Genomic DNA, 115,507 nt, shown 5'->3' with positions numbered 1-115,507 from the left:
GATTCTAACAGCTTTGAGCAAGTTTCCATCACAAATCACAGCCCACGTGTCCTGATGTAGCGCCCAAATCGTCCCCAAAATATTAATGAGCGCCCCCAGGTGTCAGCCACTGGGTTTGTAACTGTGAGTTAGTTTAAAATGGGAGACTCTGTACTTTCACAGATTCCACTTCACTCCTACCCCCAAGCCACCCCCCACTTCACGCCAACACACACACACACACACACACACACACACACACACACACTCACACACTCACACACTCACACATGTCTTTCTTCACCTTTTGGCCTCCAACAAAGACCTCCAGTGCCTTTCTCTCCAGGACTCCTTAGGGGGAGCAGCTAGTTAACTCAGTCACACTGAGGTGTACACATTTGAGAAGGTAATAGTCGTATTTATAACACAGATATTTGCTCGTAAAGAACTGTTAACACCTGGAGTGAAGGGAGTGAAACTTCACGGTGTGACATCAGGCAAGAACCTCACCTGGTCTTATGGTTTGCTTGCTTTCCTCTGGGCCTGAGACTCGCATTGTCTCTAAAATCTCACCAGGTAAGGACACTTCGTTGGTTTAAGAAAGACTGGTGCCAGGCAAGTGTAAAGGAATGACTATAATTTATCAACTTATGTGAAAACCCTGAATTTCTGAATGTGTTTTTAAGAGGCAGTTACGCTGTTTCCCAACATGGCTGTTCTGGAGGCTGTTTGTATTCACCCACTTCATCCTTGAAATTAACATGCAGTGGGATGATGCTAGGAGGTGGGGCCTGTGGGAGGTGCTTATTTATGAGTGTGAAGCCCTGGCAAATGGGACTAGTGCCCTTATAAACAAGGCTAGACAGGGCTTCCTGGCTCCTTCCACCCTGTGAAGACAGAGGAAAGATGTCCTCCGCAACTGGGAAGAGGGCCTTCACTGGAACTGGGTCATGCTCGTACCTTGATCTTGGACGTCTAGCCCCCAGGACTATGAGAATTTCTGTTGTTAGAACCTTCCCAGTCTGTGGTATTTCGTTATAGCTGCCCAAACAGACCGAGGTAGCATGTAGGACTGACTCGTTAATACCCATGAACCTGAAATGTTGGGGGTAAATTCCTTCTTCAGGGAATTCAATTATGAACTGTTTGAGAAATGGAAAATCCTAATGGTAAAGCAAATAAGTTGCTCTCTAATTCGTGTATAATTTACACGTGTAACGTTTTGCAGAGTATTCCTGAAATTGAGTACGACCACGCTAGGTGCGGAAGGGGCCTCAGCAGGTAATCTCTCCGCTCATCTTACATGGGACTTCTAAGGCTCGGAGGAGTTGCCCACATCACAAGCTTGCGAGTGGCAGAAGCGTGATCACGTTGTCTGGAAATGTAATGAATTTTCCATCCATAAGGCTTTATCATAAATTATATCATGCCAATATTTACATGTGTCGAACACTTGAATATTGCTGGCTCAGAAAGAAAGATGGTTTGAAGGATAACTCTTCTTTTAGTTTTTCACTGTGGGCTGGTGTGGGGAGCCACAAAGTTGCCATTGTCAGGCTGGGTTATCAGCAAATAAAATGTAGCGTTAACAGATAAAATTGGGCGTGTATGGAAGGAATAACTTTGAACTTTTTCCTGTTCAATAATTATACTGACACTTAGGGTCTAAGTGATAGGCTCTTCCAACTGCAGTTCCTGTGTCTCTCCAGCCTGGACCCGTGCTGTTGTTCTGCGCTTCCTTTCCATACGCACATGAGGAGAGTTTGAGTCTTCCTCTTCACACTGGGGAAAAAAATCCCACATTTACTATTCGGATGGCTGCCCAAGGGCTGGCCTCACGGGTGCCCCTGGGCAGGTCTCTCTGGACCTTGCGTGTGGCCTCGGCAGTGGTACCTAGCTCTGCATGGGCTCTGGCCATGCCCACGTGGGCACAGCCAACAGTGCCTTTGGCCTTCTCCTGCCCTTGCATTTTCCCTGTTGCTATGGAGGCATGAGATGCTTTGGGACTCGGTGAACACATACGTGGATGGCATGGCTGTGTAGGGGAGTGAACACCCCAAGGGGGCAAAACTTTCACCAATGGGAGACAGAGGCCAGCAGAGGAGGCCAGCTTCCTTCCTCTGGCAGATGTTCCTGAGCTGTAGCTGTTCAGATGGCCTTTTGGAAGACGGAGATCAAGCGATGCAATGCACCTCATGTCCAGTGGTGGCTACTTTGAGAAGGAACCCTGCTATCTACTCTCCTTGCTCCATTCCTGCCCCCGGCCCCGGTTCCCTGGTGCACTTCCGAATAAAGTCCTTGCACGTAAGCCTTTGCCTCAGGTTCTGTTTCTGGGGAGCCCAGGCTAAGACAGATGATGTCTGAACCAATCCTGATGGCCAGAGGACCTCCTTGGCTAAGGCTTCCTTGGCCAGAGGTCATCACTGGGACAGGAGGGGCTGGTCGGGATGTGAGAGGGAGGGATGGACGCCAGGCAGACCTTGTCTGATGACAGGCAGGTGAGGGCTCTGTGCACCTTACCCGGCAATGCATGTTCACTTTAGTTCCTTAAACCGCCCCATCCACAGATCGTTGGGGTTGTTTGTCCTCACAAACCCTGACATCTAATCGGTGCCTTTTAAAAATGTAAGTGACGGTGTAAGTCAAAGTTCACATCTTTCATTTTGGCAAGTCCTTGTTTTCTTTTTTTAAGTCTTGTGCAAATTATTTATTTTTTAAAGATGTTATTTATTTATTTTTAGAGAGAGGGGAAGGGAAGGAGAAAGGAAGAGAAACATCAGCGTGTGGTTGCCTCTTGCATGTCCTCTACTGGAGACCTGGCCCACAACCCAGGCATGTGCCCTGACTGGGGATTGAACCTGTGACCCTTTGGTTCACAGCCAGCACTCAATCTGTTGAGCTACACCAGCCAGGAATCGTTTTGGGCAAGTCTTGTTTTCACAAGGCTGACCGAGGACACGTAGCTGCTATGGGTGCCATCAACCACCACCTCAGGCAGAGAAGAAGTAGCTTTTTCTTCAGTTGAACTCTGATGGTGGTTCCCTGTCGCCCCTGCACTCACCCCCCACCCCCGATTGCGATGGAATTCTTTCTCAGTGATTACTGGGGCTTCCAGCCCTCTTCCTAGGTAAGGCTTGAGAAATTCAGCAGAGGGGACTATTCGGGGAAACTTCAGGTCTTCTATTTTTGTCTTTGCCGTTCCTTCCACCCAGGCTGCCCTGTGTGTATTATGTTTCAGTGTGAGAGTCTTCCTGAGCCTGGAGTCCCTGAGGACAGTCCCCTCCCCTTCAGGTGCTGAGCCCCAGGATCTGCTATGGGGAGCTTCCGGCTGCACCCACCCTCTCCGTAGTGCTTGTGAAGCTACTCCTCTTCCCTTGCTTTGCAGCCTCCTCCTCCCATTGGCTCTCCCAACACAAAAACACCCCTGACTTCTCTGACTTCTCCCCTCCTGCAGACTTTGCAACATAATAGTTTTCTCAGAGTACTTAGTCCAAGGGTCACTAATGGGTAGACTGCCAACCAAATCCTGCCCAGGGCCCTGTTGCATTGTTTTGCTCCCAGTGTTTTACAAGACAGGGAATTGCCTGTGTAAATGCAGATACTGGGCTTCTCTGGAAAAACTGGAATATTGGCAAGGCTGGGGGTACTCGTGACAAACTGGCTGGGGTGTGTGTCCTTCCATTTGGGAAGGTTCCTACCATAACCTATGACTTCACCTCTGGCCCCTGTAAGCATTTGGGTGTGAATATTAAATTTGTGTCATTGATTCAAAGAATAGTTATTGAGCACCTTTTCCATGTCAGTCCTGGGGATGAGCGGCCACACCAAGGTTGAAGGGCCCTGTTCCGATGGAAGGAGATAGATAACTTTAAAAAGTGGAGGCTCCGTCTTCAAGAGGTCAGTTCGTGTAACTTCCGTGAAGATCCTAAAATGATGAGAGTTACGGCAGGTTGTGAGCTGAGGGGCAGGAGCAGGTGAGGCACCATCTATCGGAAACTGTTTCCAGAAAGTCTGATTTAAGGAAATATTTAGGTAGTTGCGAAAGGCAATGAAGGGTTTCACAAAACCAGAAAGAGGAGGCGAGTCTTCAAGTTGCCCCGCTTCAGCGCTGGGAGGCGAGGAAATCCACAGGCCTATTTTGGAACACGAACATCCAGAGGCCCAAACCCCGAGGTTTCTCATTGGTTCTTATTTTTTGTATACTAGCTGAAGCTACACAGAAATTAATATCTTACTCAATTTTCAATTGTCAATATTTTTTATTTCATAAAGCTAGGATTCAAGTATGGTATTTTACCCTTCCCACCGAGTGAATCAGTCCTGCTTTAGTTTTCCTATTTCCGGGAGCTGGCCTTTCTGTGTTAGTCATCCAGCTTGCAGAGCGAGCCTTTCTAATTTGATCGCTGTGTGAGGGGGTGCTGTTTTCTTCAGGGTTCTTTTCTGGGGTTATGATCACAGTTCGTATGAAACTACTCCACGCTGCCCGATCATACACCAGGATTCGGTCATCCACATAAACATGATGCTACTGTGAGTTCACTTTTCTATTTACAGAAGCACGTCAGCTAGAAATACCTCCACCTCATTCTCCAGGCGCATGCGTGCCGAGTGAGTCGCCAAAATAGCCCCTTGAGTAAGTGGCAGCTTTAAAAACCATCCAGCTGCCGACTTCCAACTAGAAGGTCAGCAAAGGAAAGTGGAAGTGGGACTCTGAACGATCCAGGTGCCCCCAGAATTTCATAGTGGTTGGGATTTTTGGAGACTTGAAAAACTAGGCTGGGGCTGCTCCTTGAATTCCTTGCCCGGTGCCTATCTCTGCCTTCTCCCCTCGGAGGTCAGGATGAACGCGCAGGCCTGTTCCAGGTGTGGGTTTGGGGTGTATCCTGCTGAGAGGATCAGCTGTCTGGATCAGGTCAGTGGACGTTTCTTGGCCTTTGGGAATAATAACAAACGTGGAAAATGTGTCTTCTCACACATGGGCATGTGGGTCATTTTGAACCACCCACCAAAGGTGAATTTCTCACATTTTTTCAGTTCTACCAGTTTCTAGATATGTCTTCTATACTACTCGTTTATTTAACATATTGTAGCTGCGTGTTTTTAAATCACCATGGTATGACTAAAGCTAATTTTTCACCCTGAAATAGAGACAAATCCCGAGTCTGAAGATATATTTGGTAAATCTTTTCTATACGATTTCTAGATATGGCATAAAGCGTGCTTTCACTGTGAAGTGTGCAAGATGATGCTGTCGGTTAATAACTTTGTGAGTCACCAGAAAAAGCCATACTGTCATGCGTAAGTATTGGCTGGCCCTCCCGACCCCCACTTGAGCTTTCTAAATTTGTTTAACAAGTAGCCAATCGGAGAGTCAAATCATGCACTCTAGGGGTCAATCCAAGAAATGTCTTCTCCAAAGTTTTTACCTACAGTCCTTGCTGAGACCTAAGGCAGGAGTTTACGCAATGAATAAAAAGTTGCCAGTTGCAAATTTCTTCTTACAAGTAAAAGATCAAATCTATGCTTTATAACTCCATACCAAATTATTAAATAGTGTGCAGAGCCATATAATTGCCCTGACTATATGCATAGAGTTAACATTTTTTTATTTTAAATAATTTCAGCATCCTTTTATATTCAGAATGTTTTTAAGTGATTGTTTCCAGTTAAATTTGGTCTTTATATATATTGAGTTTATTTGATTCTTTTTGAAGACTTATTGTCTGGAAAATCATTAGCTTAACTATTGTTTTATATTTATTGATTAAAAATAACTGTACATTTCAGATAAGTCACTCGAGCATCTGGGATAAAGTACATTTCTAATTTTGGTTTACACCTGTTTTTTGTAGCCATAACCCCAAGAACAACACCTTCACAAGTGTCTATCAGACTCCGTTAAATCTAAACATCAGGAAGTCTCCAGGAGACATCCATGGGGTAAGTACTTAATTTTGAATTTCAGGGCAGGCTTTAGGGAAAGTTTCTTAGCTCAGGCACCTATTAAGTTTTTAAGTGCGTGTCTGTATGTGACCCCGCTCGTTGTCTTCACATACACACATGCAAAGTGCGTTTAAGTAATAAATACTGCATCTGGCCCTACCACAGGGTAGGGGCCAACACCCAGGAGAACGACTACCTGAGGTTCTTGTACCCAGAGTAATGTCTGTGGACCTGCCAGCTCTGGACACGTGGTGATAGTTTATACCATAGGCCCTGTGTACACTAGGCACCTAATACATAAAACAAAGTTTATTTACTTAGAAAATGCCAAAGAGTCTTTCCTTTCTTTCCTGCATAATTGTTTCGGTATGGGCAAATTAAAAAACCTCTATTTCAACACTTTTAAATCTCTCCAAATTCAGTAATGCTTAAGATTATTTACGGCCTCTCTTACCCCTTGGGGTAGCAGGAGGTGAAAGGTAGTTTGATTTGGAATGGATATTTGGATAAACAAGGAGGCCAGGGTAATAAACGAGCCTCTTCAAAATCCAACAGTGGAGTTTTGTCAAATAACTAGCTGTTGATTGAACACAGCATTTATTAAAACGATGAATTGTGTAACTTGTCTTGCCCATGCCCCTGGAGAAGTTCTGTGGGAGGGAGCTAGTGGCATTCTAAAATTAGGAGATTACACAGGGGAGGAAGGCTCTCTGGTAATCTGCCTGCCTAACATCACCTGGCCTCCTGCTGGCTCTCCTGTGCACCAGGCCGCACTCCTCCTCCAGCAAACATGTGTTAGACAAGTGTAACCTTACCGTGTGGCTCTGTACGCGCCCCGTCCAGATTACTTGTTTTGCTAAGTACTTTGCACTAATTGTGGTTTATTATTTTTGAACAAGTTTATGTAACATTTACTGTGCATTTTTTGCATGATTTGTTTAATGCACGTTGTGTCCAATTAAGTAAATGCTATTATTATCTCATTCTCCTGATGAGGAAACAGAGACTCCCATTGTGGTTCGGATATCATTGATTTCTAAGGATTCGCCTGCCTTCAGAATTCACAAGCAGTCTTAGATGACTGAGAAGGCTAATTCTTTTAGTATTTTTTTCATCTCTTAAGGTCTAATACTGAATTTAGCTCATGTGTAAATTGAGTGCCAAACACTCTGCTAAGGTTCTTTATCTGTGCTACCTCATTTATTCTTCACAAGAAACCTCTGTGGTAGTATCATGTTGGAGTTGGGCAGGCTGAGGCTCAGGGGGACTGAGTACTTGCCCATTTTTACCCAACTGGTTGAGTGGGTGTGAATCCAGATCTCTCTGACTCTGGAACCCACGCCCTGACCTTCTCCCCTGGCCTGCTCTCACGTACCTAGGGGATGGCAAACTGTCCAGAAGGCAAGTGCCTGTGTGCGTGTGCAAACGTGCCGGTGTTTCTGTAGTTGTGTGGCCAGAGCTTGACAGATGAAATGCAGGAGACGTGCTTATACATCAGACTGCTCTTTGTATATGTTATGCTCTCTACAGAAAGATCTATGGTATTGTATAGCATGATATCATACTTAATTCAGACTCACTGTGCAAGTGAGTTCAAACTCACTGTGCAAGTGAAACATTTGAAAAAGGGAAAGAATGGGATGCTTCAGTGAAGGTGATGAAGGAGACAACCAGGGTAAAGATATTGAGCTAGCTGAAGGCAGATTGGCATTTTTCGATTTTGTAAATGTCGCTCTTAAAAAATAAAGAAGTATTTATTAAGACAAAATGTCCTGTTTGGTAGGTAGATGTGAATGAAATGTTTAGAAGAATAAACTGTCTAGGATTTTCCATCCAGAGAACAAACAGCAGCCCTTAAATGTTCCTTACCTCATTAGGAATATGTAAGGCTTTCCCCACTTCTTCCTACTTCCTCGGAGAAATTACAGATCTCATGCTGGATTCGTGCTGTGTGAGGGGGACCGCAGACATGGCTTCCTCTCTCTTTTGCTCACATGGTTCTGATGCCTTAAGTTAGGGGCTCTCAAAGAGGGCAATTTTACCTAAACTCCAGGGGACATTTGATGATGTCTTTTTTTTAAACATATATTTTACTGACTATGCTATTATAGTTGTCCCATTTTTTCTCCCCTTTATCCTCACTCTGCACTGCACCCCTCCACCCTCCAGCATCCCCCCAACATTTTAGTTCATGTCCATGTATTGTACATCTAAGTTCTTTGGCTTCTCCATTTCCTACACTATTCTTAACATTCCCCCATCTATTTTGTACCTACCATTTATGCTACTCATTCCCTGTACCTTTTCTCCCATTCTCCCCCTCTTCACTGATAACCCTCCATGTGATCTCCATTTCTGTGATTCTAGCTCCTGTTATAGTTGTTTACTTACTTTGCTTTTTTTTAGGTTCAGTTGTTGATAGTTGTGAGTTTGTTATCATTTTACTGTTCATATTTTTCATCATCTTCTTTTCCTTAGATAAGTCCCTTTAACATTTCATATAATAAGGGTTTGGTGATGATGAACTTCTTTAATTTGACCTTATTTGGGAAGCACTATATCTGCCCTTCCATTCTAAATGATAACTTTATTATATAGAGTAATCTTGGATGTAGGTCCTTGCCTTTCATGACTTTGAATACTTCTTTCCAGTCCCTTCTTGCCTGTAAGGTTACTTTTGAGAAATGAGCTGATAGTCTCCTGGGAACTCCTTCAGAGGTAACTCTGTCCTTTCCTCTTGCTGCTTTTAAGATTCTCTCCTTATCTTTAACCTTGAGTAACATAATTATCATGTGCCTTGGTGTGTGCTTCCTAGGGTCCAACTTTTTTGAGACTCTCTGAGCTTCCTAGACTTTCTGGAAGTCTGTTTCTTTTGCCAGATTGGGGAAGTTCTCCATTATTTGTTCAAATAAGTGTTCAATTTCTTGCTCTTTCACTTGTCCTTCTGGCACCCCTATGGTTTGGATGTTGGAATGTTTAAAATTATCCTGGAGGTTCTTAAGCCTCTCCTCGTTTTTTTGAATTGTTGTTTAATCATTCTGTACTGGTTGAATGTTTATTTCTTCCTTCTACACCAAACCATTAATTTGAGTCCCAGTTTCCTTCCTTTCACTGTTGATTCCCTGTGTATTTTCCTTTATTTCACTTTGCATAGCCTTCATTTCTTCCTCTATTTTGCGACCATACTCAGCCGTTTTTGTGAGCATCCTGATTGCCAGTGTTTTGAACTCTGCATCTGTAGGTTGGTTATCTCTTCATTGCTTAGTTCTATTCTTGGAGTTGATCTGTTCTTTCATATGGGCGATATTTTTGTTGCCTTGGTTCACCTGTTATATTCTAAGGGGCAGAGCCTTAGGTATTCACCAGGGTGGGGCAAACCACATTGCTGGGTTGTGGCACTCTGTGTGAGGGTGGTGTCCGAAAGGGAACAATGTCATTTGCTCGGCTCTCAGCTGTCTTTCAGCCCCTTCCCCCACTACCCACAAGCAAATTGGGCCCTTCTGGTGCTGATTCCCAGGTGGGTGGATTTGTGTACCTTCTAGGACCCTGTGGTCTCTCCAACAAACTCTCCTGTGAGGCTGGGAGTTTCTCCTTCCACCTCAACCCTCCACAGGTTTTTTCAGTCAGAGGCTTTGAGGCTTTATTTCCCCTCACTGGAGCCCTGGGTTGCGTGGTCTGTCTTGCTCCTCAGTTGTTCCTCCCACACAAATGTGGGGCCACTTGCTTTGCCAGCCCCCGCCTCACCTGGTCTGCCAGCTGCTGCCTTGCCGTGGGGCCTTTCCACCCAGGCTGCTCGTCTCCACCTGTCCTACTGGTCTGGGTGAATCTTTCTTCTTTAACTCTTTGGTTGTCAGACTTCCATATGGTTCAATTTTCCAGCAGTTCTGGCTATTTTTTTGTTTTTAAATTTGTTGTCCTTCTTTTGGTTGTGCAAGGAGGCAAAGATGGAGACATCTATCTATTTATGCCTCCATCTTGGCTGGAAGTCTCTTGTTGATGTCTTCTTTGATTGTCACAACTGGGAGGGGTGTAGGAAGTACAATACTATTGGCATCTAGAGGCCAGAGACCAGCCATGCTGCTAAATATCCTTCAATGCACAGGAAAGTTCCCCACAATGAAGAATTGACTTTACTCTGTAATGTTTGTGGCAACTTCTCAGAATCTGAGGGAAGAAGCACGTAAAGCTCTCTCAGTTTATATATTTAAAAGTATACCTATGGGAGCTGCATTATCAAGCCTGGAACGTCAATGACAGAAGGTGCCTTGATGAGGAACTGGAATTCCTGGGTTCCAAACACAGGTCTGATGACCCACTGAAAAATTTCCCTTTTTCAGTCTTTTCCCTGGACTTTTTTCTCATCTATAAGATTGACGATTTGAACTCATTAAATTAATGATTTCAGCTTGTTAAATTGCAGGTTTGGGGGCCCCATTTTAGTCCTCTTAAATTATAACACCTGGGTGTAGATCCAAGACCTTGCCATTTTTTTAATGGTTAATCCTTTTCATGTTCTCTTTAAGAAATCTTTTTCTATCCTAGGGTCACAAAGATGCTGTTGAGGTGTTGGTTCTCCCCAAATTGACCCATTCAATGTAATCCCAGTAATAATCCTAGGGTTTTTCAGAGGAAATTACTACTTTTAAAATTGATAACATACAAAATTCCTAGAAAGGCCAAGAAATTATGAAGAACAAAATTGAACGACTTTGGTTACCAGATTTCAAAACTTATTACAAAGGTAGTAGTAATCAACTCAGTGTGGTATTGGCATAAGAATAGACACATAGACCAGTTGAATGTAATATAAGGTCTGGAAATAGAGCTGCTCATATATGGTCCCTTGAGTTATGACAAAGGTAGCACTGAAATTCAATGTAGCAAGAATAATGTTTAAATTAATGGTGCAAAAGGGATTGGATATTTGCATGGAAAAAAGCCCTGATACCTACCTCATATTAATATACAGTGATTAACTGGGAGTATATTATGGATCAAAGTGTTAAAGATAAAATCATAAAACATGAGAGAACACCTACTTGAATTTGGGGAGCCAGCATTTTAACAAGCTCTCTGGATTATTGTTGCACAGACTAAACTTAAGAATCACTAATTTAATATCTATAGTGTTTTCTGAGGTTAGCTTAAGCTGAATTCTGTGAGATAAACTCATGGAGATTTTAAGTGTTTTTAACCGCACTGCTGAATAGAGCTTTGCATACAGCAGGTGCTCTATACATGCTGCCCATCTGGCAGAACAGCAGAAACCAGGAGGAGGATGAGAGCACAGTGTGTGTTGTGGTGGAGTTAGGATGCTTTGCAGTTGAGGCTCAGGAAAACCCTCCCGAGTTAGCTGTAGATTATTCATTTCCTGTCTCTTTTCTGATGGAAACTTCACTGACAACATCTTCGTGGTGCAGGTTGATGAGCGAAGCGATGGCAAACAGTTTAAATCAGTTTTCCAGTGGAACATGGCATCCAAGGACGGGGCGACTGTACCTAATGGGCAGCCATTGGTGAATGAGGTGAGTTATGAGTGGGTTCGGAAATAGGGAGCAGAATGACACCCTGTGCACCTGAAATGTGGTCTCATTATTACTTCCAGACAAAACCAGTTGGCTTTCTTTTATCCAGTTTGTAACTCCAACTGTCTGCGACAGAGCTTGTCAACATGTTCTAGCTTTACCTTAACTATATCTGCACAGTCCAAGCTCATTGGCTTCTCCCTTCCAACCATTGTGTCTCTATCACTGGGGACAGACACCTGGAAACCAAGGCTGCCCTTTCTGCTCTTCACACTTTGCTCCGCCCTCTCCCCTTCATTTCGCCTTCTTAGCTCTGATTCACATCCTCTCCTGCCAGGACCTTTGAGGGCCTCCTGAGGAGGCCTTCCCTCTTCAGGGTTTGCCTCTCGCTGGCTTGTCACGTGGCGTTGGTCACATACAGCTTCTTGGACATCCCTGGCTTACTCTTCTCACCACCTGAGAGTTTATGGTCATTCTCTGCTGACAGCCTCACCATTTCAAAATCCCTCAGCCACTTAGTTTTAACGATGTGCATCATACTTGTATAATTATTATTGTAAAAACAACCCAAACTCTGTTCATTGTTACCAGTCTGGTAGGTGTCCCGCCACTCTATTTATTTACAAATCAATATCTGTTTTGCTATCTATATATTTTAGCACTTTGGAATGCATGCTGCCGCCACTTACTGAGGGCCCTTTAATGAATTATTTAACCATTCTTTTCTTTGGTTTTTTCATCTGTTAAGAGAACCTCAGACAGTTCCTGATTCACACAACTATGGTGAAGGTTAAAAGAGAATATAAATGTAAACCACATTGACAGGCACCCAAAATATTAGCTATTATTTCTTATTGAAAATGATGTATGTATATTTCTATTGAAATGTATAGCTTTGATTTTCATGAAACAATAGGCATGGTTTTGCAACTTGTATTTTTCACTCAACAAGTATCTGGAAGAAGCTATGTCTATGCCAGCACCCTATGAAGCTGTTATGGATGGGTGTGTCATGGGTGCATCTGTTAAGAATGAATGTATCATGGTCTCCTACTGATGGGTAGAGTTATTGCCAATTTTTTCCTGTTATGAAGTTGCAGAGAACAGCCTTTTGCATGACCTGTTTTGGACACAAATGAATGTTTGCCCGGAATAGAGAAAAATGAAGCTGCTGTGTCCAAGGGTGCATGTCGTTTTCATTTTAATGGGCCCTGTCAAATTGCTCTCTAAGGTGGCTGTGTAAGCTATACTGCAGCGTCAGAATAGGAGAAGACCTGCTCCCCCCACTCACACCAACACTTGGTATCGCCTGATAGAAGTGACAGTCCGTATCTTGTTGTTTTAATTTAAACTCCCCTGATCGCTCATGTGGTTGGGCATATTTTCACACATGAGTTAGCTGCCTTTCGGTTCTTCCAAGGCTGCCTGGACCCAGCCTGTCCACTCCTCCCCTCTATTCCAGTCGAACCCGTCTGCTCTTGGTCTATCATGTGAAGCCCCTCACTGCCTTCATGATTACATGCATAGTGGTCACCACTTCTGGAATGTATTCAACAAGTATTTATCGGGCCTGTTACATGTCAGGCATTGGGCAAGCTGTTGGAAAACATTAGGTAACAGAACAGATGAAAGCCTCTGCCTTCACGGCACTGAGCTTCTAGAGTATGGATATGCCTGTCTCCTTGGCATCTGCTGGTTGACCTCAACCCCAGAGGTCCAGCTCAGACCCCACCTCCTGTCCACAGCAGGGAGGTCACATGCACACTGCTGCCTCAAAACTCTCGTTTTATTTATCTTCAGTGCAGTGTGTTTAAGCCAAGAAACATTTTCTAATCAGTAATGATTTCATGGGTTAATTTTATTTCTCTAGGTAGGTTATAAGATCTTAAAAGAGAAACTTTGTCTTCTCTGTTCTTTTCTTTTTTCCTTTATCCATGTTACTTGCTTAGCCCAATGCTAAGCACACAACAGGATGTAGGGTTTTGAAGCTTGGCTGAAAAATGCTCCTTAATCTCAGATTTCTGGTCCACAGTAATTCCCTGCTACCCAATCTTGGTGCAATGATGAGCAAAGAACTGTTCGGTTACCTTTGGCGCTCTTCTGTGATATAAATGAATTTCAGAAACTTCAGTTGCTTGGGATATTAGGTTATCGTTTAGTTTGAAAAAGAAATGAACACTTTGCTTAGCTGAGACCTGGCATACACCAATAGGAGGTTATAGTTTTTTTACAGAACTTCCCTCTGATATTGACAATGTGTGTGAGCATCACTGGGAGGCTGGGGTTGGTTGGGGGATTTTACCTACCAGATGGGTTTGTGTGCATTTGTGTGTTTCCTTTGTAGAGAGCCTATTGGACTGGATACGGGGAAGGGAATGGTTGGTGTCCTGGAGCTCTGCCCGACCCAGAAATCGTAAGGATGGTTGAAGCTCGAAAGTCTCTTGGTGAGGTAAGGGCCTTAAAAATCACTTTAGTCATTAGTCTGAATGTTCCTTTAGTTTAAGGTAGGTTGTGGTAGATGGAATACTGGCTCCTCTCCCAAAGATTCCCACGTCCTAATTCCTGGGACCTGTGTATATGTTACTCCTGTGTCCAAAGGGACTTTGCAGATATAAGGAAGTTAACAATTTTGAGATAGGAAGATTATCCTGGATTATTATGGTGGCTGCAATGTAATCACTGGGGTCCTTATAAGGAGGGAAGCTGGAGGTTCAGAGTCAAAAGCAGAGGTCAAATCCCTCTGGAGCCAGAAGCCCAGGAATGCTAGCAGCATTTGGCTGGAAGCATTCCTGGCTTCTGGAAGTTGGACCTCTGGAAGGGACCAGCCCTGATGGCCCATTTTAGACTTCGGACCTCCAGCACAGTACGAGCGACCTTACTGTAGTAGGTGTTCATGCAGAAAATGCAACTGTAGTCCAGATTGTGGGAATCCATTACAACTTGCACGGAACACCTTCTTGCCCTCTCACGTACCCAGGGCACCCGCCCTTGGAAGAAATCACTGGAAAATATTGTTACTCTTCAGTGGCTTTTCCTTTAGCAAACAGCAAGAAAACAATAGCAACACGAGTACTAAGTTTCCATATCTCACTAAGAAAACTGATCAGTAGAGATACTCAAAAAGTAAGGAGAAAGTAACAGACATTTTACTCCCAATGCTGTAGAAGTACCACTAGTGGACAAGATTCAGACGAATCTCCTGCACACTAATTGCTACATTATCATACACCATACACACCTTTGAGACAAAGGAACAGTCAGGTTCCACATAATTTGATGGAAACATCGGGGGGGGGGGGAGTTTTTGACCTGGGGAATGTTATTTGAAGGTGTAATGTAAATAACATATTTGGATTCATTCCAGGCGACTGAATTATTTTCCAGGTGCCTTATAAATTTAGTTGCATTGGTTCCGATGCTGCTTGCTATTATAGTTTTCTTAGTTCTCATTCAAAATCATATCGGTTCTTATGCTGACATTGACTCTTACCAGCAGGAGTACACAGAAGACTATGAGCAACAGAGGGGCAAAGGGAGCTTCCCAGCCATGATCACCCCTGCTTATCAAAGGGCCAAGAGAGCTAACCAGCTGGCTAGTCAAGTGAGTGTCCTAGTGCTTATTCACCATTAATCATGCTAATTTTTGTTATTAGTGTCCCCCGGGATTCAGATGAAATCCAGTGCTTTGGGGGAGCAGGTACCATTGGTGTGGCATTATGGAGAAAACTGTCTTATCTTTCCCCTGTCGGTTATTCTCTGTGCCTTGATTGGGTCCCATCCATCCAATGGAGAGACAACTATGTAGCTTACCCAATGGCTGAATCAAATAAGGTTCTCAGTTGGTGGATGGTAGACCCTCCTGGAGAATAGCATAGCTTGTTGGTTAAGACCTCAGATTTTGGAGTCAGAATGCTAGGGTTTGAATCTTGGCTCTTTCACTGGCTTTGTGACCATGAGCAAATTACTTGACCTCTCTCATCCTCAGCGTTTTTATGTACAATAGGGAAAATAACAGTCAGTAGTAGCCCTGCCTCTCGCGATTGTTGTAGAGATGATGTGAGCTCATGTTTGTTCATGTGTAGCGGCGCCTGGCACTCTCTTGGAATTCTCACATTGGCATCAGTGTGAGAAGCCACACAGACTTGCCACAGGTGTGCAGCCCAACGGTGTAGCTTCAGAAAAGCCCCCAGCAGAGGTTTTCACTAAGGCCGGTGAGGATGACCTTGACTCTGTGCTGTCTTCTCATCAGGTGGAGTACAAGAGAGGGCACGATGAGCGCGTCTCCAGGTTCACCACGGTGGCGGATACCCCTGAGCTGCTACGGGCCAGGGCTGGGGGACACCTGCAAAGTGATGTAAGAAATGACAGAGGCCAAGGCTCAGTGATTCTCAGTTAAGATTCCCCATTCCTTCCTTACTTGGAGAAGGAGGGAGGGAGAATGTAGGGGGCATGTCAGTCCCACATGGGGAACGGGAAGGAATTTCTAAGGTCAAGTTTGGTTGGATCAGGTAAGTTAGCTCACACAGGCCTTGTGAAAACTTATCTTTAGAGAGAAAACTTGCAAATAGTATTAGTGACAAATCACATGTATCTGATTAATCTGAAAGAGGTGATTTCAGATGAATTCTCTCCTTGTCACTGAGAATGACAGTATATAACTCAAAAGATTTTCTACCACTTGCCTTCCATGTCTAGTTTCTCCATAGCATAGGATCAAGAGCTTATTATTGTTCTGAGTGACAAATTTAAACATGAATTCACACTCAGCTGAACAAGTGGCTTCTATTTGCTTTGAAGAAGCCTTTTTTTTTTGTCTCCCAGACTTGACTGGCAGCTTCTCAAAAGCAGAAACCTTATTCCCACACCCAACACCCACACCTGGCCCACACCAGGGGCCACACACGTATGTGTTTGAGTTCTACATGGAGTTTCTCCATGTGCCGGGTGCTGTGCTCAGTACTGGGAATAAAAAGGTAAAAACTATGCACAGAGTCCGTCCAGTTGTAAGCCAGTTCCATGGCCATAGGAACTGTGACAAGGGACGGCAGGTGTCACAGGAGCCCTCGGCCTGGCTTCTCACACAGATTGCCCCGTGGACAGTTGGGTGGTGGCATGTGATTCAAAGTCTGTTTTCACTTTCCAGGTGCTGTACATGGAGGACTATGAACAGCAGAGAGGGAAGGGCAGTTTTCCTGCTATGATCACACCTGCTTATCAGATAGCCAAAAGAGCCAATGAGCTGGCGAGCGATGTAAGAGTCCCCAGCAACATTGTCCCATTAGGGGAGGAAGCAGGAAGTTACCCGAGCCTGACAAGTCCAAATTCCTGTCTCCTTTGCATGCACTGTGGATCCAAGAAGTAGCTTTTCTTCATAGGTTTCAATCAACTTGATGGTGTCTGGCACTTCTGTGTCTTAGCACCTTTCCCAGAAACAACCAAACATAACAAGAACATTGCACAAGCCATTTCGTTTTACACTTCTGGCCTCTGTGCCTTAGGAGGCTAAATTCACTGGGTTTGTCCTTCGAACAGGTGAGGTACCACCAACAATATCAAAGAGAAATGAAGGGAAGGGCCGGTTCAGCCGCTGGAGCTGAGGGCACATTGATGAAGGACTATACGGATCAGTATGGCCAGGTATGTGATATAGTGACTTCCTGAGAGACAGCCCTTTGCGATGGTGAGTTCCGTAGCCTGTGACAGAGCCTGTGGCCATCTCATCAGAGGCTGGGCTGTGGTTTATCTTCTCCCTATTTATGAAAGGTGGATTTTTCCAGGTAGCAGGCAAACAATGACTCAGGACTGGACTTGAACCACTTAGGAAAACAGACTCCAAGCACTTTCTTCTTCTTTTTTTTTTGAAGTAAAGGACCTATATCAAGATGGCGGGTTTGCTAAGAACACAGCATTTTCATCTAGTCTCAAGGGCTGAGCTGGCTACTTTGAACCCACCACTGCATAAGCACAAAGCAGATTGAAACACGTGTCTTAGAAAATATTGAGCAATTCACTGAGGAGCAGGGCATGTCTTCCTAGAAAGTAGAGTTTCTTTTTTTTAAAAAAATAATATTTATTTATTTATTTATTTATCTTTAGAGGGGAAGGAGAGAGGGAGAGAAACATCCATGTATGGTTGCCTCTAGTGCGTCCCCTGCTGGGAACTGGCCTGCAGGGAACTGGCTTGCAACCCAGGAATGTGCCCTGACTGGGAATTGAACCTCGATCCTCTGGTTCGCAGGCCTGCGCTCAATCTGCTGAGCTACACCAGCCAGGAAGAGTAGAGTTTCTTATCTAGGTTGTTAAGTAAAGCAATATCCCAGAGAACGTGAACCTTTTTCCAAATTTCACTTATTATAAATGAACTGCACTTTGATGGTGTAAAAAGGTTGAGATGCTTTACAAACTTATTTTTATTCCCGTCTCTTTTCTGGCACTAGACAGGTGTCATAGAGAAGAAAGAGAACATTATTTCCTCATGGTTTACAACTATGTAAATAATATTGACAGATTAATTGCGTGTACTGGAAGGTACATCCAATGAGCTTCACTGATATTTTTTTCTTAATTGGTTGATTGTTTGATCTTTTGGTAGTCAGTAGAGTCTACAATATAAATGACTTGTTCAACATGCATAATTTATAAAAGAAAACAAATAACATTTCCCTTCTTCAATAAAACACGTTGTCTGTGTGCAGATACCGTCCTGGGAAGATTGTTTCTGACTCCATCATACATGTCCCTTTGAGGAAAAATATTTGGTGTTTTGAATTTAAAAAGCCATTTTATGAAATTTCATGATAAGTTCATTAAATGGTGTCTTAGTGCTTTAAACTCAGTGGAAATATGGTTTAATTGGTTTCATGTTTTAAATATGTTGTTTAGAAGGCTCAGGACAATTTTTAAAAATCAGTTCATTGAAAAACATTTGGTTTTTGTATTTGACAGAAACAATTTTGTTCTCAATGTAGACAGTGCTTTCTGCCAATAATTATAACACACATATAATTGCAGATGAGTGTCTATACACATTGATGAAATTCACTTTATAGGAGCGTAGCTGGTTCTTGATTATCAGGACATTTTGCTGGAAGTTTCCGGTCGTGGTAATAACAAATGCAAGAATCCAAGTGGGTCTTGCTTGACAGCACCGCCAGCAGCTGCCGAGAGGACCAGCCTCATGTGGCATTTCACCGTGTGATTCGGCGGGACTCACCAGGGCCTGGGTGGGGGTGACTGAGGGAGGCAGAAGCAGGCAGACAGTCAGATAAACTATAAATATCTGTAGTGCCTAACATGCCAAAAAGTTCATTCTTCTTTTTAATGAGTAACTGTTCTTTTTGGTGAATAGACTGTGACATGTAATCAATGTATTGTTTGTAACCAGCCCACTTCCCAATAGAATTAAGTGTCTCATAGATTTGCACACATAACATGGATATATATAAACAGGGGAGTTAAAATATGCTATAGACCAACCCCCAGCCATACAGCAGAGTAGGCAAAGGGGGTAACCAAAGAATTTGAGGACCTTTATTATTTTCTTAACTTAACTTTTTTTTTTTAATCATTAGTTTTGGCCCAGAACGTTCTGGCAGCCAAGTGTGAAGGAGCACTCAGGCCAAACAGTTGTCATTATTGGATAAAAAGGGAGTCTGGGCGTTCTGATTTGACCCACCTGTTTCCTTTAAGGAAGTGGGCCTGCCAGACTCTGCACCTGGTACTGGAGCAGGGCGGGCCCTTGCCTTGGAGGGAGCCAGCAGGGAATGGAGTCATGAGCCCAGGGAAGGGCTCTGTGGGCTGCCCCATCTTTGTGGGAACACAGATGAGGAAGTAGCTGATTCTGCCCAGGACAGGGCTGAGAGGGAGGGAGGACTTCCCAGAGAGAAGGTAGCATCTGATGGGGTCTTGACTGAGAGGCAAGTACATCTGACTGCCAGAGAAGCTTTACACTAGTCACATGACGAGAGTTCCCTGTGACAGAGGGTCTTCCTTGGTGGGAGGGGGTGGATGGTGCGGGGAGGAAGAAGGAAGAGATTAAGAGTCAGATGATCATACTTAGTCTGAAATATACATTTAGGCCCAGTTCAGGTCCTCTTACAGCAATTTGAAATTGTTCCACCAATTACGAAAATTCACATAGCTCTATAATGCTCTCCATCTTGGTAAATGATGTACATCAGTATTTAGAATGTCCACATGTCTTTCTGCATCATCAGTCTGCCAGTGGGCCTGAGAGAGGCTGCATTCAAGACTCCTGGAAGGCAGAAGCACTTTCCTGGTGTTGAAACAAATACTTCCCAACATGTGGGCCCGGAACACCGGTAGAGTGACTTGATTTAACTGGTGGAAATGATGATGATGATAATGAGAACAGTTACCATTTATTGAGTGCTGACTGTGTACTGGACACCAGAAAGTAGCCCCGACTCCACAGTCTACTGCCTTAACCACCACATGGTACCGTTCTTGGGGAGACTCCTGGAATGTCCAGCATGGACAGGCCTCTGTGGGAACAGACTCTAGGAGGGGTCATTGCGAATTCCCCACCCAGGCAGGAAGGGGAGCATCACTGATCTAAATCTTTCATTAACTCAGCAGGGTTACTTGGAGGAATATGCAGAGCACAGAGGGAAGGGCAGCTTCCCTGCCATGATCACCCCTGCGTATCAGAATGCCAAGAAAGCCAACGAACTTGTTAGTGATGTAAGTACCACGTTAGGACAACCCATGGGCCACAGAAGCAGAGGAGAAATGAGACTTTGAAGGCCGTGCTTACTGAAATCTACACATAGATAAATAGCACTGAGCCAGAATAGAACGCTAGCCCTCAGTTTCTGTCCAGATTTCTGGCATCTGCTTCTTTTGTTCAGACTGTTTGGTCACATTTATCTGTTTTGAAGGAGATTGCTATGGACAAATGGCGTAATTACGTCAGCTGAAGCAAGTACAAATGCCAGTCTAGCCACTGCAAAATAACCCATCTGGATAGCAAGCCCTTCAGGAGAATAGCTGATTTAAAAAAGTCATATGATTATCAAACTAGGTGTAACCCAGCTGATAAAATGACTTTTATTGGTAGAATGTTGGCCAGCTGGCAGTCCTTGAAAGATAGGCTATAATTAAACTTGCAAGTGACACACACACTGTAGATCTAACACGCTAACTTGAACTTGGTCTATAATCAGAAGGTGAGCATTCTTTTCAAACCCCCTTTACCCTTCTCCTTTACTCTGTTACTATGCAGTTATTAAACTCAGTCACCCAGAACGGTGCACTTTTACCCCAAGGGGAAATGAAAGACACATCATGCTCTTTGCCCTTCCTCAGTAGATAAGGAATGATGTTGAAACCAAGGGCAGACTGGATTTGAGGCTACACCTTTTTATGAGATTGTTTTAAGATCTTTCTTCATGCAAAATTAGAGTGTAAAATGTGAAAAGGGCCAATAACATTTTAATATGAAAGGGACTGAGTGGTTTGTAGATTTTATGGAGAAAAGAAAAACCCTATGATTTTTTTCCTTCCGAAAATTCTATGCAGTTAATGTTGACTTTTAGTGTGGGGAGATTTTGGAGCGATAGCTATTGTGGGACATGAAGGTGAAGCTCAGGCCCCTCTTTGTGTGCTTCTTTCAGATAAAATACAGGCAGGACTTTAACAGAATGAAAGGTGCTGCCCATTACCACTCTCTCCCAGCCCAGGACAACCTGGTTCTGAAGCGGGCTCAGAGTGTCAACAAGCTTGTGAGCGAGGTAGGTATGGGGGACAGATGGTTCTGTCTGCTGTCACCTCCTTTATCTCCTCCAGGGAATAGGGCAACCCCAGGAAAAAGGCCACATAATGCCACATAAACTACCCATGCGTTGCCAATTCCCCCAAAACTAATGTGTAGTGAAAGCAATTCACAAAAGAGCCTACAATCAAACCAATTACATTTAAACAAATTAAATTTCTCTGAAGGTTCAAAAGTTTCTTCCTTAATTCTTGCAAGGATGAGGTATTCAAAAGTTTCAAGCAATGGATTTCTAGTTGTCTGAATACTGCATGAGCCAAACTTTATAACTGTAAGTCATTGCCATAAAGTGGAAATGGAAGAACAATAAATGTTTCAAACTTGAACCTCTCCCATTCTCTTGTTATTGTAGTCAGGTTTCTGAGAAATTGTGGGTACCATGTGAATCATCTTAGAGGCTGAACTGGCTGCCAGAGGGCATGTCTTGTTTGTCCTACCCAGTGATTAAAATTTTTAGAATTGTTAGGACTCACTGGCAAGGAGATATTTCCCATGTGCTTTGCGTATCCTGGAGTCTCATTTGTAATGCCTAGCTGGACCCTGAAGGCATTTGAGTTGGCAAGGTCTCAAAGAGGGAGGGGAAGCATTAGAGCTATTAGAAGTAGTTTTACTCCCAACCTTTTGTGAGTAACGTAAGTTATCTGCAACAGAAACAGATAGGAAAATATCCTAAAGTATGTCTCTCCCCTAACCTCCAAAGGTCAGCTCTTTACCCAAAATCGCCATTTCACCTGCTGTCCTCTAACTTTGGGTTGCTCAGAATCTCCAGGAGTGGCATCTCCTGATCTTCTCTCGAGCCTACCATTCTTCGTGGTACTAGATGCATGCCAGGCACTGAGAATCTGCATTTTCAATAAATGCTCTGATGATCCTGTTGTTCCAGGTCAGAGGTCAGCAAACTTTGACCCGCGTGCAGCCTGTTTTTATAAATAGAACATATAAAGCCTGTTTTTATTGGAACACAGGCACAAAACATTTGTTTACATATTGTCTGTGGCTGCTTTCAAGCTACCAGGGCAGAGATGAGTAATTGATATAGAGACTGTGGTCTGCAAAGCCTGCTCACTGTCTGGTCGTTTATGGAGAACGTTGGCTGGACCTTGCTCTTGACTCATTGGACATGAGATCTCAATGTCCTTCACCTGTTTAGAAATTGCAGCCTTGAGGCCCTTCCTTTGTCATAGGTCTGGAAGAGTAAAGTGTCTTGTTCTAGTTCAGAGAGACTCTTAGGGACAGAGCTGGAACCAGCCCCCTGACAGTAGAGTTCTACCACCCGGGAGTAACAATGTTAGCATTTGGGCCTTTTCTCTGTGGATATACTGTCAACAGATATATGAATATAAGAACATATGGTTCTAGAATTCAAACTCAACTGCATATAATTATGTGCACTTGTTAATTTTATATCATAGTGTGAGCACTGGCATCTTTCATACTTTAGAAGGCATGTTCCCCCCATACATTTTATAAGATACAAAATTGTATTTCCTTTGGTAAGAGTTCATGGAGGAAACTTTGGTTCCTCTTTGCCCTTGTTTTCATCCAGTGAGACAAACCAGCCGTGCCTCTACTACTGGCAATCAGCCTCCAGCTCCTTCTCCAATTACCTGGGATGACGTGGAGTCTGTTTAATAACTGTGGCCTCACACTTTACACCCAGCTACCCAGGGGAGCTCAACTAGCCAACCCATTTATGATTAGAAGACACTCTGCATCTAAGAATGGTTTTATTTATTATATGCCTTTGTAAAGTAACCTTTTTGGTTCAATTTTACTGAAGTATACATACAGAGAAGTGCATATATCACTAAGTGTAACAGGAGTATTTTCACCAGTGTACACATCTGTGTGATTAGTCCAGGTCAAAAAATAGAACATGACGAAAGTCCAGACACTCCCCCTCTTTCTGTCCCCCCCAGACACTCATCCCCAAGAGTAACCACTGTCCTGATTCCTAAAACCAGGTTTGCTATTTTTGAGCAGTATGAAATGTTACAGTATTTATTCTTGAAAGAAACTATATCTTTTTAATTTTTAGATCAAAATAGATTATTCACTTATTTATTACTTGAAAGGAAAACATGTGCTATTAACTTACAGTGTTCTAGACCTGGTACTTTTAGATCTTGGGTTGGAAGTTTTCTAAAAATATCCTAGTAAAGTCCTGGTGACATTTTCAAGAGTGACTTCGGGCTTGGTTCTACTGTGCAACTGGTGTTTTGGTTTCTAAGGTGGAATATAAGAAGGGTCTGGAAAGTAGTAAAGGTCACAGTATCAACTACTGTGACACACCTCAGTTCAGGAATGTGAGCAAGATTTCCAACTTCACCAGTGATGTGAGTTTTCAGTGCCTAAGCATTTGTTTGGACTTCTGTATGACCTTCATTTCCAGGTCTCCTAGGAGACAGTCTGTGTGAATGTACTTGTGTGTCTTGGAGAAGCATGGCCTTGTAGGCACCAATACCTAACAGGTTTGACTAAGGTTGTCTGCTGGGATTGGTCCACATAGAGTTAAACGTTATTACATCCCCCAACACACACTTGACCTGGAGTCCTCAGGGCAGCACCTACCTGTCTTTTTGCATCCTTAGTGTATGGCAGTATCTGGTACCTAGTGGCGAATGCTGGTGAGGGACCCTGGCAGAACATGCAACATCCCCTCTCAGTGAGACTTCATGCTTCTTAATTCCTGCTCTTATTTGACCTGCACAAGCACCTGGGGAGCTGGGTTTTATTTCCCCATTTCATAGATAAGCAGATATATGCCGAAGTGGCACTTGTAAATTCCGAAAATCTCAGAGAAAGTCTGGAGATGTATTCTTGAGAACATGAAGGACCTATACTAGATTATGTGAATTTACTTCTGCTTAGCTGCATATCATAGTTGAGTTGAAAATTACGCAGGGCTTCATAAGGCTCAATGAGGAATTTATTTTGGATCAATTAGTGGTGAAGATCACCAGCTTTGGAGCTGACAGTCCTGACTTCACAATTAGCCAGGTGGCCAACTTTGAGCAAATCGTTTAAGCTGGCTGAGCCACTGTGCCCTTCTGTAAAATTGGGGTGATACTAACTCCTGTCCTCATAGAGTGCTTGTGAAGATCAACTGAGATGAGTAGAATCATGTCTGATATATAATGATATTGTCCCGTTTCAATACTCTCAGTGCCTAACAGCTCAATGGCCTCCCAGGGTAGGCGATTTTAATGTAGCTTCATTAGAAGCTACCCAGATATTCTGCTGATTGCTTCTTGTCATCCTGTTTTGGTTCTGGTTATGTGGTAAGCTGCATCTGGGACATGACAGTGTTATTTCACATGGTTTCAATAGTGACTGATCTGTGCTGTAAAATGCATGCAGTTTGGCAGGGCCCAGAGGTTGCTCTTCACCTGCTTAGAAATTGCAGTAAGAGCATCCAGTGGTTTGTACCAGCCCAGCATGGGGCGTTGCACACACTGCCAGCACAGTCCATACTTGCCTGTTGCAGAGCTCCATGCTCTCACGGCAGGTGTTCACACTGGAAAAATCTGGTATGGGTACAATTGAAAACATTTTTTAAAAATCGGGTCTGTGTTGTGCTGTCTGTGTTCAGCGGGTCTGATGTTTTCCTGCATGCTGTGTGCCTGTCTCACTCCAGCTTCTGGTGTTTGCTTGAAATTTCAGTTGTTTTTTTTATATTTTCTTATTTTTTATTCCTTGAAACACCGACTCCTTTAATACATTCTCTTTGGTCATTTGTATTTTTCATTTAGCCCATTAAGATGTGTAGTTCATCTTCAACAGGTTGGGAAGAGAACGCTTTTGTTGACAGTTTTGTGTTCCCATGTAGAATAAATACAAAGAAAACTACCAGAACCACATGAGAGGCCACTATGAAGGAGTCGGTATGGACAGACGGACCCTCCATGCCATGAAAGCTGGAAGTCTGGCAAGCAACGTGAGTCCTTTTATGAGGGGCCTGGAGGTCCTGGAGATCAGTCAGAGTGGAAAGAGGTGGGGCATAAGGAATTTAGCCAATTCATTTCAATCCCCCACCTTTAAAAAAAATCAGCTTTCTGATATATACAGGCTGACACATAAGAGTTTCTAAGTGTGAACCCACACAACTAAAACTAGGTAAAATCCTTGACATTTTTCAACAGCTTCAATCTATTTATCTCAGCTTTCTCTGCTTTGACCAGTACTCAGATTCATTGGGACTGATCCAGTGTGAGAAAAATGTTCAGTTCCTGAGAGATAAAGAGAAATGGATGAGCATAATTCTTATTTCAAATTTCTCAAATTTCCAGAGCTTTTGGGATTTACTTGGGGTCTGCCAGTCACTTGGATGGTTGGTTGGCTCATTCATTTATTCCATCATGGTGTTCATTGGAGACCTCTTGGTCATTGAAGGCACTGGCCTTCAGAACGCATCAGCTACCTGTCTTTACCACAGCCTGTCATCTATTGCTCTGACCTTGGCTTTGGCGATTCAGTTTATAGGTTTGCAAATGCCAACTGGTAAATCTTAGAGGTAAAAGACACTTAAAAAAAAAACCAACTTCATTATTAAAACATACAAATGTCAAATTTCCTCTGCTTGAGAATGTCAAATTTGATCTTCAGAAAAACATTTAAAACACTGTGAAGACTCTTTTCATTTATTTTCCTGGGGGTTAGCCCAGAAGCTCTTCCATTGTCTATTCCAGAGCAAATGCTTCTTTTTAACAAAAAACTGCAAGGGCTTCCATACTTAATAAGATTTAAAAAATGTGCTACAGATGGAAGTTAATGAATTTTGGATTAATTAAGAAGAATAATTCAGATGAATTAAAGGCAAAGTGTGAACATAATTTAATTTTCTTTGGAGGTGATAAAACTGAATTCATTTTGTTTCTCATTATATTAAAAAAATAAATACTTCCTATGACATTCACACAAGGTGGAAAGAAAGTGGGGGGCTAATTTCCCTTTTCTTGTTCTCCGTGTTTCAGGTCGCCTACAAAGCTGATTACAAACACGATGTTGTCGACTACAACTACCCGGCCACTCTTACTCCTTCCTATCAGACCGTTGTGAAGCTGGCCCCATTGAAAGATGTGAGTCCTCTCCCAACAGCCCTTTCTGCCTTCTTCTTGTCGCTTCTCTCCTCTGGAGTGATTCTTAGGCAGCGAGATGGAAAGAAGCAAGATAGGAGGGACTGAGAAAGGGGCACTCTTTCTCACTGGGAAGTCCACTTACGTGTATTTGGAAACCCTTAGGTTTTCCATATTAGGTGGGGACAATTCTGGTTTCACCTTGAAAATAACCTGAGGTTCAGTGTCTCCTCTTAGAATTTGGTGGATTGTGTCCGCTGCTGAGCATATTGAAGTAAGTGTTCCTTAGCAATGATGACATTAAAACAAAAGTTTTGGAACGTGGTATGTTTAAGGACTGAAAGAAGTAAAATGAAATGGATGTAAGTTGAGAGAAAGTGGTCATGATGACATTTTCTTTTCCTTAGGAGCACTTGGGAAATATCTGTGGAATAATATGTAACTCTCATTTATTTATTTACGTAATAGGCAACTCTTAATTATTTATTTGAATAAATAAATGATGTATTTATTTATCTTTTAAGAGGTACTTAAGATGGTTTGTAACTGAGTTGGGGTCCTAGTTGTTTGTCAGTGGAGGCTCTGACAAATGATAAATGCCCAGTGCTCCCTTCCTGCACGTTTCTTTGGGATCAGACAACTCCAGTGGTTGACTTGGGTTTTGCTATTGGCAGGTAGGTCTTCACATTGCTCTCTCTTTTGCTCAGAGTCGGAGCAGTGTTGGCTGCAGTTGGGTATCTCCTGTGTCTACCACAGTTTGCAGGACAGTGGAGGATAGTCATTGGCAAATGAGAGTTTAATGGGTGAAAGGGGCTATCAAACGTGTAATAAGGGGGAGGGAGGTAAGGGGATATGCATGGCTTAAACTTTGCTTCTCTTTTGCTGGGGAAGTTTGATTGGGTTCACTTGCTCATTTCACCTTAGTGAAAGGCAGGGTTGAACTCAACTACCAGAGCTACTTCCTTTTGACCTGGGAAATGTGAGGATCAGGAGCATTTCACTAAAATTCGAGTGTCTGCATTAGAAATCAGCAGAGGGAGGTTCTGATTGACAGCCCATGAGACAGACCCAGACAGCGGAGGTATTGTATTTGGCCACACAGTGTTTAAAGAAAATAGGACCAATATATAACAACTGTACAAGTTCACATATGAATTTCTATTTTTACCTTTTTTCTTAATTTGAAAAATTAGACAATTCTAGGAACTGTGTCCCTAGCTCCTGCACAGCAGTGATTGGCTGGGAATGAGTAGTGGCTGCTCTCCGTCATCATATTCTTCTTACCCCCCAGGCTCACCGTGATTTTGGGTTTACTACCCAGTGTAGGGGCTTTGATGTTCCGGAAGTTAGGGGAATCCACTATAAGAACATGTGTGGTTTGTCTGTCTGTCTGGTTGTCTTAAACATGGTCAAATAGCTATGAAATTAAACAAACAAGCACAGTCCTTGACTAGAGAGCATTCCTTCAGATAGTGTTTATCAACACCAGGAGCACCACAGTGAGACTCAAGGCTCAGCAAAGAGAGCTTACAGGAAGTAAATGGAAGCCCTGGCCCAGCATCTGTGATGTTGCAAAAGTGTGGTTAATCACAGAGACTCTTGATTATGTCCTGCAGAGGGAAGTAATTCGCTCTGCCACACACTTAATGCAGAATTATCGGGAAGGAATATGCCATTTAAAAATATTAGTTTTATGATCTTTTATTGTGCATAATTCTGAATTCTAATAGACTCTTTATTATGAGATAATTTTTCTCTCTGAATCAATGCATTAGGAAGCCGCTGTACTTCAGTCTCATTAATAGTTGACACTGAAACAACTTTACATTTCCCAGCTTTCCTTTCTACATATCCCATGTCCAAACTCAGAATGTGCAGAACCTTTTCTCTTTGAATTATTACCTAAAAAGCCCAAAGTGATGCTGCCTTTTATCATTAAGTCCAACAAAATGCTCTGTGGAATAGTGTCAGGGACATTGTTTTTCCCAGATCTTGTTCTTGAAGTTAATTCGTAAGTCACTGGTTTGCACCTGGAGTACATTTCCCTGTTTAGACAACGTTAGGTCTGGCTATCGGAGCCCCTCTTCCATGTGTAAAAGAACAAGTAATGGTTCTAAGCACACTAGCTTTGGCACAGAAGGCTTCTAGTTGGGTTGAGAGCCTCTTTGGGGAGCAGAGTGCTGGGATTGCCAGGCTTGTGGTAAATAGTTTTTGACTTGCCTGTTGGGACGGGCAAGAATGGAGTGAGAACAAGGAAGAGGTGGAGTAGACACTCTGGCCCTGTTGGTCTATTTCACTTGGGTCACTGGGTTTTAAAAATATTAAACTGTTGGCTAGCATTTAAAAAATTGTAAGATTTTACATGATAACATGGATTTCTGGTTTCTTTGGAATAATGGGAAAATCTGGCCACTCTGCTCCATGTTAATGCACCATTACTATCTCTTAGAGCTGAGTTGTAGCTGCTGTCCTTTGCCACAGTCCCCACCACTCCTTACTGCTCCGCCCAAAACAGCCACCCAGCTTCACTGAGCCTGAACTAGTGTTTCATGTGTATCCAGCTAGTAGTCTGATTGGGGTGTTACCCAGGGAGGTGGCAATAGGAAGTAGCAGCAGGCAGATAGAATGGCAAAGACATCAGATTCAAGTTTAGACAGATGGGGAATGGTAGGAAAGTGCAAGCATGGGCCCCTGTAAAGTACGGGATTGGGGGGTCATTGCATGGGAGTAAAGAAGGATACTAAGTATCGCCACACAGCTTGAATTATTGTAAAATGACCTTGTACGTACGTTTTCAGTGGGAACGCACCGAGGAATAAAATTGTGGGGGCTCAGGGTATGTGTATGTGCAAAACTACCACAGTTTCCCAAAGTGGTTGTGTCAGCAGTTCTGAGAGTTCCCACGGCTCTATGTCCCTGCCAATACTTGTACTGTCCTCAGTTTAAATTTTCATTCTTGAGGCAAGTGGGGAGAGGTATCTCACTGCAGTTTAAATAAGCATTTGTCTGATTAAGAATGTGGATGAACACCGCCTACGTTCTTTGGCCACCGAGTCAACCTCTTTTATCACCTGCCTGTTCGAGTCACTCACTCTTCAATGTACTGTTTTTCTCTGAGTGTCTGTTGGTCTCCAATTGGAGCCTTTGATTCTCTTTTTCTAGTAATTTGAGAATTGCAGCTCTGTGGGGCTTAGGCAGAGGGGGCTAAGCAAATCTTAGAGACGAGTGCAAGTGACATCTCCCGGTGCCTGTTTTTACCCAGGTCAACTACAGGCAAAGCATCGACAAGTTGAAGTACAGCTCTGTGACCGACACCCCTCAGATCGTTCAAGCCAAAGTCAACGCCCAGCAACTGAGCCACGTAAGTCACCTGACATGCTCAGCTGGACGTGGGTGACTTGTGGGTGCTTTGTGACCTCTGGAAATCTGGCTCCCCAAGGATTTGACTTTCATTAATGATGACATTTGTCTCACTACAACTAGGAAATGCCCCACCTCACTTAAATGTTTTATTCTGGAAAATTTCAAAACATTCAAAAGGGAAAAAGAATAGTGTAATGAATTCGCATGTGCCCATCACCCAGCCTCACTGTCTGTCAGTCATGGCCAGTCTTGCTTTGCCTTTATGCCCATTCATTCTCTCCCCTCCCATGTTCATATTTTGGAAAAAAAAAACCTCAGGTAACATATAATTTAATCTATAAATATTTTAGTATGACTCTCTCAGAGATAAAAAAAGTTTAATGTATTACACCAAAAAACTAACAGTAATTCTTAACATCACCAATGTTAATTAGCAGTCAACATTTCAGTTGTCTCATAGGTTCTAATTTTTTTATAGTTTGTTTGAAGCAGAATCCAACTAAGGTCCACACTTTGTGATTGGTTGCTATTTCTTTAAGAATAGTCTTTTGTTCATCTTTAAGTGTTTTTTTTTTTTATCTCTTCTCTTGCAAATTGTTTGTTGAAGAAACTGAACTGTTTAGCCTGTAACATTTTCTACAGTCTGTGAGCTTTGCTGACTGCATCCCAGTGTGGATTTCACACACTGCCTGGCCTCCAGATGTCCTATTAAATAAATGGTAGTTGGAGCAATAGCCACAGTCCGGTTCAGGTTTAATTTGGGGGCAAGACTGCCTCTCAGATGATGCTATGATTTTCCACTGGGAATCACATAATGTCTGGTTGTCTCTTTCCTCGTGATTTAAAATGACTTTTTTTCCCAATATATCAGGCATTTGATAATTATTCACTGAGTATCCATTGTGCAACTAGCAAATTGTTCTTCAGCAGGGAGGCAAGATAAAAAACTAAGTTCCTGCCCTGGCTGATGTAGCTCAGTGGATTGAGTGCAGGCCTGTGAACCAGAGGATCGCAGTTTGATTCCCAGTTAGGGCACATGCCTGGGTAGCAGGCCAGTTCCCAGCGGGGGATGCACAGAAGGCAACTATACATTGATATTTCTTTCCCTCTCTCCTTCCCTTCCCCTCTAAAGATAAATAAATAAACTCTTAAAAAAAAAACCAACTAAGTTCCATCCCCTCAAGTGCTTCAAAGGAGAGTTGGAGAGGCAGCCACAGGGAAATCCTTTGCAAACTCATCCTTTGAGTTCCTCTGGATTGTTTTACTTTTTCATTTGGCATCTTCAGTCTGATCATTTAAAACATTCATGAAATTATGGGTGTCCTTGCACAATGCCTTTTCCAGAAACTCCTTTTCTGCTATAAATCTAAGGGAAAAGTGAAAAAGGATGTTCTCTTCCAAATTCTTCTTCTGCCCCTATAAAAATCTTGCATATACCTTGTGGGTTTATTTTACATCCAATAGGTGAATTACCGTGCTGACTATGAGAAAAATAAGTTGAATTACACATTGCCCCAGGATGCACCTCAGCTGACAAAGGCCAAAACCAACGCTGAGCTCTTTAGCGAGGTAAGCAGGCTGCGGGGGTGAGCATGGCGGAGGCCCACCACCCAGGTGGGCGTGGTGGTGCCGGGCCCGAGGAGCCGGGACTCTTCTGCTCACGAGAGGGGTTCATTCAAGGTGCCCACCATGGTACAACCTCGAATGTTTCTGCCTCACAGCACGTGGTGGTTTCCTGGGCATAAACAAGTCATAGTGATTTCATTCTCATCATGTGAGCATGTGTGCAGTATGTGCATGAACACACACACACACACATCATCATCATCATCATCATCCTGGTGACTTCTAGCTGGAGCTTTGCTGGGTGGAGAAAGTTTAAGTTTTAAAATCAGTGTTAATCACCACATTATTCCTAAAGTCACAAAGGAGCTAATAGGCTAGGATTAGGCTTCTTATTCTAGATTTCTAGATGGGATTTGTGGTGCAAAAGAAGATAAAAAAAGAAACTAATGTTCGTTAAATGCTTATTGTATGCTGGGCACTGGAGTAAACAATTTATGTATGCAGTTATTCAATTGTCACCACCCCCAGGAGGTGTTTATTGTAGGGACATGTTGGCCTGCGCTTTGGTGTCAGATGGACCTAGGTCAGATATTGGCACTGCCATTTTTAACCCATGACCCTGTGTGAGGTCTTAATGTCTCTGAGTGTCACAGGCCTAATGCAAAGACTTAGAGTTGACGAGTGCGAGGAAACTTAGGAAAGGACACTTAGGAAAGGACCAGTAAACAGTAGGTGCTATTGCCATGGCCATGTCAATACCAATACCTTATATCTCTGTAGCACTTTACCAGCTTAAGCTCTGTCTTCATATACTACCTCCAGTTTATTCTCAAATCAACTCTGAGACAGGTAATACAATATTCCTGTTGCACATGACAAGTTAAGGCAGAAAGAGGTCAAGTCATTGACCAAGGTCACATGATCAGGAAACAACAGATGGAGGATGAACGTGAGGGTCTTCTCTTTGTTCTGTTCACTGCCATGGTGCAGCACGGCACAATAGCTCAGGACTCAATCAACTGTCTTATAATTGCTGTGATCGTTTGGATAATCACACCATGATTCTGATCTGTAGACAGATGAAGACACCAACTTTGCTGGGTTTTTTTTACTTCAATTTTTGACAGGACTATGGGTAGCAACTCTGAACTCAACTGTGTCTTTGTTTGTCAGATTAAGTACAAAGAAGGCTGGGAGAAGTCCAAGGGGAAAGGATTTGAAATGAAGTTGGATGCCATGTCTCTGCTGGCCGCCAAAGCCTCTGGAGAGCTTGCGAGCAATGTAGGTTTTCTCTCATTAACTCAGAAATGCATAAGAAATGGCTCCCATAAAATGTCACTGGTCCCACAGAAAAAAATAATGACTGTTAATGTGGTAAACATCACGATCCTTTCATCTTCTGGGAGCTAAAGACTGGGAGGTGTTTTTGTAGAATTATTCCCCTTGCACTTGTTAAAACTGGAACCCCTGAGATGGAGAAGTTCCTTTCTCCCTCATAGTAGACTTTCTTCTTTCTCCCAAGATTAAATACAGAGAAGAATATGAAAAAAACAAAGGCAAAGTCATGGGAACTACAGACTCCAGGCTTCTTCACTCACTGCAGGTTGCCAAGATGAGCAGCGAGGTAAATTCCTTTCTACCCCCCACCCTTTGCTTGTAGTTGTATTACTTTAAAGTTTTCCTGGGCCTCCTTCACTTGAGACTGTTACCTTTTTATTGACTCCCACCTATGATTTCTTTCCTGGCTTGCATGAGAAGTTCGTTCCATTTCTTTATTTTGCCGAAGCATACTATGCTTTTAAATAGTTGAGTAGTGTGTCCCTCTAAGGGTGACCAGCAGCCCCTGGTGAAGGTACAAAGGTGTTCGGCCACATTTATTCATTCTACAGATGTTTACCAAACAACTATTATGGGCAAGAGAGACATGTGTGAGAGACACTGGAATTAACAGCTATAAGAATTAACAGGCTCCTCCCCAGTGGAGCTTAATTCCACTGGGAGGGCTAGACAGTGAGCACCCTGTTTATTGTGGCGATGTCCTGGATGAATCCTGTGGTCACAGATGCACATGATAGTCAAAATATTTAGTAAAGAACTGGGGCATCCAGGCTCCAACCCATCAAAATGGTGCTCCTCCTAAACAACTGTAATTCATGGCTGGAGATTAACTGTGGGAAATGCCACTTACCAAAATCCTAGAGAGAAGGTGAGTTCTGCTAGAAAGGACAAGCATGGTTTCTAATCAGATCTTCCCTGCCAATACTGAACAGTTAAAAGAGGACACACAAGTATCAGGTTTCTGCTTTACAATTGCCTGCTCCAAGCTGTGAGGTCAGCTTATGCTGCCCTGTGGTGCAGGCAGATATAATTACCTGGCGAGTCATTCAGGAGCCATGACTTGAATAGAACAAGAGGGTTGGCGTCAGAGTCACCATTTTGGATGTGCCTGTAGAACAAGTCCTTTGAAGTGCGTAGTTGTGGGGCATGCAGAGACATTGAAAATTTTGCTTCAGTTTAGCTAGAGAACAAAATGGTATTTCAGATGGGCAGTTGGGGCACCTAGGGCCAAAAAGATGTGGCTTGCCTGAGGTCACATAGTCATCAGTGGTAGTGGTGGAGGGGTCGAGAGCTAGAACCTAGAACTCTTACTTAGTGGCACCATGCTACTGTTACTGCAGCACACTGCCTTTCCCCACCACCACACTGTCCACACCATCATCATCAACAGCATCATCACCATTGTCATCACCATCATTCCATTCACCAGCCTCATCGTCACCATTATCAATATCATGACCACCATCACCACCATCATCACCATCACAGCATTATCATCACCACTACCATCATTACCACCATTGTCATTGCCGTCCTCATGGCTAACATTTATCAAGTGCTTTCTACATGCCAGTCCCTGCACCAGCAAGTATCACCTACTATTTTGTTTATGGATCACAAGAATCCCCTGAGTAAAATGAGCCCTTAGAGAGGTCACGTAACTTCCCAGAGATCATGCAGTTGGCAGAGGACAGGGGAGGTTTGATCTCAGTCTACATAGTGCTGGTTCTGGAGCCTGAGTTTTTTATTCTACCTTTTAATACCTCTACAGAAACCATGGGTAGAGTGTTTGCCTCCTGAAGTAGCCGGGTAAAAGGATTTCGCATTGGAAGGAGGCATTCCTTCCAGAGACAAAGTAGCATGGGACCTCAGCTCCCTGGCACTGCCACCTTACAGAGCCAGAATCTGGGTCCCGCTTTTCTCACTCTCAGGTGCCATTGCCCAGAATGCCAATTGCTCCTGACAATGTAGGCGTCTTTCCTGTGTTTTCACATTACTCCTGCAGACACAGGCTTCAACTAATGGGCCTTGTTTTGGTACATTCAAGGTTGAATACAAGAAAGGCTTTGAAGAGAGTAAGACCCACTTTCACCTGCCCATGGATATGGTGAACATCAGGCATGCTAAGAAGGCTCAAGCTCTGGCCAGTGACCTGGACTACAGGAAAAAGCTGCATGAATACACTGTGCTGCCTGAAGATATGAAGACTGAGTGGGCCAAGAAAGCCTATGGGCTCCAGAGCGAGGTGAGCCCTCACTCATTGACAGTTCTCCTGTGCATCTCTTGTGGTGGGATCCAGTGATCTGAGCTTGTGCATGAGTCCATTCCACAACTAAGAGGACCAGGGAGGATGAATAAGGAGGTAGAGGTAGATTCAGCAGAGACAATGGGGACTAGAGGATGGAAGATGGGGGGGGGTGGCTCAGAGCCATGGTGAAGGTCAAGATGAGCAAAGAGGAGTCGAATGTTGAGAATGGTAAGTAAATCTTGGAAATTTAGCAGCTTAGAGGTTGGAAGATAAGGTCCTTGATCAAAAAGTCTGAAAAGCATACTTTTTGGTTAGAGTATGTTTCATTGCTGAAGTAGAACATTCTCTTCTGGTTACAAAGTGGGCTCCATGGCTTCCCCACTGAGTCAGAGTTCTGCCTGATTACAGAAGAGTAAGGAGCAGTTCTTCCGGGAAGATGGCTGCAGGAGCAAGGACTTCACTAACTCTCCCCTCAACTTTGCCCAGTCTGCATCCGTGCATCTCTCAGAGCTTGGCTTTTCTCTTGCAGCTGCAGTACAAAGCTGACCTGGCATGGATGAAAGGCGTGGGGTGGCTGACCGAGGGCAGTCTCAATTTGGAACAGGCCAAGAAGGCTGGACAGCTGGTCAGCGAGGTAACCCGAGCTGAGCCCCCTGGCTTCTAGTAGTGATCTTTTTCTCTGAGTCTCCCTCCCCAACCCCCATGGTTATTTGGGGAGCAACTCACGGGAGTCCTGCATTTTGTACCTGTAGCACACTTGAACTAATCTTCTACACCCTTACACTTCCTGGGGAAAGGTATGTGTAAGAAGCCTACCAATGTATTTAAAGCAGCAGATGCATCGAAAGAATAGTCCAGAAGGGTTGTAATACACACTCAGCACGAGGAAGCATGTGTTTGTGGTGTGGGAGTATGTGATTACTTCTTAGTTAAGGTATGTTATTTGGAGGCCAGCGTTCTCATCATGCCCTTGCCTTAAATTCGCCTGCAGACTTTGAGCCAGTCATTCAACCCTTCCTGTTTTCTTTCTCATAAAAACAAGAAGGTTGGACAGGCTGCCCTCCAATGCTCCTGTGGCTCCAAGCCTGCTTCTTTTGTGCCCTGTAAAGATGGATTTGGCAGCAGGCAGAGGAGGACTTTTAAAGGGCATTTAATTTGGAAATGTGACTATTTCAGGATCTTTGGGCTCTTTGAAGAGGATTCTTGTGTTGGGGCCAGGAAGGCTGAGCCAGTATCTCTCTTGCAAATGGTAATAATAGTGAGAGTCACAGCTGCCAGTGTGGACTGATAAGTATGTCGTCTTTGCTGTCATTTATTGACCACTTTGAGTGTGTTACATAGATATTGCTCATTTATTGCTCACAACAGCCCTAGGTGAGTGACACTATCATTATTTTATTAATATCCCATTTTGCATACAAGGAAAGTGAGACTTAAAGTTCCACTTCCAGGAAGTAGCAGAGCTGGCATCTGTGTCAAGTGTTTGATCCAATGCCCTGGCTCTTGACCAATAAGCAATATTACACCCCCAAAGCACGTTTTGTAATGTGTTCTTATTTTCCTAATATAGTCACCCTTCTCTCCAACAGATACATTTATGGCTGGAATGTATACATAAGGAAGGTAGAGAAGAGAGAAGAGAATAACCCTTTAGGAGTCCTATTACTTAGCTTCTCTTAGATCAGCTAACATACAAGGGAGTAACCAAAGCCCCATTCGTCTTGGACAGGGATGTGGGAAGGGGCTCCAATCAACCTTAGGAATGAATTCAGCCTGAGGATTGTTCATTTCTATCTCACTTCCTGTGCCTACTAATTGTTAAGGTCCTTGAGGGCCATGTAGATAACATCTCTCTTGCCTTTTCAATGTTCCTGCTGTGCCCTGTACAACTCAGATTCTTGGCTCCTCAATAAGTACTTTGGCCAACGTGGTAGAGCCTGGGATGAGTGGGAATTTACAACCATGGAAGGGCAGCACGACTTCCTTCAATTATGTGGGAAAGTTTTCCACTCATCACGCTGGGAGTAGAAAGGAAATTGCAAGAGTCTTTGAAATAGTTGCTCTGGAATTTTATTTTCTTAAGGGGAGGTGATTCGGAGTTTTTAATATTCCAGTTACTCTTTGAGGTTCTGCTGGTACCTATAACCCTTCTGCCAACAGCCCTGGGGTTTTTCTCATCTCCAATCTCCCCACTGTGTGAAGCTTTTGCTTGAACAACCCGTCCTCAGCAGCCACCTTTCCCGTCCACTTTGGCAACTCCAGTGGGAAAGCCAGAGGAACTAACCTCCGGGAAGGACAAGAAGTGCCTGTTGAGGGGTGTGGAGGGTCAGAATGAGCACACTTGAAATTTTTCCAATTACTCTGTGGCTGTGAGGTAGGGGTACTATGAGGACAAGACCTCAGTGACCCAGAACACTAAGAAACGACGAGATTGAATCCACCTCTCTGTGGCTCCTGCTGCTTCCCCTCCTTAGAGCAGATGTTTCCTTGATAATCATGGTGGTGCCATGAGTCATGGTGGTGGCTAATGTCGTGAACACTTACTTGGCTCATGGACAGTACCTATGGACAGCACAGCATTGAAGCCTCCACATCCCCCCAGAATGAGGCAGCTTCTCTTCAGTCTGCATGGTATCATCAAAGCACAGGTGGCTCAGATGATTAAGTGATGCACCCAAAGTCATGAAGCTGGAGGGCAGTGGAGGTGAAATGTGGACCCTGATCTCTGTGACTGTGAAGTTCAAGTTCCCTATACCTCACACTCTTGGGTCTGATATAGATTTATAAGACGGGCACATTTCAGGGCACCCAGTGAAATATAGGGTTTGAAGTCAAGTCCCCTTTCAGTAGTAGCAACTCGAACTATCTCAGTGGACTAGGCAGTGTCGGGTATGCGCGGTCCTGTTTAAGCTGCAGGACTATTCCCCCCAATGAAATGCTTGAGCCACAGAAAGTTCACACATGTATGTGTGCATGTGTGTGATCCTACTGCTATGGTGTCCGCTTTTCTTTGGAAACAGAAAAACTACAGGCAGAGGGTGGATGAGCTGAAGTTCACCAGTGTGGCCGACAGCTCCCAGATGGAGCACGCCAAGAAGAGCCAGGAGCTGCAGAGTGGGGTGAGTCCTGGGCTGCCCTTTCTCCACCAAGCTGCTGTTTCATGGGCCTGGGAGCCTCTGAGGACAACTGCAGGTGCTGCCCAGGCACGATCCGGGAACCAATGAAGAACTGTTCCTTTAAATAGGCTGGACCCGGCTTTCTGCCGGCTCCCAGGCTGTCCGTGGGAACTGGACACCAGGCCTCCCTGCCTCACGCACCACTTCTAGGGCATAGATGCCAACTGGTTTGATTCCTTTCAGCTTTCATCACTGCCTAGTTCCTTCTTTCTTGTTCTTTCTCCCTCCTTCTAGCTCTCATCAGAGTCCTTAATTCTGAAGCCAGTAGAGAATTATCTTGGGGGACGATGACATTTGCTTATGGGTTGTGTGCATTTTGTGCCCACTTGAGCTCAAGTGTGGGGGGCAGAGCAGAGAAATTCCACGTATGTTACTTACACATCAGTGTCCGATGCCTGCTATGCACTTGCACTGAGCAGGTAGCGTGGTTGTTACAGTCTGGTCAGGACCTTCCTACTTTTTCCTGTTAAAGAGTTTCCCTGCTAAAGTTTTCCACTCATCACACGGATGAGTGGAAACACCTTTCAGGTACACCTGCCAGAAAGGATGCAATTAGCATGAGGAGTCAGTAGAAGGCCCCGGTTTGGAAACTCAAGTTGAGGGGTGAGAGGGAAAAAGAGAGAGAGAGAACAAGAGTGGAGATGTTCACCCATGTTGTCATTTTGGTCACTGCTCCCTTTCCAGGTGTCAGAACCTACAAATGCATTAGGACTGATTATGGGGATGCGGGAGGCAGAGTGCGCTCCCTGGTTTTCCTACTTGGGGAGTCCATGCTCATTTCGCTCTCTGGTTGGTTATTTTTTGAGACTGTAGACAGTGTAGGTGAGAACAGCTGAGAATTTCTGCTCGGGGGGCAGGTGTGAGAACAAAAACCTTAGAGGGGTTTGGGGGTTGGTTCCCTGGGTACATTTTTCTCTCAACTTCTCCCTGCTGCTTCTCCTTCTCCTATCATCTCTCCTGCCTTAAATCTCATTTCCTGTATCCTGCTGGCCTCTGCCTGCTCTGGGTGCTTTTGTAATGGACTTCCCAGGCAAGGCCCAGAAGAGCCAAGCAGACACGAAGATCCATGAGTGATGCCACACCCTCTATCCACCTGTCACCTGCTCCTGACCCCGTTCTCTCTCTCAACAGGTGACCTACAAGGCCGGAAATGAGCAGTCCCTCCACCAGTACAGCATCAGCAAGGATGAGCCTCTCTTCTTACAGGCCCGAGCCAATGCTGCCAATCTCAGCGAGGTACGGTGTGCGGGCCCCGCTTTGCTGGGTGGTCTCCTGGACCACAAACCCAACCAGCCATGTTTGCGTGTCATCTCAGATTACAAACATCCGGTCGTTGTAAACAGCTCACCTAGCAGAGCTTGTTCCTGGCCAGTGTTTTATGGGGAGGACGGCCTTGAGCCCCTGGTAGGAGGCAGGGGTTATCCTGGGGTCGGAGTGGAAACAGCCTAAGAGTAGTGTCATCGGCAAGGGAGGGAGAGCTCAGGTATTTGCTCCTAACTGCCTGGTTTGGTGTCTGGCTCTGCCACTTACTAGATATGTGACTTTGGGCAAATTCTTTGTTCCCAGTTGTCCAGTTGGTAAAACATAGATAATACTTGTCCCTTCCTCACTGGGTTGTCGTGAGGCTTCAATGAGCTGAGAGGCAGAAAGCCCCCCTGGGGACTGTGCACAGGGCGGCTTCACACTTAGACACAGAATATGCATAGTCCCAGCTCACCCTTCTGTGTCTTCTGAGCAGGGGCCTTAGCTCTTCCACTCAGCTCCTGGGTCTTTGGGGTCTTGAACTGATTCATGGGTAGAGGAAAGAATTAGAGGGAGCAAGGGAGGCTGAATTGATGCACACACAGAAAGGCAGAGGAAACTTCCAGAAGAAAGAGCTTGAAATCTGGAGGTGGGGGCAGAACAGAACAGGAAATGGGAGAAGTAAGGAAAAGACCCAGAGGGACTAGAGGCTGGGCGGGGCAGAAGGAGAAGAGAGCGCAGCTGGGGCAGCTGCCGCGCGGGGCAGGGGGGCGTGGACAGAGCTGGAGAACACCGTTCAGACGTGCTTCTGCATGTTGTGCCGTGTTATTCCTCCTCTGGCATGTCTGAGACTCTCAGGAAGACTGCCAGTATTTTTTGAGGCTTCTGGAGTCCAGTCTCTGCTTCTCTCATTTGAAGTCATGGGTATCAAGAGGCCTTCGGGCAGGAATGAGGAGGCTGAACTCAGGCTGCAGGTTTTCTGTGGTCTTAGGGTTTCTGGGAAAGACGTCATGGGTGCCCGCGTCCTAGAGAGGTCGTTACGGAGACTTGGGGAGCCCTCTCATGTGAGGGTGACCTCTTTTCTCCCAAATCCCCTCAGAAACTGTATAAGAGCAGCTGGGAAAACCAGAAGGCAAAAGGGTTTGAGCTGCGTCTTGACTCCTTGGCCTTCCTGACAGCCAAAGCCAAGAGGGACCTGGCCAGCGAGGTGAGTTGGAATGCAGCATGTGTGCGACTCCACGGCTCCTGCCATTTACATCGGATGTACCTCACCTATATGATATATTGTGTATATATTATGTAATATATGTGTTATGCACTTACATTGTGTATGAGAGAGAGAGGCATCAGCTCTACTAAACAGTGTCTTGGTGATGCAGTTGATTTGCCCTCCAACACAAGCTCCTCATCTTATCAGCCGGTAACATTTTACAAACCAGCTCCACTCTGCAAAGGCACTCTGGGTGGCACAGGTTTACACCATGCCTGGCTCGGAGTCAGTGTTCAATAAATGGTGACAGATAGTGATGCTGCCGGTGTGGTTAGCAGAGGTGAGGGTAGAGCCCAAGTGTCCTGATGGCCACAACAATGACAAGGTTAAAAATGACACGCTGGTATCCCATTACACTCTTTAAGGCATTTCCATGTTGATTCTTTCTCCCGATCCTCATTGCTCTTGGTCTAGTACCTGCTCCCTTTGGCTCCCCACGCTTCTAAATGTTCAGGTGTCCCAGTTGTTTTTAGTTTGGTTTCCTTCTCGCACAGCTGTTGTATTTGGATATTATGTGTCTTTTAAAAATTTCGTGACTACTTTTTATTTATAATGTCCTCCCTAATACCAAAAAGGATTTTAAAGTGACTTTCAGGAAAGCAACAGGTTACTTTAAAGTAAATCCAAGAAGAGCAATGGCAAATATATAGACGAATGGTGGGATTTCACCAGGAAATTATGAGGAGACTGTTCTATAGCTGAGTATTCCGTAGCTCTGAGCTTCCTGGCATCTGAGGTGATAAGGGAATGATGAGCAGTAATATTAATTTCACTGTCTGATGACAGGTTGTTCAAAGGAGGCATGGTTAGGGCACCAATACTGTTAGGATCCTTTTGTATGGCTTTGTTTTAACTTTCATGCCTGTGGCTTGAAGCATCACAGTGTTTTTAGGAGATCTGGTCTACCCGGGCTCTCTTCCTCTCATCTAGGTGAAGTACAAGGAGGATTATGAGAAGTCCAGAGGGAAGCTCATCGGGGCAAAGGATGCCCAGAGCGACTCGCAGATGAGCCACTCGCTGCAAATGTCCAAGCTGCAGAGCGACCTGGAGTATAAAAAGGGATTTGAGGACTCCAGGTCCCAGTGCCACGTCTCCCTGGACATGGTCCACCTTGTGCACGCCCGCAAGGCTCAGCATTTGGCCACCGACATAGGCTACAAGACGGTGTCCCATCAGTTTACAGCTTTGCCCACAGACATGAAGGTGGAATGGGCTAAGAAGGCTTACAGTTTACAGAGTGATGTAAGCTCCGTGTCTGTGTGCGTGTGCATGCTAGTGTTGGTGCAAGGTTTCCCAGATCCTTCAACATGATGGTTTATACTTACAGGATACCTGTTCCTGGGTCCCGAGGTGGGACCATTTTAGCTTCCTCCTGGTTTATCTCTTATTCAAATTATGCCTATTATAAATCCTATATGACTAACTGGGTAATTATAAAGCCGCTTTTCTCTTCTTGGAGTTCAGTTCTATATACGTTTGGCATATTTTGTTTTACTGTCAGGGGAAAATGAATTTGTGGCCTTCTTAACCACACCTTCCTATAGGAGTCCATCTCTGATGCTCATGCCAGCCTTAGTAGTACCTATTTTTAGAATGATCGGTTCATGAATCAATAGCCCTCCCCGCTTTTCCTTATATTATCTGCCTGGTTCTATCTTCTTTTGTCTTCAGTTGACTCTGGTACAAGAAAGTGGGTGGACTGAAAAGGTAGGTCAGCGGCTGCCAGCTGGATACCCAGGGTACCATGTAGTCACCCTTGCAGGCAGAGCTGTTTCAGGATGGATGGGGATATGCTTGTTGTGGAGATGGGTCCATTTAATGGCTTTCCAGCAAAACCACACCATCAATGGCAAGTAAAGAAGTGAGAAACCCACCCCCACTTTCCCGCAGCCCGGAGCTGAGGTGCGAGGCAAGCATTGGCTGCGTGGAAAGCTTCGGATGTCTTCTGAAATTCCCTCAAATAGCTCCCCACCTGGCTTCTGTGGTGAATTCTCATTTTCTTCTCCCCTGCATGTCATTTTAAACAAGAAACTAGGGAAAGCAGACACCGGGGATGCTCCTTTTTCCGAGGTAGACACGAATCCCTAATGAGGGACAAGGTTGATTCAGCCCCCCCTCTTTGCCCCCAGTAGCGCTGGGTGGGGCCTGAAGTCGCCATCCAATGGACCAGCTCCAATTAAAGGGGAAATTAATTTACCTTTTGGAGCCTTACCTGTGACGGTGCAGGAAAGGATAAGACAAAAGTGGCATCTCATTTGACTCAGCTGCCACCGACGCTGCATCAGGAGCTGCTAATAGCCCTTTAAATGTCTGCACACCAACAATGGCCTGCCTTTCCTTTTTCTTTTTTTTTTTTTCCTCTCTCCTTTGTCAGAACCAATACAGGGCAGATGTGAAGTGGATGAAAGGCACGGGCTGGGTCGCCACCGGGTCATTAAATGTGGAGCAGGCAAAGAAGGCAGGAGAACTCATTAGCGAGGTGAGATTTCCTGACAGCGTGCGGCAGCCCTGGCTGCATGAGGCGTGTGGCATTTCTGTATAAAATTAAAATAATTTCCACTCAAAAGGCGAAGAAAAAGGCAAAGCTACATGAAAGACCTCAACCCCCAGACTGGGGCTGGTAATTAGAGAGAAACCACATACCAAACACACCCCAGTAGGGGCCTGCGGAGCCCCAGCAAAAACAAAGTGAGTGACAAATGATATTATGAATAATAATGACAATCAAACGGGAGCTCAATTGCTACCCACTAACTTACCTTTTTAATGAAGCAACATGGGAGAAATGATGAAAAGACACATTTATTGCTCCCAGAATGCCCCTTTGTGATTTTTTGCCCATTTTCTCCCTTTCTTTCAGACACAATGTAAACAGTTTTTGAATATGCATGTGGTGTCCAACACACGACACAGTCCTCTCTTGTTGGGGGGGCATTGCTTCCATTTAAACCTCGCTCTTGTCTCCTTGGAAGCACCCTACCTGGCCCTGAGGGCATTCCGGCTTTATGAAAAGGGGCGTTTCCTCACATTTTCGGACAGCCTCATTAAGCAGATCAGGGTTTATCCGTCTCGGCACCATGGATCTTTTAATCATCTTTATTGTGGGGACCATCCTGGGCCTTGTAGGGTGTTTGGCAGCATCGCTGGCCTGTACTTGCTAGAGGGCCACAACGTTGGCCATCTAGCACCTACTGCTTCTTCGTGACAACTGAAAGTACTTGCAGATCCTGCCGACAGGTGGAGACCCACCTGCCTGGACACAGCAGGCAGCTGTCCTTGGCCCACGCTCACACAGGGAGCCCGCACTCCCTCAAACAACCCAGGTCCACCCCTGTCCAAGTCTGTCTGGTTGGGGACTTGCTCAGAAGGCCAGTGAGCATGTGTTTAGCTGCTTTCAGAGTAGTCTGGTCCTCCTGGGCTTTTCAGGGTGGGGGTCACATGGTCGTAGCCCCAGGAGGCTTCCGCATTGGCAATGAGCTGCCTGGGACCTTGTTTTGGTCTCAGGAGGAGACTGCATGTGCCTTTAAAACAGAAAGACACCTGTGTTGGATTTGCAAACACATGTACTCAGCATTGCTGTTGGACAACTGGAGAGTGTTCTAGTTACCTGACCCATCACAGAGCTGATTTCAAATGTGGGCCCACTCTGATTCCCCTAATTTTTGGGAATGTTGGTCAGCATTCAAGGCCCAGAAGGCCCTGGGTGCTCAGTCTCATTAAGGAAAGGCCATGTTAGGAAGATGCATGTGGGAAATTTACAGGAACAAACTGGGGCAATCAGGGTCCCAAGCTCTCAACATGGGCCCCATTCATAAAAAGACACAAATAAGAAAGGCCATTACACCAGTAATTAAACTTCAAGATGATGCCTTCATGCACTGAAGTCTGGCAGCCAAGGGATCTTTCTGGAACTATGTATCTTACAGTGATCTTAATTTTCCACCTCATTTTGCAAACTTGACAAATTTGTTTACCTTCTATCCTTCACACAAGTTCTCAAACTTCAGTAAGTCAAGACATCTTTTAGCAGCTTTACCCAACTACCTCCTCTCACTCAGTTCGCCCTGCTTCCAGTTTAGTGTCAAACTGAGCTGACCTCTCAGTTTCCTGACGGAATGTGAGGCTCTATCAGAAGAGCCACAGACCCACACACACCTGTCCTTTAAAGCAGCTGACAGCAAGCCTTTTGTAAAGGACCAGATAGTAAATATTTTTGGCTTTAGGGGCCACACGGTTTCTGCCACCACTTCTGAACTCTGCCATTGTTAGCACGAAAACAGCCATAGACAATACATGAGTGACTGAGTGTGGCTGTGTTCCAATAAAACTTTATTTACAAAAACAGGCGATGCATACTGAGCTGTGTCTTAAGACAAGCCAGTATCCAAGAGTCCAACTTGACAAATGAGGAAGTGTTTATAAAATAATTGTTTGTGTTGGGAAAAGGTAGACTTCATAATTCCACAAAGATATCCACCAGTCCAGTCTCCTAGACATGTAGTCTGATGGAAGAACAAAGAGGAATTGATTTAAGCATGATTTTTTAGAATCGACACTGGGTTTGTAGGTCTCTCCCGGCTGGCGTCTGAGGTTTTTGTGATTTATTGTTGTTGTTGTTGTTGTTGTTGTCTCAGGGTCTTTCAAACTATGTGATGCCGCCTGTCACTGGTGTTAGCCTTGTTCTTGTTGCTGCAACAGTTCAAAGAGTTACTGTGTATGTTAACGGCACTGGGTTCAATAGTGATTAGCGTGTGATCACTAACTGTTAAATGCGAGTTTTGACTGTGATCATCTCTGCCAAGTCCTTTGTGGAAAGAAAAATTGAAAGCTCCAGTTGATAAATGTAACTATGAATGTACTTTCTTGCTTGGGAGACCCAAACTAAGATATGTAAACAACTGTGAGACAGCATTTGAAGCCTCGTTAAAAAAAAAAAATCCTTTCCTAGGTGTGTATCCCACAGTATTTTACTGGCATAACCTAATTTTGAGATGTTGTCTTTGCACCAGGTAGAAATACTTTAATGTTAATTGACACGAGGTTATTCTTAAATGGAAACAAATATTAACCCGAAGTCGCCGCAGATATAAAGATGGAGGAAGCCGAATAATAATTATGTTCACAAATTCGCTCTAATCTCGAGCAACCCATGATTTTCTCTTTCAAATGGCATGAAAGAGCAGCAGAAAATTCACGGCTTTGATCTTTTTTCTGCTCAACAGAAGAAGTACCGTCAGCATCCAGATGCTTTGAAGTTTACCAGTATTAAAGACACTCCGGAGATGGTCCAGGCCAGAATTAGTTATACCCAAGCAGTGGATGTAAGCGATAATGTCTATACATTATGACTGTAAGAGTGGGCGCTTCTTTCAACACCGCGATTGAAGCCGAGGGGTTCTTGGCTTGCTCCTTCTGTTGTTCTAAGGATGAAGGAGCTTCTTGTCCTTTGCTGAGGCTCACCTTGGCGGGGGGCCTTCCTCATTAGGACGCGGATGCCAACTGGGGCCCTGCCACCCCATGGCCCCAATGCCCTCATTTCTTCCCATTTGCATGTCTCGTAGATTTGTCTGTGGTGGGACTTTCTACCCTGCTCCTTTTTTATGTTAAAGCATTGTTTTCAGAACTGGAGCTTTTGGGTGAAATTCTCGGTAATTGCAAAATGAAAGCCACGCCCAGGGCTCCTTGGGACCCAAGGGCAGGAATTCCTCTTGGAATTTCCCAAAGGCCTTGAAAACCATGTAGGCCTGATGTCTGTACATTAGACTACACTTTCAGGCCATGTTCCATATTCTCAGTCTAATGTGAACCAAGATCTGGCCTTTTGTTCTCTCAGCAAAGGGTTCATTGGAGTCTAATTTGAGTGATGAATTTCTAAGAAACATGAATCAGCCCTGTTTGGCTAATTCTACTGAGAGAAGCCCAGAAATCGTTGTGCAGGGCAGATTCTCCTTTTAGATATCCCCAAGCCTTTCAACTTGCCACGAGGAAGATTTGCAAACTTCGGAGGGAGAGGTTTGCAAATTTTGGGAGTCAAAATTCTCTCCCTTGTGTCCCAATTGAGCAAATTGTTCAGTCTGTGCCTTTACTCGACAGGCATTCTGAAATGGCCTGAGCACCTGTCAGAATGTTTTCTGGGACGATTTACAAACTGATGGGGTTAGGGATTTGGCATGTCTTGATGATCAGCCCATCAGAATCAAACTGAACTCTGAGAAACAAGGACTTTCGTGCAAAGAAAAAGGAGTTGTGTTTCTCCCTTACCCTAACCAACTCTAGGGGGCACTGCTGTGATACATAGAACCTTGGACACATCGAATGAGATTTGGGATGAAAAAAAAAAAAAGCCCTGTTTAGAAACTTCCTCTGGTGGCTGATGCCGACTCCCTGTGTCACTGCTCCGTATCAGAATATTGTATGCCCAAATCTGAATTCCCGGTGAATAGTGTGCCCCAGACCCACTCAGGAGACAGTTATTGGCACAAGAATCCTGGAGATGGCAGAGGGGGTGAGGACTGAAGTCAGTCCAGGGGAAACTGCCCCGGTGTGAGCGCCATTGGATTTTCATGCCCTCCTGGATTTTCATGCCCTCTCCTAGCTTACAGTTAATAACAAAGTTACCCATGTTAACTAGACCTCATCCCTCCCTTGCTGCCCCTCTCTGCATTGTGCTGCTACAAGTGTAGCATTAACCCAGGGGAAGGTTTCAGCCTGTCATGTTCTGAGTGGGGATGGAGAACTTGGGAGAGAACGAGGCGTGTGGCACCGTGCCAGCTGTGAAATCTCGATGGAGGCAGGGTGCCCCTGATCCTGTCTCTATGGGGAGGTGGCCGCTGCAGCACCCTTGTCTCTTGGAGTTCAACTTGGCTGATGCCTGCTTGGGAGAGGCTTCTGGGTTTCATGCAAAACCTCTCTCCACCCACAGAGGTTATACAAGGAACAAGGAGAAAACATAAAACACCACTACACGCAGACGGCTGACCTCCCTGAAGTCCTGCTGGCCAAGCTGAATGCCATGAATATCAGTGAGGTGAGGCGGATGGGGGGCATGGGTTGTAGTTACGGGACCCCAGGGGACCAGCGCAGGTGCATGGCATCCCAGCCCAGAAGGGCCCTGCTTGGTTTGATACTCTGCTGTCGCCATCTTGAAATCTGTGATATTTCTGAACAAGGGGCCCCTGCATTTTCATTTGAGCTGGTCCTGCGGGAGAGTCAAAGTCATTTACAAGGAGGAGACTAGGAAAAATGCCTTAGTACAAAGGGCATCTGTACTGTGGGGCTGGTACACGGGCATCAGGGTATAGTGAGTCTATCAGGGGCTGCAGCAAGGAGATAATGGGGGCCTTCATCTCCATAGTCTCTGGTAGCCCCCCTTTCTCTTCTTGGATAGAGGCAGCTGAGTTCTCTTTCTTCTGCGTAAAGGGCCATGCACATGCAGTGCCCTGCCTCCTTCTTGCGATCAGCCTGCTTCTCAGAAAAATCTGGGTCTCTCTGACTCCAAAGCACTTGCCCTTTAACCCCTAGCCTCCACCCATAGCTCCCCACTCCAAGGGTGGGCAGGAGGCAGGATCCAGCTCTTCGGCTGTTTTTGCTCAGCCCCAGTGACCTCTGACTCCCGACTGGGAGAAAAATTCATGACAAACCAGGTTCCCGTTTGGGTGACGGAGTGTGGGAAACGACGTCTGCATGAGCGCGCATCTTCCCACAGACGCGGTACAAGGAGTCCTGGAGCAAACTTCGAGACGGGGGCTACAAACTGAGGTTGGATGCCATCCCATTCCAGGCAGCGAAGGCGTCTGGTGACATCATCAGCGACGTGAGCACCCAGCTCCACCCTGCGCCAGTGTTTAATCCTAACGCATTTCTGTGCCTTCTGTCCCTCACCCCTGCCTTTCTATTGCCTGTGGACCATCTCCTCCCCTCTCCCAGCTGACTGTGTTAGGGCTCTCAGGTAACAGCCAGCGAGAAAGAACGTGCCACAGAAACTGCCCTTGCTGGGGCACAAAGCCAGATGCTTCGTAAACGTGGACCCTGGGCAGATGAAATACGCCCTCTGCCCGGCGGTTTCCTGCAGCAAGTCCACGTGCAGAGACCGCTGACAAGGCACCCACCTTCCTCCAGCGTGGGCCGCCCACGTACTCGCTGGGCCTGCCGTTCCGTGCCCCAGCCCTTCAGTCATTGGGAGTCTTGCATATGAAAGAATAGCCCTTTTGATGACTCCCACGCCTTTCTTTTAACTCACCCAGTTTCTGTCAAAAGAACAAAACATGTTCGCCCAATACCCACCTCTTCCATTCCGTGTCCCGTGTCCCCGAGCTGTTCCTCTCTCCTGTTCTCTTTCCCTTTAGTACAAATACAAAGAGGCGTTTGAGAGAATGAAAGGGCAGATGCTCGGCTCCCGGAGCTTGGAAGATGATATCAGCCTCGCGCATTCAGTGCACGCCAGCTCGCTGCAGAGCGAAGTAAGTGGGAGAACATGCGACAGAGCTGCCCGCGCCCCCCACCACGCACAGCCAGCGGACGTCGGTTGTCCTCCCGGTTGTGGTTGCTGGCTCTGCCCCGGCTGTCTCTGTGGCACATCCAGGTCTACGGCCCTTCCAGATTTCTGCTTCTCCTTTCGTCAAGTGAGAGGGGTCGGGCTAGCTGACCTCTTACTCCCTTCGAGGCTGGGTGTTCTATGATTTTGGCCGGTGGCCGCAGAGAGGGACCTGGAGTCTGCATTCGGACTGCAGAGGAGTTTCGGTTGCTTTACAGAGTGAATTCATTGCAAGCCTTTAAACACAGAGAATTTTATATAAAAGGTTTAGACTTCTGGCCAGAAGTTGGACCTGGAGCTTTCAAAGCTACAGCTGACCTCGATTACAGGGAGCAGCATTCGAAGGGACCTGCGCCCTCCTGGCCGCCACCCCCTCCTCCCCCAGTTTCTCCTTCACTCAGTTTTGCTGCCTCTCTGGCTCCTAGAGGCCTCTCAGATTGCAACCCTCGATTCGGCCCCGCTGGGTGCTCACACGTGTGTGTAACCCTGTCCCCTTGCACATACGTGTGTGAGTTGGCTAATGGCAGTGATGAAGTCTAATATATGACACCATGTTACAGAGGACCAAACACTTTTACATGTAATGTCTCATTTAACCATCATCCTGTCTCTAGGGACTTCATCCATTTATCGTCCTGGGTTTACTGATAAGGAGACCTGGGCTCTGTGTGGCTCAGCCCCTGCCTCAGATCAGCTAGAAAGGGGCGGAGCCAGCTCCATATTTCATGCTCTTTTGCCACTTGATGTGTTCTCTGCCTCGGTGTCCCCATTTCTAACATCGTTTCCCCCTTTCCATCCTGGGATGCTGGCCTAAGGGTATGGGGTGGATAGCAATTGCCCTGGACTTTACGGTAGGGATGAGGGGAGGATTAGTGGAGGTGGGACTCGCGGGTTAGGCAGGAGTGGCTGGAGCTTCGGCAGTCCGTGGGAAGGATAGAAGAGGAAGCAGTTGTGGTTTGTATCTGACCCCCAAGAAGCCCGGAGTGAGCGTCACAGACCTGCAGACAACCTCTCCTAGGACCGTAATGGAGCCTGTGGTCTGCAAATGCCCGTCCCCTTCTCCCTCCGGATGCATGTGGGGCTCTCGGGAATACCCGCCTGTCAGAACTGGCTTTCCAAGCATCCGCTCACTGCGCCTGGCTCCCAGGTTTCCTAGGAAAGCTTTAAAGAAGGTCCTCATAAGCTAGCTTGAGAGGAAACTCCCTAGAGTCTAGCACCTGAACTTGAGAAGGTGAAGGGAAGGGACTCTGGTGGGAGGACTCAGGTTAGCCACGTGTCCTCTTGCTCCAGAAAGTGGGAAGAGCCATCCTTGAGCAAGGACATTAGTGACACCTTTTATCTGCCCCTCAAATATCTGTATCTTCCACAACTGGGGGAACTGTGGGTCTCTGTCATCCAAAGGACTGACCTCCAGGAGCTGGGGGCAATGAGCGTTAGGAGTAGGGGAAAAGTCCTGTCCCCAAAGAAAGGATCCTGGCCCTGCCCAGAGCACCCCCCAGGGTGACCTGGAACAGTGACATGGCAGTTGCTGTCCCTGATACTCCTGGGGTGAAAGGAAGCTTTGAAATAGTTGCTGTTGATCTGTCTGTGCCTCCAGGTGAATTACAAGAAAGGCTTTGAGCACTCAAAGGCACAGTTCCATCTGCCGTTGGACATGGTGACCCTGGTGCATGCCAGGAAGGCTCAGAGTCTGGCCAGCGACCAGGACTACAGACACCCGCTCCCCCAGCACACTTCCTTGGCGGAAGACCTGAGGCTCAGCTGTGCCAAGAAAGCGCACAAGTTGCAGAGCGAGGTAAGGAGAGCTGGCGTCTGTCCCAGGGCCCTTTCCTCTCCGATGTGACCATGAGGCAGTAAGTGACCTGCCAGCTCCCTTTAACTCAGTGGCTGCCTGGGGAATGGGGGTGTGCTCCAGAGAAGAGTAATCCAAAACCTGGGGTTTCTTTTGAAACCCCTCCCCAATGTTCCTGCTTAATGCTTTGTAAGCACCACTGCACGATCTAATGCCAGCCATCATGTAGTGAGTACTTCTGCTGAGTTCTAAGCATTGTGCTTTCACCTACTATCTCATTTAAACCTCACACCGACCCTCCTCCAATAGTCTGTGTCTCCACTTTACAGAGGGAGGGATAGTGAGGTTAAATGGCTTGCCCAAGATCACACAACTCTAAATGAGAAGGGGTCCTGAGTCTGGATGTGCCTTCCTAGCGCAGACCTCAGTCTGCTGAATCAGGCAGGCCCAGGAGGGGGTGGGGTTGGGGGAGGCATCGAGGGTTTCCTCGCTCCCAAAGAAATGCAGGATGTCTCATCCCAACAGGCAGTGGCGGCCTTACTTCCCAGCTTGCTGGGTGTTCGTGCTGAGAGATTTGCAAGTAACGGGCCTGTGCCAGAAAAGAAACCACAGCACCAACCCGGCATCCTGGTTTGGCAGCGCCTGCGAGCCGCACGGCACTCCGATCTGGGTGGCTATCCTCGGCTCAGACCTTATGCCCGTGTACAGTGTTTGCTGAGTGACACAGACCGTCAGGAACACAGCTGTGTTCCACAGCTGTGGGGGCGGGGAGCTGCCAGGCTCTCAGCTCAGGGGCCCCTGTCACTTGAGCAGAGCCCTCCATTGCCCCACGTCTCCTCATGATGGTGATTTGAAGGCAGTGTGCATGGCCGAGGGTACCACAGTGGCTGAAGGGGAGTGAATTTGGGCCCCTCTAAACTGTCAACCCAAATCAGTCAGGTGCCCATACGTGCCCGCACCCACGCAGACCGAGACAGGCCTTTGCCAAGTGGTTCCGGGTTCATTTATTCTTTCTTAACCCACGATTCATTAATGCCACCCTCTGCTTCTGGGTTTTGTTTTAGAAGACCTATTAAACCATTTCCACATTTGCCCCGAGACAGCCAGCTTTCTAACCACAGTCCACTCCAGTGTTTATTTTTTCATAGGCCAGATTCAAATAAAACTCTACCCAGCGCCTCTCTAGCAGCTGGAGGCAAGTGACGGCAGAATGTTCTTCTGACGTACATTTTTGGCCCGAATGAGCCTTTACTAGGTGTGTTTGCTGAGTACATACGTCTGGGGGACTGGTTTGGCCTTGAGTTCCAGCTGCGATGCCGTCCTGTTGTGGGTCTTCTGGCTTCTCTTTGCTTCCTCGTTCTGCGAGTTCGGCTTTTCCAACTCCCAGTGTTGTTCTCCATAGAACGTGTACCGGTCGGACCTGAACTTCATGCGAGGCGTCGCCTGTGTCATTCCAGGCACGTTAGAGATTGAAGGGAGAAAAAAGGCATCTGAACTCATCAGTGAGGTAACCGAGACTGGAGGGGGTGAGGGGTGTCAAGTGTGTTTCTCCAGCAAAGGTGGCTGCATAGCTCGCGATTTGTTTTTTCCTGTGCAAGTGAGTTACATAGAGCAGTTTTAACACTGGTGCCCGGCTGATACCCTCGTGCCTGGCCGCTCTTCTCACTGGATACTCTACTCAGATCCAATGGCGTTTAAGACAGCTTTGCAGATATCAACTCAGTTTCTGTATTAACATATAAGAATTATTCACGGACCCATAACATAAGATATATGTTTCTTGTCCTTTTGGGGACTGGCCCTGTGGTACAGTGTAAAGCGGGTGGGCTTTGGAGACCAACCAAAGGAGGCTAAAATTCCAGGCCAGTACTCATTTGCTGTGCGACTTCAAGCCAGTCACCTGCCCTCTCTGAGCCTCAGCTTTTTCATTGGTCAAATGGGGATAGTCATGCCTCTTTTGCTTAGTTTTTATGATGATTAGTGCTAATTTATGTACTGTGCTTCTCTGACTGCTTTATATGAAATAGCGGCTTTAAGGTTGGTAATAATTTCTTGGTAAAAATACAGGAGTCTAGAATTCTAAGTTCCTGGAGCCTTGCTCACCCTCGAGAGGGCTCTAGGACTTCCATTCCTGGTAGACTAAGGACAGGAGGGCATAATGGAAGGCCCTGGAAATCAGAGTGGTCAGTGGCCAGGCCTGGTGCACACTGATTATTAGGAGCTCTAAGCAAGTGGGATCCACCAAAGTTTGGACTTGACTTTGTGCTTTGCTTTTCCAGTAAAATCTCCAAACCAAGTGGTTGGTTTCTAAACCTTGTGGTGCATTCAAATCCTCCGGGGAGCTTTAAAAAAATCCAAAGCCTTGGGCCCACTGACAATTTCCTGCATCCCGATCTCCAGGGCCGGGTGCAGGTAAATGTACACGCAGTTTAAGCTGCACAGGTGTTTCTCATACGCTCTCAAAGCTGAGGAGCCCTGGATCTGCAGCAAGCAAGGAAAACTGCTGTTGCAAACTTGACTTTCAATAGCCACATTCACATTCATGGCTAAGGACTAGCTCTCCCTTTCCTGCCGTTAAGCCTCTGAGTCAGTCTGTCCTGTGCCCCTTCTCTGCTTCTTCATCCCATTGAGTTCCGAGGCCACAGGAGCAGGTGAGGGACTAGATTCTAGGTGACAGGCTAACTGCTTTTGCAAAAAGGAGGTTTTATAATAGTGTTTCAAGAGCTGGTTCTTCTGCTGGTTTTATATCTTACCGAGTCTTCTTCCTTCTCATGTGTGGATGCAGAGTAAATACCGTCAGCACCCGCAGTCCTTCAAGTACACGTCTGTGACAGACACTCCCAGCCTCCTTCACGCAAAACTCAGTAACCAGATCACGAATGAGGTAAACTCTCCTCCTGATGGCTTTGGAATGAATGGGCTTTAAAGAAAAAACTGCTCCATTGTGGAAAGTATGTGAGTGGGTTTGGGTCTGGTGGTGAAAAGCATGCACGTTTGCATGGAGGTGTAGGAGACAGGGATATCTTTATCTAGAGCCTGAATGTTGTCCAGAAGGAAAGAAGGCTCAGGTGGAAATGTGGCTAAGTCTGGCGTCTTGCCCTCAAGCGCAGTCACAGAGCAGTGAGCAGCCTCTGCACCCCCTGGGGACTTGTTAGAAATGCTGAACCTCAGGCCCCGCCCCGAACCATCCTGAATGCTCATTAGCATCTGAGAAGTACCGGTCTGTGTTCGTCCTATGGCAGCCAGTATCAGCTAAGCACTTTGATATTGTCATTCTGATGATTATTACCAGAGGGAGGGTTTGTGGTTCGCCAAGGACCGTTCTAGAGGATGTCGTTGGTCAGGCTTCTTCAACTTCCATCTCATCTTCTCAGTCATCGGTTAGTCAATTTACTATCCTTATCAGAGGGTGATGCAGAGGGGGGGATCTCATTCCCTAAAATCATCTTTCCAGTTCTATTTCTTCTTAGTGGCTCTCTGATAAGTTTGAAATAGACAGCGAGCTTGACAGAGGATTAAATGTTGCGTCCTCTTCAGTTTGTAAGATTCTCCCTCTGACTCTAACTTTAGAAGTCAGTTGAGGTTTGGCTGTTGAGACTCTTAGTTCCCATGCTCACCCCAAGTCACAAAGTAAGAAACAGCAGCGTGGGTAAGAACATCCTAAGGGCTTGTATAAGGATGTTGTCCAATTTAAATCCCAGTGAACCTTCCTTGCTTGGTTTGTGAGCTGGGTGTCAAGGGGTAACAAAGCCCCCTGCCAAGGGCTCTGGGCTCAGAGAACTCAGCAGCCACGTTCCATTTCTAACCCTGCGAACAAATGTTTTTATACTGGCTGAGGCCACTGGGGGTGGTACCGTGTGACTTCACCCCTGGGGTGGGGGTCAGGGATCCAGGGCTTGAGTGAGGAGTGCAGACTAGGGTTTGGGAACCCCCCCCCCTTACAGAGCCTAACTTTCCCAGGTCTTGTGTTGTCTGTCTGCTGAGTCCTCAAGGAAAGTGTCTACAAGGGGAAGAACCTCGTTAGTATTCCTAAATGTGTGTTTCTGCCCTCAGAAGGTTACTGAGCAAAGTATAGGGGAGAAAAAATATCTTTTTCTTTGCCCATCTTAGGTTCTGGGCTAGAGCCTGGTAACAAAAAACCAGATTTTTAACAAGAGAAAAACCTAAACGTTTATTTAATCTAAGCTTCATGTGATAGGGGAGCCTTCATAAGGAAATGAAGACCTGAAGAAATTGTTAAACCTGAGTGCTTTTCTGCTGGTCCGATTACTAGGACGAGAGTGTAAGCTAAGTGTAGGAAAGTGGGGGGAACTCAGCGAGGTCTCTTTGCTGAGGCCCCCTTTCTGGTCCTGTGTCCCTTCGTCATCAGAGATAAGGATGCTCTCCCTTCCTTGGGTATAGGGTGGGCACCCCTCATTGGAGGGTCTATGACGGCATCAGGGGGACAGTCTGAGGGAGCCCTTCAGGGTTTCTCACACCCCTTCAGCTCGAACTGTTCAATATACAAGGTGCCGTGTTTTGGGGCGACACGCCCTGAACCTTATCAAAAGCAACTTGCAGTTTCTTATGCATTCCTTTCATATCGCTTGGTGTGACTCACGGAAGGCTGCCTTCATTGAAAGAAACACCTTTTCCTGGACCAAAGGTGCACACCTGAGTCCCCAGGACTCAGCAAGTGGCCTTTTGCAGCTGTGGTCCCGATGGCCGACAAGAGAGGGGCCTCCAGCCCTGCAGAAATGCCCCGCACCCATCTTGCTTTTCTCCTTTCTTTCTTTTTCTTTTGTTTTGTTTTGCTCAGCGCCTCTATAAAGCAGCCGGGGAGGACGCGAGACACCAGTACACCATGACCCTGGGTCTGCCCGAGTTTGTCCGAGCAAAAACCAACGCGGCCAATCTGAGTGATGTAAGTCTTTCTTGTTGCTGAAGTTCAAGTCCGCTCCGAAGCCACGTATGTCTGCGATGGGATCTAATAGTGACGCTTCCGACGTTCACAGAGACTTTAAAAACCAAATGTGAACTATACCTCTTCACCAATGTGCCGCATCCATAACAGAGCCCTCTATGATGGGTGTGCTAATGAGAATTTCTGCGCCAAATAGAAAGCTTTTGCTTGTCAGAGATTGATTCTGGAACACTGTACTACAAAATGAAAGGGGTAGCCTTTGTTCGTGGATTCATGTGATTTTTTTTTTTAAAGAAAATCTACATGTGTTTCTATTGTAGGTAAAATACAAGGAGTCTTGGCATAATCTCCGAGCTCAAGGCTGCAAGCTGACAATAGACGCGCTCCCGTTCCAGGCTGCTCGGGTCTCTGGAGATATAGCCAGTGATGTGAGTTGAATGATATGACCTTCCATCTTGCCCAATTTCTGTTAACTTCATGTAAAACAATGTCTATGGCTGATTTTCCTGAATTAAAGCAAATCTATCACCGTGTGAGACAGGATGTCACCTGCAGAATATATTAGTTCTAAATGAGATTCTTTGACAGAGGGAGGGGAACAAAGCTTTTATTCAACAGAAGCTGAATTTAGGCAGAGGTATCCGCAGGAAGGAGATGACGATTTGTTTCTAATTGCAATGTCTGGGCGACTGTTCCCCCCCCAGGCTCCCCCCCCCCCAACTCCCGCCAACGTGTGAAGCGCCTGTTTTCTACCTCCACCCGGAATTAGAAGGAAAACTCACAATAGAAATTGTAACACAGCCCTAACACATCTGCTCTTGCCTCTCTGTGGCTTTACACGTTGGCGTTAGGATTTGCCAGCTGTGTTCGGCCACTCTGCCGATGGCGTCCATAGCTTTGGGACCCGAAGGTGACTTTCTCCTTCCTGCAAACAAATCACAGAAAATGTGGACTTCAAATAAACGGTTCCTGTCTTTTGGGTTTAATGTTTTGCCAAGCGGGAATGGACATAGTACACGTTTCTTTTCACCCTTTTTGATGAATTCCTCTTGGCCACAGGACACGAATGGGGAATGGGGCCCTTGCTCTGGTCCCGAGGATCTGGTTGTAATTAGAAAGGAAGGATGGAGGGATGTTTTGATTGTCCATCCCTCGGGGAGGGAGCATGCTCTCAGGCCGACCTCACTGTGGTTTCTCTTACAATCTTCACCTCCTGGCGTAAGAATGGGTGATTTTTCTGGGTCCTGCGATGAAAACATGCAGATGGAATTTCAGCAGGCCCAGTGGCGGCCCCTGACCGGCTGGCCTTCCCTTGCAGTTTCTCTACAGACACGACTTTGTGAAGGAGCGAGGGAAGCTGATTGGGCCCCGCAGCATCAGCGACGACCCCCGGCTCCAGCACTGCCGGCGGATGGGCCAGCTGCAAAGTGAGCATCAGTACAGGAGGGAGGCGGCAGGCAGCCAAGCACAGTATCACCTGCCCATGGACATGGTGCACCTGGTCCACGCCAGGAAGGCCCAGGCCCTGGCCAGCGACCATGACTACAGGACACGGTGCCACGAGTTCACAGCGCTGCCTGAGGACCTGAAGATGGCCTGGGCTAAGAAAGCTCATGCCCTGCAGAGCGAGGTGAGGGGGCCTTGTGGGTCGCACACCAGCCCCTGACCTTCCTCCCACCCAGCCCGGGTATGATTTATAATCGCTGCATCTTCCTTAGTCTTTCAGACTCACCCCACCCCCAGCAACAATTTGCTCGGTCTATGGGATCTAGGTTGGAATTATTCAATCCGCCATTCAGCAAGTATTTATTGAGCACTTACTATGTACTGTGCACTATTCTGGGTGCTGGGAATACAACAGTCAACAATGAGCCAAAAAAGAACCCCCAAATCCTGTGCTCTTGGAGCTTCCACTATGTGGGAACGAGATAAAAGTTATCAGTAAACTATGCATCGTGCCAGATGGTGACTCCTACTGTGGAGACTGACAAAGCAGGGAAGTGGGGTAGGAGGCTGTGAGTGTGTGTGTGTGTGCCTTGCACACCTGTGACTGAATATAGGGGGGTCATGAAAAAGGTGACCTTTGAGCCAAGAGCCATGGAGGTGCAGGAAAGGATGGAGCGCTCAGCAGGCAGAAGAGCAAATTCAAGGTCAAGGTCCAGAGCAGCAGTAGGCTCAGCATGTTTGAGGCCAGAGTGAGGCCCACGGGTGAGTGAGGGGGACATCACAGAGGATGGGTCTGAGGGAGAAGAGGTGCTCGGTCATTTCTGGTAGGAGCAATGGTGACACAATAGGAAAGTCACTGTCCCTGCCACTGCCACTGACTGACTGCTTGCCATTACTGTCACCCTCGCCACCGTGCTGTGAGGTAGGGACCGTTGTTAATCCTGTTTTAAAATGAGGTCGCATGGGAGATGTCAAGGCAGGACTGGCTCCAGAACCCACACTTTTTACCATTCTGTCACTGAGGGGAAGCCACACCTCCCACGGCTCAGATGCAGACACTGAAGCCCAGAAAGAGCAGGTCCCCCTGAACGAGGACACGCAGCAGGCTGGTGGAGGCAGCAGGCCTGCCTGGGGCCACGGTGCAGGGTTCTGGAGTCGGCTCCCACGGAGTCAGTCCCGCTCCCCCTGCAGGCCTCGGGTCCCCAGCTGGGGTACGGTAGTGACGGTGCCCTGGTTGTGGTGGGCACTTAGGGGCCTTGCGCACATGGGCCCTCTGGGCTCTGTGGCATCTCGGGAGGAGAGCGCTGTCATTTTAGAGCATAGCCCGTGGGACTGTGGTCACGATAACCCTCGTCGTCCATACTGGGCTGGGTAAGTTTTTGTTGTGGGGGCCTATCCTGGCCTCTGTCTACTGCATACCAATAGTCCTCCCTCTCCCCCAGTGGGACAATCAAAAACATCTTAAAATATTGCCCAATGTACTCACTATACCTGGAGAACAAAGTTGTACCTGATTGCCAGTCCAGTTCTCAGGGGAGAGCTGGTCTATATGAAGCACACAACAGGGCGCCTGGTCCATACAAACACACCAATAAGTATTAGCTGTTTTGGTTGCATTCTCTACGCCAAGCCCCCCAGTGCTGGTTGCCCTCAGGCAGGGACTCTTCTTAGTTTAGCTGTGGCACAGGCTGAGTGTTCTAAACCCAGAGTCGATGGTTAATTACGATGCAGTGATTGAGTGAAGATGATCTAGTTATTACTACAATTTTCTGGAATAACTACAGGGTTGCACCACTCACCATCGAGTTGAGTGTGGAGCGGGGGAGTTTTTCGAGCCCCCACAGGGCCTGTAGCTCCTGAAGCATAGCTCAAGTCCCACTCCGAAGGGCCTTCCACATGCTAGAAGGCCCCCCTGTGGTCCCCAAGAATAGCTCCTGGAACACTGGGGTGCTCTGCGGCTCATTCTGGGGGGAGGGAGGGTAGGACAGACTCCTGAGGACGATGTGAAGGCCACCTGGGCGAGCTGTGGGGGGGCCGAGCCGGATCTGAGGGTGTGCACTGGGAGCCCAGCTTTGTCACTGACTGGCTGTGTGTCCTTGAGCAGTCCCTTTGCTTCCTAGGCCCCCAACTCTCCATCAGGAATGCAGAGACTTTCAACTTGGGCCATAGCCTCCGATTTCAGGCTTCAGTGGTAAAGTTGTTTAAAATGGCAGCATCAACATAATGTCAGATTTTAATTTTACTAGAGAAGAAACCTCAAGCTATCATTTATATCACTGTTATTTATGAAAAGAAAGGGTATTTTAACAGTAAAAAGGTAGGAAAAAAACAGTCTAAAATGAAGAACCCATCCTGAGAAATGCTCACTGGTAATCTTAGACTGACATTTTATAAACCAGGGTATGCGTTAAAATCTGAGAATTTATGCCCTAATTTTTAAATCACTTGCTGTGCTTTGTGCATTGTGTTTTAAAGTTCCAGTGTGTTAATTCGGGGTCCAGATTCTAAGATGCTATGGACAGAGGACTCCACAATGTAGGGAACACTTACTCAGGGCCAGGCATTTACTTTGTACTGACTCTCTCATTCAATATCTGGGGAGGTACCAGCATTATTTCCATTTTTAAAAATGCAGCAACTAAGGCACCTGTAGTCTTCAGTAACTTGCCCAAGGTCAAAAGCTGGCAGGGAAATGACTTGCTCAAGACCATTCTTCGAATAAAAGGCAAAGTGGGGCACTTGTCTCCTAACTCCGGGTTCAGTGCTCTCTGGCTCCCCCAGGTGGCTGGATTAGGAAACCCAGATGCTCTAGGTCCTGAGGGTTCCCTTAAGGGCTCCCGATGTGGCATGCCCAGAGGACAGCAGCTGGTGGCTCCTCTGAGACTCTGAACAACCTCCTGAATGCCAAAATGGCCATGTAGATGGAAATAAGAACACCTCCTTTGCAAGATGGTGTGTGAACAGAGCAAGACGAGTCTAAAGCAATACACACCTTATGCAAGGTAGTGATTATAATGATTCTTATTAACATGATAAATGTACCCTTCTCCTGGCCACCTCCTGGGCGCAGTGGTTAATGTGCCCTTGTTAGAAATCAGGGGCCGAAACACACAGCTGGTGCATTTGCAACACAGTGCTCCGAAATGGGGGTGCTGGGGTCCCCTAGGTACGAATCTGCAGGTGGCTTCCAGGCTTTACTATGTGCAAGGAAAAGTCTCAAGGCTGCCCCTTGGGGATGCCAGATTCAGCGGGGCAGCTTGAGTAGCTCTCCTATGATCTTAGAATCCCTTCTCCGAAACCATCTCTGGGTAGCTGCTCCTTCTCGACTCCCCTCCCCCCTCCTCCCTCCCCCCTCCCCCTCTTTTATCGTGAAGTCTAGGGCAGGCGTGTTGTTTTCAGGGTCTGTGCGAATAGTTAAAGCTGGGCTGGGAGCTGAAATATTAATAGACCATCCATTTATGAGAGAGTCTGGGGCGCAGTCAGATCTTTGGGGAACCCGCATCTTGCTTTCTGACTTACCTGTGATTGTACTGTTCAGCTCAACAAAAGGCGAGTTGAAAGAGCGCTCCCTACTTCATCTCGCTTCTGAAAGGAGCAAGGCCTGGCTGTGAAGAGGCCCTGTAGGATTATTCTCCCTAACTTAGAAATTTATCCAATTTTCTCTGTTCTTTATCAGAGTGGAAGGCAAAAGCTTTGCCGGTGTAGACTGAAAGATCGCCATCTGAAAAGCAATCTCACTGACATGGGGTTTTGAAACCTGCTCCCGAACCCGAGTGATGTCTCTGGCACCAGTTGGAGAGCAGAGTCGAATTTGCACGGGGGCCTTAACCAGCAGATAGTAGATCAGAAACGGACCGTCTTTGAGGCCAGCTGAGAGGAGCGCTGTGAATCCTGAAATGAAAGAGAACTAAAAAGGCGGAAAGGCTGATTTCTGGAGTGATATTTTGCGTTACAGCGGAGCTTATATCTAAATGAGAGAAATGCTATCAACTTCGTTTAGATCCAAAATTTAGATTTCCTTAGAGAGTCTTTTTCCATCTTTAAAATTGCCTAATTTTCATAAAGAGAAGAAGAAAAGCCAGCGTGTGACTGTCTCATCATAGGGCAATGCTGGGCAGATCCAGGAACAGTAGAAAAATTTTAGGTTTTTGGAGACCCCTAAACAGACCCATTGTCTTAAAGCACCACTTTTTTTCTCCCAGGAATGGTGCTGTAGTGTTAATCATCTGAGCCCTTAAACTGAAAAAGCCAGAAAGGGAAAAAGCTTACCTTATTTTTGCAATATAAGCAGATCATGAATACCAGTGGGAGGAGGGGTAAACTGAGGCACAGAAAGATTGAAGCGGCGTCCACATCATTGGCCGCCTGCCTCTTAGTTGGTTCCCGTTTTTAGTGTCCTGCTGTCATGGCTCCCTCCACTCCCCACAAAACTACCACAAGGGAAAAATAATCTTGCGTATAGAGTGGCTTTTGTCCCTGAATGCTCTCAGAGTGGCTGTCATGACCTTCAGCCATCGCAGAGAGAAACTGAGTCACATGTCGGTAAAGTGATTTGGTCCAAGCCACAGCGGGTTTGATCCGGAGCTCAAAGCATTTTTATCAACTGCAGAGTAAAGGGTTTCAGTCTAGGCAGTTGGTCAATGGTATGGCTGCAAAGTGAACCAGGATCACAGGGGCCGGTGCTTGGGCCGGAGCACGTCTTGGCTCTTTCTTTGAGGGGTCATTTGCGTGGGTCGTTACCGTCTGCTTCCAGCTCTGCCCATTCACTGGTGGGCTCTGGCTGCATCTTACGTGGAATCCGCTATTTAATTCCTGGCAGAGTGTGCAAATTCAAACAACTTGACTTAAGGACATGCAAAATGCGCTCTGAATGAAGATGTCGAAAGGCCGAGATGGAGCATTTTGACACGGGCCCCAGCAGGCTTAGCCACTTCCCTGATGAAAGCTGATGCCTTTCTCTCCACAGGTGCGCTACAAGTCAGACCTGATGGGCATGAAGGGCGCAGGATGGCTGGCACTGAGCTCCCCACAGCTAGAGAGTGCAAAGAAGGCTGGAGAGCTCATCAGCGAGGTACCGTCACCTTGACTGTCCCCTGACTGCAGCCCCGCCTTAATTCCCTTTTGAAGAGGGTACCCACTCATGGGATGGAGGTCCCAAGAAGGCCCCCTGGCCACTGGATCCCCAGTGTTCTTCCAGGGCCATTTGCAACCAAATCCCAAAATGGCCCAAGCTTTCTCTCCAAATGGATTCTTTCCTGGGGAGTTATAGGCATGTTCCACAGTGGGCAGTAAGGGATGGAAGATGCATGAGAAGGTTCTCCATAGATACGTGGTGAACAGCTGTGACCTGGACCAGCCGCCTGTGTTCACGGGGTGGGGCACAGAGTCTGCCACTCCCCTGCCAAGTTTTCTCAGAGTGTCCGGTGTCCAGGGGCTCTTCAATTACAGATGGCGTTAAAAGTTGCACAGGGCTAGTTCCATTAACTGAGCTCCACCGTTTGGATGGCAGGGGATTCTCCCCCTAGAGTCCCCACCTGGATGACACTGCCTTCTCCAGCTTCTTAAGGACAGGACTCGCTTGGACAGGGTCCCCGCAGAACTGCGTGGATGCTGAACGTTGCCCTTTACCGAATTCCTTGTGATGGGCTCTGGTATTTTGAAGCCTCCGTTTTGGGGGGAGTATAAATACCTGAAAAATATCGCTTGTCACAGAAGCCGCCTGGGTCTCTTCTGTGTTCTTGTTGCATGCACACCAAGAAGAGAGACTTGTTTTCCAATGATGTCATTGGCATATTTGGGACTGATTAGGTGGGGTGAAGCTGCATCTAGAAGAATGCACGATGTTCGATCCTTACGCGGGGGTCTTTGCCTTCCTCTTACAGACCAAATACCGCAAAAAACCAGACAGCATCAAGTTCACGCCAGTGGTGGACTCCCCAGACCTGGTTCATGCCAAGAACAGCTATGTGCACTGCAGTGAGGTGGGTGTGCTCTCCTCACGCATCCGTGGCGCACAGTAGGGGGCAGTGAACCTCACGGGTCAGTGCTGAGCCACGCGGGCTCCTGATAGGACAGATGTGAGTGGCGACCTTCTGTCTACTGCCTGGATGACCTTGGACCAGTAACTTAATCTTCTCTATCCTCAGTCACTTTATTAGAAAGGAGAGTAAAGATGGCAACCAGTTCATGAGAGGAAGTGAATTAAATAAGTAACAGTACGTGAAGCTTTTCACAGGTATCTGGAACATAGTAGGTCTTCAGTAAATGTCCCTTATGGTTCGATTCATAATCATAACAATAATTATACTAAGTATTATTGATGACCCCTTATTGGGTACTAGATCAGATACATCTTAATTGTTGATAGATGATAATGGAATTATAAGCGTAACATAACCCAGTTAGCCAAGAAAAGAACGGCTATATGAAAAGCTCCTTTCTGCTTTACTCTCTGTATGAGTTAGCCCCATTTCCTCTCTCCTATATTTATTTCAAAGACTAGGAAGCTAAATATTATTTCCCTGAAATTGTCAAAGGTTCCGAGTCTGGTCACACGTGCCATGCCCGCACACCAGCCAGATGCCCTGCCGTTCCCATCACAGCCCAGATAAAATTTGGGAAAGGTCCAGAATATTACAGATTAAATGTCCCTCTCGACAAATAGATGAGACTCCCCTGCTTCTTAAAGTTGTTTGCAATTCTTACACCACCGCTCTAAAAATAGCAGCTGAGATAAAGATTGAGTCTCAAAATTGTGTCTTTCTGGGACCCAGATAACTATGAAAACTTTAATTTTCTGAACACATGTTGGAAGTATTTTTGTAATAAAAAGACCAGTAGCTACTGTGTCTACTTATTAATGTTGAATAACACAGGCCCCGGGGCACCGTATTGTTAGTAAAACGCTTGAACACCGTGCAGCTGCAAAACCTCTCCTGAGTGCCCCCAACCCCGTACAGCTGGTGAAGCACACAGGTGCGGCCCGCCAGGATGTGGGTTGGCGGCCTGTTTGGAGCAGATCTTAATGCATCTTTTAAGCAGGGTCTCTCAAAGCAGCTACCTGACCACACGGGGCCCCTATCACTGGGTGGTTTCCGAGGGGTCCTCTCCACGTGTAAGCTTCTATGCCCACCGTGGGCATGCGAGTGGGAGGGGCGGGAGAGGAGACCCACGTGCTCCTCACCTGCGTGTTCAGCACGAGAAGTTCTACATGGACTTGTCTTACCTGCAGCGCCTGTACAGGTCAGGAGACGCGGAATCCCTGCACAGATACACCCTGGTCCCCGACCACCCCGACTTCACCAGAGCCCGCCTCAATGCCCTGCACCTGAGTGACGTGAGTGAGCTGGCCATTCACGGGGGGGCGGGCTGTGCCTCTTTTGGTCCCACTGTTTGTGCCCAAAGTGGGTTTTATTTGTTAAAAACAAAAGTCCTGGGAAGGGGGACTTGGGACAGAAAGAACACTGGACTGGGAGTGGGACAAACTGCCTGTGGGACTTGGCATCACTTTCCCTGATGGACTTGAGTCTCCTCAACTGTAAAATGGGGATGAGGCTGAGCTACTACGCCTGTGGCTCTTCCCAGTCCTCACACTCTGGTTCTGGACATGGGGGCAAAAGCCTCCATTGTGTGCTGGGTTTCAGCCTGGTAACCCGGCCCAGGCAGGTGCACACACCTGCTGCGTTTGTTTCCTGGACACCCCTCCTGGGCCACTCAGAGGGTGGTGATGTTGGGCAAACAGTGTCTCACCCCGCAGTTCGGAAAGTGCTGCCATCGTGCCCAGTGGGTCCACATAGAATTCACTCCTTTGTGTGTGGGGCTGTGGCCTCCAACATCCAGGTCCCCGAGGACGTGCGCCATCTGCGTGCGTAACCAAGATGCTGTTTCCTGAGCCGGGCTTGCTGTTAGCAGGGGTTGGAGGCCCCTGGCTGTAATAGAATAGGCGGCCGCTCGGCCAGCACAGCTATGATCCTGGGATAACAGGTAGCGAGGCGGCAGAATCAAAAGATGCTGTCAGATCAGAATAACACAGGCTGAGAGTGTCGGCCTGGGGCTGCGCCGGGCCTCCCAGAGCCGGCCATTCTTCCCTCCCTGGCCTGGCCATTGTGTCCTGGGGCTCCGTGCAGATGAGCAGCTGCGACCGTTCACCCCAGAGGCAGCTGCTTCCCAGGGGTTGGCAAGAGGCGCCTTCTAGTTAGCGTGTATATTAGTTTGTTGCATTTGTAAAGCCCTGTGGGATCCCACGCACTGAATGCAATGGTGCTTTGTAAATATGAGTTATTATGACCATTTGAGGCTTTTGAGGGATGCTTGAGGGATAATTTTAGAACGGCAGCTTTGGCGGGCTGACCTCCATCTGGGGAAGCGGGACCTCCCCCTCAGCAGAGCTCCAACCAAACATCCGTCTCATTAATGCTTCAAGGATGGGGGAGACCAGGCCTCTGTGTGAGGAGCTCGAGGAGGCTCACATAGCCCGGGAAACTGGGATAAGACTGCCGGTCTGTGTGGGGCCCAGTTTAAGGAGGACAGCCGCCCCGGCTGGAGACAGAAGCATCTCTCCTCTCACGAGGGACGCCAGCCAGTCTGCAGAGTCCCGGAGCTGAAATTAGCCACCGGGGCCTGCGGACGTGGAGAACTCTCGCACCTCTTTTGAAAGCGCACTTCTTTGGGGGCGTGTAGAATGCGCACAATTGGATCAAGTGCTCTGAGCGGAGGATGTGGAGGGAAAGTGACCTTCCTGGGCAAAGAAAGCCATTGAGATGTGTAAGGCAGCCGAAATAACTAAAAATCAAATGACTCTAATGTGTGAGGATGAGGACAAAACTGTGCCCACTGTGATAAAGAAGAGGAACGCCCAGGGTTCCAAATCAAAGAGCCTCCGGAATCTAAAGACTCCCAGTGGCAAGGCAAAAACCTCCACAGAATAAAAAACTCAGGGAGAAGCAATGACCATCAGGCAAAGAGCAGAGAGGACGAAGTGACCCGGGGAAAGGGAGCCGGTGCCTTGGGGAGAACCCTGGGCTGGGTTGCACTCTCGAGTTGACCCTCAGTCACAGAGACTCAGAAGCCGGGGTGCATGGGACACTGAAGTGGGCTCATGTTGGGGACGGACACTGTAAAGTTTGCTGTCATTGCCTCGCCCAGGGTCTGGTGTGGACCAGGCTCTTATAAGGGAGGTGCTGACTGTCCCCTCCCCAGGAAATGATAAGTGTTTTGACTCTGTTTGCTACTCTGAAATTTGTGGGACCCCCCCCAAACAGGAAGCACAGTGCTAAAGAGGATGGTGGGTCTGTCAGTCTCTGAATGCCCCTTCCCTTTTACATGGCTCCCAGTCCCATATGCTAAAACTCAGTGGTGACCCCGGAAATCTAATCATTTGGGCCCTGTTGGAGATCCTCCAATTAGGTGATTGCCCTGGTGATTATCTGTGACCCTTGAACACGGTAGGCAGTTGGCTCCTGGTTTGTGGCGTTAGATCTTGGAGTTGGAGGCTAAGATGCAGGGGAAGATGGACAGCAGGACACGGAAATGATGAGATCCATCACGCTTGGCCCAAGCTCTCAGTGGTCCCCTCTAATTCCAGGCCCAGTTGTAGGGTGGGTGAGGTTTTTATCTTTTTATCTGCCACTGCTCCTTTGCTCAATCCCCCCACCCAATCCCCTGCAGAACAGAGCCCCAACCTTGACCTCAATTTCCAAGTGACAAAAGTGAGGTTCTGAAGGGCGCCCTGACATGCTGTGGCTCACAGAATGAGCGGGCAACTGGCACACGCTGGGGCTGTCGCTGTATCAAACGCTGGTGATGGGCCTCTCCTGCTGCTTCCCTTCTCTGGGGCTGAACAAAGGACAGATCCTCCACTGGGAGCTCTGGGTGACTCCTTTCACAGAGCCATTGCCTTATCTTGAAAAAAAAATATTAGCTACATGGAGGCATGGGAGATTTTGATGCCTCCGTCGGTGATGCAGGTCTACCTGATGACTAAGGTGATATGATTCCAGACTCCCAGTGGGTGTGTGAGAACAACTTGAAAAAGGGGAAATGAAAGAGGAAGATGTGAAATCCATGGGTTGGGAACTCGGTCAGGTTCTTGACAATCAACTTAATTCAGGTGAAGTTTCTTTCCTTACTCAGTGCAGGCACCGAAGGTGCAGGTGGGATGCAGCATGCTTCCTAGTGATGGGGGGACACAGCATCAAAGGCAGCCAAGGGGCCCTAGCAAGTCAGTGGAGCTAATGAACACATGGGTACCAGGTCCCAAGGAATAGCCCTTTCAGCATGTTAGAAGAAGCTGAGCCCTTGAACGTCCAGTTCTGGAGTCTAGAAGTTGCAAACCTGAAGCCCTGAAAGTGAATGGCAGCACAGCAGGGAGGGGGGTAGGGGCTTCATCCAACCAGATGTGGCCAATGGGCCAGACCCACAGACCCCATGACCCACAAGAGCAGGGCCTGGCGGTCAGGTTGCGCTTAGACCTGAAGCCCTTGGTGGCCAGCCCCATCAGTCCCAGATCTGGGGAGGATCCAGGATGGGGGTGGGGCCATGGGCTCTGCCACTCTGGGCACCCACAAGGCAAGGGTTTGTGTTTTGAAACTGTGCCTGCTGAGGACCAAAGATATGGCAGACATGGTGTTACTCCCTGCTTACGCTTTTCTTTGTTTTCCCTGTCTAGAAAGTCTACAGAAACTCTTGGGAACAGACCCGGGCTGGTGGCTATGACTTCCGGTTGGATGCCATCCCGTTCCAGACTGCACGGGCGTCCAGGGAGATCGCCAGTGATGTAAGACCTCATGTCTCTCTGTCTCCCTCTATTGCCTACAGGTTTTATCTCGGTTTCTCTGGTCCTGTCGAAAGGCAAACCATCAGGAACCAAAACCGAATGAGGATTTCAAAGGAAAGAAAAAATAGGCCTTGTTTTCTAGAAGTCAGTTAACATGTGATGGATTTGTCTATTTGTGGGAAAGGGACGTGCAGTGTGATGGGGTAGAAAGAGACTAGGCTTTTCCCTTTGACTGACGTGAGTTTAGATCCTGGCTCGATCACTTAAGAATTGGCTCCGCGGTCTCAGGCAAGTTGCTTAGATTCTCTGAACTCAAACTTCTGCATCTGGATCTGACACTCGTCTCCGAGGGTGGATGTAGAAATGGAAACAGGATGGTTTAGCGGGTCATGCCCGGAGCAGGCATTCAAACCGCCGCAGCTGTTGCCATGGACGATGAAGGCCTCCCGACTTGTTGCTGGTCCACGAGGAGACACATACAGAAATCAAGAGCAAGCATTTAGAAAGACTTTCAGCAGTTAGACATGTGACATTTGTGCCTGTGACCTGTGGACTCATCTCGCCTGAGCAGGGGGGAGGCCAGTTAGGGTGTTTTCAAATGCAGGTGGTACCGCTTACACAGCAGTTGCACACGGTAGGACTACATATTGGGCTTTGATGGATTGGATATTAAAAAGCCAACCAGAATGGGTGTGGTCGTTCACTGTAGATGGTTTGAGGAGCACTGGCCTGGGTCCCTGAAAGCCGGAAAGAACCAGAGGAAGAGCAGCTGCTGAGAGAATGCGCGTATTTCTTTTCCTGTTGGACTATGGATTACAGTAGCAATAATGCCAGGAGCCACCTCTCAGTGCCGGACATGATGCTAATGCCCTAGTCATGGAATCTGCTCAGTATCCCTTGGGGTGTAGGCTCATTCTCCCATTTTACCACATGGGGAAACAGGCTCAGACAGGCTCAGTAACTGGCCCAAATCACACAGCTGGGAGGTAGCAGAGGGAGATGCAGGTGGTAGGTCTAATTGAATCCAAAGCAGTACCCTTAACCCACTGCAGACTTCCTGCTGAGGATCCTGCAGGGGAGGGGTGGGTACCCAGACCCATCTCTGCTCTTCTGACCTGCAGTTCCGGTACAAAGAGGCCTTCCTGCGGGACCGGGGCCTGCAGATTGGGTACCGCAGCATCAGTGACGACCCCAGGATGAGGCATGTCCTCAGCGTCGGCAGACTCCAGAGTGACAACGAGTACAAAAAGGACTTTGCTAAGAGTCGGTCCCAGTTCCACAGCCGCCCAGACCAGCCCGGCTTTCTCCAGGCCAAGAGGAGCCAGCAGCTGGCCAGCGACGTGTGCTATAGGCAGCCCCTGCCCCAGCCCACCTGCGACCCGGAGCAGCTGGGCCTGAAGCATGCGCAGAAGGCCCACCAGCTGCAGAGTGATGTGAGCTGCCCCCACCTGCCTGGCCAAGGCACTTTCTTTGGTGCCTCTTCCAGGGAGATGGCTCTGACCTCATGTTCATGTTGCCTCTGGGAGGAGCCAGACTGAGATAGAGCCCAGGGCACCTAATACGTTAGTTCCTAAAGAAATAGTGACAATTACTGCTGTTTATCCAATCCTTATTGTGGCCCAGGCTGTGGCCAAATTCTTTCCAAGCATTGTGCCATCTGGTCCTCAGAATGACCCCGTATCACCCCATTTCACAGATGAGGAAACTGAGGCTCAGAGGAGTTACATAAGTTACTCGAGATCCCATGGCCTATAAGTGGCAGCCCTGGGACAGGAACATCGTTCAGTCTGATGTGAGAGCCCAAGCTCTTGATTGCTATGCCAGACTGTTGTCAAGGGGCCTTAGCAGTTACCCAACCCAGCCCTGGCCTTTCCTCTCTGGGAGGAAATCGAAGCCTGCAGCAGGGAAGTGACTGCTCTAAGGCTCCAGAGCACGTTAAGGTGGGAGCTCGAACTTGAACCAGGTCTCCCCATCCACTGCCCCCACTGCCACTCCTATCACTTGAAGGGAAAGATGCCAGGGAAAGTGACAGGCTGGCCAGGCCTACAGCGCACTGGGTCGGGTCTCAGTCAACAACTCATGATTCCTCTCGTGGCTGCTTTTAATCCTCTCTGTGCTGTGGCCAAACACTTCCAAACCCGATGACATAGTCCTCTTCCTTCCCCCTTTGTTTTCACCAAGGTCAAGTACAAATCAGACTTGAACCTGACCAGAGGTATTGGCTGGACTCCTCCTGGCTCCTACAAAGTGGAAATGGCTCGGCGGGCTGCAGAACTGGCCAATGCGAGGGGCCTGGGCCTCCAGGCGGCTTATGTAAGTAGCAGGGTGCAAACCCACCCTAGTCTGCAAGACCATGGGGAAAGGCAAGTTCGCTGTTTCTCTTCAAACTTTATTTTTGGCCAAAGGCCAGCTGGCTCTAAAGAAGTGTGGAATGCATCTTGAGCAAGGTGCCTAATTTCACGGGTCTGAGATGACCAGGTGGCTGACACCTGGGTTAAATGTCCTGCAGGGTTTTCTCTGAAGTCACAGCCATTAGTCTGGCGGAGAAGAACCTGCCAGGGCTACATCAATCCTGGGCCACGGCAGCCCAGGCTGGGCTGCCTGCTTGCTCATTACATTCACAGAAAAGGTCAGGGACTTGCTGGCTATAACAGTCTGGGTTTTGAACCCTACTTTGTTCAGAAGAAAGACACCACATCTGAAGGGGAGATTGGCTTTGCTTCTTCCTCATTCTTGCCTTGAGGATCCTTTTTCTAGAAGAGGTGGTGGCGGGGAAGAGGGAGGGGTGGGTAAACGTTTTAAATGCTCCCAGGGTATCTTAGACAGCTTACCCTGTGGGAGCAGGTTGGAAGCTTCATTTTGACTGAAGGAGGTACGTTTGATTTCTGCAGAGAGGGGCAGAGGTTATGGAGACTGGAGATAATCAGAGGGGGGACGTGAACCCAGATGCCACCGAGATCCTGCACGTCAAGAGGAGGAAGGCACTGCTTCTGTGAGCAAGCGGTGTCCACCCAGGCGTCTCAGGAGAGACGCTGGAGGGGACATGTGCACACCAGAGACACGCCCAGGTGGCTTCAGCTTGGGGGAGCTGTGAACACACCAGCCCGTGCTCCGATCTGCCTTTGCTGAAATAACAACTCTGTGAAAGCAAGCGGCGAATGCTGTATTTTTTTGGTCCCCTCTCTGATACCTGGAAGCAGAAGGCTGGGTCTGTTGTGGACCTCAAGTGTCTGGGGTGAGGAATAAAGATGCCAAAGTGACTCCAACCGATGCTGAGTGTTCTGAAATCCTGCATTTACAAAGGTCCAAGGTGGAGGCAGTCAGTGAACAATGGTTTTCCAGAAGGTACCATTGTTCAAAAGGAAGCAAACAATATGTATTTCAGATCGATTCTGCCAGTTCTTGGGTGACTGGGGAGGGAGCCTGATGAAATGGTGGAGGTGCTGGTCCGGGACACCCCAGGCTGGCAGCAGCTCTCTGCTTCAAGCGTGGAGCCCTTGCTGTGTGGCATCCTGGGAGCTCCAAGGGGTGTTCATTGCTGCCCGCGAGTCCTCGCCTTGTCTGAGGTTCTGGAGACACCTTAGAAACTTTACTGCCTTTGGATGGTGGCTTTGATCCAATTCACGAATTTGGTAACTTGCGTGTAGACCCCTGGCTTCTTCCCACATTCCTGGCCCCAGCTGACTATCCCATAGACGTAGTAGGTCCCATCCTTCTCACAGGTCAGAGGGCCTCCAGAGTCACCCTAAGGGGAAAAGATCAACTTTGTGAGTCAGAATCCACTAGGAGACACGCCACTTCCTAGGAGGGTGTGCCAGTGGGTGATGGGCTGGGCTGCTCTGGGAAGCCAAAACGAGACTCTTCCTGTGATTCATGAGAGTCAAGTCTTTGAAGGGAGAGAAGCAAACACCAGCCCAGGCCCCTGAGTCAGCAAGGGCTTGGCAGAGGGGCCCCAGGGCCGGGGCCACAGTCACGGCCACAGCATTACATCCAGGCTCAGTCTGACTATTGGTATCTCAGGCATCACGACTGGGAGTCTCAGGGGCCCTTGACTTGTTCAGCAGAGACCTAGGGGGGCCAGTGTCCAGTTTGCATAGAGCCCTTCCATGATTCAAGGGCACACACACAAACACATGGTGGGGCGGGCGAGGCTCAGAACCAGCATGACTTAGAGGTCACTGTGGCTTACAGGGTTAGATCTCCTGGGTTGCAAATCAGGCCTACCATCTGCTAGCCAGCTGGGCCTCAGCTTCTCACACTGTGAACTGTGGATAGCAACAGAACACTCTCCTACCCCCGGGGTTCTTGGGAGGATTCACGTTCGTAAAGCACATAGGACAGTGGCTGGTTTATATGCAACCTCCAGTCAAAGTGGTGAGGAAGATGATGGCACTCAACCACATGTTGCAGCTGATCGGATTTTTTGGTGAGGTATCTCTTTGCATCTTAGCCATGGCCTTATGATCTTATGGATGCATTGATTCCACCTGATAGCGCAGGCGCCTGAGATTGGAGAATTATTTCCGTGTGATGGGCTGAATGTTTTTGTTGCTCCCAAATTGTTACGCTGAAGCCTAATCCCCAGTGTGATGGGATCAGGAGGCATTTAGGAGGTGATTAGGTCCTGAGGGTGGAGCATGGGATTCGCACCCTTGTTAAAGGGACCCTGGGGAGCTAGCTCTTTCCCCAACCACATGAGGATACAACGAGAAGTTGGCCATCTGCAACCAGGCAGAGGGTTGGACCCGACCATGCCAGCCCCCTGATCTCAGACTCCCAGCCTCCAGAACGGTGAGAGACACATTTCTGTGGTCTAAGTCCCCCAGTCTACAGTCTTTTGTTGTAGCATTCTGAGCTTAGTCATTTGGTGACTGATAAAGGTCACAAAGTAAAAGTCAGAACCAGGTTTTACATCCACAACTGTCCATTTCCAAAGCCTGCAAGTGAAGCCCTTGCAAATTTCTAGGGAATCAAAAAAGCTGCTTTCTTCCTCATCTTCCGGAGGCTTAGGGCAAATTGCACCCATCTGCTCATGTCCCTCTTTGAGTAGGTGGATACTGATGGCCCCTTGGGAAGGGACAGAAGGTTATAGTAGAGCTGCAACCGTGATTATCCATCCCAAAGTTGGCTCAAGTCCAGCAGGTAATTGTTGGATCCCTTTGTAGGGAGAAGTTAGAACTTGAACGTGGCTGTGCTGGGGTTTTCAGGTGGGTGGTGTATGAGAACAATAACCAGGATTTTCTAAACTGGGGCATTTCTAGAAGTCTGGGAAGGGCATTTTCTGTGTGATGTGACCTCTCCAGCGAGAGGGACTGTGGGAAGTGGGCTTTGACTTGGGGCAGAGGCTTGAGGTCACTTTGGCATCATTAACAGAGCCACCACTCTGTCCCCCTCCAGCAGCCTCTGGGTCACCACAGACCTGAGCAGCTTGGGCTTCCAGAAAGTCCTAGACTGTGGGGGTTGAAGGGCAGGGCCTCAGTTCGCTGTGGGCACAGAGGGGCTGCTCAGAGAGGCTTCGCTTGCTGAGGCAAACCAAGTCTCTCTCTTCCTCTCTCTTTCCCTCTCTCTCCCTCCCTCACACATACACTTAAATCTCAGTGATTTGATAGTTAACATTGTAAACTCTCTGGGCTTCTTATTGTTCTCCTAGCCACTGATCTTCTGGGCAGTTCTCTGCTTATTGGGACTTCAGACGTGCTGCCCAGCTCTATAGCCAGAAGTGCCACCTTCACCTTTAAACCCCGTGGAGCAAGGCTTGGGTGTCTATGGACCAGGATCATTCGAGTTCCTGCTCTCCCACTTACCACTCTGGTGCTGTAGGCCAAGATGACAGTGATAATGACATCCCTTTGGATAGGGTGTCATGAGAATTAAACTGAGCACTGCAGGCAAAGTGACCGCTCTGGTTATTGTGCTGACTCATCCTGGATTGATATGGTTCAGGTGCGACAGAGGCCACGCATGCCCACCTGTGCCTGTGCTTTACGGCAGGCGGGGTGGTGCTGAACCTGCCTCCCAGCCCAGGGCTCTAAAGGCGCCTCTGTGCCCAAAGTAAGGTCCCTCAAGACCCTTGTTCCCCAAGTGCCATGTGAGTCTCTACCTGGCAGGTGTCCCCCCCAGGCTTCTGAAGGTTTCCCGCACAGATCATGGTCTCATCAATCATGCGGTTGTAGAGTTTGCGGGAGTTGCACACAGTGTTGGCGATCAGCTTGACTTTGGCATCCAGGAGCTGTCGGGACCCTTCCCCTGTGGGGCAGAGAAAAGAGCTGGTCACTGTGGGGATTAGGGTGGCCCCCACCCCACCAGTAGCCACCAGCTCCGAGCTCAGGAAGGAAGGGTTTTTCCAGGGGACCGGCAGAGAAGCCTCATCTGTCAAGGCTGGGGGCTCTTGGCCCGCAGCCTTCACCGTGGCTTCCCAGACCTTCGATGCTGTGCTGATCACAGCGGAGCAAAGTCATTTTTCCCTCCTCTGCCTCCCCAACTAGACCACAAGGTCAGGAGGGCAGGGGGCGGTGTCTTACACCACGTTTTAATTTCCTATGACTAGCAGAGGATTGGCATGTAGAAAATTTAGTTATTTACCTTTTTATTTATTGATTTGAGAGGGAAAGAGGAAGGGGGAGAAGGAGAGAGAGAGAGAAACATTGATTTGTTGTTCCATTCTATGCATTCATTGGTTAATTCTTGCATGTGCCCTGGCTGGGGATCAAACCCACAACTTTGACATATCGGGACAATGCTCTAACCAACTGACCTACCCAGCTAGAAAATGCTTAATGATGAACGAATTTCCCTGGTTGAACATCTCAGTCACCTGCTTCCCAGAGCAGACATTTCCCCCCCTAAAGGACCTTCAGCCTGCTCAGTCGGCTTCGGTCAGCAACACTGATGGTGTAAGAGTTCGATGGGCTAGAGTGAAGATAGCTACCAAAAGGGTTAACCCTAAGTCTAATTAACCAGGAATCTTCTTTCCCCAAAGCTTTCTGACAAATCCATATATTGCATGTCACTTTGTTATGAATACAGGTTTATTTAAAGCAATTCCCACTTTCCATGATTAAGGATGTAATTTGTGGGGAAGAGAAATCCATCTTGAGTATTTGAGAAAGACTTAAGATACACTTACTTCTAGGTTTTGTATATTAGAAGCTAGAATCTTATCAGTACTATGAGGAAAGTAACCCTTTGGTTACTTTCTTGGATAAGACAAACCCTAGAGATGAATCAAAAGTCTGATTTAACAAAACTTTATAACACGTCTACTAAGATCAATGCACTGTTAGAAAGGCAAAGATGAAGGAGATCTGACCCCACTCTCCAGGGGCTGACTCCATCAACATCCCTGCAGAATTCTATCATCTCCTGTTATCATGATTCTAAACCTAGGAGGTAAATGTGGTTATTGGAAAACTAAAACTCAGATGTCCAAGTGACAAAGCCGAGAATCTAACACATCTGACTCCACAATTCACCTTCTTTCCAATGTATCCTCTTTCCAGTCCACCTAGGGAAGGCAAAAGGTCTTCATACTTGATGGAAGTCAGGGATCCAGGCGTAGGACCAGGAATAGGTGTGGAGGGACCAGGGAACACTCCCTAGGGGTGAAGAGACTTAACTAGGGCTTGAGAGATGAGGCGATCTCTTTCTTTTGATACTACATGTTGAATATAACACTGATTTCAAGTTCAGAATGGCAGTTGAGTTTGACCCTTTTGTTTCTAGTTAAAGCAAGTCACCTGAGTCTAAGGAGCTACATGGCCAGACTCACCTGTTTCTGTAACACCCCAGCCAGAGATGTGGCACTCAGTCCCAGAAGTAAAGGGACCATCAGGCAAACATACAGTCTTCACATATTTGGATTCCAGAGCACAGTGACCATTCACTGGCTTTAGCTTGAGCAAGGCTAGGTAGAGAGAGAAAGGGTGAATGGGTGATGCTATCCTCTTTGTCAAAGAAGCATCCACTTCAGCTTAATTAGAAGAGGTTTGTAGCAAAGCCCCATAAGCCCATGCCTGAAACATTTCTTCCTCTACCATTTCATTCTTTTAACTTCTACCTGGGAGGAGTAACACTTTAGGCCAAGAGTAACACCATAAATAATAGTCGAGTTTGAGATAATTTCTAATTGATTTTTTAAAAACAGCATTTAAGAGGGATAATAAATATATTGAGGAAGAAGAGAGAGTGAGAGTTACCATGAATGGAACCTCTGAGCATTAAGCAGCTTAGGGGTCCCAGTGCACACCTGTCACTTAACATGGGACAATGCACATGCTGTCACTTAACACCCAGGAAGCTGAGAGTCATATGCCAGTGTTCCCATTTTATAGGAGAGGAAACTGAGGCTAAAAGAGGTGAAGCTGGGTAGAAAGTGGTGTGCCTGGGAATCAAAGCTAAGCTCTTTCTACAACAAATGTTCCTAGCATCTCTACCCCTCAGTTTAAGAGCTTGTGTACATTTATCCACAACATTAACTTTTAAGAACTAAAAAGCTCTGGAATAAATTCTCTACCTTATAGGGTCTATGAGGGACTAAACAGAATCAAACCTTAGCTTTCCATAAGCAGAGAAATCCACCCAGGACAAGACCCATGGGAGATCCATGCTAGAAGAGACTTGCCAATATCGTTGTAAGGAATCTCATCTACTTCATGATAGTGGCTGTACTTGAATATCGCCTCCACCCCGAAGGTCTGCTCATGGAATTCTGTCTTCTTCAAGTCCTGGTCTCCTAGCACTACTTTTAGATTCTTGGCTCTTATGCTGCAAAGGAAAGTAGGATGGTCAGGAAGCAGCCCTGGGACTAGAGAGACTGGAGCCAAGCCCAGGGTCTGCTTCTGGTGAACTGCGTGACCTTTGACAAATGATCTGACCTTCTGCAGCCTTGATTATAGATCCTCATCTCATAATCATCATCCTGTTCACAGAATTCTGCTGCGTGGTCCAAATGAGGCAACATGAGGACGCTCTTTTATTAATGGAATGGTCTCTTAATGTAAATGTGAGCTGTAACCTGTATCCTGGGGGACCTTTCAGTCCCCCTGGGTTTTTCTAAAGAGCAGCCAATGAACATTCTGAACAAACATTCTTGGTAGATGCTAATGTTTGCATGTTTGTCTTCTCTTGAGGAATACCTCCTAGAGTCCTGGAAGAATTTTTTAAATAATAGGGCAAGCTGGAAGACCTTCAAGGCCACCACCAAAACCTGGGTTACCTGGGACCAGCCCTGGCCATGAACTTAGAGGACTCAGGGGAGGTAGTGATTCTTCAGGCTCCCCAGTGGGTTCTGGCTTCTCTGAGGCACATGGGACTGAAGATACCTGACCTGGCAGGCTCACTGCTGATGGCATTAGATGGGAGCATGTTATTATTTTTTTCCAGGGCAGGACTGAAGAGGTTAAGGAAGCAGGGAGATCTGGGTTTGCATCCCACTCACCTCCTTATTTACCATGTGACTTAAGCCCAGGTACTAAACCCACCCAAGTCTCGGGGTCCAAATTTATGAAATGGGAGTAATGGTTAACTCTTTCACTGCACTAATATTTACTGAGCACTTGCTCTGTATGAAGACCTGGTCTAGGCATTGGGGACACTATAATTAATAAAAAATAAAAATCTCTGTCCTCCCTCAGCCCATCTTCTGGTAAACCCTTTTGAGGACTAAATGTCATTAATACGTGGAATTCAAAAGCACACATTCTGAACATGGCAGCTCATTTCCACCTGATTTTGGGGAGCCACCTTAGTGCCGTTGGGGAGCCACAGATCCTGCCAGAGCTGCTCACATGGGAAGTGGACGACACCCCCACAGTCTCAGTCACCCTGTCCTCTGCCCCCTGCGGGCACCTACTCAGTGCAGTGGGCAGCAGTAAGCACCCAGCAGGGGTGGATCAGCGACCCCCCGCAGAAGTGGCCTTTGGGCATGAAGGTGCTCAGCGGCAGTGAGGTCTGCAGGGACACCTGCCACGGGTGCTTGCCCGCCGTGCTCTTAAAGCCTCCAAAGATCTTCTTGATCTTTCTCTCTGTGACCTCAGTCTTCCCACAGGAGTCAAAGCCCGGAAGCTTGGTCGGGGGCTCACTGGGTCCTTCCTCTGGGTCAGTAATGTCTGTGGGACACAAGAAAGACAAATCATGCTATTTTCCCCCCTGCAGGTCCTCAGAAGGACCTTGTTAGAGGTTTGACTCTGAGTCCAGCAGCTTAGCAACTGTCCCAAGCTAAAAGACTGGTGCACGCAGGGTGGGTATGTGGTACCCACATATTTGTTTACTGCATTGACTCATATAAAGTAGGTCTATAAAATTAACAATGGTGATGTTGCTTTTTCATTGTTATTTACGTGTATATACACACAAAGGTGTATGTGTAAATATATAAATCTGTCACAGAGTGTGTATTTAGCTGGTCATTAATGCACACATATATTTGGGAGCCTTCTTCAGCATGTAGGGAAAGATATCCAGATGAAGTAGAATGGGGGAAATAAGACATTTGCAAAAGTATCTGTCATACAAAGTGCTAAGTTGTAAGGGTGGTACCAATTCCATTCTGTGGGGTTTGTAAGAAGGGGGAGAGAATACAGCACTTGGGAGATCATGAAGGACTTCCTGGAGGAGGGGCTGCTTGAGTTCGTTCTCAAAGAATGGTGGACTGTGGACAAGAGCAGCTATGAATGCAGTTGTACAGACAAAGGTGACTATAAGAGCAAAGTCTTGGGAGTGAAACTGTCCAGGGAAGCAGTCCCACTGATCAGGAGGAGGGGGTGCATTTTTGCAGATGTGGGTGGGGAGGTGGGCCACACAGCCTGAAAGGAAGACTGCAAGGCTGGGTTCAGGCAATTTTGTGTCCTGAGAGGCACTGGGGCCCAGCCAGTGCTCGAGCACCATTGTGCTCCCAGAGCCTGGCGTAGTTCCTGGAACACAGCAAATAATCGATGAGTATTTGCCGAGTGCACTGACTTGGAGTCAGTAAGCATGAATTTACAGTTGGACCACAGCCCCGAATTGACAAAGGTATTCAGGCCTGCTCAGCATCCCAAGAGGGGAGCAGAGAGCAGAGGATGGGACAGTTGGGTTGCCACTGGGATGGGGACTGGTAAAGCAGGTGTGCTGGGACAACAGGGGTGGAGAGGTGGGGGACCAGGGGCATCTGTCTGTGGATCCACGTCCTACACATGACCAGGGTTCTAGACAGCCACCGTCTTACCTAGGGCTGAGCAGGCCGAGACATCACAGTACTCCCATTTCACCTTTGCACTATTTACTTTAATGAAACACCAGGGCTTTTTGTCTCCATCTGGGTTTCTAAAGGATAAAATGAAATAAAATAAAATAACCCAAAGTCAAAGCTTGATAAACCCGCTGGATCTCATTACAGGGCCTTTGGGTAGGAGAGCACCACATCTCTGGTGTGCCCCCTGAGATCACGGATTGACTCTGGCATATTAGGATGCTTATAGTTTTTTTTTTGGCAAAACTTTAATTTGCAGAGGAGAATCTCAGTGACCAGGAAGTAGCTCACAAGTCTTGGGCCAGATCCATGGGACACCTCAAATTGTTTGTAGGAAAAGAAATGAGATCACTGTTGAAGATCCATCTTTGTCAGGAACGTGACATAGACATAGAAACGCGGTAAGAGGAGGGCTCCTTGACCCAAAACCCCCAATTCCATGCTCAGGAAAGGCTACTGAGGGGTCACCCCAAGGACAGCCCCATGGAGGGAACAGCTCAAGGGAGTGACAGTGGAAGATAACATGTGTTGTGTGCAAGGGGAACCCTCTTACTTATTAGAACCAGTTTAAAGCCATGCAAAGAATTCCTGCCCCTTATAGGCAGATCAGAAATGCCCTTGGCCTTGGCCAGGCAACGAGCAGGGAGAGGAAGCCAAGAGAATGACCGGGAGGCACCGGAATGGGCAGAAGGAAGTTGTCACTGTCTTCACTTGGGACACCTGGATACCCCTGTGGCAGAGACCGCAGTGCTCACCAGACACCCTGTTTTCCCCTCTAGATTTCCCTCTTGAAGTTATGGGGGACCTTGTGACTATTTTTGGCCAGTGGAATATGTGTGCAAGGATGACGGGTAATTTCTACGTTGAGGGAGTAAAAACAAAGCAAAAACTCATGCTCCATTTTTTCAGTTTCTTTTTTTTTTCTCTCCCTTCCTGGGCATTTGAGTCACTTTGTGGAGCAGAATCCTCTTACCCCGCCACCAGCCCACATGACACATAGTATTAGGGAGAAATAAATGTCGAGGGATTCAAGCCACTGAGGTTTGGGGGTTGTTTATTACAGCATTATAACCCAGCCTGCCCCAGGTTCTGTCTCAGAGTTTCTAAGCTGGCCCAGGAAAACTTGGAGCAGAGGGAAGAGCCAAACCAACCCTTACACTGACATGCAGCCGAGTCTGATCTTGGGGAAGAAGGTAGTTTTTACCTGCAGAAGTTGTGCTCCCCAATGCCATGGGCCTCAGCATCCTCCATAAATGTGTTGTAATGCTCTTGCAAGAGGAGGTGGGAGTTCCAGTAAAGGCACGAGTGCTGGTTGATCGTCTTACTCACTTTCCCTCGGTAAGAGAAGCCGTCACCAACATAGCAGTCATCAGAACCTCGGGGACAGCAGGCAGAACCATGAGGACAGAAAGCAACAGGTGTGCTGCTCCCTAAAGTGACTGTAGGTGTATTAGGGGGCAAGAGTACTGGACCTGAATGTTGATCATTCTAAGAGTTTACTGCAATGTCCCAGAAACAAGGTGCCTTGAATGTTGCACATTTAACCCAGCTTGAGATATAGTGACTGTGGGTGGATGGGTGGGTGGGAACTTGGTTACTTAATTTTGGCTCACCCAAGACCTGGTGGCAGGTGGGCTGAGGACCAGGGGGTGTTCAGGTGTATCTGATTTGCCTGCAGTATATCCCAAACAGACCCTATGCCCTCAAATGAGGCAGTAGCAGAGTTTGGGAGTTGACTTGAGTCCCATCCTGGAGACGAAATCCAAACAGAAGGATTCCAAAGGCCTCGGTGGTGGCCCTGAGATTCTGAGGAAGTGGTGGCAGAGAACCATACCTATTTCACAGAATTTCCCCTTGAATTGGTCGGGACAGGTACAGGTAAACCTGGACCTCCGCCGGTGCCGGGAGCAGGTGCCGCCGTTTTGGCAGGGGTTGGGCCGGCACGCAGGAACCGCTGTGAACACAGGAAGTGGGGCTGGGGAGGTCTCCACTTGGAGTTGTAGCTACATGTGAGATGATGAGGAAACACTGGTGTCCATCCTTCCACAAAAGATGAGTCACCCAAGGGAAAGGGCCTACCCACTGACACTCTAGAACATACACATACACGGATGAAGGCCATGTGCCCAAGTGTATGTAAATAGACGGCTCACTCAGTAAGAAATAGCAAGAGGCATGGACTGGGCAGGATTTTGGGATCAGTCTGAGCTAAGTTGAAACTTGGCTCTGCCTCTTTATAGCTGTGTGACTCTGAGCAAGTTAGGCAACCTCTCTGAACTCCAGTTTCTTCATCTGTAAAATCCTTCTCTGTGGTGTTTCGGGGAGAATGTGAGAGAGCATATAAACCTCCTGGGACAATGCCTGGCTCAGGACAGATTTATTCCCACCATCAGCTATTCCAGAAATACATGAGGGGTGACCTTCTGGAGGAAGTGATTTTTAAGATGATTGTTTTTGGATGGGAAGGGACACAGATCAGCCAATTCTTAGTAACTACCCAGGGATGATGAATCTTAAAAAGTCCTAGTTATAATGAACATCATGGATGTTATCAAAGCATCAGATATATCTGACTGCCCCACCAGTAGGGTGAAGAGACCCCAGGCACAAGTCAGGGCAGAGAAAGCCCAGCAGAGAAGGGGCTGCGAGCACTTACCTGTGGAGCAGTCGGGCCCCCTGTAAGGGTGTTTGCAGGCACAGCGGTAGTAGGGAGGACTCTGAATAACAAGACATTCACCCTGGCCACATGAGTTTTCTTTGCACTGGTTTTGCACTGTAGAAGATCCATAGAAAAGAAGTTCCAGAGATATAGGATATTGTATACCTAAGCAGTACAGCGTTTGGGGGAGGGATGGCTGGTAGAGTGTGTGCCTTTGTCCATGGTCCTGAAAGACTTGGGCGCCCTAGACAAGGTTTTTCTCTAATCCTTGGCTCATGGATGATTGTTTCGCAGTTCCTTCCAGTGTTCATGGCCTTTATTATTCTCTCTTGACAAAAACCATGCTAATCTTTACACTTTTAACAAAAGAGCTGCAACTCGAGTTTCTCTATTTCATAGCTGATTTTTTATTCCATTTCCAGTTTTCCTCATTCTTCTGAGAAATTAAGGGATGAACACAGAAACGATGTTTATATCAATATCTCAAACAATCCTGAAACATTTGTGGAAAGGACTTGCAGGATTAAAAATAGGATAAATAAATAAAGAGGACACAGGAGAAAGAAGTCAACCGTAAAACCCCATATATGTAAGACCCTCACTGCCCCCCTTACCTGGTTAGATGGCTGTGAGATGGAACAGGGTCCAGGTTCATACCAGAGGTGCAATTAGTCAATAGGAGTTGTACTCCTCATGCTTATGTTATTCTGACAAGAACTCTCGAAATGCAGACACACAGCTTTTATCAGTCTCCATGAGCAAAGACAGCAGGAGGAAGGAGCGTGGAGCCAGGAGTTAGGCACCAGGGCTCTACGTTATGCTCTTCTCTTTACTAGCTGTGTGACCATGAGTAAGTCCCATGTGCTCTCTGTGCTCTCCTTCTCTAACTGAGTGGGGAATTATGTGCCCTGAGATTCTTCCTGCTGTCCCATTTGAAAACAATATTTTGTGGTTGTAGTTAATCTAAACACTCAAAACAAAAGAAAACAAAGATTCCTTAGTTAGGAATGCATCTTGGTCAGAGTCCATCTCTTATTTCCTCTTGGCCTCAATATTCTCATCAGCAGAATGGGCATAGTAGTCCTATTTATCACACAGAGGTGAGGATTCAGTGAGGTGCTGCCTATGACCATGGTGAAGAATCCACAACATGTGATATGATGTGCATGGTTATCATCCTTTCTGCAGGATCACTCAGCCCTTCTTGACCCCCGAGGGATGGAGGAGGAGACTGCCTCCTGTTCAACTCAGAGAGAAGAGTGAATCCAGAGACGTACACTCACCATTCTGACACGTTCTTCCAGAGAAAGGGGCCGGGCAGCTGCATGTGAAAGTGTCCCCACTGACAAGGCAGTCCCCGCCGTGTCCACAGGGGTTGGGCAGGCATGGGTCTGAAACACAGGCAGAAAGCAACGTTTACAATGAACAGGAGGCGAGAAACCTCCTACTTACACATCACATTTCAGTCTCCTACCCAAATGAGAAAGTAACTACATAAGCAGTGACTGGGGAAAGGGGGAAACACACACTGCCTTTAAAGAGCAAGGAAAACAGCAGTCATGTGAGCAGAGAGAAGGATTCAGGTTGGAAACAGGGCAGGAGGGAAGGAATAGTTCCTATCTCCCATAGGCCTGGGTTTCGATGGGGCCTTTCTCACTGAGAAACTCCTCCGTTCCATCATCAGGGTTTTTCTCCTCCCAGTCTCGCCGGGAGTGCACGGGGTCTGTCTCTGATGCTGAATGCATTTCACAAGCCCGTAGACCTCCCCTACTCCCAGTGCCCAGAGGTGGAGGTCGGGCCTGGGGAAGAAAACCCACCCCTAACGAAACATAAGCTTTCTGAACATCAGGCAAGAAGACCAAAGGCAAGAGGGTGACAGAAAAATTGACGGCAAGGAGGAAATGACCCAGTGGCCTTCATCTTTCTTCAACTACTTGTTCAGTTAGATTTTGTCATATTTCATCTGTGCCTTTGGCTTTTCATGGTTGTCTGAATGGATCTTCCCTCAGGGAATTCTTTATCCTTCTGTTCACACACATTGTTCTTTGGTTCAGGAACTAGGATCCCTGGGCCTGGCTCTTGTTTTGATGGTCCCTTCTGATGTTCCCCCGATGCCCCGTATCTTAGCCCTGCCTTCCAGGACACTTCCCACAGTTACACAGCTTTTATTCCAGCTGCTAGTGCTTTCCATTTCCTCTTCTGGTTTAGTCACAGGGCTCTGCTTGGACCAGCTTTGCATTTTCCTTTCTGCCCTATTGCTTAGTTAAGAAGCCGCCAAAAAAGCAGAAGCAAATGTGGTAGAAGCATGTATGTGTGAGAACACACACACACACATATAATGACAACTGTGAAAGGCTTCTCATGAGTTGAAAGATGAAATAAAGCTCTGGTCAGGTAGCTCGGCTGGTTAGCGTACCATCCTGTATGCCCGGGTTGTGGGTTTCATCCCGGTTAGGGCACATGCCAGAATAAACAAATGAATGCATAAGTAAGTGAAATAATAAAGTCTCTTTCTCTCTCCTTCTCTCCTTTCCTCCCTCCCTCTGGCTCTCCCTATCCCCCTCTCTCTCTTCCTCCTTCTTTCTCTCTAAATAATCAATTAAAAAAAAACCTGAAATAAAACAACACAACCCAGATGTAAGGGAAGGAAAGACCCAATGCCAAATGTGCACATGCTACAATCTGGTGCTGAATGTTAACTCAGACTCTTCTTCCTAATTAGGACCTACCTGTAATGGAAGCTCTGGGGATGAGTTTGAATATGACTCCTACTCCCAGCATCAAGAGACCTACCTAGATGATGAGGCACCAACTGGCTGTATCAATTTGGCTAAGTCATCTCCTCTCTTGGCCTCATTTGTGCCATCTGTCATTTGAGGCAAGAGAGGTGGTCTCTAAGAACCTCCCCAGTCCTCACAGTATATAATTATAGCTGGAAAAACAGCCAGTTTAAATCGTTTCCTTAACACTTGTTTGATGATGCCCATCAGAGAGTGGTAGGAGGTCCTTGCATGTGGTCATACATGAACTCCCCTCCAGGTATGCTGCCTTCCTCCTGGGAGGCACCCCCAAGCCCCCCAATGGCTTTAGTACCTACCGTTGTCTGTGTAGTACCAGTCAGGATTACTGAGGTGGTTGACAGCACTACTGGTGTTTTCTTCCTGGGTTTGGTACTCAGAGCTGTAATCATAGTTCTCAGGGGTCCAATCTACAGGAGTGAGAGAACAGGGCCAAAGGAACCCTAGTCATTAGATCCAAATAGGTCAGCATTTCATTTTACCAAGTGTTTTTTTTCCCCCAAAAGATTTCAAAGTCCTGAAGAAGGAGGCATGTGTCTTTCTAGCTCCTCACACTGATGGGGTAGACAAGAGGTCAAGCATCGTGAGTTTCCTTTTTTTTTTTTTAATGGTGTTGGGGGTTGCTTTTATAACCCAGCAGAGCAGTACTGGCACTGATACGTCAAGAGCAGCTGACTGGAAATGCGAAGTCAAGTCCTGGCTTCCCATTAACTGTGACCTTGGACAAGGCAATTGCATTCCTAGTGTCCCCATTTTCTCATCCATAAACAGCATAAAGATGATTGGAGCCTAAAAGTGTTCCAAGGTCCTATCTAAGATCTGCCCAAGGTCATATCCAGTGGCACTTCTGTGTCTTGTTGGGTGGTTCTGTGAATGAAATTTCTTAATGGGACATTATGAGTCACCTTAGCTTAATGAAGTCAAAGAAATAACACTGTCACCTTGGTTATAGCATCAAACTCTCCCAAGTTGTGTCTAGAAAGTCATCATAACAGCTAATGTTTACTGAGCCTTTACTATGTACTAAGCATTTTACATGATCCATTCATTTCATCTTCATAAAAATCTAGATGTGTTATTATATCTATTTTAAGTAGAGAAACCTGAGGTTGAAAGAGGTCAAGTAACTTGCCCAAGGTCACATAGCTAATAAACAGTAGGATATAAATTAAGACAGTTTACCTCCATAGAACCTGAAAATTGCACTGGCTTAACTGCCCCCACCAGCCTCTCACAGGCCTCAGACACATCTACGCTTGCCCTTGGGGAAGGGGTCCAGCCATCCCCACTGAATAGCCATCCTGCTAATTAGGAATCACCCAATGACAGCCTTGAGAAGGTTCATGGATCCCTCCCACTGAAAGACAAGGCAGTGGATGGAGTTCCCCCAGGTGTAGACCTCAGACCAGGCCAGTCAATTGGGAAAAGCAGGTTGTATGTGAGGCTGGACTGAAGCTCCTTGTGGTCTGAGGCTTTGGAGGATACCAGGAGCTCTGTGGCTCATGGAGAGAAGTTTGGGATTTGCAGAAAGTTTGCAGGAGCCATCCAGCTGGAGGGCTGTGCATGGAAGGACACGAAGATCCGTTAAATTTGGGATGGACTGCAATGTGTGTTGAAAGTGCTTTATGGGAGCATCACCTGGGAGGGTTTCTTCACCTCTGAACTTGAAGCTTATTTTGTCTTCTCTATTCTGTTGGCACTTAATCCCGTTGTCTAGATAAAAAATGTGCATTGTACGGCACTGACTTTGCTGTCTCCAGCTGGCAGGAGCATGGCGGGCAGAAGCCCCACAGAAGCCGCCCAGAGATGCATATGATAATGAGGCAGGAGAAAATGCAGATAGCAAGAGTTGAAAAGGCGCTCCCACGGAGCCAGCTGATGGCTCTGAGACTGGCACTTTACCTGATCGCGGTTATCAACCACATTACCTCACTCCTCTCTCAGTCATTCCCTTATAGTCTTTATCTCTTTGGCTTTTGAAAAATCGACTTTTGCACAATGGCTGTTTTATATTTCCCATTAAAATGGAACTATCTTTTTATTTCCTTTTTGAATCTGCCAACTCTGGTTTCTTGCCAGAGTTTCACCTCATTTATCACAGTGTCAAGTCAAGACTCCCTTTGCTTGCTCATTATTTCTCCCGAACTGCTTTTCCCCACTATGAAAATGCTCCCAGAGGGAGCCACCTTTCCAGGGATGAGGATCTGGGTTGAAGATAAGGCCATTGTCTTCCTGGAGCAAATAAAATTTCTTTCCATCTAGTTTGATAAAGCAGAGAAAGAGAGAGAGAAAGTGAGAGAAAAATGTTTTTCTGAGTTTGACATACAAGATTTCAAACTGACATTTGGGAGAGACAACAGGGTTTGGTAATGAGGCATTGCATCCTTTATTTCTTTCTTTTTTCTTTGGAGAACGTAGTATTGTTTTTCTAACAGGTCTTTATAGATAAGTGCCTCCAGATTACCCCTGTAATTTCTCACATAACTCCCATGGTGGAGGGTCAGACTAGCTAATTTTGGCTAGGCCATTAGAAATCAACCCCTTTAGGGGACTAAATGGCACTGAAACAAATACAATAAAGAGTAAATTAGAAGACAAATGAATCAACCCCTTTGCAGATATTTGGAGATGAGAGTTTTACGTAGATGGAATGGAATGGTTTTTCTGGGTGATGGAGGATGGATGAGCTGTTGGTTGGAGGATTTTGACTTGAATCCAGACCTCAGGACAAGGTCCGCTCATTTCTCAAGGAAGCTAAGGAGGGAATAAAATATGTAGGCTTTGAATCATGCCCCTGCTGTTCCCCAGAGCCCAGGACCCTTGGTAAAGATGGATTGAATCAGGAGAGCCTTGGCAGTCACAGAGTACCAGAAGCCATCAGCTGGAGGGCTGTGCAAGGAAGGGCACGAAGATCCCTTACGTTTGGGATGGGTTGTAACATATGTTGAAAGTGCTTTCTGGGAGCCTCTCCTGGGAGGGTTTCTTAAAGCTTACTGTATCTCTTCTATTTTGTTGGCATTCAGTCCCATTGTCTAAATGAAAAGTGTGCATTGTGTACCTTCAATGGGCCAAGTATGTGTAATACAAGTAAGAGTGGGATGTGGCCTCTGTCAAAGGAGCCTCTTGTCTGGTTTGGGTGGGGACAGAGAGCTAGCCAAGGAGGGATATGAAAGGGTAGTGAGGAGGTAGGGAAGCCAGATGTGGCCGAGTCCATGCCTGGTGGCCCTCTGGTGTGGTCTGTACTAATCCAATAGAAAAAAAAAAAGGCCCCGATTCCCACCTCTTCCTGGATCCACACCTTTTGCCCTGTGACTTTGCAGCTCCTCTCACCAAAAGATAAAGCCGATTTCCCCAGCATTTTGGTCTGGGCTGCCTTTGGGACTTGGTTTGGTTGATAGCATGTAGTGAACATGTGCCTGCGCCTCAAGAAGTCTGTGAACCTCCTCTCTCTCTTCCTCCCTCTCATGGCCCCCCAGCGACTGCCATGGGGACAAATGAAGCCTATTTTACAGGGTGATGAGAGAACATGAGAGGCACCAGCAAGGCCATTGGTCCCGGCCAAGGTCTCCAACATGTGAGAAAGCCCAGCCAATCCACCAGCTCAGCCGGGTCCAGACCAGAACTGCACAGCTAACCCCAGTCTACATTACCAGCCTGAAGAATTAAGATCTAAATACACTGTTAATGGTTAAAACCACTGCATTTGGGGTGGTATGTATATTATGCAGTAATAACAAATGTACACACAGGGCTTGATGGCTACAGCGTTGCTGATGGGATTAGAATTTTAGATACCAGAACATTCCTCAGTGGCTTGGTAGCTGCTGAGTTTCAGGCTCCATGGCTGGATCTCAGACAGCACTTCTCCCCTGGGGTTAGTATTTATCTTGTCCTGTCTGATTTGTTTCCTCCAATGTGATAGTTGGTTTCTTAAGAGCAGGGCCACATCTATTCCCCTTTCTACCTCAGTGCCCAGCATAGATCCCTGTGTGTAGTTAATGTGTGTGTCTGACAGATTAATTTTTCCCTCTGTGACCAAGCCCTTCCTTCTTTAGGTTGTCCCAGTTATGTTATTATGTTATTTAATTACAATTGTCCCAATTCTTCCTCCTTTGACCCCTCTACCCAGTACCCTTCTTCCCTCCAGCAGTCCCCTCCCCTTAGTTCATGTCCATAGGTCATGCATATAAGTTTTTTCGCTTCTCCATTTCCTATACTGTTCTTAACATGCCCCTGTCTATTTTGTACCTACCATCTATGTTTCTTAATCCTTGTACCTTTTCCTATATTCTCCACTCCCTCTCCACCAGCTTATAACCCTCCAAGTAATCTCCATATGTATGATTTTGTTTGCTAATTTTTTGTTAGATTTGATTGTTGATAGTTGTGAGTTTGTTGCCATTTTACTTTTCATAGTTTTGATCTTATTCTTTTTCTTAAATAAGTCCCTTTAATATTTCATATAATACAGGTTCGGTGATGATAAACTCCTTTAGCTTTGCCTTGTCTGGGAAACACTTTATCTGCCTTTCGATTCTAAGTGATAGCTTTTCTGGATAGAGAATCTTGGTTGTAGGTCCTTGCTTTTCATCACTTTGGACATTTCTTGCCAGTCCCTTCTAGCATGCAAAGTTTCTTTTGAGAAATCTTACAGGAACTCTCTGCTTTTCTCTTGCTGCTTTTAAGATTCTCTCTTTATCTTTAACCTTTGGCATTTTAATTATGAAGTGTCTTGATGTAGTCCTCTTTGGGCCCAACTTGTTGGGGACTCTGTGCTTCCTGGACTTGTATGTCTATTTCCTTCACCAAATTAGGAAAGTTTTCTCTCATTATTTTTTCAAATAAGTTTTCCATGTCTTGTTCTTCCTCTTCTCCTTCTGGCATTCCTGTGATCCAGATGTTAGCACATTTGGAGATGTCCCAGACTCTTTTTATACTATCCTTGTTTTTTGAATTCTTATTTCTTCTTTCTGCTCTGGTTGAATGTTTATTCCTTCCTTATGTTCCAAATCTTTGATTTGAATCCTGGCTTCCTTCCCTTCCCTGATGGTTCACTGTAGATTATTTTTCATTTCATTTAGTGTAACGTTCTTTTATTCCTTTATGTTGGTTACCATAATCAACGAGTTCTTTGAGCATCTCGATCACCATTGTTTTGAACTTTGCATCTGAGAGGTTTGTTATCTTGGTTTTATTTAGTCCTTTTTCTTGGGTTTCGCAGTGTTCTTTCATTTGGGCCATATTTCTTTGTCTCCTCAATTTGGCAGCCTCCCTGTGTTTGTTTCTGTGTCTTAGGTAGAGCTGCTTTGACTTCCTGTGAAAGGCACCTGTAAATTGTGTGGGGCAGAGCCTTAGGTAGCCACCAGGGTGGGGCAACCCACTTCACTGCTTTGTGGTTCCATGTGGGGGGAAGGCTTGGAGAAGGGACTGTGCTGATGCCTGGCTTCTGGGGGTTTGCCTGGCACTCCCCCCATTTCCAGTCACTTCATCTACTCCCTGTATGTGACTGGTGCACTTTCCAGCTGTTGCCCTGGTGTTGAATCCCAGAATGGGTGGGTTTGTGAGCAGGCCCTTCAAGTAAAGTTTCCTGAAAAATCTGGCAGTTGCTTCCACCACCGCAATCCCCACTGGTTTTTATAGCCAGAATTGATGGGGATTTATCTTCCTGGTGTTGGAAGCCTGGGCTGTGAGGTCTGGCCTGGGGCTGAGACTGCTCACTCCCAAAGTATCCCTCCCAATTTTTAACCACCACATGTGGATGTGGGACCACCCGTGTCTGTTCTGACACTGCTGCCACTGCTCCATGCCACACCTTGCTTCTCCACCCTGTCTGTCTCCTCATCTCCACCTGTCTGGATGGCTGTAGCTTCTTAAAATCTTTGGTTGTCAGACTTCCATACAGCTTAATTTTCTAACAGTTCCCAGTGTTATTTGTTTTTAAGATTTAGTTGTAATTCTTGTTGTGGTTGCTCAAGGAGGCAAAGCCTAATTACCTACATCTCCATCTTGACCGGAAGTTGCCAAGTCCTTCCTTCTGATTGGCCTGCACGCAGTGGGCACTTAGCTTTGCCAGCAAAGATGGCAAAGTCTGCTTGGAGCAGCGTAAACAGGGAATTTAGGAGAGAAAGTATATGAGATCTGGGTCAGGTAGTTTGTGAGAAAAATGCTTGTTGAGCTATGTAGGAGTCTAGAAACTGGTCCAAGCACCCTTAGACAATTGTAGAAAAACACTCCTGGTTCAAATACAGATTACTTGAGACTTTCTCTGGGCTACAGAAAAGGGTAGAGCTTTCAGGGAAGAATGGGGCAGCTGTCAGAAGCATATCATATACAATACGTATAAAAAGGTATAATAGCTATAAAAAGAAATCCTTGTGGATTAGTCTATTTATCAGAGTCTGTTTCTAGAATTTATCAGGAAGAATAGTGAGAGAATCCTGTGTTAACCCAAATAATCCTAATAAGAGGTTATTATGTGTCAAGTATTTTATATGTATTAGATACTACACTAAACAAATGTGTTACACACAATCTTATTTAACCTTAGGATAACCCTATATGGCATAGGTATTATTATTCCTACTTTATAGAAAAGCAAAAACTAGGGCAGCAAGAGATGCTATCTGAAAGCGAGTCTAACTCCATGTCTGGTGTGCTTTTTTTTATAAGCACCGGGGCCCCTTTGTGGGTTTACATTTCATGAAACTCCACGGGTCTTAGCTTCCAGGAGGTAACATGCACTGGAAAATCTTCTTTCGCAAAGGTTCCTGGTCCCTCGGCCAGGATTACCGTGGTCCAGACCCGGGGTGTCTCGAATATAACTCCGGAGTTCCTGCAACGGAGGCTTTGCAGCTGCTCTGGATAAACAGCTCGCCAGATGTGTGGAACGGAATGAAAATCCCTGGAATGCTGTCCCTGTTGGCATCATCCATCACCGTGGCACAGACGGTTCCTCCCCCAAACCCCAGCCCTGTCGGTCTGCATTTGACACTTCCAGTCTGGCTGACAGGGCAAGCCCAGCGGAGACCCTCCCTGGCAGCTGGCAGGACAGCTGATGGATGGGCTCAGGCTGAGTGGCTGGGCAGAGCTGAGCCCGCTTTGAAGAGGCATTTCCGCAGGCCTGTTGGCTGCCGCGTCACCTGCTTTGGGGAGATGGGCAGAGCCTGTGCTGTTTGATGCCCACCTCCTCTGCCACCCATTGGGGGTTGTGGCTTGGGCACCTTCTGCTCCAGGAAGACCCTCACCGTGCAGTGTCTCCAACAAGACCAGTGGAAGAAAGAGTTTGCCTGTGGCCTTGAGAAGTGTTTCCTTGGCTACGTTGTTGTTGAAAGCCTGCTGGGATCTGATACGTTTCATCAAAGCACAACCCCTCTGTGAAATTAAATCAGACCAGAACAGGGGTGTTTTTAAAACCTGACCTGCTCTTTGCAGAAAGAGCAGCCCTGGCATCTCACCCCACTCTGCAGCCAGAGGCTGGCAGAGCACCTCGGGGTAAACCCAGAAGCCCAGGTGGTATACTCCACAGTCCCTTCTAAAACCACACTATCAGAAACTATTGGCAGAGTCCTCATGGGGCCCAGAGTTTCATGGTATAAATCCAACAATCTCCACTCCTGGCTAGGTTGTGTTTTAGCTTGTACTTAAATACTACCAGTGATGGTGAGGTCATTGCCTTACAAGAGTCCAGGAGTCTATACAGACTTTTGGACAACTGTGGTGATTCGGAAGTTCTTCCTATTTGCAGATCAAACCTGACCCTAGAGCCTCTAGTCTATTTAAAGCTTTCTGGACACATGGAATGAACCCACTCCTTTTTCCGTGACCTCTGTTCAGAAGGGGCACCACTTACTGTAGTTGTTTGTGTCGTTCACTGCGCAATTCCAGAGCCCCACAGACTTGGAATCACTGTCAACATCTTTCTCAACTTTCTGGCAGATGGCAGTAACATGTCATGAGGTAAAGATGCCTCTTATTTCCCACCAACTTCCCCTCATGGATGAGGGGTGGGGCTGTGTTTCAAATGCTTAAAGAGAGTGAGGTCCCTTGAATCTTATGCTCCTGTCTCTTCCACTGGGTGACACCACGGTTCTGTAGCTCTGTTTCTCTGACACCCGGACCAAAGCAGCCCCTTTGACGGGGCCTGGGCACTTAGTGCTCAAGGCCAGGGAGGCGACTCGGCTTGCGCTGTCCTTGGAGTCCACAGGTGGGTGGCCATTCCGGAGAGCCCTCTGAAATAGGATTCTCCAAGGAACTGGATTTTGTGTTGTTGGATTGAACATTCTCCTCTGCTTTGGGGAGAGACACAGGTCCCTTCAAAACCCACCCTTGATGCTCACGTATAGTTTTGTTCACCTCCACAGACACTTCTGAGCCCACGGGGCAGGATGGGGGCCGGCCATGGACTGCTTTGAGCTGACGCGAGTCTGGCTGCCAGTCTGAGGCTTTGCTGCAGAGGAACACTGACAGCTACATGGGATTTGGTAATTGCCACCTCTACTCCAACTAAGTCCACAGGTTAGACAGGATTGCAGTGTCCGCGTGCTGTCTGCCAGCTGTTGTCCTTTATGGCTGGCCAGCCCTGGTCACTACCAGTAGGGGCTGCCTGCCTCTGCCCCGATGGAGTAGGGAGCGGACTTTTCTTTCTTAGGTCTCAGAGCAGCAGGGGAGGCTTCGGACCCAGAGTCAGAGACCGAAAGTGGACGGTGCGGCCTGGAGGAAACGCCCTGCTCAGGCCGGGCTTGGCCGTGGGCACCGGGCATAGGAGACAGGAGAGGGGGAAGGTGAGCGGGGGAGGGGCGAGTCCATGGGGACAGCCCACGCGCAGGAGCAGGGCTCACTGGGGAGTGCACACATTGAATCTTGAGGAAACGGACCAGGTCGGGTACTGGTGGGAGTGCCCCGACTCCCACCAGGGGCGGGTCAGCCTGGGGGCCACCTGCTCGGCTCTGACACCATCCTCTCAGCCTACAGGGGCTGGTTTCCCACCTAAGGGGGTAACACAGGGCTGGCCCGCCTGGAGCCAGTCATTGCTCAGTGACGTCCTCACTTTGTCTTGTACCTGTCGCCTCACCTCAGCCACCAACGGGCTGGGTAATCTCAGGCTCATTGTGCCCCCTCTCTGGGCCTCAGTTTCATCCTCCATAAAAGGAAGGGGCTTAACTGCATCAGCAATTTTTCCCTTGAGACCGGGTGTCAGGTATCTCCACGGGCAACTGGAAACCGTGTGAAGCGTTCAGTGCGTGCATGGACACACAGACACCCAGGAGAGCGTCTTTCTGGGACGATCCCCAAAGGAGTCAGTGACCCGTCTGAACCATCAGAACTCTGAGGTCACACCGACACTCCCATGTGTGGGTCCCCTTTCCTCCACCCCAGAACCAGCCCGGGGCTGGTGGGGACCCCAGGGCGATGGGTGCACTCACCTGGGTCCAGGTCTAGGAAGAGAGACATCAGGGGGAACTGAAAGACAAAATGACACAGAGTGAGCCCACCGAGCTGGCTGACGGGGTCTCCAGAAAGGCCAGGCTCGTCGCTGATGCAGTTCCACAGACCAGCACGGCGCTTGGTCAGAGGCATTCCCCACAGAGGCTTTGCTGAATAAATAACAATATCGACAGTTCCTCTGAGAAGGCATAACAAGAAAGCTTCACTCATTTACTAACTGGAGTATTTCCTTCCGCTCGAATCCAGGGCCAGTACATGAAGATCCCTTGGGCCAAACCCAGTGGTTATGGTTTTTATAAAGAAACTTTTACTGGGACAGGGACACGCCCATTGCTTACATGCTGTTTATGGCTGCTTTGCTGCAGCTGGGACAGGGACAGTATAGGACCCAGCAGTTCTTCTCTGGTACTTTACAAAAGAAGTGTGCTGACTTCTGATTTAGGAACCAGAGGTCTGTCACCTGACACGTTCCCTTTGGGTCCCGGTGGCCAGAAAGCCGAGGTCACTGTCCTGGTGCCCACGTCCAGCGAGGCAGCTCGGTGTGTTTGCTGCCTCTGCGGTCAGCAGACGTTCCTTCGTTTTTCTTTTTTTAAGTTTTGTGTTACTGTCACCTTCCTTACTCATTTTGGGAGCCAGGCAGATGCTCAATGAGGAAAGAAAGATCAAAAGAGAGAATGCATCCCGAAGTGAGGTACGGAGGGCACAGCCTCAACAAGAAGCCTTCTTGACGAAAATGCTCACCCTGACCTGGTCGTGAGGAACAAGACAGGTCCGGGGCTTGGGCTTCCTGGAAAACAGCCGGCCTGGGCCCCTGAAGGGGCCAGCGTCGTACAAGATGAAGAAAGGTGTGAAGCCTGTTCTTTACTAAGTGAGACTGAAGAGACACAACAGCAGGAGGCAGCGAGGGATCCCCGACTGCGTCCTAAGTGTTTGAGAACAGCTATAAAGGACATACTGGCACAACTGGGCAATTTGAATATTGACTAATAGGAGATGGTATTATTGTCTCGATGCTGAACTTTCTGTGGGTGGTGATGGTATAGTGGTTCTGTAGGAAAATGTTCGTATTTATAGGACGGGCGTGCTGAAGTGGTAAAGGTGATGTCTGCAATTTAGGTGTAAATGACTCAGCAAACCACTGATCTCACATACACACACACACACACACACACACACACACGAGAGAGCAACAGAAAGCAATGTGGCAAAGTGTTTGCTGTCGCGTCTGTCTGGGTGAAGAATATTCATTGTGTTAGTCTTTCCATTCCTCGGCAGGTTTGCAAAACTACAAAATAAAAGGTCGGGGACTGGACAGAAAGTCACGGAACAGAAGGGGGGCCGCGGGCCGCCTGGATGGGGCCTGTTCTGTGGCCTCACAGTCCGCAGCCCTGCTGCTGTGGGAAACGAGGCAGGGGTAGGCACTTCGTTTCGGGGGGTTGGGGGGCAGCAGGTTGGCCATGGGGAGGCTCTGCAGAGGAAGGGCAGGTTCAGGCCCCAGGGTGGTCCTGGGCTGCGTGAACCGGGAACATCCGAAACTGACCCCTCTGGGCTCCAGTGACGGGGCAGCGCTGAGAAGGAGCACGTGAGGACACAGGCGTGTCCTTCACAGCCAGCTGGCCCTGCCTTGGTCCCCGCCCTCCGTTCTGCCTCATCTTCCCTCCACTGAGCTTGGCAGGGTCTGCCCCTCTCTCCCCGTCAGCCCGAGGAGACGGAGGTACCCCTTGAATTCTCCTATTTGAGCTGCATAGTGTGGGCCAGGCCTGGCCACCTTCTGCCCTAGGACGTGGGCAGGGCAGGAGGGAGGACTTCAAGGCACAGGGTGGAAAAGACCCTCCCAGACCTGTGCCTGGGCCTGAAGGAGATACTACATACACATCCTAGTTCTCAACTGGAGCCCGAGGTGCAGCCAGGTGCTATGCTGCCCGTGGCCAGCAGGTGGCAGACGTGCCCTTCCCAGGAGGTGGAACTGGTTAGCATCTGGATCTGGGAGGGAAACCAAACAAAAAGCAAGCCCAGGAGGACCTTCCTGGCCTGGAGGTGGTGGCCGCGGGGGTTCAGATCCCACCCACTCTCAGAGAGTCAAGCAGCTGCTGCCCAGCTGCACAGCCTGCCTGGGCTGCGTGTCCGCAGGTCCCAGGATCCAAAGCAGGCCCCCTCAGCGTGTGAATTACCAGGTCCACCAAGGACAGAGGCTGTGGTGAAATGTGGAAAGTGGCAGCCCCAACACCATGATGGGTACCAGGGGGGCCGTGTGGGAAAGTCCAGGGCTGCAGCCAGTTATTGACGCCCAGCATCCGGGTTCTGAAGCTGACCTGGGCCATGGCAGGGGCCAGTGGGGGACACGAAGAGATGCCATATTTACCTTCTTACTTTCCACCATTCTGTTCAATTTTCCCACACAGAGACAAGGAAGTCAATGATAGAAGTCCTCATCATGGAAGTTGCAAATCCGAAGAAGACCATCAAGGGAAAGGAAGGAGGAGGAGGAGAAGGAGGAGGAGCAACTCTGATCTCAGTTCACAATAGTTAAGCGCCGACAATATGGTAAGGATGGTGCTAAGGGTTTTACACGCATTTTGTCTCATTTGTTGCACACAATAATTGACTGTGGAGGTGCTAGAATTAAGTCCATTTTGGAGGTGAGAAAACAGGTTTGCAGGGATGAAGTTGCCCAGAGTAACTCAGCTAATAAACACGGGAGCCGACAAACATTGCGGCCAGTTTTACGCCTGGGCCCTGGCTCTCTGAGTCTCCGTGGCTGTGAGCAATGGGAACCACGGCGCCCCTCGGTGGTGAAGGAAGGGTGGAGGAGCAGGAACAGAACTCCCTGACCCGAAGAGAGGCAGGGCATTGAGCTAAATTAAGAGATGAGGCCCTGTGCTTAGGAAGCTTTGAGACGAGCCTCTCCACTATACTAATGTACCCCTTATCACCAGACAGCCTGTGTCAAAGGTCTGGAGTCTTGCAGGCAAAGGGTGATCAGTGGGGAAGGCAGAGAGGGGCAGAGAGAAGATCCTGGTCTCCGAGACCTACCGATTTACCAGGTAATCTCTTTAGATGATGTGAAAGGCATTGAGGTCTAATCTATGCTGTGCTATCTTCAGCAATTATTTCAACTCAGCTTCTTCCTCTGCCTTTTAGGATTTCAGAATCCTAAACTTTCTGGAAAACAAAACAAAAGGGCAGAGGCTGAAGGTCTGTGTCGATGATTTCCAGAAATTAGCTGCTAGAAAATGCTCTTAGAGGCTTGGGAAGCAGTGGAGAGGAGGGATGCAGCTAGTCCTGCTCTTTGGGGCCAGAAGCTTGGCTTAGAAGGAAACAAAGCAGAACGATCTTTCACCTGGTAGGTAGAGGATTGGGACTCCAGTCTCAGCCATTCCTTCCCCTTCAGCTGTCCCTTCTCTCTCTGGTGAATGGTGGTAGTCTAGATGTCACTGACCACCAGGAAAGGACTGTCTCCCTCCCAAGGACAGCTGGGCAGGAGAGAGCTCTGCACCAGGGCCAGGCGAGGCTGCAGCTGCTGGGCGGGAAGGCAGGCCAAGGGCAAAAGGGCACAGCTCAGCAGGGCCGCCCCCCACTGCTGAGCAAAGAGCTCAAGGTCAGGGTAAGGGGTGCAGGTGACAGAAGACAGGGGTTGCCAGTGTTCGGTCATCAGCCCAGCTGCTGCCTCACATGACCTGCCCACTGTGTCACACACGTGAGCTGTGTCATGTGATGAGCAGCTGTGCAGAGCCTCTTAGGCCTTTAAGAAAAAAACTGGTAGAAGATACATTTTATATATATATATATGTATATATTTCCATTGTAACCATTTATTCGTATTCCATTCAGTGGCATCAATTACATTCACAATGCTATGTTACCATCACAACTACCTACACCCTAAACTTTTTCATCATCCCCAACGTAAACTTCACACCCATCAAACGATAACTCGCCTTCCTCCTTCCTCCAAGCTCCTAGTAACCTCTACTCTCCTTTCCGTCTCCAGGAGTTCGCCTGTTCTAGGTACCTGGTGTGAGTGGAATCGCGTCACGCTTGTCCTTCTGTGACTGGCTATATTTCTCCATAATGTGTGTGAGGTCTGTCCATGTTGGAGCCGACACCCCAGTTCCACTCTTTTTTACAGCTCAGTAGTATTCCAGTGCACATCATGTTTTGTTCACCTGTTCTTCTGTCGATGGACACTTGGGCTATTTATGTCTCTTAGCTACTGCAAATAGTGCTTCCATGAACTCAGGTTTTGTGTACAACAGGCTGTTCAAGTCTCTGCTTCCTGTTTTTGGGGGGTGTATACCTGGGCGTGGACTGCGTGGGTCATGTGGTTATTCTATTTAACTTCATGAGGAGGCACCGCACTCTTTTCCGCCGCGGCTGCACCGTTTTGCATTCCCAGCAGCACAGCCAAATAGTCCCGGTGCTTCCACATTCTCGTCAACACTTGTTATTTTCCCACAGTAAAAACCCTAGCCATCCCAATGGGTGGGAAGGGGTGCCACTCAGCCCTTCCTAGCACAAGGAGTCTCATCCTTCTTCTTTTAGGTCACAAGCTGTGCAAGGCTGACCTAGGATTGGTGGTTACTGTGGCTTTGCTCTGATCTGGAGCTGGGGCAAGGAGGGAAGGCTCTCATGGGGAATCTGGAGGCCAAAGGAGCAGGCACCGTCACTGGTTTCCTTCTCGGGAGCCTCGGTGAAGCCTGGAACCACAGTGACACGCCGGGGGGGCCTCGTGGAGAGAGACTGGCCTGACCCGTCATGTACAGAGGAGGCAGCCAGGGCCCAGCAGGGCGATGCACCCCTGTAAGGACATCAGCAGATTGGAGCAGGGCAGGGACTGGAGACCGGGTTCTCCTCGATCTGAGGCCAGTCACCTGTGTCTGGTCCCGGCTGACCGAGGGCTGGGGATGCAGCTTCAGGTGGTTGGCACAGATGGGGTAGAGGACGGAGAGAAGAGGCCCATCCGGAGACGTGGAGAGTTTCCATTCTGATCTGGATGGCTTGATAAAAATCCAGATCTCTGGGCTCCGCCTGCAGGGGTGGTGATTCCGTGGGTCTGGAGTGGGCCCAGAACGTGCGTTTTCACCCAGCCCCCCGGTGGCTCGGGCCCCACCCTTCGATGGTGCCTCTCTCAGTCATGGGACTGCGGGGCGAGGAGGCTCGGGCGCCTCTCTGTTCCTGTGCTAGTTGTGGAATCTCTCTGCACCTCACTTTCCCCGATTATAAAAGAAAGAACTCCCAGCCCCATGGATAACCAGCCCGATGTTTTGTTTTGTTTTCAAGGGTATTTGGCCGAGGGGGGAACTAAGCATTTGCAAAGGATTACTCTTCAAGTAAGCACTCGGAAACACATATTAGCCCAAATGTGCCCTCCCGGGGACTTGGGACAAATGGCGTGGGAGTGGGGGCTGGTGTTGAAGAGTAGGGAGCGAGGCCGTCCAGGGTAAGCGGGTTGGATGCAGGCCAACATTCATTTCTGGATGTGATCACGCACCTGGAAGCCCTTGGAAAAGGCAAAGGAGCGAACAAAACAAAAGCATGAGTCACAAGCCCCTGCACTGGCCTGCTTGGCTGATCCACCTCCGCAAACAGCCCAGGGCTGCAGAAAGAATCTGACCTCCAGGGGAACCAACTCCGCCCCTGAGGCCGTCCTCAGCCCTGTGCTTCCCACCGGGTAGGACATCAACCCCCGGTGACACCCAAGCTGCTTTGGGAGGCTCCTGGCCAGGGTGTGACAAACCGTCAACACACAGGTAAAAAGTCATTTCCTTCTCAGTTTTACCGAGAGCCCTTCCAATCCCCTCTCAGAGGAAGAGTCGGATGGTGCTGGTGAATTGTCTCCCTCTCCTCATCTCCCCTTCCACCAAGGAGAAAGCAGGCTTCAGGCTCTGGGCTTCGGGTGAGAACTGTAGCCAGTTAGAATTCAATGACATTGTTTTGTCTTGTGTTCTTTGATTTTTCCATTTATCGTTTCGACGGTTCCCTTTTTAAAATGCGTCTATTTGGCTAGAGAAAAGGTGAGTCGGTTTCACAAAAGTACGAAGAAACTAGTTTGGGTTTTGACACAGTTTCTGAAGGTGGATTCAGGCATGATGGAAGTTTCGAAAGCACTGGAACTAGCCAGTCAGCTGTCTGACGAGACTCGCTGTGTCTGGGGCTGAAAAGAGAAGCTTGAGGGGCTGTTGAAGGAGCCTCCGGGGAGAGGAGCTGCGTCGCCTCCTACCTGCTGCCAGAGTCTCAGCCACGGACACTTCTGATGACTTTTGCACCCCCTTGAATGGCCACACTGGTTTCGGGCAGAGCCTGGCACGGTGACCTCTCCCGCAGTGCTCACGAGCATGGGGCTTGGCATCTGGCGGACCTGGGTTTGAACCCCAGCTCTGAAAAGGCCCAGGGATGCCCCCTCTGGCAGACCACTCACCCCCTCTGGAGCTTAGGTGGTTGGCACAGACAGGGTAGGGAACCCTTCCCGTTCTGCAGAGTGAGGATGGCGGTGGTTGCTGCCTCACTGGGCTGTTGGGAAGCTTTAATGACATCACAAGCCTAAAGCACGCAATGGCTGATAAATGGTTGCTGTTACGATGACCATTATGACTAATAGCAGCTGATTTTTAAAAAATGTTTTACTTATGGACGTTGGCAAATCGAGGAGCCATTGAGAACAGCACATGTGGCACCACAAACTCTTCCTGGAACTTGTTTGTTGGGTCACACTCACGTCACTCTACCCTCCCCGCCCACCACAACTTTTTCTGTATTTTTTTAACCTGGGATCTTTGCCTAAGTCCTAAGCCAGGAAACTTGTTATATTAATTATGAAGAAAAAGCATGTTTTATTTAAAATCCCCGCTGCCGAATGTTCTGCCGTGCCGTCTCCCTGTGACAGCAGAATGGCTTGTGCATTTGGGGACCCCTAATGAATTTAAAATACAATGATGTCTGTGCCTGGGTGCACTTCCTGGGAGCTGATTTCCCTAAACAGCTGTGTGCCCTGCCGAGGCTAATGAGTTGGGCTCATGCACAGGCTCCATTAAAAATAAAACCCATAAGAAGGTGCTGTGAAATTCAGTCCATCTCTTCTCCATAAGATGGTGTGTTACAGCAAGAGGGAGGGATGTCTCCTGAGCCTGTAGAGACACACGTTCCGGAGCATCGAGGCTTTACAAAGGTGGCTCGTACCTACCCATACGAGGCCTTCTTCGTACTCGGGGCCATGAAGATTTGGGTGCTTGAATTAATCAGAGGCTGAGCCCACTTTCTTGACCATCCAAAATTGGCCCCGATACTTCAACAGCTATGGTGCTACTGAACAACCGCCAGGCAGGATCGCTCTCTGTCTTTCTCTCTCTGTGTCTCCAAGGTAAAACCAGGCAGATAATGTGCGCCAAGCAGGCAGAAAGGGTGTCGAGGGTCGAGAATAATGGGGCTTAAGTTTCTAACAATAGGAGCAGCAGCTTCTCCTCACTGCCAGGCAGGGAGGTGAACTCTTTGTCACTAGGATGTCTGGTTTTCAAGAAGGCTCAGAGATTTGTATTTTTATGCGAAATGTTCTGATTTTCAAATGCTGCTGAGCAATCGAAAGGAAATCAGCGTGCCGAGCCAGACAGACCTGGGTCCCAATCCTGGCTGGGAAGTTGATCTACCAACTTTGGGCTGGTTTCCCACCCATAAAACAAGGATAACGATGCAAGACTGTGCTGGGGACAGGCGTTCAAAACTGACCAGTAAGGACAAACAAATCTAGAGCAGACCAGGCAGGCCCTACCAATGGATCCGTGTCCACTGCAATGGTATTTGATCTAGACCGCTCTGGGTGGTCAATACCTGAGTAAGAATCGGAGTTGAAGATGAGCCTGAGATACCTTTAGGAGATTCACTGCATGATCTGAGTTCATGGAGGCGTGACGGGGGCCTTTCCAGTGGGTAGCCACCACAGACCCTGGGACTGGTTTTCTCTCCATTCTCAGAGGCATATGGGGTTCTTGACACTCCACCTACCAAACAGTCCCCTCGTCTAAGAGCCTCCTGTCCCTGTGGGAGGGACCAGGATCCGGAAGCTCTGTGGACTGAAGAAATCTCATCTTTAGCCAGGGTGCAGGCAGGAGACCTAGTCTAGACAAATGGACACCAGCCATCACCCAGAACTCAGCCTGGTTACTTCCCAGCTACATGACTCAAGGCCAAGTTCCCCAGCTCCTCATCTATACATTGGGAGCAATAATAGTACCTACTTCTTAGGGTACTTCTGGGGATGAACTGATCTGTGGGAAGCACAGACCTGGCACACAGGATTTCTCATTAAATGGAAGCAGTTGGGGCAGGAGAGGCCACCCATCTGCTCTGTGCCGCCATCCCTCCCGTGATGCCCCGAACTCTCCAAAGCATCTGAGCAACTTGGCCACCCTCCCCCAGATGCCTGTGTACTGGCCGGTGAAGCGCAAGCTGCCTTCCCGACCACCTGTCTGGCGCACATCTGGGGTAGAAAATGCTCCAAAGCCCCGGGTCCTCTCCTTGGAATTGACTAAGCTCATCGCCTGAAGGCCCTCTCTCATATTCTCTCTTTTATCCCTTATTGACTTATAATTTCATCGCTAACCCTAAAAAAAATCACTGGGGCTTGCAAAAAAAAGGCGGGGGAATTTGGGGGGACCATTATCTTTTTGTGAACTTCAAAGAGACTGCATCAATCCGTCTCCTTGCCTGCGAACTTTAGGACCTAATTCTTTCTGACTGGTACTTTCTCTGGGCCCCCCGTGGACCTCTGATGATAATTTCCATGCTTTTCTTTAGATCTGTGATATTTCTGCTGGATTTTGGCCCCAGACATCCAACAAGCAATCAAATGATGCGGAGAGCTTGACAATAATTTGTCATTGTAGCCACACCACACACACACGCGCGCAAGTCGGCATTGGAAAGTGAAAGTCTCTCAGAGGTCAGTCACTTGGCAGCTGAAGACAGGGCTAAGGTGGGCTTCTGAGTACAGTTTGCCAAAAGGGGAGCTGTTTGTTTTTAAAGCGTGTTAATCAGAAAACCTGGGATTTAATCTGATTCCTGCAGGAAAAGCCCAATGAAGTAAAATGGGGAATAAAATGCATGAGTATGTAGTGCAATAGAGAGGTTGTGGCTCTTTTTTTCGGTTCTCATCCCTGCTCACTCTCTGCCCCTGCCCTGACCCAGGGGCATGTTTTCTGATTTTTGCAGACAACTTGGGTCCATTCTGGAAATTTAAGGGAAAGAGCTAATGCTTAGTGAACGTTACATGAGTTGCCTTGTTTAGTCAATCGTAACCTTCCCCTAATCTGGGGAGATTATCACTTGGTTTGCAGTAGAGGAAACCAGTGCTCAGAGAAATCACGGCGCCGCCCATAATCCCGCAGCTGGAATTAGGCAAAGCGGGGGAGCCAATCCTGACTCCCAACCCACCCTTGGGCCTCCAGCCACACCCAGTGTGGAACTCCAGGAGGCCCGCTCTCTCTCCCTCTCTCCTTTTTTATCCTCACCCAAGGATATGTTCATCAATTTTTTTTTTTGAGAGAGAGAGGAAGAGAGAGAGAGAGAGACATCAATGTGTGAGAGAAATATCAGCATCAGTTAGCATCCCCTCCATTCCGTCCCCTGACCCCTGATCAAATCCACAACCTGGGCACGAGCCCTGGTCAGGAATTGAACCCACAACCTTCGGGTGTACGGTAAGGCACTCCAACCAGCTGATCCCCCCAGCCAGGACAGGAAGCTCTCTCTCTGTGGAATGTCCCACTCATGTGACCACAGAGACCCAGCTGACCCCCTCGGGCGCAGTGGCTCTCAGCAGAAGCCGGCATCTCCACAGCTCATCTGCTCCCAAATGTCTCGAGTTCCCCATGAGGGACTCTCTGATGTCCCTTTCCTCCCCTGCTCACCTCGGCACCCGTGACAGTCACGGTCGTAGGATGAGGGGAGAAAGAATATGCTGCACACAGAGCTCCTCTCCAAATCTAACGCACCAACTACGTCAGCCTGTTGCCAGGACCCCTGGCAGCCAGTGAGACTCTCCTCCGGGGCCAAGGCACAAGAATTCTCACCCTGGGGTCACCCCAGATGGCTGGCAAACTGGGTGTGTGTCAGCATGTGCAGAGAGAGTTTGCAGCTTTCACTGGCTTCTCAAAGGGGTCTGTGAGACCCGTGCCAGATCGAGAGCCACGGCCTTAGTGGAGTTTCTCACCCCGTCCCTTCCTTTGGAAGGTGTCCGTGGAGACTCTTCCAAGAGGGCTCAAGTCAGTTGCACAGCTTTGTGGAGCTCGTCACTCGGCACAAACAGGCCTACCTCAGCTCTGGCCCTCAGATGTACTTGACTCGACCACGCTAGCCTTTCACAGCTAAATTTCTCATCGCTCCGGACCCTGCTGGTTTGGTCTTCCTAATAACCCTGGAGTCTCTCAACCCCAGGTATTTGAAAAGAACACTTACCCCACAGGCTGTCTGTCCCACCAGAACCACAAACAGCAGAACGCGGAGATCAGACATTGTGGCGAACATCTCTGCAGCGTAAGGACCCTTCTTTTGCTCTAAACACAATTTCTTGTAGTGCCTTTACGGGGGAATGGGGAATATCAGTCTGCAAGGGTTCAGGAACAAATGAAGGGAATGCAAATTATTAACTAGGCATCAAATACTGTTTAATGTTTTGCAAACCAACTATCTTGATTAAACAAATGGTAGCTTTGGGGCTGGGCTGAGTCATGGGGTGGTTCCTTTTCTGGGAGGAAAGCCTCCAAAGACAGTAGCAGACAGAAAGAGCCCCCGGCCCCTGGCTGCAGCTGGGGGCCTGCCCGGTGTTCAGTTCAGAAGGCCTGCTGGTTAATGAGCATCCTAGCTGCAGGATGAAAGCCCCAAGTCAGGGGAGGCCTCTGCCACAGGCCTCTGACATTGCTGATTCCCACAGAATGTTAAGCGGTTCTGATTCATCGAACCTCAGGCAGAATTAAGGCAGGGGTGAGCTCCCAATCACATCCCGCTTTATATGCAAGAAAGCGAAATTAAAAGATGCAAAACTGCTATTGACAAACATTGATTCTGGGCCCTTTGAAGCATTGCCTGCAGTTGCTTGTTGGCTTCAAAAGTTTCCCTTTAAATTTCATTACATAAGGTTTTTACTTTTTAATTACTTTTTTTCCTTTACATTGGAGTCTTTCTTTGATCAAGAGGGGAGAAACCCACGATGCTCATGCTTGGGGCCAATTGTTTCCTATGTTCCTCATTTAGCTGAGGCTGGTTGTAGGTAGGGCTACATAAAGCTACAGTTACCGATTGAGCGTGGGTGCTGGTGGACACAATGGATATTTCTAATTGCATGGTCTTCACCTCCTGTAAACAAACACCTGACTGGCCTCAGTAATCTATGCAAAGGCTCCAGAAATCCTCCCACCCGAGTCCTAAATCCGGGTTCTCACACCTGCTGCTGACTGAGGCAGGTGCTCACCCGGGGCCTCCTGTTCACCGGTCTACAGTCCCTGCTCAGTACACACACTCAGACGCTCGGTGGCCGTTTCCACCTTTGGAAGCCAGCTTGCTAGCCGTGGAGGGCCCCGCAAGAACCCAGCCAGGAGGAGGCTGGGGTCCCTGCCCCTGCCGCCACCAGATGGCCCTCAAAGGACAAACCAAGTGCTGACACTTTAGCTTCTAAATGACCCTCGATTTGCCTTCTTTTCCCCACTTACTTTGTCTCCACCCTGTTTCGGGCAGCCATCGACTCGCTCCTGGTCTACCCGATCCTACAGCACATGCACACGCTGGTCCCTTTTTCCGGGAAGCCCTTCTCTAACCTCATTCTGTCCTTACCCTGCTCCTGGCTCTCACCCTCATCACTCTTCAGTAAGTGCGCTTAGTGAGCTCAGCTAGTTAACGTAGCTTTCAAATCTCAGCCCAAACATGACTTCCTCAGAAGTCCTGCATGAGTTTTTCCTGCGCACCACTTACCAAGGTCGTAACTACACACTTGTATTGCTATTTCATTCATATGCATTCCCCCCTTCCCCAACTAGACAGAGAGCACAGGGTAGACACTCTCTTTTGCTCACCATTGAATTCTTGACACGGAAGCCTGGTGTTACCAGTGTGGCCCATGGTAGGTGCTAATACATATGTCTTTTTTTTAAGATGCATTTTATTAAGACTTTTATTTATTTATTTATTTATTTATAGACAGAGGAGAAGGGAGGGGGAAAGAGAGGGAGAAAAACATCAATGTGTGGTTGCGTCTTGTGCGCCCCCTACTGGGGACCTGGCTGGAAACCCAGGCATGTGCCCTGACTGGGAATTGAACCTGCGACCCTTTGGTTTCTGGGCTGGCACTCAAACCACTGAGCCATACCATGTCTCGATACACGTCTTAAATAAATAACCGCTTTATGAAAGTGAGAGCTGGACACCCAAGACGGCGCGGCCAACTCAATGTGAAAAGAAACACTGGACGGGAAAATGAAAATGAAGTTTTCAAACCACTTCAGTTTATTTGCAAACACAACTTTAATTTACACTGAATATTCACAGATGACGTGCTGTGAGGCAGGCACTGGCGATGCAGGATTGGAGGAGACGGACCTCAACTTGCTCTTAAGGGCCACCCACTCTGGTCGAGGGGGAAAGACAGGCGGACGATGAAAAAAGAAAACAAGTCCATCGTGGTTCGTGATAACTAGGAAAAACATTGAACCCAGGCGATGGGACGGAAGTGCTTGTCGGTGGAAGGTTTCCCTAGACTGAGAGGTGGCGACAGAGGCGACGATGACTAAGCGGCCGTTGTTGCGGTGCTGGCCCTGTGGGTGGTCGTCCGCTCACAGAGCAAGGGCCCACCAGGCCATGTGCACGAGGAGGCCGCTGCTTTTCACACCCAAACCTGGAGCCTCTGCAGCGTCGGCACAGTTGGCCAAACGGAGAAATGGAGAAACGGAAGGTTCAGGCCACTCCGATCGCCGAATCACTCACGTGGCCTCCATGGCCCTGCGTGAACGCGTGAACTTGCGACTGTGCGGAGTGATTCCCAGAAAACGCGCGGGGCGCTTTTCTTCCTACGTGATCGGGCAGTGACCGGGGAGCTGGCCGTTCCTCTTTCGGACCCGGTTAATTTCCCCGAGGTGCAATCTTCCCTTCCTTACAAGCGGAACGTGGACAAGTCTGCTCTTTGTATAATAACCACCGGCCTCCCACACGGCGTCTCTTCTCTCCCTAAAGTTTTGTTACCACTACCAGGAGAATTGAATACGTGTCCGCACGTAGCCTGGGAGGAGAGAACTCTCTAAAAGATTCATAATCTTTTCACTTTAGGAGGACAAAGGGGCTAGTTTATCGTGCGATACGTCTTCATCTGGGCAGCTGGACCAAACCTGCCTAAGATTTCTGATATTGGAATTCAAACACTGCACCTTTCGCCCTCACCCCCGTGGGGGTTCAGATGGTGTCAAGTCGGTCTGTTCTCTCTGCTCCAGGTGGCATCTTCTCTTGCCCTTGGTTGGGACTCTGGTCGTCTGGCGGCTGAATCTTCCTCCCTGAGGGCAGACTTCCCCACTGCACCCCAGCCCCACGTTCCGGGTCAGGGGGTGTTTTTAGACAGCCACCCCGTTGGGCCCCAGCCCACCTGTTCCGAATCTACCGGCCTTACATGGAGCCGGGGTGGTCTCCTTCCTGCTCGGTCTGCAGCATGGGAGGCAGCAGGGAAGAGCGCCGAAGCAGCACCTTGGCCTCCGCAAGGACCTGGCGTGAGCCCCAGCTCGGCTGCAGTCCCACTGTGCGACTTTGGGCCTCAGTTTCCTCACGTGCACAATAGGAATAGCAGTGTTCCCACTTCACGGCGGTACGGAGAGGCGTTCGCGAGCGCATGAAGGTAAGGTGCTGGGTGCTGCGCCTGGCGGAGAACGTGCTTTGCAAACTCACGGGCCTTGATGTCAGTAAAGTCTCTATGGGGTGGTGCTTACTGAGCCCACCGACCCTCAGGTTTGTGCTCAGTGAGTCTAATCTCCAACCCAGGGAAGGAAATAACTGCCTTCTCAGTGGGGGGCCTTATCTCATTTCTTGTTTCTAGGACGGGGGTCAGCAAACTTTTTCGGAGGGGGCCAGATAATAAAATTTTAGGGATTTTCTTCTTGGCCATCCAATTTCTGTTGTGACCACTCAGTCCTGCCGTTGTAACACAAAAGCAGCCCCAGGGAACGGTTATGCCGACGGGGCTGTGGTACACACCATGCCTTGCGCTCGGACATGCATCGTAAGGTAGGGGCTGCGTCCCAGTGAAGCTGGGTTTACACAAAGGAGGTCACAGTTCGTGCCCTGCTGCTCTAGGAGAAGGCACACAGATGCAGCCAAAGCGCCGAGTGACTTGAGGAGTCCCTGGAACGCAATCGGACACCATGGGAAGGGACCCTGGACGTGTGTGACATTGCTGCCCTGCCCTCAAAGGGTTTACCCAGGAATGTTGGCTCCCAGGAGCCACGGGGACTGGGCCCATGTACTGGGACCATCCTGCCTTTGGATGTGGGCTGTCCCCGTGGCTCTGAGTTTGGGCCAGGCAGCGCTGGTGCAGGGTTAATTTGCAGAGAGGTGCTCAGCTGAGAGCCTTCAGGAGCCAACGCCTGGCAGCTGAGAGAGAGGGGGCCTTGGCACCCCGCAGCCTCCACTGCAGCTGTCAGCGGCACATTTGCTTTGCATCCCTTGTTTTCAGTGAGGATCCCGAGTCCACCCTTGGTCTAGTCAGAGCTGGCTGGAGTGACAGACAGGGCCAGGTGGATCCAGGTCCGTGCGACCGAGGACAGATGTTTAGTGGGGGTGAGCAACGTCAAGGAGAAAAGCAGAATGCCACACAGAAACCAGAAACCCCGCAGATGCGCGGTTGGCTGCCGAGCTGCAAGTGGACAGCTAAGTTCCCTGATGGGCAAAGGGAAAAGGAAACCTTGGTCTTTTGGTGTGATTTTCATCACAGTTAAGTCAGATTTACAGGAAAAGATGTTGTTGTTGTTATTGTTTGAATCTCTGGTCAATTCCAGGTCAATTTTGATTTTTTAAAAAACCCTTATGATCTGAGGAGCCCAGGTCTGAGCTGGATCAACAGGACAGGGAACCCCACTGATACACTGGCAACCCTGAATTCCACACGGTCCCTCTGCGTGGCCAGAGGGACTGTGAGGCCGAGCCCGAAATCCAGGTAAACCCACGGTGCAGATACTCTTCCTTTTTCTCGGGGGCTTAAGAAACGCCAGCTGGAGGAAGGGAGGAATGAATACCCTCTTTCAGTCCTCCCCATCCTGGAAAATGGCCCCGGTATACACACGGCTTCAGGCTAGAAATCTGGAGGTGACCACTGGTCTCTCCCTTTCCTCTCCCTCACCACACCCAAATCACCAACATGCTTCTACCTCCAGAATGCATCTCAGATCCTTCCAGCACCTTCTGCCTCTGCTGCCCCCACCGACACGGTGCACTCCAAGCCCACGCTGTCTCCTGCCCAGGGCCCTGCAATAGCCCGCTCACCGCTCTGCCTGTCTCTACTCCTGCCTCCTGTGAAATCGATTCTACCCTGTCCAGGAGCATTTACCAAACAAAACCCCCATCAGATTATGTCACATGTTGCTTAAAACTCTTCCAGTATTTTCCTTTTGCACCTAGAATAAAACCCCAAATTCTTATCAAGACTGTGCTCAATCGGGCCTCTGCTTGCTTCTTCAGCTTCCCCGTGGGCCTGTCTCAGGCATGTAGCATTTTAAACAAGGCCAGGGACCGTGTCCATGGTGCTTAGGGCCCAGGGCCTGGTATGGGATGTCAGTATTTGTTGGATGGTTGGTTGGGTAGATGGATCGATGGATGTAGTGACAGCAAGCAACCACGTTTGACCGGACAACGAAAGTCTCCCAGCACAGGCTCACAGCCAAGCCACCAACTCCAAATTCGGACATGCCTCCCTCTTGCCAAAATGAATCCTGGATTTGGTCCTGGTGGTTCTGGTTCTTGGGATCTATGGGGTTTGGAAAGATCCTCAATGCGGTACAACTGTGTAACCTCCAAATGCAGCACAACCCAATGAGGTAAACACCCTTAGGATCTTCACACAGCAACTGATCTGCCCATTTGTACTTCTTTCCTTCCTTTAATCTTTCAGGGGGGCTTCCATCTTCCCTCTCGCATTTTAAATTTGCTCTGTTTGGTGGTTGTCTATGGCAGAGAGTGTATTCCCCACCCCCACTGTCTCTCCCATCCCGTCCATCAGTTCTACAGAAACACAAGGCCGCCCCCTTGAATCTTCAGCCTCACAAAGAACTATCGCCTGGGCCGTGTGATGTTTCCTGTTCTAAGTGCATCTTTGATTTATGAAACATTTTTTGAATAAAATTCTGCATATGTTTTGCATGTTGGCAAGTCCCCCCCCCCCCCTTCGATGCAATAGAAAACTTGAAAGAGAGGAAGGAGCCTGAGATTCGGGTGTCCCTGTCTGTCCAGACCTGTCAGCTTTCAGAATAAAGTGTCCTGTGATGTTTTCAAAAGCCTTTTCTCTCCGGGGAGGGCAGACCTCTGAGCACGTCTCACAAACGTACTTCTAGACACTGCCTGACACCAGTATCTTTCTTAGCATGTTGGCTTGCTGTCTCTGCAGCGTGGTGGCAAGAGCCCTGGGCTGGCATCAGGCAGAGCCAGTAGCAAAGCCATTTTACTTGCTGTGTGACTTTGGGCAAGTTGCTTAACTTCTCTGAGCCTGTCTTGAATAAGTTGTGTGGGTTAAATGAGAAGATATATGTGAAAGTGCCTGGCATACTGGAGGTACTAGGTTTGTGTTAGCTCTTCCCTTTTTCTACTCCATTTCTTGGTTTATTTTTAATTTATTATGGAAAATACACCTTCCTTTAAATTGGCATGATAATCAGTGAGGCAAGTTTTACGAACGGAGCTAGACAAGACTGGAAGCAGAATACACACAGAGCTGTGTAGTCTCTCTCCCTGAAGCACGCATTCTTTCCCTCCTGTTAGGAGAACTCATTGTGTGTGGGGTACTATGGCACCCCCAAGATGCACAAGAGATTTCTGTCTCTGTCAGGAGAAGATCGAGTAGGCAAACCGACAGTCTGTGAAGACAGGTGCTTGTTGAGGCCAACTCTGAGCCACGCAGGATGTGTGGGAATTGGAGGAAGCCATATTTGAAGAATGACAGGTGCGAACGAGGTTTCCTTCATGACTTGCAGGTGACACTCCTACTTGACCACACTCTGCAACCTCAGGCCATTCAGTAGAACCAGGGGTCCTAGTGGCGATTATCACCTACTACCTGCAGGCCCAGACTGGGTGTGGCTCTGTGGGTGGAGATGGGAGGATGGACCACACCCATGCCCTCCGCATTCAAGGCTCTCATACCGAATCTGGGGAGCAGCCCTTAATTTCTCTGTGACTCAGTTTCCTCTTAGGCGGCACGACAACAATATTGGTATGTACCTCATGGGGGTATTACAGCGACTGAATGGGTTAGGATGTGCAAAGTTCAAAGTGCTTGGAGCCATGCCGGCCCACAGTGAATGTTCTGAGAGCATCTGTGAAACATCTGTGTGTGCCTCCTCTCCCACCAGCTTTATTCTCCACCACCGTCCCCACAATCCAACACCCCCCCCCCAACTGCAAAACACCTCCAGAGTGTCCACGACAGGGGCTACAAATGTTACTCTGTAAAGCAGCACCAGGGGCCTAGTCAATTAGCACAATGTTAAAAAATAAAGTTTTGGTGGGTGAAATGACCAATGTTCAAGCTAGATGGTTGACCCAGTTGGCACCTTTGCCCCGGCAGAAACAAAATCTAAGAATCGGGTGAAGCTGCTGTCCAGCACCTTTGGAGATAAACTCCAGGAACAGACTTGCTTTTGGTCTTCCTCGGACTCCCGGGCCAACCACACGGTCAGCTGACCCTGCCGTGGAGCTCTGATTACACAGTGACCCTTCCCGGCAGGTGGTGGCAGAATGCCGAAAGAGGCAGAGAGTGGGGACTTACAGGGACCCACTCGTGGATGATTTGATGCCTCTTTGTACATGCGGCAGAACTACTTTTCTTGTAATATCACCAGGCAGCAGGTTGAGAGGGGAAGCCGTGTGTTCCCACCCTCCTCTAATTAGCAGAGAACCCTATTATTTCCCAGAGAGCCTGGCAGCCGTTGAAAGGACAAATTGGCCGAGGTCCGTTCACAGCACGTGAAGTGTTTTGAACAGGTCCTGCAACGTAGCATAGATCTCAATGTTAAGCCACTGCTACCCGATGACATAATTAAAGACTGATCAAGCCTTGGATCACACAGAACAGACAACACGAGTTGCAGAGTTTGAGATGAGGGAGTTGGGACAGTGTGGTCACAAGCTAAATGTGGTCTCTGGAGACTGGGATTTAGTTCTAGCCCCTTCTCGACCAGTCTGGCGCTTCTGGTTAAATCAGCAACTTCCCTGAGTCTCAGTTTCCTCAACTGTAAAATGAGGCTCGTTTTACTGACTTTGCCAGTGGGGGTGGAAGGCTGGAAAGCCTCCTGGATGCAGTGCCTGCCCAGAAGGAAGGGTGGATTACTTTCTTGCCCTTGCTAATCACCCTCTTCCCTGAACTGCTGACTATTGATCGGCGTGTGTCACTGGCCCTGCACCTTGAAGCCATTTCTGCACTTGTTTGTGCAACCTGTGCTTATCAGTTGACCTGGGGACAGGTGCTTTTGTCTGAATGCCCCCTTCGATGGAGCTCATGGACTCCTCTGGCCTTCTGGGGTCCATGGAATGGGCTCCATCCAGCTCCCAGGTCTGGCTCACCCCCAGGCAGGAAGGGGTCTTTGCAAAGGATGTGCAGGAGTGTGCCAGTCTGTGTACGCCCGCCTGTCCTCTGAGCCCCATCCTCACAGCCACGCTGCGGCTCAGGCCCTCTACCTCCCTGCCTGGATCTTTACAGTAGCCTGCAGCTTCCCAGCTCTGCACTCACATCCAGACTTGTCTGTGCCAGGTGAGCCAGCTTCTAAAATGCCAGGGTGTTTGTGTCATTCTTCTGCTTAACAGTTACCATCAACGGTGCCGCCTTGCCTGCACGGCAAAGTCTAGACTGATTGGGAAGGCCCTGCCGAGTAGGGCTCTGGAGGCTTTGGCTTTCTCCTCTCCCCACCAGCTTCGTTCCCGACCACCTTCCCCACTTCCCCGACACACACACACCCTCCCCTCTGGCACAGGCTTGAGGGTGTTTTCATGATTTACACTCAGTTTTCCCTGCCAGCAGAGTCTTCTCCCACTGCTGGTTCTTGGAAAACTCCACTCTTTCTTTTTAGAATCTCAGCTCAAGGGTCCTCCTAAGTGAACCTTTCTTCCCCTAGAACTTGGATGCCGTTCTCTATCCTAAGGACTCTCGTGGCATCTTGAGCATTCATGGCCTAAGACCCTGCCACGTCACACCTGTGAGTCTCTCTCATCTTTGTATCTGCAGTGCACAGTAGGTGCTCAGTAATTGTTTGCTGAATGAAATGGATGTGTAAATGTCACCTTAGGTATGTGTGAAATAATAGGGACCTGGGGCATCGGGGTGGGGGGGGAAGAGTGATGAAGGCAGGCTTAGAAAGAGGCAGTGGTGCCCCCTGGAGGTGATAGGTCCCTAAATCTAGTTTGAGGCCATTTCCATGATATCTTTGGCACTAAGTAAATAGAAGTGGCGGGAACAGCAAGTAAATAAAGGGAGTGTTTGTCCATTGGCCCAGGGAATTGGTTCTTACAAAAATAGGCCGCCCTTGCCTGTCAGTGTCACATTCTTGCCAGCTCCAGCCTGACCCCTCCCACCAGCTCCCAGAAAAAGGTTTTGAGTCTGGAGGGCTGGTGGTTGGTCACACACAGGAGCAGTGGGCCTGGGGAGCTTGAGGTTTGGATCCCAGGGTCCCCATTTTCTAGCTGGGACTGGTTGGTTATTCAACTAGTTGGGCCCAATAAGGCCAGTAGACACTATGTGTAAAGATCTTTGCATATAGTAGGCACTCAATAAATGCAACTGTTATTTTCCTGTGCTGCCTAAAAGCAGGAAATTCAACAACAGCAAATAAAAGCACATATTGCGAGAGAAGGTCATTCATGGACTTTATATAACATCCTGACGGTTCTTGTATGAAGTGGGCCTTCTTCATCTGATTTCTCCACTAGGTCATTACCCAAGGGAACCACAATAAAAACCATCGTACATCTGAAGTGGTTTCTAGGGGAAAAAAATCATATACTTTCTTAAAGCCAAGCTCATTTTGTGGCTGACTGAGGAGTCTGTGACCACACTGAGGCCAACAAGCCCCAGAGGTGTCTGGGTCTCTGAGTCCCTTTCTAGTTCGACTTCCTTCCAGCCCTCTCTCAGGAAGCCAGTGTTCTGACACGCGCTTTGCAGAGACGTCTTCGAGGCATTTGTGCTGGAGATGGAGAGGGACGTACTTACGTGGATAGTGGTCAAATTCACCAGATTGATCTACCCATATTTGGGTCAACTGGTCAATTCCCCATTTTACACGTGAGGAGTGGAGTGCTGGGCTGCTTTCCATGTCTCTTCCCTCCTCTACATCACGTTGGTGGCTTGAAGTCTGCCGTGGAACTGGTAACCACTGTAGATCAGAGTTTCTCCCCTCCCAACTGTCACAAACTCACCAGTACACCACCGTACCCAATGGAAATGAGAAACAGAGGGGTCAAGTGACTCTCTCGATGCCACACAGCGCAGTAGTTTAGAAGAGAAATTGTGAAGCAGGGCTTTTTAGAAAATGCAAGACCTGAGTCAGGCTTCTAAGAGGAGGTGGTAGGTAGAATAGAAAGACGGACAGATAGATGGATAGATGATAGACAGAAAGGACAATGGCCACCAAGGGTGCCAATGCCCAACCCCCCACCCCAAAGCTGCCCAAAACTCTGTTGAGTTGTCTTATATGGCAAAAGGGACTTTGCAGACATAATTAAGGATTCGGACCTTGAGATGGAAAAAGATTATCTTGAATTATCTGGGTGGACCCAACTTCTTGTTTTGGTTTTTTTTAAAGCTTTTATTTGTTTATTATTATTATTATTATTATTATTATTATTATTTAGATAGAAAGGAAGGGAAGGAGAAAGACAGGGAGAGGAACATTGATGTGCTGGAGAAACATTGACTGGTCACTTCTCCCATGACCCCTGGCCAGGGACCTGGTCCACAACCCAGGCATGTGCCCTGACCAGAAATCGAACTGGTGACCTTTCAGTTTTCAGGAGGGCACCCAACTCACTGAGCCATGCCAGTCAGGGCAGGATCCAATTTCTTAAAGACTTGACTCCTTAAAAGCAGATAATCTTTCCTCGCTGGGTCAGAGGGTAAGACAAAGGAAAAGGAGGTTCAAAGTGTCAGAGAGACTAGACTCTGAAGATGGATAAAGAGGGCCATGAGCCCAGAACGTATG

At 47.8% G+C, this 115,507-nt stretch overlaps 2 protein-coding genes across 8 annotated transcripts; one reads left to right on the top strand and one right to left on the bottom strand.

Moving 5' to 3' along the window:
* The first annotated feature begins 4,609 nt into the window (after window positions 1-4,609).
* On the top strand, window positions 4,610-71,232 carry NRAP (nebulin related anchoring protein). Of its 7 annotated transcripts, none has more exons than XM_037132854.2 (42): window positions 4,610-4,891; window positions 5,183-5,277; window positions 5,832-5,919; window positions 11,343-11,447; window positions 13,792-13,896; window positions 14,944-15,048; window positions 15,697-15,801; window positions 16,591-16,698; window positions 16,980-17,084; window positions 20,046-20,150; window positions 21,083-21,199; window positions 23,472-23,576; window positions 25,070-25,177; window positions 26,214-26,318; window positions 29,578-29,676; window positions 31,143-31,247; window positions 32,418-32,525; window positions 32,767-32,868; window positions 34,630-34,827; window positions 35,360-35,464; window positions 37,851-37,949; window positions 39,138-39,242; window positions 40,348-40,455; window positions 41,449-41,760; window positions 42,893-42,997; window positions 45,741-45,839; window positions 47,441-47,545; window positions 48,224-48,331; window positions 48,864-48,977; window positions 50,649-50,846; window positions 52,246-52,350; window positions 53,629-53,727; window positions 55,642-55,746; window positions 56,067-56,174; window positions 57,065-57,376; window positions 62,159-62,263; window positions 63,075-63,173; window positions 64,424-64,528; window positions 67,859-67,966; window positions 69,088-69,399; window positions 70,148-70,279; window positions 70,858-71,232. In XM_037132854.2, the coding sequence occupies exons 1-42, from the start codon at window positions 4,820-4,822 to the stop codon at window positions 70,960-70,962; spliced, it is 5,193 nt and encodes a 1,730-aa protein (XP_036988749.2). In that variant the 5' UTR covers window positions 4,610-4,819; the 3' UTR covers window positions 70,963-71,232. The 7 variants fall into 7 exon arrangements, with proteins under 7 accessions (XP_036988749.2, XP_053524430.1, XP_053524431.1 ...); XM_053668455.1 differs by having other exon boundaries at window positions 20,043-20,150; XM_053668456.1 differs by having other exon boundaries at window positions 14,941-15,048.
* Window positions 71,206-104,704, bottom strand: HABP2 (hyaluronan binding protein 2). The gene is made up of 13 exons (XM_053668461.1): window positions 104,541-104,704; window positions 94,073-94,109; window positions 84,950-85,060; window positions 83,136-83,243; window positions 81,850-81,966; window positions 81,028-81,147; window positions 80,398-80,569; window positions 79,170-79,267; window positions 77,817-78,072; window positions 76,587-76,729; window positions 75,735-75,869; window positions 74,067-74,212; window positions 71,206-71,711 (listed from the first exon to the last, which is right to left on the bottom strand). The coding sequence occupies exons 1-13, from the start codon at window positions 104,607-104,609 to the stop codon at window positions 71,556-71,558; spliced, it is 1,668 nt and encodes a 555-aa protein (XP_053524436.1). The 5' UTR covers window positions 104,610-104,704; the 3' UTR covers window positions 71,206-71,555.
* Window positions 104,705-115,507: the final 10,803 nt, after the last annotated feature.

This window comes from Artibeus jamaicensis, unplaced genomic scaffold, assembly GCF_021234435.1.
Source record: "Artibeus jamaicensis isolate MK-2021 breed Jamaican fruit bat unplaced genomic scaffold, CSHL_Jam_final contig_490, whole genome shotgun sequence".
Lineage (NCBI taxonomy): Eukaryota > Metazoa > Chordata > Mammalia > Chiroptera > Phyllostomidae > Artibeus > Artibeus jamaicensis.
This window is presented reverse-complemented; position numbering and strand designations above follow the sequence as displayed.

What these genes read in the sequence shown, in the direction of transcription:
- NRAP (XM_053668454.1), top strand. Translation starts at nt 4,820, where the DNA reads ATGAACGCGCAGGCCTGTTCCAGGTGTGGGTTTGGGGTGTATCCTGCT. An exon ending in ATACGGATCAGTATGGCCAG is followed by an intron (nt 17,085 to 20,042) that starts GTATGTGATATA and finishes TCATTAACTCAG; the next exon opens with CAGGGTTACTTGGAGGAATA. An exon ending in CTTACAGTTTACAGAGTGAT is followed by an intron (nt 41,761 to 42,892) that starts GTAAGCTCCGTG and finishes CTCCTTTGTCAG; the next exon opens with AACCAATACAGGGCAGATGT.
- HABP2 (XM_053668461.1), bottom strand. Translation starts at nt 104,609, where the DNA reads ATGTTCGCCACAATGTCTGATCTCCGCGTTCTGCTGTTTGTGGTTCTG. An exon ending in GGGGAGCACAACTTCTGCAG is followed by an intron (nt 79,268 to 80,397) that starts GTAAAAACTACC and finishes TTTATCCTTTAG; the next exon opens with AAACCCAGATGGAGACAAAA. An exon ending in CTCGGCCTGCTCAGCCCTAG is followed by an intron (nt 78,073 to 79,169) that starts GTAAGACGGTGG and finishes TGTGTCCCACAG; the next exon opens with ACATTACTGACCCAGAGGAA.